The 142,165-nt window shown below is 50.7% G+C and overlaps 1 protein-coding gene across 3 annotated transcripts; it reads left to right on the top strand.

The window, feature by feature from the left end:
• The first annotated feature begins 47,669 nt into the window (after nucleotides 1-47,669).
• Nucleotides 47,670-112,492, top strand: MDGA1 (MAM domain containing glycosylphosphatidylinositol anchor 1). Of its 3 annotated transcripts, none has more exons than XM_055263578.2 (17): nucleotides 47,670-48,621; nucleotides 81,173-81,312; nucleotides 86,848-87,022; nucleotides 89,367-89,563; nucleotides 90,326-90,458; nucleotides 90,715-90,984; nucleotides 92,921-93,250; nucleotides 94,852-95,148; nucleotides 95,979-96,272; nucleotides 97,816-97,967; nucleotides 98,767-98,944; nucleotides 99,071-99,214; nucleotides 100,497-100,649; nucleotides 101,085-101,219; nucleotides 106,327-106,457; nucleotides 106,681-106,789; nucleotides 107,528-112,492. In XM_055263578.2, exons 1-17 carry the CDS (start codon nucleotides 48,555-48,557, stop codon nucleotides 107,617-107,619), a joined length of 2,997 nt encoding a protein of 998 aa, XP_055119553.2. In that variant the 5' UTR covers nucleotides 47,670-48,554; the 3' UTR covers nucleotides 107,620-112,492. The 3 variants fall into 3 exon arrangements, with proteins under 3 accessions (XP_055119553.2, XP_055119555.2, XP_055119554.2); XM_055263579.2 differs by having other exon boundaries at nucleotides 47,676-48,621; nucleotides 99,191-99,214; XM_055263580.2 differs by lacking the exon at nucleotides 99,071-99,214 and having other exon boundaries at nucleotides 47,673-48,621.
• Nucleotides 112,493-142,165: the final 29,673 nt, after the last annotated feature.

Raw genomic sequence — 142,165 nt, 5'->3', positions numbered from 1 at the left:
CCCTGACAGCCCGCCAGAGCCCTACCAGGGGCTCCTTCCACTATGCGCTCAGCTTTTTCTCCAGAGTTGTGCTTCTGCTACCTGCCCAGGGAAGAGGATGATGGCCTCAAACCTGAATTGGAGGGAAACTGAAGCAGGGGCAGCGTTCCCCTCTTCTGGGCCATGTGGCAGAAGGGACAGTAGAAGAACAAGGTGGCAGGGGTGGAGGGTAGTGTGGGAGCCCTGGGTTAGAAAGACCTGGACCAGGCTGGGTGCGGGGACTCACGCTTGTAATCCCAGCACTTTGGGAGACCAAGGCAGGCAGATCATGAGGTCAGGAGTTCGAGACCAGCCTGGCCAACACAGTGAAACCCCGTCTCTACTAAAAAAAAATACAAAAATTAGCCAGGTGTGATGGCGCACACCTGTAATCCCAGCTACTCAGGAGGCTGAGGCAGAAAAATCGCTTGAACCAGGAAGGCGAGGGTTGCAGTGAGACAAGATCATGCCACTGCACTCCAGCCTGGGTGACAGAGCGAGACTCCATCTCAAAAACAAAAAAAAAGCAAGACCTGGACCAGGCCCATTCTGAGCCAAAGGTCCAGGGGATGTTAGCCCCTTTCATAGCTAACACCTCCTGGGTTAAGAGAAGTGAGCCTGAGTTTGTGCAGCAAGCGATGCCAGGAATCTCAGCTTTGGCCCTCTGGGCTTTTGCTTAAGGTTCTGTCTTTGGCCCCCCAGCATCCCTTTCTGAACTCTCTTTCCTATGCCTCTGCAGGGGACCAGGGCCCCTTCACCACCAGGGTTTGCTTTGGGGAAATGATCTACTTCCAAAACTTGTGCCTCTGAGTGAGTTTCAGTGGCCTCCTCTCCCAGAGGTGGCTGAAGCCTTCTCTCCACCTGTCGGGTCAAAGTGCTTATATCCTGATAAAATGAGAACCTCTGGGGGAAAGGAGGATGAGGAAGAGGGGATGGAAGAGGAGGAGGAGGAGTTGGGGCAGGAGTGGAGAAGAGACCCGTCCTAGACTGGGAAGTCACTCAAGGATCTTCCTTTTCTGCCTTCAAGGCAGAATGGCCTAAGTGCATATTCTCTTTAAAGCAGCAACCTATTTTTGTAGAATTTATCCAACAGAAGCAAAACAAAATAGAACAAAACCACCAGCCCACAAGAATAGCATACTTGATATCTATTATCACATTGCTGGTGATAGCAAAAACTCAGAAGCCTGAATGTCCATTGATAGAGGCATGGTTGAATAAGTTTTTATGGTCCAATTTTTGAATATCATGATGCTATTAAAAAGGAGGTAGGCCTGCTGCAGTGGCTTATGCCTATAATCCCAGCACTTCGGGAGGCTGAGGTGGGTAGATCACTTGAGCCCAGGAGTTGGAGATGAGCCTGGGCAACATGGTGAAAACTTATCTCCACAAAAAATACAAAACATTAGCCAGGCGTGGTGGCATGCACCTACGGTCCCAGCTACTTGGGAGGCTGAGGTGGGAGGATCACCTGAGCCTGGGAGGTCAAGGTTGCAATGAGGGATGATTGTGCCATTGCACTCCAGCCTGGGTTACAGAGTGAGACTCTGTCAAAATAATAATAATAATAATAATTAATTAATTAAATTTTAAAAAGGAGGTATATCTAACTGTTGACTCACAAGGTTGTACATGAAAAAATCAAGTTGCAGAGTGATAAGTGTGTTTGGGTCCCATTAAAAAAATCTGGGCTGGGCGCGATGGCTCACTCCTGTAATCCCAGCACTTTGGAAGGCCGAGGCAGGTGGATCACGAGGTCAGGAGATCGAGACCATCCTGGTTAACACGGTGAAACCCCGTCTCTACTAAAAATACAAAAAATTAGCCAGGCATGGTGCAGGCGCCTGTAGTCCCAGCTAACTGGGAGGCTGAGACAGGAGAATGGCATGAACCCGGGAGGCAGAGCTTGCAGTGAGCCAAGATGGTGCCTTTGCACTCCAGCCGGGGCGACACAGTGAGACTCCATCTCAAAAAAAAAAAAAATCTGTATGTGGCTGGGCGTGGTGGCTCACGCCTGTAATCCCGGCACTTTGGGAGGCCCAGGTGGGCGGATCTCCTGAGGTCAGGAGTTCGAGACCAGCCTGGCCCAACATGGTGAAACCCCATCTCTACTAAAAAAACAAAAATTTGCTGGGCGTGGTGGCAGTCACCGGTAATCCCAGCTACTGGGGAGGCTGATGTTTGAAGCTGGGAGGTGGAGGTTGCAGTGAGCTAAGATTTTGCCACTGCACTCTCCAGCCTGGGTGACAGAGTGAGACTCTGTCTCAAAAAAAAAAAAAATTCTGTATGTTTGTGGATAGGTAAGGAAAAGCACAAACGTGGAGGAGAGTCATATTAAGATTAGGCTCAGCTGTGAATAAAAGGAAACAAAGACCACAAAACAACAATGTTTAAACAAGATAACATATTTCTTATGTACCTCTTCTTTAACCTTCTGGAGGTGAGTGGTTCGGGGCTGGTGTGGTAGTTCTACTCTAAGAAATCCTCCAGGTTCCCTCTATCCACCATGAGTGGCCTCCATTCCCAAGGTTACCTCATGGCTCAAGATGGCTGCTTTGGCTTCAGCCATCACCTTAACATTCCAGCCAATAGGAGAGGAAGGCACCAACAGTAGCATGTTCCCTCTTCCTAAAAGGTCACTTTCTCAAAGTCTCTTATATTATTTTTGGTTATATCTCATTTGCTAGGACTTAATCTTATAGTAACAACCTAACTGCAAGCCGGGCGTGGTGGCTCACGCCTGTAATCCCAGCACTTTGGGAGGCCGAGGTGAGCAGATCACGAGGTCAGGAGTTCGAGACCAGCCTGGTCAATATGTTGAAACCCCGTCTCTACTAAAAATACAAAAATTAGCTGGGCGTGGTGGTGCGCGCCTGTAGTCCCAGCTACTCGGGAGGCTGAGGCAGGAGAATTGCTTGAACCTGGGAGGCAGAGGTTGCAGTGAACTGAGATAGCGCCACTGCACTCCAGCCTGGCAACAGAGTGAGACTCCTTCTCGAAAACAAAAACAAAACAAAACAAAAAAATAAGAGGCTGAGGCAGGAGGATTACCTGAGTCCAGGAGTTTGAGATCAGGCTGAGCAACATAGTGAGATCCTGTCTCTAAAAAAAAAGAGAGAGAGAGAGAAGAAAAGAGTATTATTTATATTACTTCTGAAATTTAAAAATCCCTGATAACATAGTCTTATTTTTAAATTATTTATTTTTTGCCCCATTCTAAACGTATTCTTAAAAATCTCTTGCATGGCTCTTACTATTCTAGTGTGAATTCTGAATCTCCTAGCCTTACACCTAAGGCCTTCTTGGATCTGCCTGGGTCATGCTTTGAGCTTCCTCCTTCCTCCCTGCAGTCTTAATGCAGACACACTGCAGAACCCTCACTTTTCCCCATGAACACCCTGCCTCTGTGACTTTGCATCTGGTTCCTGTCTCTAACATGCCCTTCCTGCTCCCCATTTTGTCTTCACAAACGCCACTCGAAAGTTGTTTCCCAGGAGAAATCTTCCCTCCTTGCCTGGGCAGAGTCCTCCTCTGCCTGCACCTCTACTGTCTTCAGCACTTTTTTTTTCTTTTTTTTTTTTGAGACGGAGTCTCACTCTGTCGCCCAGGCTGGAGTGCAGCGGCTTGATCTCGGCTCACTGCAAGCTCCACCTCCTGGGTTCACGCCATTCTCCTGCCTCAGCCTCCCGAGTAGCTGGGACTACAGGCGCCCGCCACCACGCCCGGCTAATTTTTTTTGTATTTTTAGTAGAGACGGGGTTTCACCATGTTAGCCAGGATGGTCTCGATCTCCTGACCTCATGATCCGCCCACCTCGGCCTCCCAAAGTGCCGGGATTACAAGTGTGAGCCACCGCCCCCGGCCCGTCAGCACTCTTTCTGAGCACGCACTGTGTGGTCCAGTGGTTTATTTCTTCTGCATCCACTTTCCCCACTAGACCAGGGGCTCCTCCAGGACAGGGACTGCCACTCATTTGTTCTTCTCCTTGGGCACTCGTGATGGCACCTGTTATATAGTAGATGTTCAATGAATCTGCCTGATGCTCTCTGCAAGCATTTCTCTCATTTGTCTTTACATCAACCTGTGAGGTCAGTATCATTATTGCCCCATTTTACAGGAATGGGCGGCAATATTGTGCAGTGGTTATAGATGAGAACCAGCAGCCCTGGGTTCCAGTAATATTTGGGTAAATTACTTAATTTGCTAAAGTCTCCGTTTCCCCGCTTATCAATTGGAGTTCAGGTCAGCATGCCATAGGCACTCAATACATGGTAGAGATTCCTAGTAGATGCCTGGGGCTGGGATCTTTCTCTTTTCCCTGCACTCTTTACCCCTCTTCCTGTTGGGTAGAGTCATGTCACCCACATCCCCTGCCCAGCCCTGTGGCCAGTTCCCAGGTCATGTTAGGCCAGGCCCAGCCCATCCTCCCACCAGCCCTGATGTGGAAACTGGAGGTACAAGGGAAGAAGGAGGAGGGTGGAAGTTTGATGGCCCTTAAGTGACCTAACCCTCAGTGCATCCTCCCAGAGGGCACAGCCTATGCATTGTCCCTGATACTGGCTCTGGTTCCCTTCCTATTGATCAGAAGGGACATCCTACCCACAGGACATCACATCATCCTTTTGGGATGGGATGAGCACTGGGCAGAAACAGTTCTTCAGGACCCTGAAGAGAACAGGTGACCAAAATGGGGAGAGACCTTTACCCCACAGCCCCCAGTGTCGGCTGATGTCCACCTCAGCAGCCTGCTCCGCAGCCTCTGGCTGGGCAGCCCTCACCCATCCTCAGGTACTCATTCACTGGGTCTGCCACCCCAGGAAGAGAGAAATCATCCTGAACTTTGGGGAGAGGGACACCTTCAAGAAGAGTTTTCCATGCAGAGGAACTTTAGTGGAGGAGGGAGATTCAGGTCTGAGTGCAGGAACCCTGTAGACCTGCTTTATAGATGTGTAACTGGACACAACATACACAGGCTAGCAGTGGCCTCTTGGGAACCCCTTAGCTCCTCTACTGAGTCCTGTGTGGTCAGAGGACATCAAGCCTCCCACCCACCTCGCATACATTGTAGGCTATGGGGAGAAAATGGCTGTCCTCTGGCATCGGCTGTGTCCAGAATCAGCTTCTCATTCAGTGGTACCTTCTGTGCTGGGTGAAGTGGCAGTCAGCAAACTGCAACCAGGTTCTGACTTTGGTCACACACACCCCCTGCTACCAAACAAACATGAGCAGAGGCATTTGGGAGACAGGACTGGGGGAATGAGCACGAAGGATTCTGGAAGGATCCCCTTTCCTCCTCTCAGGTGGACCATGGCTCTGCAGCTGGGAGTACTGAGAAAATTGTCTGTTCATCTCCTCCCCTCCCCTCCCATGGTCTTTGTGGGTGAGAGAGGGGAGCCAGTGACCTGAGGCAGGTGACCCTTAACTGGCTAACTGGATGACCTTTGGGTTCTGTGCTTGGAAGCCCTGGCTGCCACATGTCACCCTCTTTTGTCACTTGTTCCCCAGCTTCTGAGATTGTCTTTTTTTTTTTTTTGAGACTGAGTCTCACTCTGTCGCCCAGGCTGGAGTGCAGTGGTGTGATCTCGGCTCACTGCAACCTCCACCTCCCGGGTTCAAGTGATTCTTGTGCCTCAGCCTCCTGAGTAGCTGGGACTACAGGCATGCGCCACCATGCCTGGCTAATTATTTTGTGTTTTTATTAGAGACAGAGTTTCACCATGTTGGCCAGGCTGGTCTCGAAGTCCTGACCTCAGGTGATCTGCCCGCCTCGGCCTCCCAAAGTGAGCCACCGCGCCCAGCTGAGGTTGTGTCTTAACAGCCAAGCCCTAACTGTTCCTCCGGGGTGCCCCTCAGATGGACGGGGGTGGCCTGGGTGTAGGAACCTTGGCCTCCTCTGCCGGAAAGCGGCCTCCTGAAGGCCAGCATCTGTGTCCTCTGGCAGATGGGAAACCCAGCAAAGGCTGGGAGAGGACAACTCCTGTCACACTGGACACTAATTCCCAGAGGATGAACCTTGCCTGCCCCAACAGACTGGACAGCCAGCTTGGCCTCAGGGGTCCCCCAGCTGGGCTGGGGTGGTTTGGGCAAGAGGAGGCAGGAAGGGGGCCCCGGCCCCTGTCCTCTGTTCGCAACCAAATCGCCTCCTTCACCTTTCCCAGGTTGTGTTTACCTTGTCCTCCTCCCCCAGCACTGTTCTCCCAGCCGATCTGATTGCTGTAATTAGTTAATCAGTAACTGGCATAATTTCCCCCTGATTAATGCAGGAATAATCACCCGCTAGGGCTGCCAGCAATTTGCTTATCAGAGTCACTTTGAAACAGCTTTGAAAATGAACGATTGGCACCTTCCTCGGGGTTAAAATTAGAGCCCAAGGAGGCCACCCTCTGCCGTGGGCGTCTGGGACTGTCGGGACCAGCAGGGGAGTCCCAACCCCACTGTCGGAGCCAGGGAACACCCCGGTTCCCATATCTGGCTGGCTCCAAAAATGTTTGCTGAATGGGGAGAGGATGGATACTGTTTCTACCCGCTGTGCACCGGCTACATGGGGTTCCCAGGAACACAAGGGAGACAGGTGGAGGTGCTGGGGGTCCCTCCGGGATAAAGCCAGCAGGTAGAGACCAGGACAGGAGGCTTGTCCTGGAGCAGGAGGAAAGGGCAGTTGATAAAGGGGCAGAGTGATAGGGCCAAAAGGAGGGTCCAGCTCTAGATAGTAATAATAATAATAGTAATAGCAAAATAGCATCGTTCCCACCTTTTATGGAGTAGAGGAACTGTACCAGTTCTTCATATACATTATCTCATTTCCGCCCCCCCGCCCTTTTTTTATTTTTTATTTTTTAGAGAGCGTCTCACTCTGTCACCTAGGCTGGGAGTGCAGTGGTGTGATCTTGGCTCACTGCAGCCTTTTCCTCCCGGGATCAAGCAACTCTCATGCCTTAGCCTCCAGAGTAGCTGGGATTGCAGGCGTGCGCCACCATGCCCGGCTAATTATTTTGTAGTTTTAGTAGAGATAGGGCTTCGCCATGTTATCCAGGCTGGTCTTGAACACCATGCTGGTATTATAGGCATGAGCCACTGCGTCTGGCCTCATTTAATCTTTATGCAATAATAACAAACACTTAATGAGCACATACTATGTAACAGTACGACTTCACTTTTACAATTTTATTTCCCCCCTACTTTTTTTTGAGATAGGGTTTCACTCTGACAACCAGGCTGGAATGCAGTGGTGTGATCATAGCTCACTGCAGTTTCAACCTCCTGGGCTCAAGTGATCCTCCCGCCTCAGCCTCCCAAGTAGGTGAGACTACAAGTGCACACCACTCCATGCACCAACACACCTGGCTAATTTTATTTTACTTTGTAGAGACGAGGTCTCACTATGCTGCCCAGGCTGGTCTGGAACACCTGAGCTCAAGATATTCTCCTGCGTCGGCTTTCCAAAGTGCGGGGATTATAGACATGAGCTGCTGCATCCAGCCTAAATTTTTATTTTTAATTATGGAAAATTTAAATAAAAAGAAAAATGCAATAATAAACTCCTATGAATTCAACACCCAATTTCAAGTTATCCACATTGTTTTAATGTTGTTTTAGCTATCTCGCCCTCCATTCTTGTCCTTTTTGTTATTCAAGTATTTTAAAACCAGTCCCAGACATCATCTCATTTCACCTGTAAAATGAGATGCAGGTAGTAAGAGCCTCTTCCTCATAAGACTGTTAGCAAGGATTTAATGAGATCATGCATGCTCAGATCATAAGGCACACAGACACTCCAAAGGTATTGGTTATGATTATTAAAGCAGTGGGGGAGTGTTAGTTTGCTTGCTTATTTAAATCTGTAGGGCCTAGAGGAAAAGTGAAAGACAGCCAGGGTGTGCAGCAGGTATCCTGTGCACTGGTTACTTGCCCAAGTTTGGTGAGACAAAGCACTCACACGCACAAGTTACATGAGGCAGGTTTATTACTTACAGATAGGCAGCAGGGGCAACAGAAGCCCAGGACCCATGATGAGCTGGTCCCCCAAGACCCAGGAAAGCTATCCTGGGTGGATGGAGTCTTGTTTGTGTATGCCGCACTTGCACCATAGCTGAGAGATTCCAGAAAGCAGCCTGCCCTGGGTTTTATATCCTGGAGGATGTAGCAATCGCTGGGCTAAGCAAAGATGGGCATCCTGTTTTTAAGAGGGACCCAGCTGGTCTAGGTAGTCCCTCCTTTTCTCAGGATGTTGCATTCTCAGCACGTTCTGCAGTTATTTTTGAGAACTATGAGGAAGAAAGGGGAGAGCACTTGTTGGTCCAAGGCCACCCAGAGAACAATCCTACACAGGCATGTGCAAGAATCTCCAGGTGCTGGTGCAGGAGTTGCTCAGATAGGTCTTGGGGGTAGAGAGAGGCAAGGCTGGTGTGATTGTTATTAACATTTCCTGTGCCTGTGGGTTGTTGCGAGGATTTAATGAGATCCTGCATGCCAAGGTCTGCAGTGGAGCTGACCGGTGGAGCTGTGATGGGGGACCAAGGGAATGATCACAGAGGATGCTGCATCCTCACAGCTGAGCTATGGCCCCCAGCATGTTCCATTTGGCTCATGATGTACATTCCTTTATCTCTAGCTCTCCTTCATTGGCTTGAAGAACTGAGGGACGAGGTATGGGCTGGTAATCAGAGACTATGGAGGACTAGTTTCAATTCTCTCAGATGGGGGCATCATGGCATTAAGTTGGGAAATCTGGGCAGTCCGTTGGGTATCTCTTTGTGCTGGAGTGCTAGAGGTGCTGTGTTGTATTTGCTCCCAGGTACACTGCTGGGTAATTAGGGAGATGAGAAAGAGATGATGGAAGCTGTTGCCCCTGCCCACATGGAGCCCACAACCTGGCTGGAACACAATGAGTTAAGCAGTGATCTATACCAAGACAAGCATGATCACGCGGCGATGTGTGATTGTCTGTCAGTTTCCGCACCTGGGCTGCTGGGGCCCTGACCCCTGAGCACGGGAATGCCATGTGTGAACGTCTTCGTGTGCATGTGTGTGTGCGTGCATGTATGCACACACGTGGACTCACACTCCTGGCTTGCAAATGAGCTGTCCTGTGCACACTTCATCAAAGAACACCTGTCACAGAGAAGCTTTTGTCAGGGTGAGAAATAATCAGAAGTTAACTTAGAAACACTTCTCTGTCAAATAGGTGAGACTGTATGACTAGCTGCATTAAAAAAATAACTTAAACTCCACAAAAGAATTTAAATATGGCCTTTATTTTAAATGAATCAAGCTGTTTTCTGTGCTCGGGAGCTCCCATGGCCAATTTGCAGGGAATACAGGCAAATAAGCTTGAGAGACGAGGCACGGGAGCCGGTGTCTCCCCAACCCTGGCTAAGCCACACTTTTCATGGGCAAGGAGCTGGGTTTGCCCACGCCCTTTGCACAGCATTGGCATCTTGTATCCATCTTCTTCCTTGTTAAAACCTGACCCCCTCCACTTTATGGACACGAACTCATTCACTTCTTCTTCTTCTTCTTCTTCTTTTTTTTTTTTTTGTCTTTGAGACGAAGTTTCACTTTTGCTGCCCAGACTGGAGTGCAATGGTGCGATCTCGGCTCACTGCAATCTCTGCCTCCCGGGTTCAAGCGATTCTCCAGCCTCAGCCTCCCAAGTAGCTGAGATTACAGGCATGTGCCACCAGGCCTGGCTAATTTTGTGTTTTTAGTAGAGACGGGGTTTCACCATGTTGGTCAGGCTGGTCTCGAACTCTTGACCTCAGGTGATCCGCCCTTCTGGGCCTCCCAAAACCCTGGGATTACAGGCGTGAGCCACCCCGCCCGGCCTGAACTCATTCACTTCTCTTGCCTCTTTGATGGCTCTTCCCTACTAGCTCCTTGCTCTGTCCTCCCCTTAAATGCAGGCAGCCCCCTGAGACTCTATCCTCAGCAGAGTTCAGTTCCCGCACCAATGCCCCCTTGTGTGATCTCTTTGATCCTCTTGTCTTCCAAGTCTTTTATTACCATCAAGCAGACAACACCCAAATAAGTCCCTACCCCTTGTTCTGATCTTTCTCCAAGGATGCCAGACAGCAGTTCCCCTTGTGTACTGGACACTTCCACTCGCTGTCCTGCTGGAAACTCAAATTCAATTTGTCTGTATCAATTTGTCAGACTCTTCCTCTGCAAATTAGACTATCCTTCTGCAATCCCCACGCCTTCAACCAGCACCAACGCCCTTTCAGTCTCTCAATCCAGAAACGTGGGAGTCCCACCCTGTCCCCACCATAACCATGGGGGTTCCATGGGGGTTCAGCTCTTAAATATCTCTTTCTTCTACCCCCTTCTCACCTTCCCCACTGAGCAATCTCCCAGCTGGAGTCTCAGACATCTCACAGGGACTCTGCCTCTCATCTTGTCCTCCTCCCATTCACCCTTCAAACCCTAACCAGGGTATCAAGTCCAGACCACTCAGGAAGGCAGTTGTGAGCTCTCTAAGACTGACCCCAACCAACTCCATCCCTCATCTCCCTGTACTCACTCCCCTCTCCCTGAGCCCTGTGCCCAGGCATCAGCCATATGTTTGCCCCCTCCAAATCTCATGTAGAAATTTGATCCCCAGCGTTGAAGATGGGGCCTAATGGGAGGTGTGTGGCTCCTGGGGATGGATTCCTCCTGAATGGTTTGGTGTCATCCTCACAGTAATGAGTGGGTTCTCGCTCTATTAGTTCCCATGAGAGTTTTATCCAGAGCTAGTTGTTAAAAAGAACCTGGCGCCTTCCCCTGCCCTCCCTTCCTCTCTCTCACCATGTGACCTCTGCACAAACCTGCTCCTTTCCATTCCACCATGAGTGGAAGCAGTCTGAGGCCTCACCAGAAGCAGACGCTAGTGTCCGCAGAACTTTGAGCCCAGTGAAGCTCTTTCCTTTATAAATTACCCAGCCTTAGGTATTCCTTTATATAGCAGTGCAAAACAGACTAAGACACCCTGCATGTGTCAACTTTCCCAGAACACGCCAGGCATCTGCATACATTTGTCCCTCAGCCACTGTGATTTCTGCCTATCCCGTTCCTACTCTTTTGTTAGTTAGCATTAGGTTCAGCTGCCAGCAATAGAGACCCCAAATAATAGTAACAAGATAGATGCTATTTCTCTTTCATGTAAAAGTCCATATAGTCCTTAGGGACCCAGGCTTATTCTAGTTTACTGATTTGTCTCAAGGGTATGGTTCCCATCCTCATAATCCAAGATGGTGGCTAGGGCTCCAGCCATTACCTCTGTGTTCTTTTTTAAAACATTTTTTAAATTAATTAATTTCTTTATTTTGAGATGGAGTCTTGCTCTGTCACCCAGGCTGGAGTGCAGTGGTGCAATCTCAGCTCACTGCAACCTCCACCTCCCAGGTTCAAGCGATTCTCCTGTCTCAGCCTCCCAAGTAGCTGGGATTACAGGCACCCGCCACCATGCCTGGCTAATTTTTGTTTTTTTGTTTTTTGTTTAATGGAGAGAGAGGTTTTCACCATGTTGGCCAGACGGGTCTCCAACTCCTGACCTTACATAATCCACCTGCCTCAGCCTCCCAAAGTGCTGGGATTATAGGCCTGAGCCACCACACCTGGCCTAACTCTGTGTTCTAAGCATCAAAGAGGACAAGGGCATGTGTGGCTGCTTTTAAGGAAACCTACCCAAGGAACCATGCTGCATTTTCACATATATCCCATTGGCCAGCTGCAAAGAAGTGGTGTGACATTTAGTCTTTATTCTGAATCATGTACCTGGCTAAAAATCTGATCTGGGATTGTATTACTATGAAGGAAGGAGAGAGAGCATATTAGGGAACAACTAGAAATCTCTAATGTCACTTGACAGAGGCCCATTCAAATGCCTCTTCCTTTAAGTGACTCCTCAGATCCCCAAATGGAATTAGCCACTTCTTCCTGAGCCCTTGCCTGCAGTTTTTATCAGATCTCTCTGTCATCTACTGCAGTCAGTTCTGGAGTTGGTTTCCCTCCCAGGTTATAAGCCCCTGGGAGACAGGAGCAGTGCCTGGTGGAAGGACCTCTTTATTTTCCCCTAGCACAGTGGTTCTAGAGGGCCATCAGTCAGAGTCTAAATAGGAAAGCAGAAGACACTTCAGATGTTTCCAACAGGAGGAATGCGATACAGGAGATTGGTTATACAAGCGCTGGGAGCATGGAGAAGCCAAATAATGGATGATGGGGTCAACGTGGAGACTAGTGAGAGTAAGAAACTCTATGGCCCCGAGTCTGCAAGACAAAGGGAGGAAGGTATTAGTGGGCCCCCAAAGAACCACAGCAGGCCTGTCGGGCAGCAGTTGAAGCCACGAAGGAGATGCAGCAGCTGCTAAAGATGCCAACCAAGACAAAGTGGCGGGGGGACGGGGGAGCAAATACCCGGCGTTTCCCTTCTTCTTGTCTTCCAATCTCATCAGCGCCTCCTATTGCCCCAAAGTGGCAGAAAACTAGTTGGCACAGAGCCTGATGAATGCAAGCTGCAGTGTCACCCCCTGTTACTGAGAACAGTGGGGGAAGAAATGGACATTAAAACAAAAATTTGCCGGCCGGACACAGTGGCTCACGCCTGTAATCCTACCTAGCACTTTGGGAGGCTGAGGTGGGTGGATTGCCTGAGCTCAGGAGTTCAAGACCAGCCTGGGCAACACGGTGAAACCTCGTCTCTACTAAAATACAAAAAAATTAGCTGGGCATGGTGGCATGCACCTATAATCCCAGCTACCTGGGAGGCTGGGGCAGGAGAATCGCTTGAGCCCAGGAGGCAGAGGTTGCAGCAAGCTGCGATCACGCCATTGCACTCCAGCCTGGGCAACAGAGCAAGACTCCATCTCAAAAAAAAAAAAAATTGTCATGGGACAGAGATTGGGCTGGGAGGAAGGTCATTGCCCCCAGGCTCTTGTCCTGGCTTGGGACCGAGAAGGGCCAGCATGTCCAAGACTGAACCACAGAGGACACCCTGTGTTCTCCCAGACACCAGGGAGGCCCCTCTTTCCAAACCTGGTACTGAGACTAAGCCCAAATTATACAGCTTTGGAGCTAGACCTTCTGCCAACTGGCTGTGTGACTGCCATCAGGTCACTCAACCACTCTGATCTCTGGTCTCCTCAGTGGCAAACATAGGGCTTGGACAAGACAGCCTCCTGGGTTCTGCCCATCTTTAGTATCCTTCAATGTACAACTCAACCAGACTGTGAAGGAGGAAGAAGTACCAGAAGGGCGATCTGTAGGTGGAGAAATGGGTGGGCAAGAAAGTGGGGCCAGGTTCCACCCGTTTATCTGTGAAACAGGGTGTGTAGGCGGGTTGCTGCAGATCACAAGCCTCTGAACCTCACGCCTTTCTTGGCAGGGTCCGTGGAGTTGTCTTCTTTCTGGAGCTATTATCCAGGGCCAGGAGCTTTCTCTGGAGGGAGAAGAGTCCCAGGAGAGTCTACCCCGTGGCCTCTCCTCTTAAAGACATAGAGAGAGCTTACAGTCAGAGAGAGGGGACCATCTGACTCTAGAGGCATTTGCGGTGATCTCAGGGAGGGGAATAGAGGCTGGGAGGCAGATTCAAGGGGCCCTGAGAGATTTAAAGAGATTGAAACAGGGATGTGAGGAGGGAGCTGGACGAGAAGTTGTCAAATGTCTCAGAGGCCTGGAGAATTTCAGGGCTGGAATACACTCCCTACCTAGTGCAGCACTCTTACTGTACTGATGAGGAGACCAAAGTCTAGAAAGGGAAGGTGACTTGCTTAAGGTTCCTGATCTGTTTCTAACCAGCCTCTGGACTCCTAGCCTGGTTCTCTTCCGAACGAGAGCTGTCTCCCTCATCAAACCCAGATCAAAACTCACTTGTTCTGTCTCATTCTGTCACAGCATTTAGGCTGTGCTTTGGATTACCTGATGCTCTTGCGAGTGAACTGAGCAGTGAATTTTCATCAAAACATGGGTTTAGGCTGGGCACAACGGCTCACACCTGTAATCCCAGCACTTTGGGAGGTTGAGGTGAGAGGATCACTTGAGCCGAGGAGTTCAAGACCAGCCTGGGCAACATAACGAGACCCTGTCTCTACAAAAATTTTTAAAAACTTAGCTGGGTGTGGTGACAGGCACCTGTAGTCCCAACTGCTTGGGAGGCTGAGGTGAGAGGATTGCTTGAGCCATGCAGGTGGAGGCTACAGGGAGCTGTGATAGCACCACTGCACTCCAGCTTGTGGGGCAGAGTGAGACCCTGTCTCAAATGAAACAAAACAAAAACAAAGACAAAAACATGGGCTTACTGTGCAGTGCTGCTAGAATATCAGTCCCATGAAGCCCAGGATATTATCTGTTTTGTTTCACACTGTATTCCTAGCACCCAGAACACTGGCCAACACCTCAGAGGAGCTCTATCAGTGATCCCCTCTTGGAAATCAGAAGGCTGTTGAAGATGATGCTCTAGACACAAAGTGCATCCAACAGTAGATGTTTCAGGTTTTGGTTGGGGAGTTATTTGAGGTTTCCCTCCCAAATCAGGAGGGCTATGCTCTGCATGCCCATCCTGAACACCCCGCCAGTGACCCCTGGGAAGACGGTTCAGTCCTTCCACAGTCTGCCTCCCTCAATATCTCAATATCCTCATCTTAGAATTTTTCCAGCTGGATCTGCTCCATCACAAAGAACATAAAGAGTGTCCCTCTTCTCTTTTGCTCTGTCCTCCTGCCAAATGTCTCTTTTGCTCTGTCCTCCCCACGAATGCAGAGGATTAGGAGAGCAGTAAAAGACCCTCCCTCCCTTTTGGCCACAGCCTGGCACCACCATTGGAGCTTTTTCTTCTGAAGATGTTATTTTCTTTTTTATTTTTTGAGACGGAGTCTTGCTTTGTCGCCCAGGCTGGAGTGCAGTGGCGCAATCTCTGCTCATTGCAACCTCTGCCTCCCAGGTTCAAGTGATTCCCCTGCCTCAGCCTCCCAAGTAGCTGGGACTACAGGCACATGCCACCCTGCCTGGCTAATTTTTTTCTGTATTTTTAGTAGACACGGGGTTTCACATGTTGGCCAGGATGGTCTCAATTTCCTGACCTCGTGATCCGCCTGCCTCGGCCTCCCAAACTGCTGGGATTACAGGCATGAACCACTGCGCCCGGCCTGAAGATGCTATTTTCAAGCTGCAGGTCCGCATTCTCAAATGCCCATTCAGCATCTCCTCCTGCAAGGTTGCTGTGGGTTGAGTTGTGTCCCCAAAAAGATACGCTGGGGGTACCCATGAATATGACCTTATTTGGTCAAGTTAAAATGTGGCCATACTGGATTGGGGTGAACCCTAAGCCAATGACTGGCATCCTTATCAAAAGAGAGAAAGCTGGACACCAACTTGGACACAGACATAAGGAGAACCCCACGTGTCCACAGAGGCAAAGCCTGCAGTGACGCATCTACAAGCCAAGAAGAACCAAGTGGTTGGTTCTGGCAACCATCAGTAGCTCGGAAGATGCGAGGAGGGATTCCTCCCTAGCGCCTTTGGAGGGAGGATGGCCCTGCTGACACACCTTGACTTTGGCCTCTAGAATTGTGAGATAATAAGTTTCTGTTGTTTTAAGCCACTCAGGTTTGTGCTGTTTGTGATGGCAGCCCTAGGGAACTCATACAATAATCTGCTGGAACCTCAAATGCAATACATTCCAGAGACACCTTCCTTTTCAAGCCCGTGACTCTTGAAGGTGCACTAATTCTTTTCATGACATCCTCCCTGGCCTTTACCCAGGCTTGACAGATCTCAACTCCATCCTCATTTATTCTTTGGCAAATCCGTGCCAAGTCCTTGCCCTTTTGCCCCAATCATCTGTCTTTGTTCTCCCTCTCCCCTACCGCTCCCTCCGTTTAGACTCTTAATCTGGACTCTTATAATCCCAGCTTCAAAGCATCTCACATAAGAGTGAATAAATAACTTTCCATCATATAACTGTCATGTGATGCCCCGCTGCCCCCAGCTGAAACCCAAAACAAACGCCTTTGTAGGGGCCCCTGCTGATGGCCCACCGGCTCGCTTTTACCTCGCGGGGGTGCTTGTGCCGCTGCTGTGGATATTGACTGATAACAACGCAGAACTGCTCCATCTTTGGGGAACTGCCCTGGACCCTGGGACCCATCGCGTCCTGGAAGTTATGCACCCCCTTGGGGGCGGCCTACAGCCAATGGGGCACACAAGACTATCTCTCTTGCCTCAAGCAGGGCTGAATCTGTGATGGAATTCCTGCTCCAGAGCTCCCTGAGGAATGGGGCTGAAGCCAGACTCCCCAGGAGACCACATCCTTGCTTAGCCCCTTCCCCTCCCTCCCCTGCTTCCCTTCCTGCCCTTCTCTTGAGAGTTCTTCCTCAGCGATCACATCATGTGAGTACCTGTCTCAGGCTTTGCTCTTGAGGAGTCCACCTAAAAACATCATCAATAGAGCAATGGGGTTCCTTAGTAAAACCTGCTCTCCTTCACCTGGCACTCAAGGCCCTCTGTGGTCAGACCCAGAGCACCCAGTCTCCCCACCTTGTCCTCATGTCCCTCTTCCTTTGGTCTAGGTGCTGAGCACAGTAGATCATTGAACTGCATACTGAGATGGAAACTTGTTCCTCCACTTCTTACCTCCATCCTCTGCTATGCTCTTCCTTCTGTCTGACCTTCCTCCTCCGCCTCCCTCATCCATGCACATCGAGGGTAGCAGGAAGTTAAATTGTATTATTTCTGTCTCAATTGAGGTCCCAAAGTCAGCAGGTGCCAACTAGTCCACAACCAAAGTGAAGTTAGAGACAAACCCAGCAGCACTTGCAAGGAAGGTGCCGAGAGCTGGGACTCCTTCGGACTATTCACCTCTAGGCCATAGAGAAGTTGGGAGGCACTGGAGCTGGAGGTTCTGAAGAGAGAGGTATTGGTGAGCCGAGCCTCATCTCTCCATGTGCAGAAGGTGAGATCTGCTGGCTGGGTTTAGGACTCATGCCTGGGAAACCTAAAGGGTCGGGGCTGCACCTGGCCACCTGCTTAGATGGCAGACGAGTCTGCCTTTTTAGCAACAAAGGGCGCCAAGGATTTCTCATGGAGCAACTGGGGGCTGGTTGGGGTTGGCTTGTATTCATTCCAAAGGGGTGGACCAGCAGGTGCCAAGATTGCAGGCAGATGAAATGACAGCTGGATAGTGCCACACCCAAGTCACGGACTGATGACAGGCGAGAACACTCAGCAAAGCATTGGGAAGGGCTGTCTCCAAAGAACCTGTGAAGGCCCCCATGAGAGGACGGGGCAGCGTTATCCACATGCCGAGCCCACAGAAAGCCTCGCTAGAGTGTGTGACCGTACCAGGCAAGTAAAACCTCTCTTGCTCCATCTTTCTCTCATCCCAAACTTGGAGGGGCGGAAGTGGCCTGGTGGGTGGGAAAGGGGAAAAGAAGCTATATTGGGGAAAGTGAAGAGAAGCAGGGAAAACACGTCCCTCTGCTCCCACAGCAGGAGGCTGGCCAGGTCAGCCCCCACCTGGGGTGGGCCAACAGGAAGACCTTTGAATTCATATGAAGGGGTCCCCCGGCAATAGGTAGACTGTATTTTAAAAAGCAGACAAGCAGCCGGGCATGGTGGCTCACACCTGTAATCCCAGCACTTTGGGAGGCCGAGGCGGGCAGATTACCTGAGGTCAGGAGTTCGAGACCAGCCTGGCCAACATGGTGAAACCCCCTCTCTACTAAAAATACAAAAATCAGCCAGGCATGGTGGCTCACTACTGTAATCCCAGCTACTCAGGAGGCTGAGGCAGGAGAATTGCTTGAGCCTGGGAGATGGAGGTTGCAGTGAGCCGAGATCATGCCGCTGCACTCCAGCCTGGCCAACAGAGCGAGACTCTATCTCAAAAACAAAAACAAAAACAGACAAGCTTTATCATGGAAAATTTCAAACACATCTCTGAGTAAAGAGAATCCTATCACGGACTGGTATATTCCAGGGCTCAGTGTCAATAGTAACCAGCAATGGCCAGTCTTGTTTCATCTGCACCCTACTTTTTCTCCTTCCTCTTCCCTTGATGGATTTTTTTTCTTACTTTTTTTTTTTTAAGATGAGGTCTCGCTCTGTTGCCCAGGCTGGTCTCCAACTCCTAGGTCTAAGCAATCCTCCCACCTTGGCCTCCCATAGTGCTGGGATTACAGGCATGAGCCACCACACCCGGCTTAATGGATGTCTTAATTACCAAATGAAATAGATTTTCTCATTTTTTATTATTTTGAGACAGGGTCTCACTCTGTTGCCCAGGGTGGCGTGCGGTGTCACAATCTCGGCTCACTGTTGCCTCAACCTCCCGGGCTTAAGCAATGTTTCCATCTCAGCCTCTTGAGTAGCTGGGACCACAGGTGCGTACCACCATGCCCGGCTAATTATTGTATTTCTAGTAGAGATGGGGTAACGGGGTTTAACCATGTTTCTCAGGGTGGTCTCAAACACCTCAGCTTAAGTGATCCTCCCACCTCGGCCTCCCAAAGTCCTGGGATTACTGGTGTAAGCCACTGTGCCTGGCCTGAAGCTTTTTTTCTTTTTTTTTTTTTTTTTTGAGACAGAGTCTCTCTCTGTCACTCAGGCTGGAGTGCAGTGCCACGATCTTGGCTCAATGCAACCCCAGCCTCCTGGGTTCAAGCAGTTCTCATATCTGAGCCTCCTGAGTAGCTGGGATTACAGGCTTGTGCCACCATGCCCAGCTAACTTTTGTATTTGTAGGACAGATGGGGTTTTACCATGTTGGCCAGGCTGGTCTCAAACTCCTGGCCTCAAGTGATCTGCCTGCCTCGGCCTCCCAAAGTGCTGGGATTACAGGTATGAGCCACCATGCCTGGCCTGAAACAGATTTTTTAAATGCAAGTGAATAAAGGGTTTTTACTGCCTATGAGTAGTTTTGTCTCTGTGTGGCCAAGGGATAGTGGCTTCTCCTCTCTGTGCTGTAGTTAACACAAGGTCATGATCCCTGCCCTTCTGACCTCACGTAAGAGGCTGGCCATGGACCAGCATCTTATGGTCTTGTGCCAGGTGGATGGGTGAGGTGGTGATAATGACAGTGATGATGACAATGACGGTTACCAGGATCAGAGAGTAAATGGATGGTATACGGGTGGCATGCCGTTGGTGTGGGTGGCATGTGAATATGACGTGTGCGTGTTGTGTTGGTGGTATGTGGGTAGAGTGTGGCTGACATGCAGTTGTGTGCTGGCATGTGGTTGGTATGTGGGTGTCAGCCAGTTCCCCTGGGCTCAGGGTGTGTAATGATTTATCTGATTTGCCTTCCCCTGTGCCTTCCCTCCCAGCGGCAGCCGACTGCATTTCATACATACCAAGGTTCTTATCACATCAAGAATTCATAATCATCCCAAAATATTCAATGGGGATATGAAATATTTACACATGAGGCGCCAGACGATGAAACGAGCCTGTCCCTAGACCCTGGCAGAAACCTCTCTCCTGCAGGGACAGGAATGAGGCTGGGAAGGGGCTGGGGCTATCCTTGCGGGTCCCCATCTCTGGGGCCTCTGCAGCACACACTGGGTGTCTTTGTTTGGTGGGGGGCAATCAGATCTCCGGCCTCCTCCCTGCCCCTTGTGTGGCCTCCACTCCCTTACTCTCCCACATGGGCAAGATGCCTCTGCTTGGCAGGGCATGGTTGGGGGGAGCGGTGAGACAGGAGCAAAGAGAGGGGCTTGACCTAGATCATAGAAACCCAGAATCTTGGAAATGGAAGCAATCTCAGAATTTATCACCTCTTTCCTCAAAATACTGCAGGGATCCCTGTTTATCTGCTTGCTTAACTCCAACAACAGAGAGCTCACTCCCCTCATTTAATAGCTGGAGACTTGTGGTTAGGAAACTCTCCCTTGCACTGCAGTGCCTACAGACTCCACTTGCCAGCCCTCTTCAGCCCCTCTGAGGGGTCACCTTGTCCATCCCCCTGCCAGTCTGGGTCCTCAGTGTCTTGAGACCCCCAGCCCTCTCTGCTGCACGGGGAGACACCGGAACACAGATGGGCCCCTGAGCAGCTGTAATGGTCTTGTCTATTTAATTACCATGTAATTAGCCTAATTCATATTTTAACATTGCACCAGAGCTGCTCATCAATCATCTGCAGCTGGAGACAGACAGACAGACAGACAAACATATAGTCAGCCTGCAGAGTCTGGAGGAAGAAGATTTTGTCAGTAACTTTTCAGGGGCTCAGCACCCCCAGAGGGTTAAGGAGCAGCCTGGAGGGCTGTGCCATTGTTGAACGTACTAACCTGCTTTCCTCCAGCTTCTGGGGTAGGAAAATGAGGCCCAGGCTTCTGTTTCCCCATTGCAGCCTCACCCCAACTTGGGCCAGCAGAATTGCTGTGGCTTCCTGCTGGTAATCTCAGCTCCCCAGGGACGCTGTCTCCCCCAACAAGCTGGGAATCCTTTAAGGACACAAATCCTGTCTTCTCTTTCTTCTGTCTTTTCCCTACTCCACCTGAATCCAGCTAAGAACGATGATCCAGAACAGGAAGGGCATTGGACTGGGAGTCACTGAACGCATGTGTTATGTTGACTGAGCCATGTCTTCTGGCAGAATGTGTTTTCACCAGAGTGGAGTGGAGACAACAGTGGCTTGCGAGCTGTGTGATCCATTTCGGCTACCCCACAGCCTAGCTGAGTGACCTTGGGAAAATGTCTCAACCTCTCTGAGCTTCCATGACCTCAAATGCAAATGGTTCTACTAATATCTACCTTATGCGATTGGTAGAGAATTTAATGAGTTAACACTGGGCCAGCACTTATACTTAAGACACAATGCTTTCCTCCCTCCTTCCCTCTGTTCTATCTGACTATTGAATTCACAGGTCTCTTCATGGACTCTGGCCACTTTGCTGGTGGGTGGGGAGATTTCCAGAGTGCACAGGACCCTTGTTGCCAGTGCTGGGTGCAGCCCCGAGTGGGGAGAGCTGGGGAGACCTGGGGTTTGTGCTGAAAGGTGAGGTGCAGCCTTGGGTGGGTAAGGCCAAGCATTCCTTATGGACACATCTTCCATGAGGATAAACTGGAACGTGACACTGATGCTGTCAGACCCTGAGCAGCGGAACATGGAGGAGCCTAAATCTTTCATGCTCAAATTCATCAATAATGGAGACAGAGACTAAATTACATAACTGTCACCTTTCCGTTAAATAATATTTTCTGCAGGGGGCTGGGCGGGGCCATAAGGCCTTTATTGCAAGTCATGAATGATTTAAGCCAGCAAATAAAGGGGATCAGGAAGAGAGAAAGAGACAGGGATTCTTCTAAGATCATGACACGTCACACGGGAATGGCTGGAGGGAATCTGCAAGGTGTGAGGGTCGCCGGGAAGGGGTACTGCGGATATTTACAGGGGGGTGCTGGGGGCTGGGTCCACATCTTCCAGAGCTGGGCAGGTGATTAATAGACCGTCTCTGACTCTCACTGTCACATTGTTCATTTTACATGGACATGAACAGAAAGAAGCTGGGAGACAATGAGAAAGCAGGGGCTATGTCTCCCTATCAAATAGAAAGGAACTCTGTTGTAGGGCCCAGTCTACCCCACCAGACCAAGGGCTTCCTGAGGGCAAGAGGTGTGTCTTCTTGGTCAGAGTTGAAGCCTCTGTAGACAAGAACTGTGTTTTTCCCCATTACACTGGGGACTTCCAGAGCCAGGGCAGGGGCTGTACCATCTCTTACAGACCTGGGGCTTCCCGAGGGCAGGGCATGACCTGAGTGCAGGCACTTTGGAGTACAGGGATTCCTGCAGGCCGAGTGTCTGTCCTTCCCATCAGAGCGGGGCCCCTGCGGGCAGGGATGGCGTCTCCCGTGTTAGGCTGGGGCAGGGATGGCGTCTCCCGTGTTAGGCTGGGGCAGGGATGGCGTCTCCCGTGTTAGGCTGGGGCAGGGATGGCGTCTCCCGTGTTAGGCTGGGGCAGGGGTGGTGTCTCCCGTGTTAGACTGGGGCCTTCCTCAGGTCTTGGCCTGTGCCCTCTCCATTGGCGCTGGGAAGCCCTGAGGGCAGAGGCGTGTCCCCCTACTCAGACTGGAAGCTCCAAGGAAAGTGCCTAAATCCTTTCTCGCTTTTCCTTTGCGTGGTGGAGGAAGGAAGGGATGAGGGGAACAGGCGCTGGGTCTCAGCAGCCAGCCAGCCCTCCCCTCCCCAGAGAGGGAGCCTCGGCGAGCATGTGTGCAAACTCACCCTGCACCGCCAGCCCTCCGTGGGAAGGGTGAGGAGCGCTGTGCCCGCTAAGTGTATAATTACACAGTACTTGGGGTAATTTTCCTCTTCCTCAAGAAGCGCACATTGGCCCTGATTTTCCTATCTGCAGATTGTAAGCTTGTAATTAGCAGCAAATTACCCACACAAGTGACAAATTTTTGTGCTTTCAAGTAAACAGACAAAATACCCACAGTTCATAAATTGCCTGTCGGTGCAGCAGGCACCTGGTTTCTGGAGGTGCCCAGCCTGCCCACACGTGTCAGAGAAGTGGGGCGGAGAGCCAGGGTGAGGGCCGAGGCTGCAGCCAGCGGGCTTACGGGTTGACCAGCTGGTCTCTAAAGTTGGAACTTCCTGCTTGCTGACCAGCACCCACAGAGCAGAGTCTCTGGCCCAGGTCAGCTTCAAGGTCTCCGACATGGATATGGAGTACTAGGGTGGCAGCACCGGCCTCGAGGATGAGAAATAGATCCCCACGCCCCTATCTGTGTCCCTGAGGAGCTCATGGAGACTGGCTCTGCATCTTAGCCAGTACCACTTCTCTGGACACCAAACGCCTCTTACTTGCTTTTGAACGTGATTCTTAACTTTGTTTGAGTCATGGACCTTTCAGCCTAGGGAAGTCTCAGAACCTCTTCTCAGTATAATATTTCAAATGCATAAAATAAAACACACAGGATTACAATGTGTTGAAACGCAGTTCTAGCCTTATGCCCAGGGTTGGAACCCTGCCCCAGAGCAACTTCTTGCCCTAGTTCTAGCACTCAAAAGAAGCCTAAACTTCAGCATCTGGTGGATTTGGGTTCAAACCCTGAGTCTGCCACTTTCTGGCTGTGTGACCCTGGGTGAGCCAGGTAACTTCTCTGAGCCTGTTTCCTCCAAGGCGAAACAGATAATAGTAGAGCCTGGCTGGACACGGTGGCTCACACCTGCAATCCCAGCATTTTGAGAGGCCAAGGCAGGCAGATTGTTTGAGGCCAGGCACTCGAGACCAGCTTGGGAAAAATGGTGAAACCCCGTCTCTACAAAAAATACAAAAATTAGCCGGGCATGGTGGCATGCACATGTAGTCCCAGCTACTCGGTGGGAGAATCACATAAGCTCGGGAGGTTGAGGCTGTGGTAAGCTGTGATCACGCTACTCCACTCCAGCCTGCACGACAGAGCAAGGCCACCCTGTCTCAAAAAAAAAAAAAAAAAAAAAAAAAAAAGCCTCCCACATAGGACTATACGGATTAAATGAGATAATGTATATAAAATTTCTACCAGTCTCTAGCACATAGTAAGCTCTCAATGTTAAGTATTAATAACAATAATAAGGGTTCAGGATTTTGATGATTCAGTTCTTATTCTTCTTGACCTTCCTCTTCGTGTTCATTCATGTCATTCCCCACCACACTCCCAGATTTGACGAGCACAAATTTAGTAAGAACTGATTTCCTGTGCTCCTGGATACACTCAAGTTCCCTAATCCCATCTGAAAACTACAGTGCTCCTACCCTCCTGGAGAGGAGACGCCTCACTACCAGAGGCAGATAGGATCCAAAGCTTCCACTCTGCCACCCTTCCTGAGCTCAGCGAACTCACCACTAAAATGGGGTTAATAACACCTACTTCACCAGGCTGAAAAGGGGTAATATTTGCAAACTGCCTGGTAAAACATCTGGTATACCTGGTGGGCCACTGGAACTGTACCTGTGATTAATGTTATTGTCCCTGGTAATCTGTTATTTTGGTGGCCCCCAGTGAAGCACACCTTCCAGTATTCAAGCCCTTGTGTATGCCTCTCTCACATTGATTCTGGGCTGGCCTTGAGCTCTGCCTTAACCAATAGGACATGGCAGAAGTGATGTTGTGTCAATTCCTGGCCTGAGCCTTAGGAAGGCCTGGCAGCCCTGGTGTGATGGAGCTGGCTTATACCAGCTTGCAAGAGCTGACAGTTAAATTTTCTCGAATTTTATGAGCATATTAACATCAAGTTGGTAACTTGAAATTAGTACTGGGAGAAATATTTACACCACAGAGATTGACAAATACTACACATCAGGGATCTTTCCTTCCTTTTTATTTTCTTTTTTGTAAAGTCAGATACCAGCACCCCATTGCCCGGTAACTTTCATTTTAGAACTCTGGTGAGCTCTGAACCACGACCTAAGACGCTCTGCTATTTTTTAGGAAAGACTACCCATGGAAAAGCCCAGTGGAGGAGAAGAAGACCTGAGACCGCATGGAGGAGAACCAGGGAACCCAGATACATCACCCAGTAGAGCCATTCCAACCACCCATCTGTGAATGAAGAAATCATGAACTTCCAGCTCCAGGAGACGTCACATGGATCCAAGATGATCTGTCCCTACTGTAACCTGTCAGAATTCTTGAATCACAGAATTCTGATCAAACAAAACACTTCCTGTTTTAAACCATTACGTTTTGGGGTGCTTTACATGTGGCATAGATAATCCAGCCATCTATCCCTGAGGCGGAGAACCAGGTGGCCCCACGTCTCCTGTGATGGTCTCTTCATTCTGTGACTTCTCATCACTTTCTGCATTATGTGGGTTCCAGAAAGCCCAAAAGAGAGGTTCCCCAGCTCTCTCACCTCAACAGGGGCAGCCTCCCTTGCCCCTGAGCCACCCTGATCTTTAGGGATTCCAGGAAGTGTCCCCGCCCACACACCTCCCCCATCCCATATATGCGGACAGGGAGACGTGGAGTGAGGGATTCTTCTGGGGAGACTGGTGTGGAGCTGAGAGAGGAACAGAGCCCCCCTCCCTTCCCTGTTGACATTTGAAAAGGACAAAATTGGAAGGAAGGTAAATGCTACTCTTCTCTTCTCCCAGGGAAGGAGGTGGCAGACACCCAGCGTTGTGTTTGCTTCAAGTTTAGCAAGGGTACTGGGGTGCTAGGCACCTGGTCGCACCCTGACGGGGTGGCCGCTGGTGGCTTGGCATCCTCCAACTGAGGTTGCCTGGGGCTGGTGTCTGGCAAAACTGCCCTCCCTATCCATCCAGTGCCCCTGTGCCTGGGTGAATCCAGTGGTCCCAACCACAGGGGATTCCACAAGTCTGCACAGTGTTTTCAAATTTCTGAGACTAATTTGGGGGTTTGGGGAATGAGAAACTGGAATCGCTAAAAATTCTCGGGAACTTTTGAAATCATATGTTATTCTGTATTTCTCATAACACTTTATTTTACACATTTTATTTTATTTTATCTTATTTTATCTTTGAGATGGAGTCTCACTCTGTTGCCCAGGCTGGAGTGCAGTTGTGCGATCTTGGCTCACTGCAGCCTCCACCTCCCAGGTTCAAGCGATTCTCCTGCCTCAGCCTCTCAAGTAGCTGGGACTACAGGTGCACACCACCACACTCAGCTAATTTTGTATTTTTAGTAGAGACGGGGTTTCTGTTGGCCAGGCTGCTCTTGAATTCCTGACCTCCAGTGATCCACCCACCTCGGCCTCCCAAAGTGCTGGGATTACAGGTATGAGTCACCTCACCCGGCCCATTTTACACATTTTAAATAATGATGATTATTGTCATTATTAATGACTGTGGGCCAAACATGGTGGCTCACACCTGTAATCTCAGTGCTTTGAGAGGTCAAGGTGAGAGGATCACTTGAGCCCAGGAGTTTGAGATCAGCCTGAGCAACAGCAAGATGTTGTCTGTAAAAATTTTTAAATTACCCAGGTGTGTTGGTGCATACCTGTGGTCCCACCTACTTGAGAGGCTGAGGCAGGAGGATCACCTGAGCCCGGGAATTTGAGGCTGCAATAAGCCATGATTGTGCCACTTGCTTTCCGGCCTGGGTGACAGAATGAAACTGTATCTTGAAAAAATAAATAAATAAATAAACAAAATGATTGTAAATAATGAGTGACTGTAAATAATAAATAGTAAATCATTTTTCTGTGATAGGGTTATGTTAAAAGTTTCAAAGGTCTTTTGTTTATGAAAAAGATATATTAAGTGCATGAATTATTATTTCTATGAACCAATATATTTTGACAAGATTATATATTTTAATAACGTGCAAATTTGCTCCCTACCTGATGTAGACATTTCATAAGTGAAAACATTAAATTAAGGGAACATTAACACAAAATTAATGCCAAATAAAAATCATTAAAAAATTGAAAGCTAACACAAATATTTAATATTAAAATTTTTTCATCTTAAATGAAAATTCTATTTTACTTTTTTTTTTTTTTTTGAGACAGGATCTCTCTCTGTCACCCAGAGGGAGTGCGGTGGCATGATCTCTGCTTACTGCAACCTCCTCATCCTGGGCTCAAGCCATCCTCCCACCTCAACCTCCCCAGTAGCTGGGACTACAGGTATGCACGATCATGCCCAGCTAATTTTTGTATTTTTTCTAGAGACGGGGTTTCACCATGTTGCCCAGGCTGGTCTCAAACTCCTGACCTCAAGCAACCTTCCTCCCTCGGCTTCCCAAAGTGCTGGGATTATGGGCATGAACCACCTCACCCAGCCTAAAAATGAAAAGTTTAAAACACACAAAGCAATAATTAACCTAACAGTCTTTTTAAAAAGTTTTTATTTTATTTTATTTTTAGAGACAAGGTCTCACTTTGTTGCCCAGGCTGGAGTGCAGTGGCGCAATCATAGCTCACTGCCATCTCGAATTCCCGGGCTCAAGTGATCCTCTTGCCTCAGCCTCCTGAGTAGCTGGGACTACAGGCGTGGGCCAGCATACCCAGCTAAGATTTTAGCCTGACACTCTTGATCTTTGTTTTGTAACAAATATCCCAGATATGGAAAAAAATATTTTGTGGTGATATGGGTTGAATCATTAAGCATGTGTCTAAATGCATCTTCAATTTGGGTGTTAGAGCATGCTATATGTTATATGCTTCAAATAAGTTCATTTATTTATCTTTTAACAATGAAAGTACTTTGCTTGCCTTGATTTTCTTTTTGTCACTGAAATAGATATTGCTTTTATTCATTCAGACTTTAGATCAGTTTCTGATTTTGTGTCTAAGAATTCTACCACATTCCTATCTTCTTCTCTTTGCATTTCTGCCATAGCAAATATTCAAATGCTGGAAAAGGGCAGTGACCGTGACTGCACAGTATTTGAAGAATGTAATATTCAGATCTCCTAGCAAGGTTAACAGTAAGTACTACATGTACTACAATTGCCAACTTAAGGGCTTATTTTGCTTCCAAAACTTGTTTCTTAAAACATTGCTCACAGGATTGGTATTAAGTATACTGTGCTTATAACTTATTAATATTTATTTTATTTGTAAGAATGACTCACCATTGGCAGCAGACAGGGCCACAAACATGCACTGATATGAGGGCAACAACTCCCAGTCAGGAAGACTGACTGATTAGATGGTGACATTCTTGCCTATGAACTCCTGTCCTAGCTCCCAGAGATGTTGACCTTAACCTTCAACTCCAGGTATCAGGGTTTCTGGCTCTTGCTTTCAACTTGACATCAGTTGATTCCTTTGAACAAATAACATCTCTATGTTGATTATGAAGCTCTAATTCTCACAAGAGAATTATAATACGTTTTCCCATTTTTCAGATTTCTTGACTAACTTTTCTGGGGATTTTCCTCAGAAATGCTGCATTGTAACACTAGGTCTATAGCATGACTGAAGGGAGGTGAGCTTCATCCAAGGAGTGTGAACTCTTGACATGCCTGTTCTAGACAGGATGGGATGCTGTTACCCAGGGTTGGAGAGGTCACTAAAGAGAGAGTTGGGCTCTGGTAGAAAAACCACCCAACTTCACTTGTTCCCCAGGGTCCCACCTCCCCTGCTGGACTCTTACAAGGCAATGTTCCCCAGGGACTGTCTCTAGCTCTCTTCTTGTCTTCATCTTCATGTTCTCTGGGGCACTGCATCCATGATCTTGGTTTCAATGCACCGATGAAATCCAAATTCATGTCTCTAGTCCAGATCTCTCTCACTCTTTTACTTAAAGACCCATTTGCAAGTATTTTCCTTCCCATCCACATGACTCCAAGCTTTCCCGGTTTAGAAGACTAATATCCAAGGTAGGAAAGCTTCCACTGGAAGACCATGATGGTTCCATTGAACTGGAAGGTGAGATTGTCACCAGGCCCTTTCAGTTTGTCATGCAAAAAGGGAGATCAGAGTGTCGGCGTGATGACCGACCCTAATTATGAATGAGAAACAATGGGTGCAAGGAAGGATAGGACTTGTGGGACAAGTAGTTCTAGGTCAGGTGTTAAAAGTTAATGGAGGCTGGGCGCAGCGGCTCATGCCTGTAATCCCAGCACTTTGGGAGGCCAAGGCAGTCAAGAAGTTAGTCAAGACCTGAGGTCGGGAGTTCGAGACCAGCCTGACCAACATGGAGAAACCCCGTCTCTACTAAAAATGCAAAAAATTAGCTGGGCGTGGTGGTGCATGCCTGTAATCTCAGCTACTTGGAAGGCTGAGGTAGGAGAATTGCTTGAATCTGGGAGGCAGAGGTTGCAGTGAGCTGCGATTGTGCCATTGCACTCCAGTCTGGGCAATAAGACTGAAACTCTGTCTCAAAAAAAAAGTTAATGGAAGGCCACACCAACCCCAAACAGGCAACACCATCAAAGGCTCAGCCTTCTCCGGAAAGAAGGTTAAGATGACCCCACCAGATAAAGACCTCTGATCAGCTGAGGTACTCATGAAGACAAGTGGGACATGGGATGAAATGACAAATACCAACTATAGCCTGTGATCAGTTGCAGAAACAAGAATTATAGTATCCACTCATAGTGTAGTCCTTGCTTGTCTTATGGGTATATTTATCTCTTTTAACCAAATTTCCTTATTTCTCCTATCTTCATTCCCCATTATTTTTATATAAGGATATTTTTGATAGTTATATTTGCAATTTATGGCACAGATTATTGAATTTTGAAATGGAATCATGACAGAATTAGAGGGAGAATGGACCTCCCTGGTTATCCTGGTGTAATTACTGATATGAACATGGGTTGTCCCCCTTTGGGGAAAAGGGTAAGTTTTCATTGTGAGGAATAATGACATCATGTTAGGTTTTGGTGGTGGTCATCGTGGTGGGTAAGTCTGAGAAGGAAGAAGGGTGTACATTGATGTCGGGCAGCCAAGAAGTGGACTGCAGTAGACACTTGTCATTCTTCTTGGCTGCCTGGGACTTTGAAACCTTCTTTCTTTATTTGGAACCTCCATATCTTACGTGTCTGCCTCTCCCCTAAGTAGCAGCCAGAAGCTCACTTTCCTGGGCTCCCTTATACTAGGTATGTAACTTAGGCTGCCCCCAAACAAATGTATTCAGAGAAGTCTCTGAAGAAGCATGGCCTCTATTTTGGTGAGTGTAGCAGCAGAGGCACCCAACTTCCAGAGGCTGTGATGACAGAAGTTCTAGGGAGTACCACCCCTTAGACCTGGGCAAGAGGAGTCCCTGCTTTGACCCATGCATTTATAGAGTCCTACTGTGGTCCTCCTCCAGCCACACTCCTCCCGTCAGGGTCAGGACTCTGCAAGACCAATGGACACGCCTCCCCAGAGCCCACGCCTCCACTTCTACATCATGCTTTGAGAACCAGGATCCCAGATTTCCTGTCCAAATGGCCCCATGCCCACTTCCAGAGCCTGTACAGGCCTCTTTGCTGGGTCTGTCTTCCAAAGGTAGATCACACTGCAGTAGTGTACCCTAAAGCCTGAGAGGCAGCCCAGGGGTGTTTGTTTGTGGGGGATGTGAAGAGAACTTGGGCCAGTAGGCGGGAATGTCTACACACAAGCCCAGAGGCCCCCTGCAGGGCAGGACAGGGCCAAAGGGAAGAAAGAGAAGGGGCAGGGGCTGGAGGCGGATTCCCTGTACCACTCTTTTGTAGCACAGTTCTGAGGATTCTGAGTCTGAACCTGACCTTCCTGGCTGTTATAAATTTTATGTGTCAAGGTGTAGAATCTGTGGAAGATTGTATATTCTAAAAATGGTAACGGCAGCGTGTCATCTTGCTTGCTCTTTCAGATCTTTACATTCCCCACCAAGAGGCAGAGTCCACTTCCCCTCCCCTTGCATCTGGGCAGCACTTTGTGACTGCTTTGATGAATAGAGTGTGACAGAAGTGGTACTGCATGACTTCGGATGCTAGGTCATGAAAGGCAATCCAGCTTCTTATGGGTGTCTCTTTCTTAGGAAACTTGCCCTTGGAATCCATCCATCATGCTGTGAGGAAGCACAGACCAGTCCTCGTGGAGAGACACATGGAGAGGAACCGAGGCCTCCAGTCAACTACCAGACATGTGAATGAGTGAGCCTACAGATGCTTCCAGTCCCCAGCCTCTGAACCCTCCAGCTGAGGCCTCAGCATTACAGGGCAGAGACAAACCATTCAGGATCTGACTTCCTGATCCACAAAATCTAGGAGCATAACAAATGTTAGTTTTATACCACTAAGTTTTGGCACTTCTTACACAGCCGTAGTAACAGGAAAAGATTCTAATATATTTCATTTAATGGATTGTGAGCGCTGAGATTTTGAAATACTTGGATATAGAGTGTGAGAGTCTCCATTTGTCCTCTTTCCCTGAGCCTCCCAAATGTTAGGGACGATCTCTAGAGTTCAGTGCCCAGTGTCATTAGTGTAGGCTGCAGAGTCTGTGCCAGTTGTGGGGGTAGATGGGCACCCACAGCAACAGGTCTAGGGTGTCGTTTGGACACTGTTCCTGACTGTGGTTTCCAGGCCTCATCCTCTGGTCCTCCTAGAGATTGTGTGAACTACCTGATTTCCTTTGTAAATTCCTTTTCTGCATAAAACAACCAGTGTGAAATCTGTTGCTTGCAACTTAGAAACCTTGATTCAGACAGAAACCGTTTCCAAGTTATTTCACTTTGATTCAGTTCAAAAGACATTAACTATCTGGCACATGGCTGGCCATATTTTTGGCAATAGTAATAGGAAGATGAAAAAGACAGAATCTTATATTAGATAATAATAGCTAACATTTATTCAGTGCTTGGATTGAGCTAGACCCTGTGCTTGGCACTTTTCCTGCTACATCAAGATTCTCACAACCACTTTCTGGGGTAGGTACTACCATTAGCCTCCTATCACTGGAGATCAGGAAACTGAGACTCAAAGAGGTTAAGTAACTTGCCCAAGATCACACCATTAGTAAACGGTAGAGCTGGAATCAGAACCTGTGACCATCTGACTGCAATGCCTGCTTTTAGCCATCTGCCTCCAGGCAACATCTGTGTTTGGTGGGACAACACACAGATAATGTCATTATAATTTCAATGAGTTAAGAGTATTATTCTAGGAGCATGAAGAAGAAGCATTTAGTGGAACTCTAGCAAGACTTCTGGGAAGAGATATTGCCTGAGCTGAGTCATGAGGGATGTGGGGGGCTGGTCAGATGAAGGAGGATGGGCAGGACACTCCAGACTGTGCAAACCGCATGTGCAAAGGGCCAGAGGAATGAACTGGCATGCCCAGAGTGGCCATATTGCAGTGCGTGGGCTGGGAGCAGAGGGGAGGAAGGCAGGACCCAAATCCCACAAGCACTGGTGCTAAGCTGGAGAGTCTGAACTTGATGCTGGAGGCTGTGGAGGGACACAGAGGGATTTTCAGTGGATTTGTGATTCAGAAATCTCCTCTGCCAGCACAGGGGGTTGGCTTGTAACATGTGTGGGCTGGAAGCAGGAAGCCGCTGCATAATCCAGGGGAGAAATGAGCAGGGCTGCACCCAAGCCTCAGTGATGGGAATAGGAAATGGATGGAAGGATGGAGATGAGAGCTGGAGGAGGCAGAGCTGCTGAATTTGAATGTGCATTTGGAGAGGAAAGGAAGAGCCCAGGGTTAGGTTCCAAGCATCTGCCTGGGTAATGAGAGAATGACGAGCCATTCACCGAGATGAGAAACACGGGAGAAGGAACGGGGTTGTGTGGTTTTTTGTTGTTGTTGTTGTTGTTTTGTTTTTGAGATGGAGTCTTGCTCTGTCGCCCAGGCTGGAGTGCAGTGGCGCAACCTCAGCTTACTGCAACCTCTACCTCCTGGGTTCAAGCGATTCTCCTGCCTCAGCCTCCTGAGTAGCTGGGATTACAGGCATCCGCCGCCACGCCCAGCTAATTTTTTGTACTTTTAGTAGAAATGGGATTTCACCATGTTGGCCAGGCTGGTCTCGAACTCTTGACCTCAGGTGATCCTCCTGCCTCGGCCTCCCAAAGTGCTGAGATTACAGGCTTGAGCTACTGTGCCCAGCCGGGGTTGTGTTTTAAGCAGAGAGCTGGGCAGCCTCAGGGGGCTCAGCCAGAATATACAGCTCATGATGGCCAAACAATTACCAAGTGCAGGCAGCACTCCCGGCCCTGGGCTAAGGGCTTACCTCACTGGATGTGGTGAAGATTCAAGAGTTAATACTTGTAATTGGTGTAGAATAGTGCCTCTCACAAAATAAGCACTCTGGAAGAATTTGCTGTTATTTTTACTACTGTTAGCCTTGTTTTACAGACAAGGAAACCGGGGCACAGAGAGGTGATGTAACCTGCTTAAGGTCACACAGCTAAGAAGCTGGCAGTCAGACTCCAGAGAAATGCTCCTGGCCCCACGCCACACTGTCTGCAGGTCACTGAGTGGTAATCGGAACCATGGGATGGATGAGCTCATGAGGGGGCAGTGTGACAAGGATAAAAGCGGGGGCCAAGGTTCTGGGCCAACTAGGGAGACCCTGGAGCTCACAGTGAACTTGTCCACCACAGAAACGGTGCTGAGGGTCCTTCGCCAGAAAGTGGGGATAGATAGCACCTCTTAAAGGGCTGCGATGAGGGTGGAGGGAGATAATGCTGCACATGGACCCTGTAAAGCTTAGTTATTAGGATTAGCGGTGCTTGTGTTTGCACCTCCAGTCACTCAGAACCTTGGTCTCCTCTATCGACTGGGGACCCTAATCACGTCACAGGGTTCCCACGATTACACGAGCGAATATGCGACCGCCCTTTGAGGACTGCGGAGTGTTCTACGAAGGTGACGTATAGTGGTCCTCTCGCAATGGATTGGGAAAGGAGAGTGGGAGGCTGCCTCGGACTGGTGGACAGCTCAGGCCCTCGTCAGGCAATTGGCTGAGGTTGGCAGGGTGGCTGGGAGGATGCGGGCCAGGCATGGGCTGGCACCGGCTCACCAGGCCTGGGAGGAGTGATTGCGGCTGATAGACTGAGGCCTCCCCCATGTGTCTCCTATCTCAAGTTGAACAGTGTGGCATTCAATGCTGCTGCATCCTGGATGTACTCTTGCCTCTGCACATGTGTGTGTATATGTATGTGGATACGCACACATGGGGGAGCCCCTGCTAACTTCCAGAGTCAGGAGGTAGCAGGTATGAAGTTTTCGTCGGGAAACCTGCTTCTTGGATGAATTCTATCCCAACCTCCTGTGACATTCAGTAAAGGTAGTTGGAGCCCTTTAGGGCATTTGGTCTGTTTGGGTGTCTGTCCTGATATCTGTAAGCCAAGCCTGTGCATGTGGGTCTGTAGGGGCTGAGTAACAGTGCCAGTGAGCCCCACAGGGAGTGATGACAGGATCACTGCCATCGCCAGGTTGCGGTGGTTATATACCATGGCATATGCTGGTGGTGCCAGTGGTGGTGGTGTTGAGGGTGGGTCACTGTGGCCTCTTGGCTGCCCCTTTCACACTGCAGCCATTTTTCCTGCAGGTCGGGCCTTTCCTTGAGAAGGAATGGTGATGAGGGGGAGGCTGGGAGGAGAAGCAAGGAAGAGGAGAGGCGTCCTTATCTCTCAGTACCTCGTGTTCTAACAGCAGCCCCTCCCTGACAGCCCAGCTTTTGCAATATCACTTTTTTCCTCCAGAGAGCAGTTCACTTTTGCTGGTATGATCGGGAAGGTAACAAGTGGGGAAAACTCCCTCCTACAGCATTTTAATCTAGGTGGGGTGAACACGCTCTGCCTGGCCTCCCTCCAGACCTTTACTTAAATTGTCTCCACCACCTGGAATACCCTCCCTTGAGGCGGACATCTCACCTCAAAGCCTCAGCCTCAAATACACCTCCTTTGTTAAGCCTTCCTAGGTCTCGCATGATAGAACTGATTTCTCTGTTCTTGGTGTGCTCCTAGGTTGCAAAGCCAATTGTGTAGTAGCTCTGGATGGCTTTGAGGCCAACAAACCTGGGTGGGCCAGACTGTGTTACACCATAAATTGGATCGATGTTCTTCTCTGTTTTAGACTGTCAGCCATTATGGTTTGACTTTGTGTGGCCTGAGACACCAGGGCCTGCTACAGTGGAGTGTTGGTAAGTGTTCAACAATCACCTGTCTGGGGGAAAGGTCTTGCTTTGTAGCCCGAACGTGGAATTGAGAAGAGATGCTGCCAGCTTGTGAGCTGCTACGACTTAGAGTACGCAGTTGCTGATTCATCTCTATGAACCATAAATGTTGACATCAGCTAGTGCCTAGCACATAGTAGGCCCTGAGTGCATGGTTGAGTGAATAAATGATTATATAAATGAATGAATGAAGCATTGGGTGGGTAGGTAAAATTCAATTAAGTGGCTAGAGCAGTGGTGACTCATGGCTGGCTTCGGGGTGGTGGGGGCAGAAGAGGGGGGGTTGTATCTGTTGGGCAGAGGCATTAGTGGCCAGCACCAGGCGGATCCAAGATGTCACAGCCCACCACTCAGAAGGTCCTCCTGCCTCCCCTAGGCTTCCCCCAATGCCGAGGCTGCTTCACATTCTCTCATAAATAACCTGTAATACTGCTGAATTCGGTTTTCTTGTTGGGGGTTTTGTTTCTTCAATCACGACAAAAGCCGCACTAATGAGTTATTGGAAAAACCAAGCCCTGCTCCAGGCCAAATAGGCTGGGTGAGCACAGAGGGGGAGGTGCCGAGCATGGCAGCCGATGCTGGGCAGGAGGCTGAGTGAGTCTCTGAAGACAGCTGTCACGCAAGAGGGGATTTAAAGCACCCCAAGAGCTTACAAGTGCCCAGGGTGTTACAGTTCGCACAGACTCTCTCCAGGAATCCTCCACAGCCTGGCTGGGTGGGTGTCATTAACATCCCACTCCTCCAGGGGTTTCCACCTCAGGGCCTTTGTACCTGCTGCTCCCTCTGTCTAAAACGCCCTTGCCTCCAGCTATTCATCTGTCTCCCTCCTCACTTCACTCAGCTTCCCAGAGAGACCTTCCCTGTCTACCCTACCTAAAGTGACATCATCCCTCATTCTCCACCCCCTTGTCCTAGTATCATTTTGTTTTCCTGGCGCCCATCATCACCTGATGTCTTGGGTTAGATTTTCCCAAAAGCAGGCCCTAAGACAAGGATTGCAAAGCAGGTGGTATTTGATTACTCCAGGAAACATCCATAGGAGAATGGGGGAAGTGAAACAGGGGAGGGAACGCAGCCCATAAGGGGTGTAGTATTTATCCAGTTACCACTGTGGGGTCTCACTAGGGAGCTCTGGGGGACAGTGTAGGACATGTCCTCTGGGATGTCCTGCCTGAGGGGTGAGGGAGCTGGTATTTATGCGGCTCCCGTGAGTCACTCTCTGAGGGCTGCTCCTGGGGACCTCAGGGGCCCTGGCCCTTCTGGCTGCTATGTGGGCAGGCAAAGAAGGTCTTGGGCAGAGACATGCAGTGATCCTCCCATTTTCCCATTTAATCCCTCTAACAGCCCTATGAGGTGGGCAGTATTTTTTTTTTTTTTTGATACAGGGTCTCACTCTGTTGCCCAGGCTGGAATGCAGCAGTGCAATCGCAGCTCACTGCAGCCTCAAAGCCCCAGGCTCAAGGGATCCTCCCGAAATCAACTCCAGCCTGGGCAGCACAGGGAGACCCCATCTCTACAGAAAATTTAAAAAAGTAGCCAGGTGTGGTGGCGTGCACCTGTGGTCCCAGCTATTTGAGAGGCTGAGGTGGGAGGATCCCTTGAGTCCAGGAGTTTGAGGCTGCAGTGAGCTGGGATCTCGATGCTGCACTCCAGCCTGGGTGACAGAGCAAACTTGTCTCAAAGAAAAAGAAAAAAGAAAAGAAACTGAGGCACAGAGAGGGTCCTCAGGGTCATGATGCTGTTTAGTAGCAGGTTGGTACTTATTACTGTTTAATGTTCTTTCCCGTGTTTCATTCCCCACGCTCTGTGCAAATGAACATGTGAGCGTGTGGGAGAGAATCTGTGTGTGTTCCTCATTTGCTCATTTGTTCATCACGCAGAGCTCAGGGACCTGTTGTCCTCTATAGATAGAATATAAATTATATAAATAATGTTAATATCATCTCAATTATGTAAAAAACTGCGTATAGAATAAAGATGGAAAGGACAGATAATACCATTTTAATGATTATCGTGGGTGATGGGATTATAGGTGATTTATATTTCTGTCTTTATATGTTTCTGTTTCTCTCCAGGTTTCTACAAGCAGCATGTATTATTTTTACAATCAGAAATAAATGAATGTTATTTTCAAATACAGTTTTTTTTAAATTAAGTTCCTTTTGTGTTTCCCCTGCAGCCTCCTTGGTGTGCCAGGCAGTCAGGCCTCACCTGGGGTTTGGCCTTGCCTGGCCAGACCTCCAGGAGGCCTCCTGTGTGTGCCTCTCAGCTCAGACCCCTTCATCCAGAGGCCCTTAGGTCCCTCTGCACTGGAGTGGGTTTGAATTTACTCTGCAACATCTGCATGCAATAAATGCCATACTGTGTTGTTTTTTTTTTTTTTTAAGTCAAATAAATTCTGATCCCAAATCTCCAACTGCCACAGTGCTGAGAAATCAGCCTTAGTTATGTTTAGGGGATTCTCTAGGGTCACACAAGAATCTGGGACCCAGGAAAAGAGGCCCTGTGCCTTGTGGTTGCCATGGTAGTTGACTCCTGTTGCTGTGGCTCCTGAACCCTGGGTCAGGCATCAGGCAGGCCCTGCTGCCCTGGACACGCTCTGAGAGGTCTTCACAGTAGCCCTCTCGATGACCACAGGTGGGACCCGAAGACCCTCAGGGCCTCAGCACACAAACAACCCCATCTGGCACTGCAGGCCAGAGGGACACAGACAAAGGCCTCATCTCTGTCGCTTCCAGCTTGGGGAGGCCCCATCTCCCTTCTCCTTCCACTTCACTCTCCATCAGGAGACCTCCACCTCCTAAACCTAACTGAGTCGGGGCATCCCTCTGCTTTGACAACAAAACCCAAAGCTACTTGAGGCAACCCATCCCATCCCCGCAACCACCAAAAACAAACAAACAAACAAAAAACTGGACTCAGACACTGACTTCAGTTCTTTTCTTGGGACGGAAGATGGAAGGTCGTCATTCCAAGCGCAATGGGAAAACACAAAATAAAATTTCAGCATAGATCCTGGCTGCACAACTCATGCCTGAACCTTAATTTAAGGCTTCTCAGGCCTCTCCTTGCCAGGTCAACCAAAGACAGAGAAGCGCTTACGTGCCGGGGGAATAGGATGGAGTCAGGGCAGCCCTACCTTCCCCTTTGTAGAATGGGGGTTGGAGATGGGAGGTATGGAAGGGAAGCCCAGGAATTGGAGTCAGAGAGACTCGACATGTGGACCCAAAGTAGATGCTCAGTAAATTCCTCTCATATGAATAAATCCAATCTTGGGCACAGTCCTTCACATCTCTGAGCCTTACCATCTTTGTCTGAAAAATGGGCATCTACTCAGTCAACAACCACTTCTTGATTACCAGGCACCCTTTAACGTATGTAGGATATAACAGTGAACACGACAAAGATCCTGCCTGACAGAAGCTCCATTTTGTGGGTAAGACACAGTAAATGGGTCATGTCATATCCGCTCCAGTAGAATGGGCCGGTACCCAGCCTCTGTCCCCTCATCCTAACTTCATTGCCCTCGGCTGACTTCTAATTGCCTCCCCATCGCAGCCTCCCAAAGTGCTGAGATTACAGGCATGAGCCACGGCACCGGGCTCATCAGTTTCTTAATCTGTACAGTGAGGTTGATGAAACCTCGTTTAACCACCTTACAACATTTTCGAGAGGGCCAAATTTGGAAGTCCCTTATTGGCTGTAGTGATATCATTAGGCCATGTGGTGGAGAAAAAAGAATGAGGAGCCTCAGCTTCTGGCATTTAATTTGCTGTGTGGCTTTGAGGCAGTTTCTTAGTTTCTCTGGTCTTTAGCTACCCACTTTGTTAAATAAAGGACTGGCTTATGATTCCTAACAAAATAATAATGTTTAGTATGCTTACTATATGCCAGGCACTATGCCTAGCACATTTCATATACATTTTCTCATTTAATCCTTCTAATAGCTCTATGAGGTTGGCACTTTTTTGTTTTGAGACAGGGTCTCACTCTGTTGCCCAGGCTGGAATGCGGTGACTTGATCATGGTTCACTGCAGCCTTGACCTGCTCAAGGGATTCTCCCGCCTCAGCCTCCCATGTAGCTGGCACTACAGGTGCACGCCACCATGCCTGGCTAGTTTTCTTAAATTTTTGATTCACAGAAATGAGGTGTCCTTATGTTGCCCAGGCTAGTCTTGAACTCCTGGGCTCAAGCAATCCTCCCACCTCAGGCTTCCAAGGTGCTGGGATTACAGGTATGAGGCAGCATGCCTGGCCTTGCACTATTCTTACGGAACCTGAGATACAGAGAGGTTAGGTAACCGGCCCATGGTCGCTCAGCTAGTAAGCAGTAGTGCTGGGATGAAAATTAAGGACTCCTGAGCACTGCTGTCCAATAAAACTCCTGTGATGAGGGTAATGTTCTATATCTTTGTTGTCCAACACGGTAACCGCTAGTGTGACTGTGAGCACTTGAAATGTGGCCAGCGTGACTGAGAAACTGACATAAATAGCTACTAGTAGCTATGCCTTGGCCAGCGCAGCTCTAGTGTGCCAGCTTTTGGCCCCACTTCTACGTGAGAGGCAGCACCAAGTAGTGGTGAAGAGTATAGACTGTCTCTGGAGCCAGATTCTCCAGTTTGATTGAACACAACTTACTGGCTGTCTGTGACTGAACCTCTCTGTTCCTCAGTTGCCCCTCTGAAATGAAGATGACAAAGGTGGTCATGAAAGCAAATGGCCTTTATTATGGGCATTTGATGCTTACGAATTGTAGCACGCTCCTTCAGATAAACCTTGGGTTAGGGGATGAAAAGGGGGACAGATGGGCAGGCCGGATCATCCTTTAGTGACTGAGTGGGCCGGTGCCTGGGGATTCCTTCCAAGCCTGTGCCAGGCATGGATCCCAAAGGCCCCCAGGGATGGTGGGCATGGAGGGTCCCCAAGGAGAGCCGGGAGAGCCACATAATAAGACGAGTTATTCAAAAGGGCAGCGAGTCCCCAGGGCTCACAGCTCTCGTCTCACAGCGAGCATGCGCAGGAGAACGGCCCGATGGCTCCTTCCCCCAGTCTCTCTCTGAACCATCCGCAGCTTGGCCTGCAGGAGTGGGGGCCAGACCAACAGCGACCTGGAGGGTGAGGGGCCAAGACAGGAGTTGGGGGCGGGGGGCTTAGGGGTGGGTTGGGAAGAGAAGGAGCGAGGGAAGTGAGGTACAGGGTAGGACGACCCGCCAGCTTGTCCTGGGGTCAGGTCAGACCCGAGGGAGTGGCAGCAGGGCCCCCACGTTGCACTGGGGCGGGGTGGGGAGGGCGGGCGCCACGTCTGTCGTATCCTGTGTGAATGGCGCCCCCTGTAGTTTATGCCACGCAGCGGTCGCGGGTGTGCTGAACGCCTCCAAGTCAACGCCAGATTTCCCGCCCCCCCAACCCCCTTTTACGTGGATCAAAAAGAGCTAATGGCTAAAGGAAAAAGAATTGGCTGGGAGGGTTAAACAGAAAGGGAGCAAGGAGAGTCACGGGCCCCGTCCCCTCCCCTCCCAATACCGCAGATTGGCCGCCCCTCCTCCCCTCCTCCTTTCTCCTCACACCCCAGCCGGGCTTTTCAAGCTGGAGAACATTTGATCCTGCTTCCCGCGGAGCTGCCGGGGAGAAAGCGAGAAAGACCAGCTCAGCGAAACTTGATGCGTTCCACTGGGGCTGCTGAGGCCTGGGAGCAGATGCCTGAGGACAGAACCCCCCTCAGCCTGGCAGAGCCCCCATGCCTCCAGGAACGCACCAGATTCCGACCTCTCCTCCCAGACAGCATCCCAGAAGGAAGCAGCACTGGGGGTTGCTAACCCCCTGCGACTGTTTACACAGGGGTTTCCCAGAAGTTCTGGGTCTCACCTGCCTGCTTTCCTTCCCCGAGAATCAGTTTTCCTTCAGCCTGTACATAACTCAAACATGTCTTAGATCTTCATTATTTGTATTAGTCCCTAATCTACATATTGTCTGGATAGTTTGGGCCTCCGTTATCCTGGTAATTTAGGTCTTGCCCAAAGCCTACTTTTGTTTGAGTTAGTCAGTGTAACCAACTCAGCTCATTTTATTTTATTTTTATTTATTTTTTTGAGACAGGGTCTCACTCTGTCACCCAGGCTGAGTGCAGTGGTGTGATCATGGCTCACTGCAGCCTTGACCTCCTGGGCTCAAGGGAATCCTCCTATCTCAGCCTCCCAAGTAGCTGGGACCACAGGCGCATGACGCCATGCCCAGCTATTTTCTGACTTTTTTTTTTTTCTCAGAGATGAGGTTTTACTGTGTTACCCAAGCTGGTCTCAAACTCCTGAGCTCAAGCAGTCCTTCCACCTTGGCCTCCCAAAGTGTTGGGAACTCAGGCGTGAGCCACCACACCCTGCCACAGTTCATTTTAATGAGCATAAATCAAATAACTACTATGTGCTCAGCTTGGCACTGGGTACTGAGTGGTCCAGACATGAGTCGGACACTCACTCTACCCTTCAGCTCACAGCACACATGGAAACAGAGCACAGAGAACGAATGCCCACTCTAAGCCTGGGGTGGAGGGGTGTCATTCATGCGGCCAGAGTAGCAGGTGGGGTCTTTGGAGAGGAGCTGATCTCTAGGTGCCCTGTAGTCTGCTTAGTCAGAGATATCTCCCTAGGGGAGGTCAGTGGCATCAGATGGGGCTGGGACTTCTTGCTGGGGTGGAGCCTGGCTTCCAGAGAGAGGGTGCTCTTCCCTGTGGGTACCAACGGCTGCATGCCAGCTTCACAGTATTTCCTTCAAACAGGCCTCTTTCCCAGGAGCCCAGAAAGGCATTTGCATTAGGAGAAAATATCCAAGTAAAACACAGACTACTTCCCTTGGGTTTGGCTGAAATTTGGAAATCGGCAGGCAACCAGGCTTGAAGAAAGGTTAGGGGCCAAGATGGGGGGATCACCTGAAGTCAAGAGTTCGAGACCAGCTTGGCCAACATGGTGAAACTCCATCTCTACTAAAAATACAAAAAAAAAAAAAAAAAAAAAAAAAAAAAAAAATTAGCCAGGTGTGGTGGTGGGCGCCTGTAATCCCAGCTACTCAGGAGGCTAATTTTTTTTTTCAAGCCTGGTTGCCTGAGATGGGAGGACCACTTGAGCCTGGGGGTTTGAGGCTGCAGTGAGCTCTGACTGCACCACTGCACTCCAGCCTGGACAACAGACTGAGATCTTGTCTCAAAAAAAAAAAAAAAAAAAAAAAAAAAAAAGATGTTCAGTAAGAGCCTAGAAATCCGAGTAACCAGCCAGTGGCTTCCTAGTTCTCCATCCTCTTCACTCTTACCCATGTAGTGAACACTTGGTTGCTGTTATAGTACACCTATCTGTCCCTAGATCTATAGCCTGGCCCCATTTGTATGCTAGGATCTGTAACCCTATAATAGCAGTCTTTCCCCATCAGACTACGGGCCCTTAGGGCCAGGGCTGTCTCCTCCGTCAGACTTGGGCTACCTGAGAGCAGGGCTGTGTCTTTAGCTGTTGGATGCCTCCAGCACAATAGGGTGCCCAGGATGATATAGACACAATGCTTGGGTCAATGAATATCTGTTAAGTTAATGACGAGTCAAAAGAACTCCACTTTTCCAGCCCATTTGCTTCTTCCCAGACCCACCCCAGTGGGGAAGCACAGCCTGGTAAACTAGTGTCCCTTACACCTGCTCAGAGTGGGAAGACCATATATTTTTCAAGTCAGTATTAAAACAAAATTACTTGTGATCTACTGCACCATCGACTCAAAAAAATTAAACAAAACCTCCCCTTTTCCAACATTAGTGTAGACAAAGGAAGCCCAGGTGACCCTCACTTGGGAAATGGTGGCTCCAGATATCAGGCCTTGGAGAGAGCTCACAAGGCTTTGGAGTCTAGTGCTGGGAGCAATCTCACAGGTGGTCCAGGCACATATGCTCATTGTGGAGATGAGAATCCAGAGGCCAAAAGGGGAAGGTCACACAGTGAGTCAGGGTGTAGTCGTGACATAGTGGCCAGAAGTGGGAGAGGGACTCCTGTCTCCTTTGCGTTCTTCCCCACACCTAAGATTCTGGAACTGGTCACTTCTGTCACACCCTGTTAAGCCAGTCAGCAAATGTCTGCTTGCCTCAGTCTTCACATCTGTAAAATGGAGGGGGCCACATGTCTTAACTTACCTCACAGGAACATTTTAAGGACCAGGTAGGTTAATGGATGTGGAATTCTTTGGAAAGTTCAAATATGAGGGCACCCATGGAGATGGTTGTAATTTACAAGACAATCTAAATAAATTGGCCTTTCAAATGTGGGCATGGTTCCTAGTGTTGCAATCTAGCCCCATCAATATTCATTAATCGACTCATATAAGGAGTTACTGAGCACCTACTACTGGCCAGGCGTAGTGCCAGCTGCTGAGGATACTGTGGCACCCCCTTCAGTTTGTTCTCTACACAGCAGCCAGAGTGAGCCTGCTAAGTAAAGTTAGATCCCTTCCCTGCTTTGCACAAGACCCTGTCATAGCTCTTCTTATTGCGCTCAGAGTAAAACCCAACATCCCGCAATAATCCCAAGACTCGAATGACCTGCTCCCTAAATCTCTCTGATCTCAGCTCCTCCTACTCTCCCCTCACCTTCTCAGCTGCAGCCACGTCCTCCTCACCACCACAGGGCCTTTGTCCTTGCCATCCCCTCTCTCTGCAATGTCCTCCCCCTAGATACTGGCGTGGTTCGGTCCCTCTCCTCTTAAAGGTCATGACTGAAATGTTAGTGGGGTCCTTCTGGATACCTTCTCTGACAGTTCAGCTCTTACATTTCCTACTCCTTTCCCTAGCTTTAGTGTTCTCCTTCATACCCTGTACTATCCAAATACCGTATTTTCCCCATTTGTGTAGTCTATTGTCTGTCTCTTCGCTAGACTATAGCTTCCATGAAGGCAGGGATTCTTGTCTGATTTATTTACATTGAGTCTGCTGTGCCTAGGGCAGTGCCTGACACATAGTAAGCACTCATTAAATATTTGTTAAATGAATGAACGGTGAACATACAGACAAGGTCCCTGCTCTCATGCAGCCTGCATTCTACCAGCAGAAGGTCTGCTAGGGGTGTGGGATGAGGAGGGGGGTGGTGTGGGCTACACACCCTGAGTGACATATGTCTTCAGTCTCACTTTTCTCCAAGGGTGTCATGGTGGGATTACATTCTCACCAGTCTTGAGCCACCACAGTTTATAATAGGAGTTAACTGCCTACTAATTAGCAGCTGAAGCCTAATTGGCTATTTGTTAGAGCCCGAATTAATAAACTGGTCTTTCAGCGCGGGGTCATAACTCTCCCGTTCCTCGCCCCTCCCAGTCATCCTTCCCCCACATGACCAGAAAGCGTCTTGCAATGAGATTGAATCAATACCTGCCACTGTATGATTTTCAGAGACGATTTCTCTCGCAAGGCGACAACACCATCTAGCAAAGACTCTTCCTCTCTCTCTCTTTCTTTCTCTCCTCTGCCAGAGGTGAGCTAGTGGCAGGAGGAGATGGGAGAGCTTTCTAGTAACATGCTCTCACAACAAACCGCAGTTGCCCTGCTTGCTCAATGCCTGGAGCCCCTGGTTCCCTGGCCCCTGGCTTGTGGTCAGCAGCGAGTTCCTGAAACCTCCTGGGGCCTAAGTGCTAGGTTTTCTTTGAGGATATATATATATATATATATATTTTTTTTTTTTTTTTCTAGTGGGAAGTGACCTTAGAATGATCGTGAGTGGAACCGAAGACTTGGCAGCTGGGTGCTGACCACCAAGCCTCCATACAGCCTGGCCTCAGGCTCATCCTGTGCCCTATGGCCCATGTCAGGTCTAGCAGTCTAGCTCTCATGTCCCCCCTGCCCTTGGTGCAATTTGGGGGCCAGAGTATTGTTCTCTGTGTCTGTAAAGGGAACAGTAAACAGTTCTTGTGGAACATTATTTGATACCTAGGCCCTTGCCCGTCTTCAGTATAGAACAGTGGGAGAGGGCAAGATCGCCGAGCCAAGCTACAGAGGTCAAAGCTCAGTTTGGCCCCTTAGCAGCTGAGTGAGTCACTACATCTTCCTATGTCATTCCATGAGAATAACAGCCCTGTCTTACATAGTGGTTATGAGGATTAAATAGTTAATACAGTGCCTGGCATGTGATGTCAGCTGTTGTTCTTATTACTTCACTTCTCTCTAGGAAGAGAGGGATCTTACCTAGTTTACATCTGGGGAAACTGAGGCCTAAAGAGGTTAGGACTGGGACACAGGACTGATGTCTAGGGCTCTTTCCCTTCTCTGAGGTTGCCTCCGATTGTCAGACACTGGGCTGTGTTGAGGCAGCAGGCAGGGCACACTTGGGGGAGGAGACGGCTGAATTTACAGGCACACACAAACAGGCTGTCAAGGTATTTACACTGCATACAATTAGCTGCAGAGTATTCACAAGTGGATTAGCTACAGCAAATGTTCAATCCCAGCCTGGCTAATTTGGTCCTCTGTTCCCACCACCCCGCCATCATGAACCTTCTTTCTCCTCCAGGCTAGTGTGTGAGTTTAGAGAGGGCAAAGTCAAGAGAATGTCAGCTGAGTCAGTGCAGTTCTCTGTCCCCAGTAACTCACCCCAAAGCCAAAGAGGAGCAATTGACTGCTGTTTGGTGTTGGAACAGCTAATTGGAAAATCAGAGGGCAGTTTCCCACGGTATGGAGAAGTATACATTCAGCACAGAATGGGCAAAGCCAGGAAGAGCCACAGTCGCTGTGATCACTCCCTGAGAGCTTCCTGGAAGGGGTAGGGACTTCCAGGAATGCTCTAATAATGGGAAGAGGATGACAATGGAAGAAGCTACCCCTCATCACTCCCTCAGTTGGCACCACTTCCTTTTCTGACTGGATGGGGGAGGTGGGAAGAGGCATGGTGGCTGTGTATCTCTGTGGGACAGAAAATGAATTTTTTGCCTTTGAGGTAACAGTCGGGGGCTGGGGAGTGAAAGGATGGCTACCCTGAGGGTATCCCCGGTCTGTGATATATGGCCACGATGGGCATCATCCGTGAATTCACTGAACATGTCTGCAGCTGGCATCTGCTGGGTGCACCGCACTGAGTCTGGACCTCCTATCAGCCTTGGACCCACGGGGTAGAAAGGAGAGAAAAGGGGGAAGAGGGCACGAGGGAGGCGCAAACGAGTGGAGGTGGGCTAGAGAATAGGAATCTTCGGATGTTCTCAGGCTTCCTGAGATGGACAGAAAGGGGGCTGAGAAAGGAAGATGGAACCCCCCCATGCCACCAGGCACTTCCCGACACCTCCCACTCCCCTTCCAGCAGTCAGGAGCGCGCGCTCCGGTGGGGCTAAGCCCTGGAGAGTCAGGCGAGGAGAGACCCAGCAGGAAATGGGCCTGGGGAAGGGGAGGTTCATTATTATTATTTTTTTAAAAATTTATGTTTCAATTTGTATGCAGACAAATTAACCTTTTTGGAGTGTGGAGATCTTTGAGTTTTGATAAATGCATAGAGCCGTGGAACCACCATCAAGATATTGAGCAGTTCCAGGGGGCGAAGGGAGCGGGGTTTGTAGTCTCCCCGCTTGTTAGCTGCTGCGATTGTCTGCGCTCCCACGGGCCGACCTAAAACAATTCTTGCGCACACGCTGAGATAAATAACGGCGACAGGTGGAGCAGGTGAGATTAGCAGGACCCGGGTTGGGCGCGGGGCGGGATCGGAGGCGCGGGGGAGGCCACCAGCCTCGCTTGTCAGCCTACGCCCCTCCCCGCGGCGTTTGGGAGGAGCGTTCTCCGCATTCCCGCTCCGCGAGGGCCCCTTCGAGGCGGCCGAGACCCGAGTGCCGGACTCCCGCGGCTGGAGTGGGGCCCGGGCTCGGCAGCCGGAAGGAGGTGTGCCCCCGGGGCGCTTGGGGCCGCCTGAGGTCCCGAGGGGAGGCAAGATGGGGAGAGTGGCTAGCCGAGGAAAATGTGGGGTGACTTAGGGAAGCTCTGGCGGAGGGGTCGTGCGAGCAAACCTGCTGGCAACCTGTGGGCCGCGGCAAGCGCAGGAGCTCCCAGCGCGACCTCTCCGCCAGCTGCCCCAGCCAGGCCCCAGCGCCAGACGCCTGGAAAGGGGCGGGGGCCTCCCGAGCCGGGCAGACAGCCTTGCAGACCCACAGCCGCGGCCCGGCTCGCAAGGCTGCAGGACCCCAGGGACCGCAGGCGCCCGGCCTTTCCCTAGGACCCCCGCTTCAGTCCCGCCTCCCCGAAGTGCAGAACATTTACGAAGTGTGCAGTGCCCTGCGGGCTTGGGTCCCCGAAGCGAGCGGCCGTGTTTGCCCCGCGGGCTGCTGGCAACGGTGCACCCGGCTCGGCCAGCTAGTCTGGGTGTGCAAGGCTGGCGAACAGCGAGTGTGCGAGCGCGCGGCTGCAGAGCCCGCGCCGAAACCCAGGTCTCTCCGCCACTGTCCTCGGGATAGATGGATCCATTTCTGCTTTCTGACATTTTCCTGCTGGGCGGGGTTGGGGGGGAATGTTAGGGGGCGGAGAGAGGAAGAGAGAGAAGGGAAGGGAAGGAGGGAGAGAGGGAGAGGAGAAAGGGAAAGAGAGGAGAGGAGAGGAAGGGAGAGAGAGGAGAGAGAGAGAGAGTGAGAGAGGCGAGAGAGGAGAGGGGAGAGGGAGGGGGAGAGGGAGAGGGAGAGAGGGAGAGAGAGAGGGAGAGAGAGAGAGAGAGAGAGAGGCAGGCAGTCAGCTTCCCCCAGCCCTGTTTTGTTTTCTCTAATTGGTCCTGGGGGAGGCGAGGAAATTGGACAGAGGCTGGGCCAGGCGAGCTGGGCTGCCTTTAATTGGCTCCTTTTTTTAACTGGAGGGGAATCAAACAGGAGAGCGAGCGACAACGGGTGGGAGAGCGAGAGACCGAACGAGGAGACGCGAGGAGGAGGGAGGAGGAAGGAAGGGAGGGAGGGAGGCGGGAGGAGCGCGGAATGAAAAGCTCGGAGGGGCGAAAAAGCAGCACAGCAAAGCCCAAGTTGCCGAGCGAGCGGAGCGCTCCCGCGGCCCCGGAGCCCGCCCGGCCCCGCCCGCTCTGGGTCCCCGCAGGCCAAGGCCGCCGGGCGGGGGCGGGGACGACCAACTTGGGGCGCGGCGCAGCCCCGCTCTCCCGAGAGCTCGGAGCCCGGGAGCGCCACGGCCGCGGCCAGACGGCGGGAGCGGAGCGCGGCGAGCGGAGGCGGCGAGCGGCGCCCGCGCCGCAGCCCCGGCCTGGGCGAGAGCGCGAATATTTTTCAAGAGACTCAAACTTTCTTCCTTTCCCCGTTTTCTGGGGCCCCTCTTGCCTGGAATTGCTCTCCAGGTTCCTGCGGGGCGCCGGGCTGCTCTTCCTCCCCCGGGTTTATCGGCGGCTCGGCTAACTTCACGGACCTGGGGACCCCGGGACCCGCGGCGCTCGTCCCTCGGCCAAACCCAGCCCGCGCTACTCCCCGGATCAGGAGGGCCGGGCCCGGGGCTCCTTCGCCGCCGCGAGTGCTTTCAGCCCGGGCCCCCCGGAGTCGGGCGGCTGAGCCCACGGCGGCTGCCGCAGGACTGGAAACAGCAGATTGATTAACTCGAGCGGAGCCCCGGCCTCCCCGACTCCGCTCCGCTGAGGGGCGGCCCCAGTGCGGGGAAACGACAAGTTTGTCAGTCGTCCGTGGCCTGTTGGATCCAAGCGCCGCCGCCGAGAGGTCCCCGACGCCCAGCGTCCCGCGCGGACAGCCCTGGGGATCCGGGGCGGCTCGGCGGTCGGGCTCCTCGGGTGGGAGCGCTGGTTGCTGTGCCGGGCTCGCCGAGGCACCCGGGGCTGGGCCGGCGCCTCCTGCTTCCCCACGCGGGCAGCGGCCCCGCCAGAGGAGAAACCCGGGTCGCCGCCACCTCTGCCTCTTCAGTCTCCTGGTCTTCGTCGCCGCTGTCACCTCTCAGGGAAAGGGGAGGACATAGGGGCGTCGCGGGGCCCCGGCGAATGCGCCCCCCACCGCCTCTCGGGCTGCGCCGCCTCGCGGGGATGAAGCACCGGCCGTGAAGATGGAGGTGACCTGCCTTCTACTTCTGGCGCTGATCCCCTTCCACTGCCGGGGACAAGGAGTCTACGGTAAGAGCCCGCGTCCCGCTCCACCTTGGCTGAACCCCGCGCGGAAACTTTGCAAGAGGCGCAAAGTGCGCGCTGCCGGGGTTTGGTGGAGACCTCGGCTCGGACTCTGGAGTGGATGCCCGGGTCCCCGCCCTCTCCAGGGCGCGAGGAGACCGAGCTGGCTGCTTCGGAACACAGGGGCGGGTCGTAGGGTCTGGTGTGAAGCCGGGATGTCAGGGGGAGGTACCCACTTTCCCACACCCTGCTAGAGATGGGAATGATTAGGAACCCTTGAGAGCACCCGGTCGGCTCGGGAGACCCGGACAGACCCAGCCCAGGGCTGGTGCAGCGACTTGCACCGAAACCTCGTCCTGGCTCGGCCTCCGGAGTGGAAGCCAAGCGATGCGTGAGCCGGAGTTGCCGCGCGGCTTGCGGGCGAGCCGGCTGTCAGCACCGCGGCCGGGCGGCGGGCTCGCCTTCCCCGCTGTTGCTGCGGCTTCGCTTCTTCTACTCACGGCTTGACAGCCTGATCGGGATGCCGGCATCTCCTGGCTCCGGCGCCTACGACCCCGGCATCCCTTTTCGGACCTTCCGTGAACCAGTTCTTCCTGTCCCCGGTTCCTAGATACAAACCCCAACCCCACCTTCCTTCTTCCTCCGCTCACACACACACACATTCAGCCACCATCCCCAGAAAACGCAAACACGGCACGCACCCACCGGGATACGTGTCCAAACTCTGCCTCCTGCCACGCAGCCTTGCTCCTGCGTCCGCACGCCTCGCTCTGGTTACCAAGGGAGACTCTGGTTACCCCTTCCCCCTTCCATCCTGTGGGTTTTCCCAGGGAAGGCCCGGGGCAGGCATCATCCATTCAGTCACCTGGGCTCAGCCTCCCGCAGTGCCTTAACCCCACAGCACAGAAAGTCATTCTCAGGGGCCCAGGGGCCCTTACTTTGCTTTCTCTTGACTGCAGGATGGTTTGTCCAGGTCCCTTTTTAGTGATGTGTGGCTGGGGCGGGCAGGATTCTCTCTTTCCTTTTCTGTTGGTCGGAGGGACTAATGATTCCTCTTTTAGATCCGGGGGAGTCTGACCTGTTCTTTGTGGGGTGGTATAGGCACTGACTACTGGTTGCCAGCCTCAGGTGCTGAGGCTAAAGCACCCTGGAGGGTGCTGGCCCATCTGCCTCTGCCTGGCAAGAGGAAGGGGTGTCCTGAAGGGTGTTTGAGAGGTGACATGCTCCTGGCCCTACCCAGCTAGCTGGCTTGGGCTTAATTCTCTGGTAAGACTTGCCCAGGCATCTGGCCAAACTCTGCTTCTTAATTAGTTTGTGTGTCTCTTACTGCCTGGCCCCTCACAGAGGCCAGGAAAGGCAGGAAAGAATGCAGAAGGGACTGGGAGAGTCTGGGTTTGGGGGGAGGAGGCCATGGGGTAGGTACCGGAGGCCTTGGCCTCTCCAGGGCAGATGAAGATGCCAGTGGACTGGGGTTTCTCTTTCTTCTTTCTCCCCAAGTCAAGGTGCCTAAGAGAGGTGCTGCTGAGGTCTTTGCCTTCTCACCACAGCCCCGGGGCTGGGGAGGGTGATGGAGAGCCCTTCCTGCATGCTGCTGTCCTCCACTCTACCCTCCTTGCCTGTGCCGTTGGGTGCATTTGGCAAGACCCGCTCCTGGTCTTCCCTGTCCTCCATCCCCTCCAGCTTCTCTAACCTTCTCTAAGCTGCTTGGGGCTCATCTTCAGGAGGTTCCTCTGTTCCTAGTCTAGTAAACCCAGCAATGAGAGTGGGGTTTGGAGTCAGGGGCAGCGGTCTCTGTGGACCCTCATTTCAGAGTACTCTAGGGCCAGGATTCAGCCATAGGCTTATCTATATCCTTTTCTTTCTGTGTTTTCTCCCCTCCCGCCTGTGCCTAGGTCCCAGTTGCTCTCACTCAGAGCCAAAGTGGTCTGGGTGTGCTGGGGCCGACCCCAGGCCCTTGGGTGCCATGCCACTTTTCCTTTGAGAGCTTGGCTTCAGGCAGTGTTGGGGCTTCCGGGGAATTGCTGGGTAAAAAGTCTTTATTGAGGTGGATGAAGGCAGAAGATTTAGGAGGAGGAGGAGGATGACGGGAGGTCGCTGAGTTCCTAGTGATGCTAGAATCTTTGGCCAGATACAGCAGAAGGGAGAATCTCTGTAGGACCAGGACTGGCTTAAGAAGTAGGTCAAAGATCTGGGACTAGTTCTTCTGCCCCCCTCCCCAGCAGTCTTTCTGTACCCGCAAAGCAGAAGAAACAGCATGAGAGTGAAGGCGGCACGTAGGGACCAGGGATGGCCACTCCAGCCTGGTGTTGCATCCAGCATGGTCCTCGGCGCAATAGCAGGAGCTCGGCAGGTATTTGCTGAATGAAGAAAGGGCCATAGTTGGGGGCAGGTTGGAAATTCTTTCTCCATGAGAAGTCTCTCTAGGACTTGGTTTCCAGCAGGGCAGTGGGGCATTGTGTAAGGGTCTCTCCTTAGGGCGAGTCACAGAGTCCTAGCCTGCAGCCCTAGAAGAGAGAAGAGGCTAGAAGACTAGTATTGCCCTGGCACTGGGGAGGGAGGCAGCAGGTCTAATTCAAGACATAGGAGAAAAATGTACATCCTGGGGAGGGATCCCCTGCCCCTGGCCCTCTGCCCCCAGGCCTGTGTGGATAAGGGAGGGGCTGAACAGAGCGGAGGAAGACGAGCAGGCGCTGGAGAGTGAACCTGATGGCATTCGGCCTAGGCTGTGTGTCTCTGCTGAGGCTGGTAGGAGGTAGGTGCCTAGAACCCTATGTCCTGCTTCCCACTGAGGTCCACCACCTGCCCTAGGATCCATGGTCTGCAACAGGGCTGGGGAGGCAGCACTCTCAGTTTGGCCAGGTGGCTTTGTTCTTTGGGGCACAGATGCTAAAACAACCAAGTGCTGGACCAGATGGTCCATTTGGAGCCGGTTCTCCCTCCCTCCTCGCCTCCCAATCTCCTGGCCCAGTTTGGTGTCCTCTGGGGTGGATCCTGTAATCTGCTTTCTGGCAAGCCAGGGGGCTGGGCTGGCCCCAGAGGCCTAGTTCTGGGGCGGAGGCAGTAGCCAAGTGATGGAAGAGGAATATCTTGCCTGCGGATAGCGTCAGGGAACACCCCGCCTTCTGTCCTGGCTTCTCCTCTCATAGCAGTCGGAGCACAGGTCAGTGGGATTCCTCTCGCTTACAAAAACACAACAAACCCCTGAATTATTTAATATGCAGAAATGGGAATTGACATTATCCTTAAGACAAGTTGTTTGCAACTTACTGGTGGAAGTCAAAATATTTCACCAAAGGTGTCATCAGAAACTACTATCCTATGCTAATTTTTGTAGGAACATGAAGACAGATGTTGAATAATTTGACAAGAGCAACATAGCTTACAGAATTATCACCAAGTCAGGTTTTTTCCCCTCCTCTGGGGAGCACGGAGAAGGAATTTCAGGAAGTGAGTGTCCCAGTGTCATCTCCTGGGTGTTGATCTGGGTGTGGGCACTTGAGGTTTTTCCCTAGAGTTCCTACCCCATGCCTTGAAACTTTGGTTTCCTGGGGCTAACAGAGGCTTGGGGTTCTCTTAATGTCCTCAAGAAGCTCCGTGCTTCTGTTTTTTCTTTCTTTTCACTTACAGAAATTGCTCAAGCGAGGGAGAGCACCTTGTGTCCACAAATCCAAGCTGCTTTGTTTGCTTTGCTGGTGTTACCTCCCCACCCCAAGTTGATTTTGGCCCTTTAACCAGCCTGAGGGCTCCCCAGACCCTTGGTGTCAGGCTGGAGAGCCCCCGCCTTAGGGTCAAGATCCTCATGGTGTCCCGTCCGACATTACAGAATGGGAATCTGCTTCATGGATGAGCAGGGGCTCTAGGTCAGGGAAGGAGGTCAGTTAGAGGGGATTTTGTTAGCAGGAAAGCATCCTTGAGGGGGCTGGCAGGGGAGAGCTGAGAGCTACTCGGCTAGGCCTGGCTGTGAGCTGCTGGGGCCAAGGTGGCAAAGCCTCATTTAGAGCCTGGTATATTAGCTCTGCTTTGCTGGAACATGGAGGGACAGGCTGGGGGGGAAGGGGGCGGAATCTGTAGGGAGAATGGAGGGAGCTAATCACAGCCGCCAAGGCCCAGCAAATGAATGATTCAGGAAATCAATACCTGGGGGCGGGAGTGGAAATCCAGGCAGTGGTAGCAGCCCCAGCTTCTCCCAGCTGCCCAGGAGGCATGGGAGAGGGCCTGGAAGGAGTGAGACAGAGGCAGGAATGTGGAAGACACCCCCACCCCAAATGCCACTGCCCCCACGTCCCTGCCACTCCCTCCTGCCCCGCTCTCCCTACTTTCATCTCATGGCTGGGCTCATGGAAGGTCGGCTAGGAGATGACCCACCCGGTGAAGACAGAGGACCTAGGAGATGGAGTCTTGGGCCTCTTAGTCCTGGAAGAGCCCTGCCTCACCTCCCACCTCTGGACACCTGAGCCTGACACGGTCCCAGGTATCGGGTGTGTGTGTAACTGCCTAGGGGCCCTGCCCTGTGCGGCAGCTGCTGCCGTTCCAGATGTGGCCAGCAGGGGGAGGGCTTGGCCGCCACATTGCTTCTTGCCTTTCCTGGGCTCCCGTGGGCCTCACCCTATCTGAGGGATGAGTTATGCTCATTCCTCAACCTGGGGCTGAAAAGGGTTCCTTAGGGCCTTCTGGAACTCCAAGCCTCCCTCCAGCTCCCACGTACCCACCCTGGTGTCCCTAGGCACCGGCCCGTGGCCAAAGCCACACTTGCTGTAATCTCAGATGAATCAGGTTTTCCCTAGGCCCCACCTGGATGCTGGGGCTCAGCTTAGCCTAGTGGGCTCTTGCTCTGGTAAGGCTGTGGCAGGGGGAATGGGGGTGCTTGTGCCCTTGCAGAAATGCCTCTGTATAAACCTGGCGCTTGGCCCCTCTTCTGCATCTTCTCCCCGTGGTCAGAAGACCCTGCTTTGCAAGCATACATCTGCTGCTAGAAGGTATTATGTACCAAAGGGCTTCTCTGGTATTTAAATGCTGATACAGGAGGCAAGAGCAAGGCTTAGCTCAAAGGAATGAATATTTTTGTTTTTCAACAATGAAATCTCATTTTTCCTCAAGTCTATGAATAACACTATGAGTAAAACATGTGCTCTTTGCAAAACAATCAAGGAATACATAAAAGTATAAAGAAGAAAGTAAACCTCACTCGATAACCGACCATTCATTTGGTCATGGTTTTTTCAGGCACCCTTTTGTGTGAGGGGAATGAATCTTTTAGGGAGGATTGTTGGTCAGAACAACAATCCCTTATAAGTATGTAAGTGCCACATGACTAACCAGGCATTTTCATGCCTCTGCAGCCTTTGCTTCAATGACGTTCTGAGAGGTCAGCACAGGGGATACTATCGTCTCCATTGAACAGATGAGAAAACTGAGGTTCCAAGAGTTTTAGTGACCTGATAACATTGCACAGCTGGTAAGAAGTAGCCCTAAGACTCAGCCCCACTGGATCTTCTGATTTGCAGGGAAGGAAAGCAGTGTGGTGTTCCTTTCACTCATCATTCATTAAATGTTTACTGAGCCTCTACCTTGAGCAAGACCCAGTTCTGGGCATTGGCAGGGCTACTGAGATGAATAAGATGGAAGGAGAAGGGGAATCACATATAACATGGGGGAAGATTTTGATAAATGTCATGTAGCAAGGGCAGATAAAAGGTTGTGAGAATTTGAAGGGTGAAGTAATTGCTTCCAAGGCCTTGTGGAAAAGGGAGCATTTGAACTGGCCTTGACAAATAGAAGTAAAGATTGAGAGGGGCATTCCAGGTGGGGGACACATTGTGGCAAAGGCCTGGAAGCTAAGGAACCCGAGTGGGTGAGGAGTTCGTGAGCTGTTCAGCTGGGCTGGAGCATAAGCTGAAAGGGAATTGGGGCCGTTAGGGCTGGAACAGTAAAGGAATTTTTTTTTTTTTGGGGGGGTGGAGTCTCAGTTGCCAAGGCTGGAGTGCAGTGGCACAGTCTTGGCTCACCGCAACCTCTGCCTCCCGGGTTCAAGCAATTCTCCTGCCTCAGCCTCCCGAGTAACTAGGACTACAGGCACGCTCCACCACGCCCAGCTAATTTTTGTATTTTTAGTAAAGATGGGGTTTCACTGTGTTGGCCAGGATGGTCTCGATCTCCTGACCTTGTGATCTGCTCGCCTTGGCCTCCCAAAGTGCTGGGATTACAGATGTGAGTCACTGTGCCCAGCCAGGAATAATATTAAACCTTGCTAACGTTGACTGTCCAGCCTGCGGTCATGAGTATGCATTATCTTCAGTCTCATCACAACTCCTTGAGAAAGTCATTTATCAGTCCCTTGTCTGAGTGGCAGACCTGGACTTGAACCCAGAACTGCTCATTGCAAAGCTGTAAGGAGGATGTCGAACAGGGAGCTGGGTTGATGCAAGCCGTATTATGGGCCAGGTAGCCATGCCACTGTGTGTGGGAGGAGGCCGTGCTGGAGAGACTGTCAGGAGGCTTTGCAGTTGTCCAGGGGAGTCCTAGGGAGCTCTGTGGGCACCTGCAGGAGGTGTGTTCCAGGCAGAGGAATGGGGGCCCTGGAGTAGGAACCTGCCTGGCCTGTTGGAGCGACAGTGAGCAGTCCAATGTGGCTGGAGCAGCGTGAGCCAGGGAGAGTGGTGTAGAAGGTGGGGCCAGAGAGTTAGTAGGTCCAATCGTCTGGAGCCTTGAAGGCTATGAAAGGACTCTGGATTTTGTTCTGCATGAGATAGGGGACCATGGCAGGGTTTTGAGCAGAGAAGGGACATGAACTGACACCTTTTTAATAGAACCTCTCTGGCTGTCATGTAGATAATAGATGGTAGGGGTTTGAGGGTAGAGGAAGGAAACCAGTTAGAGGCTGCTGCAAAAGGCAAGACAGAAGATCGTACCATCATTAAGCACTAAAAGTGTATTGGAAAGGGTTCAGGCAGGGAATAGGAGCTGCAAACGGCTCTGAGGTTTGGAGCTGGGTGACTTGGCACACAGTGAAAACAGGTTGAAAAAAAGCCGCTGGAAGTCAGACAGGTTTGGGGAAGTGAAGTAGTTAAGAGCCTTGACTTCTGCATAAGAAACCTGGGTCTGAATCCCAGCTCTGCCCCACACCAGCTGTAAAAGCCCAAGAAGTTACATCTGCTTCCTAAGCCGTGGCTTCTCCGCTTGTCAGATGGAGATCATCGTACTCACTGCGTGGGCTTGTGATGAGACGGTGCTTAGGAAGCTCTGAGCACAGTGCCCGGCACGTAGCAAGGCCTTAGTAAATAGTTTTAGTGACAATGTGAGTGAAGTTTTGAACTTCATGGGATTCTGGCACTAGGATGTCTGGGGGGGATATTGACAAATCGGGTGGACAGTGAGCACTGAGCTCGGGAGAAGTAGATTTGCACATCTGGATTTATGTCTGCAGAAGGATGTGGGTTGAAACCATGAGGTGGAATAAAATTGCCAGGGATTAGAGAGTAGAGAGAAGGCGTTGGGCTGAGGCTAGAGCCCTGGGGAGCACCAACGTTTAGGGGGCAGGAGGAGGCCTGAGAGGGGACGTGGACCTGAAAGCCTGTGACAGAGTCTGTGAGAGGAGGAGGCGGAATGAGAAAGGGCCACCAGGGGACTGGGGAGCTCGGGGCAGCTGCAGCACAGAGTGGGGCTCCTCAAACTTTCCCGTGCAGAAGTCTCCCCTGGGATCTTATGGAAATGCAGATTCTGATTCAGCGGGGCTGGGGCTGGGCTGAGATTCTGCGTGAATCTGGTGGTGCCGATGCTGCTAGACCGGGGATTGCGCTGTGCATAATGAGAGCTTGAAGTAAGAAGACTGGACTCGGGTTGGAGGGCCAGGTGGGCAGCCTGCTGCCTCTGAGGGTCCTTGCCCAATGGCCTCGCCACTCTGAGCCTCAGTTTCCCCATGTGAAGCCTGGTTCAGGCACGCTTACCTTTTGGGATTACAGAGAAGCCCAGGAGTGATAGCACTTTGTAAACTCAAAGGTGAACTATGGGGACTCTGTTTCACGAGCGCAGAGAGGGTGGCAGGCAGATGGCAGGGAGCTCCGGGTGTGGGTGGCATGTGGCAACAGGAGGTATAGGCTGTGCTTTTGAGAAATGTGCCAGGCCAGGGAGGCTGGAATAGCAGCTCCCCTTCCCCAAGCCCAGCCTTTTGCCTGTGAAAGGCTGGAGCTGCAGGGGTGGGTGACCTTGGTGGCTGAGTGGTGGCTTGAGCAGGCTCGAGGGCACTGCTTGGTTGGCTTTTGAAGATTCTATCCCAGGCTCTTCTTGGTTCCTTTCCAGTCCCAGAAACTCAGCTGAGATACGTTAATTATCTAGAGGATTGGAAGCTGCGTAGAGAAGTGGTTCTCAGCCCTGGCGCGTGTCAGAACCACCTGGAGAGCTTTTTCAACAACAGATGCCCGGCCCCGCCCCAGGCCTCCTGAATCAGAAACCCTGCAGGTGGCATCAAGGCATCTGTGGTTGTAAGAGCTGTTTAGATGATGACTGGGCACAGCTGGTGTAGACAGTGTGTCTGAAAAAGCCAGGCCAAAACAGATGTCTTCTTCCCTTGGACTTTCTGAGGGCATTTCCTGGTTTTCCAGGTTACTGCCCAAGCTTAGTTTCAACCAAGTTCATCTGAACCCTGGAGTTTTAGGAAAAAAACAAAATCCACTGATTATTTTCTAAACTGTGAGCAGGGAGACTTTCTACTTTAATGGTGCTAACTGGAGGGTCCAGGGCAAGAGCCCAGGAGACTGGCCCCTCTTCTGGCTTCTAACCAAGGGACTTCCAGTCTCAAACCTAGAGAGATTGAAGGAGTCTCCTTCAGAAACACAGTTTTCTTTGATTTTTAATAGGTAAATTATGGTATCTTTTTGAAATGTGGCCCTTTTCTTTATTCCCCTTCCTGTTTGGTTAAGAATAAAGTGAGGCCAGGTGCTGTGGCTCACACTTGTAATCCCAGCACATTGGGAGGCTGAGATGGGAGGATCACTTGAGCCCAAGAGTTCCAGACCAGCCTGGGCAACATAGTGAGACTCTGTCTCTATTACAAAAAAAAAAAAAGAAAGTGAACGTTTCAGAGCTGGAGAACAAAGTAGCAATTCAATGTAAAACCAGCAAAATTGATTCTGTTTGAGACAGGGTCTCGCTCTGTCTTGCAGGCTGGAGTACAGTGGCGTGATCATAGCTCACTGCAGCCTCAATCTCCTGGGCTCAGGCAGTCCTCCCACCTCAGCCTCATGAGTAGCTGGGACTACAGGCATGTGCCACCATGCCCGGCTAACTTTTTTTTTTTTTTTTTTTAATTTTTAGTAGAGATGGAGATCTCACTATGTTGCCCAGGCTGGTCTCAAACTCCGGGCTCAAGTGATCCTTCCACCTTGGCCTCTCGAAGTGCTGGGATTACAGTTGTGAGCCACCATGCCTGATCAAAACCAGCAAATATTTAATGAGAACGCACTAACTGTCTGGAAGGATGGTGGGTCTTGGCTGCAGAGGTGAAATGACATCTGTCCCTAAGGAGCTCACAGCTGAGCTGGTGAACACACAGCCTTTTCTAATGCCCCCATTTTCCACATGGAGGAGCTGAGGTTCACATTGAGTGACTTGCCCAGGGCCCTATAGTTAGCCGGTGGTGGAGTCAGGGTTCAAACTCAAGACTGCCCAATGCAAAGTCCAGTGCCCGTCCACTTCCGCAAGTGTGAGGTTTCTGAAGGCGTTCCCTGGCAAGTTTTTGTTCTCCAGCCTGTGCTGTGGCAGATGGGTTGACCCAAGGGAGCAGCATAAGGACCCCCAGGCCTGTTTGCTAGAAAGTAAGACCTGACCAGAGAAGCTTAAACAAATGATGTTGACTTTCTCAAGTCTCGAGGTAGGTTCTCAAGGCTCCTTTCATCTTCGTGCTCTGCTCTCCTTATAGTGGTGGTTCTCAAATTTGGCTGCATGTTAGAATAACCTGGAAGGTTTAAAAAGTCCTGATGCTGGCTAGGCGCAGTGACTCACACCTGTAATCCCAACACTTTGGGAGGCCGAGGTGGGTGGATCTCCCGAGGTCAGGCGTTTGAGATCAGCCTGGGCAAAATGGTGAAACCCCGTCTCTACTAAAAATAAAAAAATTAGCCAGGCATGGTGGCGGACGCCTGTAATCCCAGCTACTCAGGAGGCGGAGGCAGGAGAATCGCTTGAATCAGGGAGGCTGAGGCTATAGTGAGCTGAGATCACACTGCTGCACTCCAGCCTGAGCAACAAGAGTGAAATTCCATCTCAAAAAAAAAAAAAAAAAAAAAATCCCAATGCCCAGGTTGCACATCATACCCATTAAATCAGAAGGTCTAGGGGATGGAAACCAGTCATCTGCATTTAAAAAAAGTCCCTACATGATTCCAGTGTGCAGCAAAGGTTGGGAACCCTGCCTTTTAACATTCTGCCTCAAGGTCACCAAAAGGCTGATGGGGCTCAGCCATCATGAGACATTCCAGGAAGGAAGACAGCAGGAACCATTAAAAGGCAGGCCTGTCGGCTGAGTCTGCTGTCTTTAAGGAGCTTTCCCAGAAACACCCTACAGTGACTTCTGCTTACACCTTACTGGCCATTCTTAGCTTCAAGGGAGGCTGAGAAATAGGGTTTTTTAGATGGGCACATTCCCATCTGAGAAAATATCTGTATTCTGTTAGAAAGAAATGGAGAGTGGGTATTGGGTGGGTGATGAGCAGTCTTTGCCACAAACACCCATTTTAGGGGCAGTTGGTGTTTCTTGAATGAGAGGGGATTTAGATGAATGTGAATGACTGCTCTCCTACTCCCCCCACTCTGCCAGCCTATCCAGCCTCACCTCGCTCCATTCTGCCAGCCTAGCTCCACTCTGCCAGCCTGGCTCAGGTAGGGGTGGGGGTGGGGATCCTGGCTGCTCTGAAGATGCCCAGAAGAGACCTGAGGGAAGATAGAGACCTAGAGGAGGGAGATGACTTGCTTGGGTCACCCAGACATTCAAGTGAGAGTCCCACCAGCTTCCCATCTGCCAGCGCCCCCCGACACTGTCGGTTCACACGTTCACGGGATTGTTGATTTCTACCGGTTGGTACCTCTCTCTGCTAGCAGGTGTCTCCTTTCAGCCCCAACAGCAGAAGAGCTCTGTGGTTCCAGATAAAGCAGCCTCCTGATTTCTGGGAACAGAAACGGATGGGCTGTGTGAGAGGCTCCGGTCCGGAGGTGATCTAAGTCATCTTTCTGCCTCTCAGCAGGCCCACACCCACATGGGACCAAGCAGCCCCGCTGCTGTTTGCTCAGTGTCTCTGGTCCTTCAGTTTGGGAAGTTCTTCCTATTGACCTTATTTCAACTTTCTGTAACAACTTATCAGAAAGAAAGATTCAGGAACTGAGACCTCTGAGTTGAACTTCAGTAACTCCTTGGCCCTGAGACTCTCCCCAAGTGATTTTTTTTTTTTTTTTTTTTTTAATTTTTTGAGACAGTGTCTCGCTCTTTCGCCTAGGCTGGAGTGCAGTGGCGCCATCTCAGCCTACTGCAATCTCCATCTCCTGGGTTCAAGTGCCTCAGCTTTTGAGTAGCTGGGATTACAGGCGTGTGCCACCACACCCAGTTAATTTTTTGTATTTTTGTAGAGACAAGATTTTGCCATGTTGCCCAGGCTGGCCTCGAACTCCTGGGCTCAAGCAATCTGCCTGCCTTGGCCTCCCAAAGTGCTCGGATTACAGGTATGAGCCACTGTGCCCGGCTGCCAAGTGATTCTTTAGAAACTCTTGATGAAGGCATTTCCCCCATCTCTGAGAGGGATACTGGGCTGATAGAGATGGGAGAATGAATTGAATTTCAGTGGCCTCATCTACTTGGGTTTGATTCCAGTGTTCCAGTAAAATGCAGGGGACCTTGAGGAGGCCAGGTTGCCTTCTGGCAAGATACATAAAGCCCATAAGACAAGCTGAAGTTCTGTGCCACGGCAAGACCTGAATTCACTTTTCTTTCTGGAATAAGACTACAGGGTGGACACAGAGGAGGCCATGAGGAGGGGCACAAGGGTATGGCAAGGAGTGAGCTCAGCGGCCAGCCAGTGGCCTTCAATGACCCAAAAACAGATCTTCCAGATTCATTGCAGGAAGAAAGTGAGACCGCAGAAGGCAAGTGGCTTATCAAGGTCACACAGCAATTAGGGGCCAAGGCTGAAGTTAAAAGCCATGTCAAAGGACTTTCTACAGCTTTCTTTCTCATTCTCCTGTGTCACCTCCCAGGCTTAGGAGAATCCAGGACATGTCTGCATGGCGTTTATAAGCTCATTGTGTGCCCACATCTCTATAATCCTTCCCCCACCCCTGTGAACCTCATTTCTTATTCTCAGACCTCATTGCATCCACACTACAGAATCTGGGGCTCATTCTGGGTCTAGAATTCTCATTAGATGTTAGAGGCCCTTATTGGAAATGTCAGGGCTTCCCCCACCCTTGTGGGTGGGAAGGTGAGCCTTCTTGGTAGTGTGAACTGGAAGTTGCTGCCAGTCTCCACAGGGCCCAACATCTTGTCACACTGCCTACAAGTTCCACTTTAGAGTTATTAATAAGTTAGCTGGCAGAAGCACTGCCACTGTCTCCAGAAGGTTACTCTGGGAATACCCGGCAGCCTTAAGCCTTCTCCCCATGGCACAGGTTGGTTGATCAGATGAGCTGGATCTTGAGCCATGAGATTCAGGCAAGGAAGTTTCCAGGGGAGTGGTGGGTGGAGGAAGAGGATGATGGTGGGGTATTTGATATGTGTGTAGAGGGGTCATTAGGCAATATGTGGACGCTGTGTTGTGGCCATGTGAGAAATTTCATAGTGGACACCGTGGACAGTCAAAATACACTTGGACTCATAGTCTTAGTTTGGGTTCCCCCAGAAGTAGACTCTGAGATAAGGAGCTGAATGCTGTAATTATTTGGGAGTTAAGTCCAGGAAACTCTGGTAGAGGAATGGGGAAGCGAGACAGGGAAGCAAAGGAAGCCAGTGAAAGATGCCTTATCAAGTCAGTTTCATCGGTGTCCCTTGGGGGAACTCTGGCACACTTTGTGAAACACACTTCAGAGTTATCCCACCATGGGGTGAGGGAACTGGGGCATGTATACACCCAGCCTGCATCTGTCACTGGGTGAGGCTGCTCCTGGGGGTGTTAATTCCCGGTACTCCTAAACCACTGTGCACACAGGCAGTGCAAGCTCTGGTGGCCAGAGACGGCCCTCAGGCAGAGAGGTGCCCGCAGGCATTGGCAATTGGGAGCTGGCTGGTGGTGCGCTGAAGTGTTTAGGAGAGGGGGTGCAGGTGGGGCAGCAGCAGTCTGTATTACATCTTGCCCTAAGCCATGGTCTTGGTTTTTCAGAGCCAGCCTGCTGTGTGGAGCTCTTTGCTTTTAGGTCTCATGTTCTGGGCTGCATGTACAAGCCTCCATTCCAGGCTGAAAACTCTCCCCTGCAGCCACCAGACCTGCTCACTGCTCATTTACTTCCTTGGATTTTGTGGCCAGAATCCAAGTGTGTCAATTTCTCCAAGACTTTCCTGATAGAATTCGGGCTCTCCCTGAAGGATGCCTTATACCTGCGGAGGACAGGGTCGAGCATCACTAAGGACACACCCAGAATCTACAGGGTCTTTGGGCATCACCAGGAGAGGCACCACGTTCTCCATCCCACTGAATTTAAAACCAACACAGAAGTGGGGACAGTCTAGACTAGAAGACTGCTCCTTCTCCCTGTAGGCAGGATTCTGGGTGAAACGATTGTTAGGGGTTAGAGGGTAATAAGGTCGACTGTATTCTGTCTGCTTCCCTGCCCAGGAACCAAGCCATGGGCTATGACCAGAGTGGCCTGCACCCCTGAAGATACCTGAGCCTCCTGAGTCCAGCTTAGAGCAGCACTTCTACCCTGTTGTATATTTCTCTCTATCTCTTCACTAATAACTGGGACCTGAGATTAATTAGCTAATTCAATATTTATTGAACCCCCCACAATGTGCCAGACTGTGTTCTAGGTGCTGAGGATACAGCAGAGAACAAGACAGAGATTATCTAGAATCGCAGACTCATAGAGTGACCGAGCCAGGGGGAATCTTAGGGCAAATCTAATCATTTGTCAGGAGAGAAATCTGAAGCCCAGAGAAAACAAGAGAAGTTCTCAGGCCACACAGCAGAGAGGGGGCTCAGCCTGGAATCATGGAAGGTCAGAGATAAAGGGCTTAGAGGTTGCCTGTTTCTACCTGCCCAGTTTTTTGTGTGTTTTTGTTTGTTTGTTTGTTTGAGGCAGAGTCTCTCTCTGTCACCCAGGCTGGAGTGCAATGGCAGGATCTTGGCTCACTGCAATCTCCACCTCTTGGATTCAAGGGATTCTCCCTCCTCAACCTCCTGAGTAGCCAGGCACCCGCCACCACGCCCAGCTAATTTTGTACTTCTAGTAGAGACGGGGTTTCGCTATATTGGCCAGGCTGGTCTCGCACTCCTGACCTCAGGTGATCCGCCCACCTCAGCCTCCCAAAGTGCTGGGATTACAGGCATAAGCCACTGCGCCCAGCCTACCTGCTCAATTTTTAGAGGCAGAAACCAATGGCCAGAGGTGAAGGGTCTCGCCAAGCTGGTGGCCCTGCTGTATCTGCCAGTGATTACTCTCTCCTCTTCCACATCCATCTCCCAAGCCAGATCTAGATTCTCATTTCCAGAGGGGTGTGTGTGTGTGTGTGTGTGTGTGTGTGTGTGTGATGTGGGCGAGGGTAGTAGGCAGGGGACGTGAATAGCTTTCTTTTTGATCAAGCCATGCACCTCCTTTACTGTGCCTGCTGGCAAAGTGGCCTCAAGTGATACTAGGAAGAGCTTGTTACTGAGGGATGCCCCGATGTGCCCAAAGCACCGACGCCCTTGTCTGGTTCACTCCCTCCTTTCTGGGGACTTGAGGGAGCAGGGGTTGCAAAGCCTGGCTGGGGTGAGGGTGGGCTTCATACCCCCATTGTCCCCTCCTCCTCTTCTGTTGGAGATCAGTGTATGTGTGTATCTGTGTATAGGGACCACTGGCATGAGATAAACGGCTCTCATTTGGTACCTCAACAGAAGCTGTAACATGTTCCTCCGGTTCTCTCTGCCTCATGCAAGTGCACATTATTTGGAATTTTTGTGCATGTAATATACACTGGCATGTGTGTGCTGTAGGTGTGTATATGGGTGATGACGTTGCACACAAGAATATGGATGTATGTGCAGGGAACTATGTATATGTGTGGTAGGGGGGCCTGCAGACCTCTTTGGGGGCTTCTCTGGCTCCACCTTTATCTCACTGCCCCTCCAGATGGCCTCTGGTCACCTTTGCCTTGGTTCCAAGGCAGGGGGTGGGCACGGGCATCCAGCACCCTGAGTCATCAGTCAGGGACTTATGTCCAGCCTGGGTATGGCCCCCACCACCCTTCCCAGGAGACCTGAAGTTGGGGGCAGGGACAGGCCGAGGCTGGCCTGGAGCTCCTGGCTAATTTTCCTGGCCTCGATCGATCCAGCAGCTTCTCCTGAGTCTATTAGCAGTCCGCAAGTGAAAATATCCCCCATCGCGAGCCCTGACCTGAGACAGGGAGGAATCCATAGCAATTTGTTCCAACAGAGGAAAGTGTTTCCCTCTGATTTGTATTCCAATTTATTCAGGCAGGAAGGGGGTCAGGGTAGGAGGGCAAACCCAGGCACTGCCAGAGCTGGGCCCAGACCCGTCCCCCTTAACCCCCCATGCCAGCTGGGGTGGCAGCTGGTCCTGCCCAGGGTTCCTGGGGGTGGGGGGCTGAGGAGGAAGGGTGGGCCCAGTAGGGGACAGGGAGGGAGGTCTGCCAACCTTCCCAGCAGGCCCTGCTTGGCTGGAGAGCTCAGTTGTGGAAGCTGCCTGCTTGGAGCCTCTCTCCCGGGCACTGGGGCCTGCGCCAGGCGTGCGCTCACCCGCTGCGCCCGTGCCAGATTGGGGGCTGGGCCGAGTGCATGGAGACAGTGGCCCCAGCTGGGCCAAGTGGGAGGGGGGCTGCTGAGGCCCAGAGGGGAGCTGGCACCTTTGAAAAGTGCTGGTGCAGCGTGGAGAGCCTCAGCACAGCCTTCCGGTCCAGTGCTCATGCTTCCTTCCCAGCCTGAGCAAACTGGGGCTCTGTGGTGTCCAAACCAGGCAGTCTTTTGAGCACCTACAGTAGTTACAACTCTGGCTGTATTAAGTACCTGCTGTTTGCAGGGCACTGGACTAGTGCTGCTGCATATCTAGTCCTTGCAGGGTCCGGTCTTCATGTGCCTCAGTTTCCTCAGTGGTGCTCCTCCCACCCTCTGCATACCTGTTACCTCCTTCATGCATCTCTGCTCAGCCCTTCTCACTTCCTCTTGGGAGGTGCTTCTCCCTTCTAAGGGTAGCCCTAGTGGCTAAGGGTCACAGGGCTGATGCCTCTGAGCAGGCTGGCTTCCTTTCTCCTTGATTGCTTCTTTTGGCCCACCTTGCCCTCCCCGTCAGGGCACAGGCCTCCACAGAGGTGGTGCCATGGCAGCTGGAGAGGAGGATTCTGGGAAGGGTCAGGCAAGTGATCCCACACAGCTCACCTTCCATCCCCACCTTTGCCTTCCCTGGTGTGTCGGCGCCCCCCCGGGTGGGGAGTAACCAGAGAAGTTCTTCACACTGAGGTGTCAGTAACTAGCAGCTCTGAGGTCAGCTGTCGCACATGACTTGCCAGGCTCCATGATACCATCGAGATCTAATTTCAGAATCAAGTAACTAAATATAATGAAGTCGATGAATAACCATCTCTCGCTCAGGTGGGAGCGTAGGGAGGCAGTGTGGCCTGAAGGATAGGAGCAGAGGCTTCTGAAGCAGACCTGGGGTGGAGGTCTGCTCCGCTGCTCACTGGCCATGTGATCGCGGGCAGGTGTTGCACTGTGCCTCAGTTACCCCATGCACAAGACAGGGCTAATACTGGTACCTTCCTCAGAGGGCTGTGGTAAAGGGGAAATAAGGAATGTGTGGGAAGCCATGTGCCTGGCACGTGGGAGTCAATGACCACCACTGTTCAGAGGAGGGTTTGCTAAGTGAGTGATTCCATCGCCGAGGCCTGGCTCAGGAAGCTGCCGCTGTCACTGGCTGAGGCACAGAGGCTGCCACCAGGGAGGTGGCATGGGAGGCTCTGTGTACAGGCACGTGACACAATATCGGGACAGAGAGGGAACAGGACTGAGACCCTGGCCCAGGAGGAAGGGTAGAAGAATTCTAGTCCTCCTCCCATTTTCCCTTTAGGGAAGTTTATAGCAAGAATCTTCCCTTTTAGCTACTGTGCAGGGCTTGGAGACAGGTGTTTTGCACCAGCCCTTTACTGCCACCCACCCACTGTCCGTTCCAGACCCCATTTTCCTCCCAAGGGGCAGCCTCCCTCCTCCCGCATCCACAGCCCCCAGCTCTCTCCTGATAGGGGCTTTTCTGTCCCTGGCTGTAATTGAACTGTGGTCCAGTCATCCTTCTCCATCCCCGAGTCCTTCTTTTTTCTCTCCCCACCTACTCGATTTCAAGTCATTTAAAAGTTGTTCAGAGGCTCAGCATTATAATCAGATCCTGTGGAGCCTGCCACTTATGTGGTTTCTAAAATTTTAGCCAAAAAAGGAGAAGAAACCCTTCAGTGATGGAGAAAAAATAAGAGACTACTTAAGCAGGAAGGCAGGTATTGCATTTCCCAATTTATAAATATACCTGATGCTAAAGAAAATATGTTCCTAAACTTTATGTTTCCTGAATTGATGCTTGAAAAAAAAGATTGTTCATCCCTTTAAAGGATTTAATAATGTGCTTTTGCTCCCAGGGGTGCTCGCCTTTTGAAAAGGATACAGAAAGAGAATAAACAAGTGACTATTTAATATGCAGGGTGTTGATTTGATGAGTGCTACGAACACGCATAGCAGGGAAAGGGATTGAGCGTGATGGAGGTGGGGGCGGGCGGGCTGTCTTAAACAGGGTGGTCAGGGAAGACCTCTCAGAAGAGAGCTGAAGGAAGGGATGGAGCAGGCTCTGGAGAGCTGGGAAAGAGCAATCCAAGCAGTGGGGAGGGGGTGGGGCTGTAAGTGCAAAGGCCCTGAGGTGGGAAAGGGCCAGGCCTGCTGGAAGACTGACAGAGGGCAATGTGGCTGGAGTGGGGAGGGCAGTAGAATGGGATGTGGGGCTGGGAGCCGATGGCAGAGGGCATGACAGGCTGTTGAAAACGCATTGGCTTTGACCCCAAGTGGGATGGGAGTCATGGCAGGGACAGCAGAGGAGAGATGAGATCCTCTGCCTGCTGGTGGAGAACAGACTGCAGCAGGCGAGGGAGGAAGCAGGGAAGACCTATCAGGAGGCTGCTCTCATAAGCCAGGCAGGCCTCGGTAGTGGGGGCTAAGACTAGGGTGGCATCACAGGGGGCAGATTCCTGACTGGTTGTGAAGGTCAAGCCGACAGAGCTTACTGGTGAATTGGGTGTGGGGTGTGGGAGGAGGAGAGAAGTCGTGGATGACTCCCAGATTTCTGGCTGACACTTGGTTAACGGGAGACAACGTTGTTCCCACTAATACAGGTGTAGGGGGTGAGGAGTGGCTCCCAACCCTTGGGGGTACCAGGGGGCAGTGAAAGTTGGCTGCTGGAGGTCAGTGGATGGAGGGGCCATAAAGCTAATGAGGTCCTCCTTACCTTTCTGCTCCCTGGTTCTTTAACCTCAGAGCTAATTTTCCTGTGGTCTCCTGGGTTGAAGCCAAGGCCTGGCCTGGAGGAACCAGGTAACTCCATATGCAGAGATGGCTTTAGGGGTTGCTACAAGTTGGGGTGCAGCACCCCTATCTCCCCCTGCAGCTGGGTGGGGTGCTTTCCAGGAGCTGGAGCTCTACCCAGGGACCCACAGTGACCCGAGGTTGGGGCGGGGGCGTTGGTCAGAGTCTGCCAGGCTATGGGAGACCCCCAGAAATGCTATCCTTCCTTCCCTCCCTTTCTGTGCTACCATGGGCCAAGGCCCCACCAGCTCTCAAGCTGCAACATTGATTTGCTTTCATTGTTGTTATTGTTATTATTTTCCACTTAAACAACTTCGTAGAAAACAAAGAAGCCCAATGACCATCAGACATGAACCATTCATTCTAAACTCCCTGCCCATACCTGTCAATATATTTTTACGTAGCAGTAAACAGTGGTCCGTTCTGCCTTCTTGGCTGACTTTATCTCCTGCACACGTCTCCTGCCATTGACTGAGCCCTCAGACCTGCCACTTTAATGGCCGCAGGGCACCCCCTGCATCGATGTGCTGGAGTTCGGGTCACCATTTCTCTGCTGCCGAGCATTTGGGTAGGAGCCAATTTCCCTTTCTTTTAAATAGCTCTGCCATGAATATCCTTACGTGAATTACTTTTTCCTTTTAAATTATTTCCTTGGGGCCTATTCCCCAAAGTGAGACTGCCTAACAGGTCATAGGATAGGAACAGTTTTATGGTTCTCATTTTGCACTGCTGGCTTGTGCACAGCCCGGCCACAATGGATTTTATCATTTTAATTTATTTTCACTGGTTTAATAGGTGCATTATGACCTGCTTTTTAACTTCCAATTTGCACCTCCTGAAGCCATACTTGAGTCGTTCAGCACCTAATAATAATAAGGCCTGATCTACACAGAACTTTACAGTTTACATGATACTTTCTTAAATGTCATCTCACTTAATGAGACACTGTGAGCCTAATGTTATTGGCCTCTGTTTTATATGGGGAAATGGGGGCTTAGGCAAGTTAAGTGCTGGAGTGGAGCCTCTAACTAGTTCTTGCAGGTTTGGTTGCTTTTCCTTTTTTTTTTTTTTTTTCTGTTGAGACGGAGTTTCGCTCTTTTTGCCCAGGCTGGAGTACAATGGCACCATCTCGGCTCACTGCAAACTCTGCCTCCCGGCTTCAAGCAATTCTCCTGCTTCAGCCTCCCGAGTAGCTGGGATTACAGGTGCAAGCCACCACACCCAGCTAATTTTGTATTTTTAGTAGAGTTGGGGTTTCACCATGTTGGCCAGGCTGGTCTTGAACTCCTGACCTCCAGTAATCTACCAGCCTCGGCCTCCCAAAGTGCTGGGATTACAAGCATGAACCATCATGCCGGGCCAGGTTTGGTTGCTTTTCTACTGCACTGTGTGGAAAGGACTCCCCTGCCACCTACCTCTATCCATTCTTATGTGAGGGCTCAGGGTTCCCAGATGCCCACTGCAGCCCAAATCCAGTGCCTTAGCCTCATTTTCTCCCTTTGGCCCCTATATTCGGGCCTGTGTCAGAACCCCAAGCTGAGCCTACTTGAGGGTTGGGGTTTAGCTCTGTGGGCCTTGGAGAGCGCCATGTTCCATCCCCTTGCCTCACTGGGCTTTTTGATCAGGTGGTGCTTTGGGGGCTCCTTGCTTTAGCAAAGCCACTGCCATCCCCACTTCCTGGCCCAGGCTCTGCCTTCTGGGTTGGAGGCCTGGATCTGGCAGTGTGTCTCCAGTCCTACCCTGGCGGTGCCCTATCCCTAGCGACTGTGCCACAGACTCCTAGAGACCGGGGGCTATCAGGATCCACCCTGGAATAGGAGGACCTTCTCAGAGCAGACACACTCATGAGTCTGGTTTTATGCAGCCCCTTCTAGCTGTACTTCTAGCGTATCTACTAGGTAGCATGCACTGTGCGCAGGGCATTCCCTTCTCAGTGGGTCTCACACTCACAATAGGGAGCCGTGTTATGTCCATTTTCTAGTTAGGAAGCTGAGGCTCTAGACTAGATGGGTAAATGATTTGCCTCAAGTCACCCAGAAATTACTGTTTCCGTGGGCTTGGTTCAATAGGTGTGCTTTGATAGGTGCAGGCCTGTCAGATCTAGACCCTGGGCTGCTGCCAGGGGCCAGCGCCAAGTGAACCACAGTGATGGGGTCTCCAAGACCAGCAGAGCTTGGTGGGGCTAGAACTTTCCTTTCTAGGATCCAGGCAAGGAAATTTTACATGAGTAACCATGAGTAACCCTGTGTCCATGGGTCCCACATCCCTGGGCCAGGAAGGCTCAGACCTTGGGATCCTAGGAGTCATTCTCTGCCCTGATGGGTGGAGGCCTCTCTTTTCCACCATCATCTTACATATTCTCACGGGGAGAGCTTTTCCTCCCAGTGATTACTACTTTCAACCCACCTTCATGTTCTGATCTCTCAGGATTACAAACTCTTGGTAACCCTCCAGAGTAGACCCCATTCGGTTTCACATTTTTATCTTGCAAGACTTTGGAATAGGTCCGCAAAGCATCCTGGGCTATATTATTAAATGGAAATGGAACTGAAATTTATTAAGTACCTGCTGAGTACAAGTCACTGTGTGATGTACCCGATGTGCATTGTCTCATCGAATCCTCACAACAACCCAAAAGTTATCTCCACTGAAGCCTGAGACGTAGTATTATCCCCATTTTGCAGATGAAGAAATTGAGGCTAAAGGAGGTTAAACAACTTTCCCAAGGTCACTTGGTCACTGAGTAAAAGGTAGAGCACTCCTCCCTAACCCTCATCCTATGCCGTTGAGCAGCCCCCTCAGATTTGCATTTAAAGCCTCTGATCAAGCAGCACCCAACTTGTCCTGCCTTTACTGATTGGAGATGACCTGTGTCCCCTCATCATTAACAGCTTTTTGTTGTTGCTGTTTTTGCTTTTTTGAGATGTAGTCTCTCTCTCTCGCCCAGGCTGGAGTGCAATGGCGCGATCTCGGCCCACTGCAACCTCCGCCTCTGGGGTTCAAGTGATTCTCCTGCCTCAGCCTCCCAAGTAGCTGGGATTACAGGCGCCTGCCACCACACTCAGCTAATTTTTTGTATTTTTAGTAGAGACAAGGTTTCACCATGTTGGCCAAGCTGGTTTCAAACTCCTGACCTCTAATGATCAGCCTGCCTCAGCCTCCCAAAGTACTAGGATTACAGGCGTGAGCCACCGCGCCCAGCCATCATTAACAGTTTTAATCCTGGCATCCTGGGACCCACCAGGAGAAAGTCCCTTTATAGTTTTCATCAGGAGACTTAAAAGTCCTCATTAAAGGGCTTTCCTGGTGGCCTGTCCAGACACCCTCTAGTTCTATAAGTGGGTGTGCAGATTAGACTTCCATTGATAGACAGTGAAGATTCTGTGAGCATCATTTGCCACTTTCAATACCTGTGTGCCTTCCAATGAGAGCAGGATGTGGGCGCAGTGGTGCTGAACATCCCCAGGGAATGGGACATAATGGACCAGCCGCCACTTGCAGCAGAGGAGAGTTGTAAGGGCGCCAGCCTCTCAGAAGCTCCAGGCGCCACAGTGGCAGGCTCTGCAAATGGAACAAGGCCCTGCAAACTGTAGCAGGCTTGCATCTGACTATGAAAGCAGAGCTTCTTTTTGCATTCAATTGTGGTGGTGGGGTGGCGGCCTGCACACTGATCCTTTCAGCTGTGGCTGGTCGCTGTATTCAGAGACAGCGCCCTTGTACCCGGAGGTCAGAGACACATGCACTCTGGTTAGGGAGAGATTTTTGCAGCCAAAGGGAAGGTTGGCTGAATATGGGTTTGATTTTGATGAGCAAGAAAGGCTTTGTGTCGGGGAACAGGCTTTAATATGGTTTGCAGCAGGGAGAGGGCAGAGGTTCTTTGCCCAGAAGGGCTGTGCCTCATTTGGCTCTGTCCCAGCACTGAGGGCAGGAGATTTCACATAATAGGTGCTCAGAAAATGTTACAGAGCCAATTAATGAATCAATGGCAAATTAAAAGGTGATTGTGTATGCCCTTTGAGGGACTGGGAGGACAGGGAGCGAGAGGGAGGATGGGAAGGGAATGGCCTCGAACATGAGTCTAATGACCGGAGAGAGAATGACCAGAACTGGATGGGCCAAAAGTCTGTTGCTGCTTTCCCTCAAGATGCTCTGCGTTCGGGCAAGGCTGGAGGAGATGGTGTGAGTGGGTTTGGGCTGTTTCAAGTCGGCTTTCCTAGCACAGAACTGGAGCCTCCCCCAGCCTCAGAGCACCTCTGAGAAGTCACCTGGTCCCCCCCACCGGCTGGTGGTGAACAGAGGACAGGCTCCAGCCAGCTCTGCAGAGAGCGGGGCTGTGGTAAGGGCAGAGCAACCCCCGATGCAGTGAGCACAGAAGGGCAGGGTTAATTTTCCCAAGAGGCCCAGGCTCGATGGCTCACAGTCTGCAGAGAGGCTCGGAACATCATCCCTGGCAGAAGGAGGCCCAGGTGGAGCAGGCCAGGCGCCTGCCCAGGAAAGCCTCCTCCCAGGCCCCTGACCGCCATTCTCTGAGCAGCTAATTAAAAGAGAAAAGCCTGTTAATATTTCAGCATTATTAACTCCACTAAATTATTAAGTGTCCATTTGCATTACATGCATAAAAGGATCAATAAACACGTGCGTACCAGGATCTGGGAGGGCGAGAGGTGTCACGGCGACGGAGGGACGGCTTCTGAGAATGCTGCACAGCATCGGTCCCACCAGGAACGTGGAGACTCCGTCCTGAGCTGTGAGCTCTGCACTGGGCTGGGCACTTGGGAAGTGGAAATGCATGGCGGTTAGCATGAAAGACGGAGAGTCAGACAGACTCCAGACCAATGCGGTGTCCTCGGGTAACTTATATAACCTCGCTGAACCTCAGCTTCCTCATCTGAAAACTCCGAACCATAATAGGCTTGTTAGGAGCAATAACTACGATAAAGGATATAAAGCACTCCATATATTGCTGGCAGAGTAAATGTTGATAAAGGGCGGCTATTGCAGTTAATGTTATAGGATGGGGATGGGGGTGGGGGGAGACCTGAGACAGCACTGGTCTCTAGTTCACAGCAATCCCTCCCTGCTCCCTCTCTGCCTCTCAGTAGGCCTTTATAGTCATCGTTCTTATTCAGCTTTTCTAGCTATTCACTTCCCTAGCGCAGAGCCTGAGTGCAATAGCTCCCTGCTACCTCAGAATCAAGTTCAGCACCTCATACTGATAAGGGCTTGTTGAATGACTGTCTGATGGAAGCCGGGACCAGAACGCAGATCCCAATTCTGTACCACTCCATCCAGAACACTCAGTGATGCTTCTGGGAGGTGGCTGGGGTGGTGGCACCTGCTCTGTCATCTGTGGGCAGATAGAACCAACTCTGGGCAGGGAATTTTGCAGCCCCTCCTTCTCCTTTTGTCTCCTTGCCCCTTCCTCACCCTGTTCTTTGGTCGTTTCCCAGCCTGCAGACTCTTTCCCTGAAGGAGCCAGAAGCAGGAAGAGGGCAACAGTCCTCTTCATTGATTATTGGCTGAGTTTTTGTTTTTTTGATAGGGGTCTTGCTCTGCCGCCCAGGCTGGAGTGCAGTGGTGCAATCATGGCTCACTGCAGCCTCAATCTCCTGGGCTCAAGCAATCCTCCCTCTTAGCTAGGATTACAGGCATGTGGCACCATGCCCAGCTCATTAAAAAAATTTCTTTTTTAGAGATAGGGTCTTGCTATGATGCCCAGGCTGGTCTTGAACCCCTAGCCTCAGGCAATCCTCCTACCTCAGCTTCCCAAAATGTTGGGATTACAAGCATGAGGCACTGTGCCCGGCCTGAAGGAACTTTTTTTTCTTCTTTTTTTTTTAGATGGAGTCTCACTCTGTCACCCAGGCTGGAGTGCAGTGATATGATCTCAGCTCACTGCAATCTCCACCTCCTGAGCTCAAGCATTCTCCCACCTCAGCCTCCCGAGTAACTGGAAACACGGGTGTGCACCACCATGCTGGCTAAGTTTTTATATTTTTGGTAGAGATGGGGTTTCACCATGTTGCCCAGGCTGGTCTCGAACTCCTGAGCTCAAGCGATCCTCCTACCTTGGCCTCCCAAAGTGCTGAGATTACAGGCCTGAAGGTGCTTTTAATCAAGGTTTTCCGTTTGTCTTGCTGTCTGTCTTGTTTGGCCCTCACCCTAGTGTTGTATCCATGTGCATTTGATAGCACCCCTACCTGTGGCTATAGCTGCTGGGCATGGATTCTCTTATGGGGGATGGGGGTCTTTGATGAAATTCCCCCATTCCAGTGAGAATTCTCTTTGGATCCTTAGTTGGCAGGTTGGAGTTTGTCTTAGTCTGACTCCCTGAGAGTTTGTGGCTTCCTCACTGGGCCTACTGGATGCTGGAAGCCCCCACCCATGCCTATACATTTTGGGTGTATGATTTTTGGGGAGGAAAACAGTAAGCTGATAGGCCAGCAGCCTTCTGCCTTGGCTGTGCTCATTAGGATGCTGCCCCAGGGGTGACATGTCTCAGGCCACTTGGCTGTTCTCAACTAAGGGGCTGGGGAGGGGCATGTTAACCCCTCAGCTGTCAGTTTTGTATTAAGATTTTCTCCACTAGTTTTACCAAACATTGCTGTCTCTCAGGATGTTGAGGTGCTCTGCGAAGAAGACGGCTTATGGCCAAATACACTGAGGAAGCACTGAGTTAAACCAAGTTACACGGATGTGTTTACTGCAGGACTTTTCAGAGCCTTTAATAATATACTTTGTGTGCTAAGTCTTTCTCAGAGAGAGCAAGAAGAAGAACATGCAGCGTCCTTACTTGACAGTGAAAATCGTCTGTGATGGACTATCGGTGAACACTCCGTGGCACACAGGTTGGCAGAGGCTGTTTTCCTTTTCCATGGGGTTTTGTTGATAGAAATCAGGAGAGTAAAATAGGAAAGTCTCATAGACCAGAGGCAAGGAAGCACACTTGGTTCTGAAATCCCGTTCAGTTTTCTATCCGCTAATATAGTGTCAAGCAAAGATGATCAAATCCAGCCATGCCTCTGAAATTCCTGGGGACAGTGAACAGAGTCCCAGGTTAGCAGGTGGAAGGCCTGGGTTTGAGTCTCGGCTGTGCTGCCGTCTCAGCGAGTGACTTGGACAAGACGTTTCCTCTTCCAGGCATTGGTCTCCTTCTCTGCCAATGGGGCTAAATATGACTTTCCCTTTCTGCTTCGCAGAACTGAGGCAAGGAGCTTGGAAATATACAGTGGACCCCAGGAAGGTACCAACCCTCATCATCTGTGACACAGAAGGCAGGGTCCTTTCATGCAAACGGCTTGCAGGCTGCAGGGGACGTGAATTCTTGAGAGGAGTGCGGATCATTTAGAGAATAATAATGCTGGCTGACATTTTTAGATTGCATACTGCATACCAGGCACTGTTTTAAACACTTTACATGAGTTTCCTTATTTATTCCTCACAACAACCCCGTTTTGCAAATGAGAAAACTAAGGCTTAAGTCACTTGCTGAAAGCCACACGGCCAAGTGCACTAGTACCATGAGAAGGGGGATGCTCAGGGAAGGGCTCCAGCCCTTCCCACTTTCCCTCCCCTCTGAAGCCCTGCACAGCCCTCAGCGTGAATTTGGAACATATTCATGAAACATCCCTACCCGTTTAATGTCTGCCTTGAGCATTTCCACCCCGGGGTTGCATGTGTAGGGGTGCACAGCAGGTGGTCCCCTTTCTCTATCTCCGGCTCCTATTTCATCATCTTGGGAGCTGTCATTTATGGAGACAGCACATACTATTTGGCCAGGTGTTTTACATATATTGCATTAGCCCCTCACTACCAGCCCTGGGAGAAGGCATCATTGTTCTTATTTTATAAAGGAAGAGGCTGAGTCTCAGAGAGGTTAAGTAATTTGTCCAGCATCACACAGCATCACTCAGCTAGTGGGTGGCAGAGCCAGGAATGGGCCCCGGATTGTGGGACTCCACAGCTGTGCTCTTTCCATCTCTCTCAAGCAGACCTTCCTCTCCCCATGGTTCCTTATCACATCTCCCTGTTTTCAAGTCATCATAGCATTTAACACACTCTGAAACCACCCTGTCCATTTCTGTTTCCTTTTTTGCTATCCATCTCCCCAGCAATGCTCTTTGAGAGCCATCCCTTGTTTGCTTTTCATGACAGTATCCCCAGTGCCCAGCACAGTGCCTGGCCCAGAAGCATTTATTGTTCGACAGACTGAATGAAAGGATCATGTCATGGTGTATCTTGAAACAGCCCTGCCCGGTTGCCTTCCGAATCAGGAGATGCTGCTGCAGGCAGTGCCTTCCTAGGGTGTGTGGAGCTGGATGGAGGCTGAGGTTCAGCGGGGCAGGGACCCTTTGGGGTTCAGGGTCAGAAACATGGTTCTGGCCATTCCAAGGGTGACCTGAGCCAATGGGAGGGTGACTCATGTTAAAGAAACTCAGTGGGGGGTGATGAGCAAATTGAAAGGCCAAGGCCAAGGGGGACTAGGTGATGTACTACTGGTGAGGACTCATTTCAGAAGGAAAACTGTACCTGGAACCAAATCAGCAATGGGAAGTGGCTCATCAAGTAAGAGTGAGAATAAAGGGAGTTGGGTAACTATAATAGTAAATGGATTATCCTGGATAATCTCAATGGTTAATATCCTAGGATGGTGGATGCCGTTTTCTAAAAACTGAGGTATAATTTAGAAGGTATAATATGGTGAAGTCCAAAGCAGATACCTTGATATGTTTTTATTTGTGTATCCAGACACTGTGCAACCACCACTCAGATCAAAATGTCCAACATTTCCATCTCACCAGATGGGATCTCTTCTCCCCCAAGAAAGTTCTCTTGGCTGGGTGCAGTGGCTCACGTCTGTAATCCCAGCACTTTGAGAGGCCGAGGAGGGTGGATCACGAGGTCAGGAGTTCGAGACCAGCCTGGCCAACACAGTGAAAACCCGTCTCTACTAAAAATATTAAAATTACCTGGGCGTGGTGGCGGACACCTGTAATCCCAGCTACTCGGGAGGCTGAGGCAGGAGAATTGCTTGAACCCGGGAGGCAGAGGTTGCAGTGAGCTGAGATTGTGCCACTGCACTCCAGCCTGGGCGACAGAGCTAGACTCTGTCTCAAAAAAGAAAGAAAGAAAAGAAAGAAAGAAAGAAAGAGAAAGAGCAAATAATCTCCCACCCCACCCAAGGGCAATCAGTGTTAGGCCTCTGTTACCCTAAGATTGGTTTTTCCAGTTTTAAGTTTTGAATAAATGAAATCACACACTATTCTTTTTTTCCCTGTCTTTAGCATTACAATTCACTGTATGTTTGTGTCTGGGTTCTTTCACTCAAATTGCGCCTGTGAGATTCAACAGTGTCATGTCTATCTATAGTTCACCTTTTTCACTTACGGGGAATATTCCTTTGTGTGAAGATACCAGAACTTATTTACTCATAGAATTCTTGATGGATGACATATAGCTTGTTCTTGTTTTTAGCGATTGCGAATAAAGCCGCTGTGAATATCTTTGTACTTATTGTTTGGTTGCCATAAGTACTCATTTCTACTGGGTACATACCCAGGAGTGGAATTGCTACATCATGGGGTATACACCTGTTTACCTTTAGTAGGTACTGCCCAAATTTCTTCCACAGTGGTTCCTTTAGAATTGGGTGTCTTAATACTTAAGGTCATCAAAGGGAGCTGGATCACCTTTTTTTTTTTTTTTTTTTTTTTTAGACAGAATCTCACTCTGTTGCCTGGGCTGGAATGCAGTGGCATGATCATAGCTCACTGCAGCCTTGAATTCTTGGGCTCAAATGATCCTTCTGCCTCAGCTTCCTGAATAGCTGGGACTGCAGGCACACACCCCCATGCCCGGCTAATTTTTGCAGTTTTTGTAGAGACAGAGCCTCACTGTGTTGCCCAGGCTGGTCTAGAAGTCCTGGGCTCAAGTGATCCTCCCACCTCAGCCTTCCAAAGTGCTGGGATTGTAAGTGAGTCACCACACCTGGCCAGGAGCTGGATAATCTTAACAGTGTCATCTCTGATATCCACTCATGGCCCCATCTCCAGTGGGGAAATACACCTGTCAGGTGACCAGAGGCCCTATGTCTGCTGATCAGGCTCCATCTTCCCTGGCCTGTGCTAGCTGTGCTCTAAGAAAGTCTAGCTCTCCAGCTTTTTTTCAGTATTCCTTATCTGTTACCAAAGCTTCTTTCATTACAATACTGCCTTGCTACAGGCAAGCCACAGTGTCCAAGATTACAGCTTATCTTCCATTGGAGCCTGTTAAATCAATGTCTTCCTTGTTGAGAGGCACCCCAGGCCTCTTGGTCTTATCAGCAACCAGCATGCACATCATCTTTTGGTGGGTTGTTTCTTGATGAGATTTCCTGAGGACTTTGGCCACAGATGGTTATCTCTTTCACGTATGGTGAAAGATGTTCATGCATTTTTATTGCATGAGGTGACAGTTTTGGGCCCAGTTCCCAGATTCTAGAGTGCATCTTATATAGGGACTATGTGCGGATTACAAAATTCATAGAAAGTGTGAGTTGAAAAAGACCTCAGAAGTCATCTAATCTACCCTTCCTATGGGTAGGGAAACTGAGGCCCAAGGTGGTGAATTGGCTTGCCCAAGGCGTACATTGCTTGTCTCCTGACAGCCAGCCAGGTTCATTCCTCTGTGGCAGCCAGGCAGGCAGGATGGTCACCTGGACACTCAGACTCTGGGTTGGTGGCAGCTACCACTGTTTACCAAACCCGCTACTGTTTGCAGAGACCCTCATGATTAAACATAGCCTGTGACACTCCCAGTTGCTGACCAAGTTTATCGACCTGCTGCTGGGCTACCTCTGTGGACCCTACCTCTGTGATTAGTTCATGTCTGTCCCATCAGTGTTGGGGGAGGCCCTACTTGCAGCATCTGTAAAACACATTATGACTCAACTAAGCATTTTTCATTTATCTTGTGTTATCATCACATCTACCATTGTGAGTTCTTAGGGTTGGTAGTGTTCTCTTCATCTTAGGGATGAGAAAACTAATGTCCAAAGATCACTAGAGGTTTACCCTGTGTAATATAATTTGGGACTCTGCCCTGTCAACTAGCATAGAACCTCCCTGTTCCCTGAGGCCTGCTTCAAAAGCTACCTTTTCCATGGAACCTTCTGTGGCTCTTCCTCCAGAAGATGGTGATGCCTGTGACATCCCAGGGCCTTCTACATCTCTCTTATGTCCCCCGGCAACTTCACCATGGGACATCTTTATAAATCCATTCGTTCAACGTTCACTGAGCACCTGCTATGTTCAAGGCCTTGTGCCGGGGATCCCAAGATAAAGCTCAAGGTCTGGTAGGCAGAAAGACGAGAATCCTGAATTTGACAGAAACACAGGCCTGCTGCTTTAACGTTGCACTGGTGGAGGGATGCATACTCTAGACACATAAAGAAGGAATGCGCCTGTCAGTAATGGGACGTTTCCTGGAGGAAGTTGTACATTTTCTGTACAGGCTTTATCTTCTTATTTATCTTCTTACTTCTGTTAAGAATCATGAGACTTATAAATTTAGAGAAAACAGCTTTATTTATTTATTTATTTATTTTTATTTTTTATTTATTTTTTTTGAGACAGAATGTCCCTCTGTGGCCCAGGCTGGAGTGCAGTGGCTTGATCTCTGCTCACTGTAACTTCCACCTCCCAGGTTCAAGCAATTCTCCTGCCTCAGGTTCCTGAGTAGCTGGGATTACATGTACGCACCACCATGCCCGGCTAATTATTTTTTTTTTTTTTGTATTTTTAGTAGAGACGGGGTTTCAGCATGTTGATCGGGCTGGTCTCGAACTCCTGACCTCATGATCCACCCGCCTCGGCCTCCCAAAGTGCTGGGATTACAGGCGTGAGCCACTGCGCCCAGCCGAGAGCTTTATTTCTTATAGAGGATTGCGTCCTATGGGGTGGCCATCCTAACAGGCTGGGAAGCGTAGCCTCTGGCAGAGACTGAAAGCAGTCACTTTGAAGGAGGAAAGGTGAGACAGGAATTTCTGCTGAACAGGTGGGCCAGGTATACGTTTTCAACAGGTTATGGGAGGAGCTACGAATATCCACAAAGGGGGAATGCACACATGCATAGTAAGCAAACGTGCATGTTACATGCGTCTCATGTTCACTTTGGGGTGCAGACAACGTTTAAATGCACCACAATCTGGCCTATGTGTCAAAAGGTGACACAGAAGACACAAAGGCACTTAGTGGGCAGCCTCTGTCAACTGGCCAGAACCAGTCGATGGTTGCTGGTCTTTTATCGGGAGAAAGCTACTGAAATCAGTCTCTTGTCTGATCAAAGGTGTAGTTATGGCTGGTGGAACAGGAGGCCAGTTAGTCGGTGTCTGGCAGTAGATGGTCTGCAATTGTTTCAATATTGCTTATCTCCAGGCCAGGGCTTGTTTAGCTGCTAGAGAAAACAGCCTTGTGGCAGCTAGAACATAGCTTATTCTTTAAGTGCAGGGGGTGTGACTTACCCAGGGCCTCGCATGGCCTTAGGTCCTGTTTGTAATTTGATATCTCTTAGCCACAGAGTCGGTTCCATCACTCTTATGATTTCTATTTTAACACCCCTGTGCCCCTCTTTAGAGCAAGGGCGTCATTTGTACCTCCTTGTGTTCCTCATGCCCAGTATCAGGTCTTCTACCTTCACTCTCTCCCGTCTCAGCTATGAGCAGAACCTGTGGAGTTAGGGTCTTTTCTTCTTCCTAGAGTTTAAGCACTGGGGGGCTGGGACCTGGTTTGCCTTTAGGACAACGGGGCTAGACAATGAGGCAGGGGTTGTGACCTTGGCAAGTTCAGTCATTTCCCACTGGGCCCATCCAGCCATATCCTAGCTTTGGTCCCCTAGCCTGGGCCACAGCCCAGCCCTGGGCACTGTGAGAGAGGTCAGGGAGGAGCCACAGCCTTTTGCCAGCTCCCAGGCCCCAACTTCTGTGAGCATTTCTGTCCTTTGGAGAAGAAGCTGGACACAGGTTCAGAGAGCAATGAAAAAACAAGGCCTTCGGGGAGGGCAATGTGCAGCCAGGTGTGTGTGTGTGTGTGTGTGTGTGTGTGTGTGTGTGTATGCCTATATGTCTTAGGTTAGGCTCTCTAAAAGCAAAGGCTGAGATGGTTGGGGCTGGGGAGTTATGGTTTAGGCAAGTGATTTGCTGGGAAAATGCTCTCAAGAGAAACTGAGGGAATGAGTGAGGCAGCCAAGCAAAGATGTGGCTCAGGAAGCTCAGCCTCAGCCTGTTTCCAGGGGAGCTCTGGAGTGTGACAGTGCCATAGTCACGCCACCTCTGTGTGTGTGTGTGTGTGTGTATTGTGGGGGAGAGGGGGTAATCTCCTAGGCATTTCTGGCCAAGGCAGCTCTCTTAGCTAAAGGCAATTCCCTGGGGAAGGTGAGCACCCTGAGCTGTCAGCAGCTGGGGATGGATGCACCTGTCACCTTGGGGAGTGGGAGGGGTGCCGACGGCATCCACCGCCAAGACTGCTAAAATGGTGATGCTAACTGAGTGACGACCAGTCTGTACAGATGACAAAGCCCCTTCACACAATCAGCCCACTGAAAAGCACAGCTCTCTTGCAAGGGGTTGGGGAACTGTCACTTTCCTGAGTTCCTGGCTGTCCTGGTTCTGGCCTAGAGGTCCTGGGAGGATTCTTTCCTGGGCTCAGTGGGGTCAGGCCTCTGAGGAATGGCCTGGGGAGATCTGGGCTGACCTCTCCCAGACACACTCAGGAGGGAGCCCCAGACTTCTTCTGGCCTTGGCGCCTCTTCTCTAAACCTTCTCCATCCTCTCCTGCCAGCTCCAGCCCAGGCGCAGATCGTGCATGCGGGCCAGGCGTGTGTGGTGAAAGAGGACAACATCAGCGAGCGTGTCTACACCATCCGGGAGGGGGACACCCTCATGCTGCAGTGCCTTGTAACAGGGCACCCTCGACCCCAGGTAAGCCCCCAGCCTAGCCTTGCTCAGGCCCCTCTTACCCTCACCTTGCCTGGGCTCAGCACTTACGAAGAGGCAGCAGGAGATGAGGACTCACTATGCACCGCAGCATGGAGGCAGAGGACAGGAGACGGGGGCTGGGGAAATAGCTGGAAAATTAACTCTGTGGGGAAGGGCTGGAGGCTATGGGCTCATTCACCTGCAAACATGGACAGCTGAGGGGAGAAATGGACTGCCGGTTGTTCAATTCCACTCCATTCCATGGATCTGTTGAACAGACACATCCTTAGATGCACCTTCTAATGTGTCTGTGGGCAGACCATGTCCTAGGCACGGTGCCAGGCACTTTCTCCAGTGTTTTCCCTTTGGAACCTCACAGCTGTGCAGTGAGGAAGGCATTAGTGACCCCCTTTTGCAGCTGAGGAATTTGCGACTCAGCGAGGTTGGATAAGCTCCCAAGCGCACGCAGCTCTTGTGAGGATGGAAGCAGACATTGAATCCAGAACCAGTGTCCTCTTAGCTTACTCTGCTTCCTTCCGGCATGTCCATCTTTGAGTTGGGAACTCCAGGAGTGGCAAGCAGCATACAAAACGTGATCTCTATCTACGTCAGGCATCTGGCAGGCAAGCTTCACACCCTTGAGGTTCAAAGATCCAAAGCAATTAGAAAGAAACAAAATAAGAATCTGGGAATGCCAGATGAATTTTGTCACAGACGAAGTGTATGGCTCAGGCAGGAAGCACTGGCCCGTGATCACTGAGAGCTGAGGGGAGGGTGTAGGGAGGAGGTGGGCTGAAGGGATGGGAGGAATTTGCTGGTGAGCTGCTGTGACCTTTAATAGCAACAGAAAGGGTGACAATTGGATGTTAGAAAGGACAGTGAAATACAAAATTCTTTTTTCTGGATCATTTTGGGAACATAGATGGCTTTAGTAGGTCTGGCCTTGCGACAGGCAGATGGACAAAAAACTATGATCACTGCTGCTCCTTCTCAAAGGCGTGTTTTAGAAGGGAAAACAATGCTGCTAGAGTAGGTCGATGTCTGTGTCAGGTGTGATCATTAAAGGATGGATGATCCTCCCTAAAAGCCAGTGAGGCCGCTGGGTCATTTCTCCCTAAGGCTGCACTGGCCATCTGTGTGTCCCCTTGGGTGTCCCTGTATGGCTCATGTGTGGTTGTGGCTATGTGTATGTGTACCTGGGTTTCTATTTCCATCAGTGGTTTCATTCGTTCTACCACCCAGGCGCAAACCCTTGGGCTCATATTTGACCTTGCATCTTCTCATTCCTCACATCTAGCCAGACTCTGAGGCCTTCCTTGTTTTCTTTTCTTTTCTTTTTCTTTTTTTTTTTTTTGAGATGGGGTCTCACTTTGTTGCCCAGGCTGAGTGCAGTGGCGTGATCACAGCTTACTGTAGCCTCGACCTCCTGTGCTCCAGTGATCCTCCCACATCATCTGACCAAGTAGCTTAGACCACGGGTGTGTGCCACCATGCTTGGATCATTTTTAATTTTTTTTGTAGATACAGGGTGTCCCTATGTTACCCAGGCTGGTCCTGAATTCCTGGCTTCAAGCATTTCTCCTGCTTCAGCCTCCCTAAGTGCTGAGATTACAGATATGAACCACTGTACCAGCACGCCTTTCTTTTTATGTCTCTTGCATGGGTCTTCCCCTCTGTTTTCTTCATTACCCCTTTGGGTCAGCCTATCAGTCCCGTCACTTGGACCATTGCAGTAGACTCTAAAGTGACCTCCCAATCTCTCACCTCACCCCTCCTCCCATCTATGTTTTTTTTTTTTTTTTTTTGAGACAGGGTCTTGCCGTGTCACCCAGGCTGGAGTGTAGTTGTGCAATAAGGCTCACTGCAGCCTTGACCTTCTGGGCTCAAGCAATCCTTCCCCCTCAGCCTCCCAAGTACCTGGGACTACAGGCATGCGCCTCCATGCCCAGATAATTTTTTTTTTTTTTTCAGAGATGGGGTTTCACCATGTTGCCCATGCTGGTCTTGACCTCCTGGGCTCAAGTAATCCTCCTGCCTCAGCCTCTCAAAGTGCGGGGATTACGGGCATGAGCCACTGCACCTGGCCCCCTTCAATCTGTTCCTGCACTTTGCTACCAGAATGATAACCCCTGTTGTGCTACATCATATCACTCCCGTGCTCAGAGATGTTCAATGGCTCCCCTTCATTTACCAGATTCATTCAAGCTCTTAGGGATGGAATGGAAGACCTTCTACAATCTGGCCTCCACCTGCCTCTCTTGTCTGATCTCCCACTGCCACCCTCCTCACACCCTGTGCTCCAGTCAGCCTTGCTTCCCCATCATCCCCAAGTACAATCTGTTCATTCCTGCTTTAGCCAAAGTTGCTTGCCTCTCCTAAAATGCCTTCTAGTTTTTTTGCTTGTTTCATTATAAGAAATATTTATTGAGCACCTGCTACATGCCAAACAAAGTTATGGGTCCTAAAGATGCCCCTATAGTTTCTGTTCTCATGGAGCATCCAGACTACTAGAGAAACAAGGGAAATACCATCTCATGGCCCACTTAGTGGTCAAGATGGGGGACTGAGGGAACATGGAGTGCCTCACTCCAAACAAGCTGTGAGAAGGAGGGATATCTGGGTGCCAGAAATGCAGACAGAATCTACAGTGATGGCAGGTAGCAGAAGTTGAGGAGCCTAGCCCATGAAGAGACCGGCACTGCATACACACTGTACTGACAGTTGTATTAACACACACATAAGCGGTATGCATTGAGGCTACAGGTCCATCCATGGCTGGGAGCTGGAATTGAACTCTACCTAAAGCTGGAAACTCAACAAGAGTGGCATCATCTATGAATGAGGACCAGAAGATCTCTGTCCCACAGCCCAGAGTCACTGCAGGGAACAGACTCTCCTTCAGGGTGTGGATATAAATGCAGCCACCTGTGAGATAGCATAACCCTAAACCTGTCTGTATTTTGCAATATCCAAATAGTGAGGAAACCCTAACCTGAGAAACCAACATAAAAATGTTTTGGACATATGAACCCGTGGTCTTGGGTATAGGCAACCACCTATACCCAAGTAGTGAATGAGAAACAGGACCATAAAGGTCCAAGTAGGACTTCTATGGAAGATAATCCCACTGAGTACAAACCTGTGGAGTAAAATTTTAAAATATTAAAAAACACAGTGCCAGAAGAGTCAGTCCATAGACCCAACAAGGTGAATAATTCACAACTGAGGAACTAGAGAAAATAGAGCAATTTGAAAGGATCTTCAAAATTAAAAAAATTTAAATATTGGAAGAGATAATGGAAGGAATAGAATCCATAAGACAGGAGATTATAAAACCTGATCAGTTAGGTACAAACAGAAATCCTAGAAATAAAAATAATATGGTCTTTAAAAATGTTGGCCTCAGTACCCTAGAGATAGCTAAAGAAAAAATTAGTGAATTGGATAATAAATCTGAGGAAATCAGCCATGCATTTCCAGTGGAGTCCAGGGAAGACAAAGAGACAGGAGATGTGAAAAAGAAGTTGAGAGACATGGAGGATAGAATGAGAAGCTACAACATAAATTTAGGCATTCCAGAAGGAATGAATAGAAAAAGAGAGGAGGCAATATTTAAAGAGATGAAGGGCCAGGTGCAGTGGCTCACACCTGTAATCCTAGCACTTTGGGAGACCAAGGTGGGAGGACTGCTTCAGGCCAGGAGTTTAAGACCAGCCTGGGCAACATAGTGAGACCCTAGCTCTACCCCCCAAAAAAAAAAAAAATTAGCCAGGTGTGGTGGCACACACCTGTAGTCCTAGCTACTTGGGAGGCTGTGGCTGGACGATCCTTGAGCCCAAGAGTACCACTGCATTCCAGCCTGGGTGACAGAGCAAGACCTCATCTCTAGTGATAAAAAAAAAAAGAGAGAGAGAGAAAGAGAGAGATAAAGACTGAGAATTCTGCAGAATTGAAAAAAGGTAGGAACTCTCAGATGCATAAAGCATACCAAGGCTTCAGCAGTATGTAAACAAACTCCATCTAGACAAAATGTTTTATGTAAACATAAAACATCAAGTACAAAAGGATCAAATGTTTTCATGTCCCTATTATCTCTCCAAAGCACTTTCTGATCTGGTATGTCTTGCCTGAAACTGCCTCTACCTTTTCCCATGTTTTGTAACCTCTAGCTCCATGGGAGTAGAGTCAAATGCGGGCAGGGGATGACAGCAGCAACACTGTGGTCCTGGGTGGTCCCTCCCTGCATGAGAAAGGTTGCCCTCTCACCCCTTCTCCCCAGCCTTGCTTTTCTGGCCTCTGGCCTGACCTGTTCACCAGGATCAGGCTCCCTGCCCTGTCTGTAGTAAGCAAGCCTCCCTACTTAAAGACTGAAGTCCCTACCCACTGCCCCTACCTCTACCCCACTCCTTAGACTTAATTATCTAGAACTGATCTGTTTTTCTTAAAACTCTGGCACCTTGAGTAGTAGGCTCAGGTTTCTCATGCAATCCTTGATATTTTTCTATAATCTAAGATTATATTAATAATAATAGAAATTTGTTGAGTGACTAATGTATACCAGACACCACACATAGGGGATTTATATACTTTCTTTGTAAACCTCATAATAATCTTGCAGAGTGGGTATCATGGTGTATTAGTCATGTATTACTGCATAACAAATACTCCAAAACTTAGGGGCTTCAAACAACATGTACTGTCTCACAGTTCCCGTGGGACAGGAACCCCGGGAGCAGCTTAGCTGGCTGGCTGTGGCTCAGGGTTTCTCACAAGGCTGCAATCCAGCTGTCAGCCAGGGGTGCAGTCATTGGAGGATGACGGAGACTGGAAGATCTACTTCCAAGCTAACTCACACGGCTGTTGGCCTGAGGCTTCAATTCCTCCCCAAGTGAGCCCCTCCATTGGGCTGCTCAGGACCTGATAGCTGGTTTTCCCTGGAATGACTGACCAAGATGGAAATCAGTCTTTTGTTTTGTTTTGTTTTTGTTTTGAAACAGTCTTACTCTGTTGCCCAGGCTGGAGTGCAGTGACCTGATCTCGGCTCACTGCAACCCCTGCCTCCCGGGTTCAAGCGATTCTCCTGCCTCAGCTTCCTGAGTAGCTGGGACTACAGGCGCGCACCATCACGCCCGGCTAATTTTTGTATTTTTAGTAGAGTCGCGGTTTCACCATGTTGGCCAGGCTGGTCTCGAACTCCTGAGCTCAGGCGATCCGCCCGCTTGGCCTCCTGAAGTGCTGGGATTAGTGGCATGAGCCACCGCGCCCGGCCGAATCCATGCTCTTAACCACAGCACTGCGTGCCCCATTTAAAGCCTCTTCCCTCTGATCCCAGATTCCCCAGCTCTTGACTCCGTGGCATCCTACCCCGTCTGTGCATTCCCACGAGTCTGTCTGGGTTCGTTTCCTAGGCCTGCGTGTGCCCCATGTGCGCTTGTGAAAAAGTATGGGAGAAAGGGGTGTCGTTGCAGGGCACTCAGCGCTGAGGCCCCCACCCCATGTGAGTCTGACAGTCTGACTCTGCCCCGCCCGGCGGCCCAGGTACGGTGGACCAAGACGGCAGGTAGCGCCTCGGACAAGTTCCAGGAGACATCGGTGTTCAACGAGACGCTGCGCATCGAACGTATTGCACGCACGCAGGGCGGCCGCTACTACTGCAAGGCTGAGAATGGCGTGGGGGTGCCGGCCATCAAGTCCATCCGCGTGGACGTGCAGTGTGAGTTGAGGCCCCCCTCTCCCCGCCGGGCCCTGACAGCCCAGCCCAGGCCAGAGGGCGCCCCAGGGATGAGGTGAGGTGGGGAAGTGGGGATGGGATGGGATGGAGAAGCTGACCTCGGTAGAGGAGCCTAAGAGGTACCGGGCGGTGTGTATCACCCTCTACCATCTACACCTTCGCACATGTAATCCCATATGAACCTTGCAACATACCTGTGAGTTGAGCAGGGCGGACAGGATGGGTTGACTGACATCCCTTCTACAGATGAGAAAACTGAGGTCCCATGTGATTTGCCCACAGGCATGGAGCGGGGTTGCCTCAGATCTGAGATGAGGAAACAGATCTCTTCCCCATTGTCCACTGCCCTCCCCACAGTACCTCATGTCTCTGCTTTTGTCCTGCCGCAGCTCTAAGATTTCCCTCCTTACTACATTACATATAGGACCAAGCCCCACTCCCCGAGTCCTTGCTGCTAGCTGCATGAGAAGCCGCCAGTCCCTACCTGCTCTCCACGGGTATTCCTTTAGCCCGAGAAGCCTCTTTTCCTGAGTCATCCATCAGGCTGAGTCAGGTACCCAGAAACTGTTGGCCCAGGCCCAGGAGCCTGTCTGGCACCATTTTAAGGCTTAGAACGAACCTACCTATTAGCTATACATCCTCCCACTCCCTAAGTGGGACTCAGTAGAGTGATGAACAGTGACACCCCAGACCTCTCTTCTGTCCCTCATCAGCCAGCCAGGGTCCTGCCAAAACCTGGAGCTGAGGGCCATTTCTTAGGTTATTGGCCCCGGAAGAGGCTGGCAGGCATAGCCTGGACCCCACCAATGCCCACCTCCTCTCATGGCCATGGTGGTGACTTCTATCCCAGTGGGCTGTGGAAGGGGCAGAATGATGGGCTGCTGGAACATTCATTGGAGAATGTTGGAATGTGTACTGTCAGTGCCTGTGACTCACAGCCATACATTAAGATCTCTAGGGGACCCTTTAAAAAAACGGATGCCTGGGCCCTACTTCCAGAGATTCTGATGTAATTGATCAGGGGTGGGGCCAAATATCGATTCTTTCTTAAGCTTTTTAATTATTTTTTTCAATTGAGGATTAATCAATAGAGTGTACTAATCTTAAGTGCAAAGGTTAATGATTTTTTACATATGTGTGTGTGTGTAAACAACTTCCAGTTCAAGAGATAGAACATTTCCAGGACTCTAGAAAGTTCCTTCATGCCCCTCCCAGTCAATAATTCCCCCCGGAGACAATCATTGTTCTGACTTTTGACACTATCAATGAACTCTGCCAGGCATCAGTATTAAAAAGAAAATCTCCACGTAATACTCTTGTGCAAACAGGGCCAAGAACTACTAAGCTACCTTAGTTTACAAATGAGGAAACAGGCCCAGAGAGAGAAGGGACTTAGGCGGGTCACACTACAAATTGACAGCTAAACTAGGATTTGAAGAAGCAGCTGCTTCCTCCATCCCATGATGGGAGATTGCAAAGCTAGACACTCTCATGCGGGTCCCTGGGAGGCACAGCTCTGAGGACGTCTGGGAAGGCATCAAGTCCTGCCATCTTGGCCAGGTGCAGTGGCTCACACCTGTCATCCCAGCATTTCAGGACGCCAAGGCGGGAGGATCGCTTGAGCCCAGGAGTTCAAGATCAGTCTGGGCAATATGGTGAAACCCTGTCTGTAAAAAAATACAAAAATTAGCTAGGTGTGGTGGTACATGCCTATAGTCCCAGTTATTCAGGAGATTGAGTTGGGAGGATCGATTGAGCCCAGGAGGTTGAGGCTGCAGTGAGCAATGATTGCACCATTGCCCTTCAGCCTGGGTGACAGAGTGAGACTCTGTCTCAAAACAAAAAAAGAAAAAGAAAGAGGCTGGGCACAGTGGCTGATGCCTATAATCCCAGCACTTTGGGAGGCCGAGGTGGGCAGATCACAAGGTCAGGAGATCAAGACCATCTTGGCCAACATGGTGAAATCCCATCTCTACGAAAAATACAAAAATTAGTTGGGCATGATGGCGTATGCCTGTAATCCCAGCTACTTGAGAGGCTGAGACAGGATAATCGCTTGAACCAGAGAATTGGAGGTTGCAGTGAGCCAAGATTGTGCCACTGGACTCCAGCCTGGCAACAGAGCGAGACTCTGTCTCAAATAAAAAAAAAAGTCCTGTCCCCTGCCTCTAACAGGTTGGTTAAGCTTGCAGGTCTGGGAGGGCATCTGGCAATCTGGAAATGTCTGTTGAGGGTGGCTCAGCTTTTCCTAAGGGCTGCCGGGAGCCTGAGCCCCCCACCCTTGGGGTCACCCACTCCTGACTCCATGGGGGCTGTGCCCTTGCAGACCTGGATGAGCCAATGCTGACGGTGCACCAGACAGTAAGCGATGTGCGAGGCAACTTCTACCAGGAGAAGACGGTGTTCCTGCGCTGTACTGTCAACTCCAACCCGCCTGCCCGCTTCATCTGGAAGCGGGGTTCCGATACCCTGTCCCACAGCCAAGACAATGGGGTCGACATCTATGAACCTCTCTACACTCAGGTCAGGACGGGCAGCTGCTCACCCCACACTTTTTCTCCTGCATCCAACAGGGAGGGGGGCATGGGGCTGAGTTTTTGGGACTGCCCTGACTTCAACAATTCTGTTCTTACTTTGGAAACACACATTCTGATTGGAGTTCAGACAGCCTGGGGCAGAAAAATGACAGAAAGCCCAGGGAGCAGCAGTGAGGACAGGAGTGTCCCCGAGGCAACATGTCCTCCAGAAACATTGCTAGTTAGGAAAAGGCACCCCTAGGGCAGACAGGTCATCCCAGTCTGCTGCTGGGTGGCAGAGTATTGGGAACCTGTGGCCAGGCACAGCAGGATCTGGGGGCGAGGAGATGACTCCTCTTCCCATGGGACCTGATAGTCCCAGGAGATGGTGGTGATGCCATTCTGCCAAGGAGGGCTTTCAGCGGTGGCTGTGGGCCAGCCCCATGTTTGTGTGGGTTGTAAAAGTAAGTTCCCTTCTTACCCCTCCATTTCCCAGATTGGAGAAACCAAGGCCTGGTCCTTGCCAGTGTGTACCAGGGCAACCTCAGACCCAGAGAAGCCCATGATGAGACACTGCCAAGGCTATGGAGAGTGTAGCATCCACCCCAGGCTCAGGAGCCCGGGGGCTAAATGGTGAGGGTGGGGGTGGGGGTGGGAAGAGAGGAATTAGACAGGCATTTGTGGTAGGCTGTGGTGCTGGGCAAATGAGTATGCGGGATCCCTGGAGACTCAAGCAGGCTCCTCACCCCAGTGGTCCCCTGCTGCCCAGGGGGAGACCAAGGTCTTGAAGCTGAAGAACCTGCGGCCCCAGGACTATGCCAGCTACACCTGCCAGGTGTCTGTGCGTAACGTGTGCGGCATCCCAGACAAGGCCATCACCTTCCGGCTCACCAACACCACGGGTACAGGCGTTTTCCTCCCCATACTCCTTCCCTACCTGAGCTAACTCCCAACCAGGAGATAGTGCCCCACCCCACAGGGACTCCAGGCACATTGCCACTAATGTCTGGTCCCTCCCCTCCTCTTCCTGCTCTGTCTTCTCCCCTCTCACCTCCCCCGAGGGCTTCTCCAGCCTCTATGGTTTTCCTAGCCCCTTACTTTCCCCAACATCCAGCCCTGCCTCACAGTCCCCTAAGACCCCACTCCTTGTCCTCTTAGCACCACCAGCCCTGAAGCTGTCTGTGAACGAAACTCTGGTGGTGAACCCTGGGGAGAATGTGACGGTGCAGTGTCTGCTGACAGGCGGTGATCCCCTCCCGCAGCTGCAGTGGTCCCATGGGCCTGGCCCACTGCCCCTGGGTGCTCTGGCCAAGGGTGGCACCCTCAGCATCCCTTCAGTGCAGGCCCGGGACTCTGGCTACTACAACTGCACAGCCACCAACAATGTGGGCAACCCTGCCAAGAAGACTGTCAACCTGCTGGTGCGATGTATGTGGCCTCAGAAGGGGTGGGAGGGAAGTTGTGAGGTAGACAGGGTCCCTGGTCTTTGGGAGCTACCAGTGAACTAGGAAAGGGGCCTGTTTGCTTCTCCTTGGCAGGTGAGGCATACAGAGGATGTTCCACGCCCTTCGATTTCCCTGCAATTCAGCTAACTGCCAGCAGATGGCAGAAGGAATAAAATTTATATAAAGCTTTATTGACAGTTGACAATCTACATTGCCAAATGTAACCTCAACAGTCCAAGAAGTAGGAAGGGCTAGGATTGATTACCTACTTTTTTTTTTTAAGATGGGGAAACTGAGGCTGCAAAAGCTAAATGGGGACATTCTAGGCTTCAAGAGTAATTTCCTGGCTTTCTCCCTGTACCATGGTTTCTATGTGATTAACTGAATTTAAGTGAAAATAACACACATTTCCATATGCCCTATTTGGAAATATTTATTAGGGAAGTATTTAAGTGAATCTGAAGATAATTACCAAATGTAAAAATGATAGAAAACTTTGAGCACAGTCTAAAGAAGTATAAACATTTTTCTTATTAAACCTCAGCCTCAGTAATGAACTGCTCACTATGATCTTGATTTTGACACTCTTACTTAAGGAGAAAACTTTAAATTTTTCTGCTTGTGTGGCTTTAGGGATTTTTGTTTGTTTTCTTTTTCTTTTTTTTTTAAAATATATTTTGGCTACCTGAGAGCATTGATTCAAGTTGCCCTGAATATACACTCCCTGCTTGGCTTTGGCTGTTGTTTTTAAAGATCCAGGCTTGTTTCCAGCTCTTTAGCACTTGAACATAAAGTACAGCTTCTGCCGAACTCCACTGAGAGTCACTGATTACATGAACTCTCTTCTCTCACTGACCAGTCAGTTTCTTTCTGACTTTCCTCACAGAAAGAAACTAGCTCTCTGTGACTTTTTACTTAATCAGAGCAAGAAAGAAGGCTAAAAATTGTGACTAATGACTACTTTTTCCTTCGATGGTACTTTTCCCATCAGAAGATTATTTTTCTCCACCTGATTCCATTTGGCCTTTTAAGCCTGGGTTGGTAAGATCTCAATTTACACCAAATACTTACGGTCACCTCTTAGCGTGGCTGTAGAGCCCGCCTTTCCCAGCATGGACCTGACTTGTGCCTGTTGTGCCAGTGTCCTGTCCAGAAGGTTGGGTACCTGATTAAAAACTCGATTTAACTCTTGGCTTATTTCAAACATGACCCACATTTTTTTAAGAGGCCAGACCTTTTTCTTTCTAAATGCTGTGTTTTTATGTAATTGTGTGTAAAGTGATTGTATTGGTCTCTTATTACAAAAATTACACACACTTATTACAAAGAGTCAAACAGCACAAAAGAGTGAAATGTAAGAATTAAATGGTCAATTCTGCTCAGTTCCACTCTCTAGATAGAACCACTATTATATTCTAGTGCATGCTTCCAAATGTGTATTTTGCATATTTTAAGGTTTAAAACAATGATAAAAACAAAGCATTGTGATGGTCAAGGGTTCAGACTCTGAGTTTGAATTCAAGATTGGCTACTTTTTTGGGCAAGTTACTTAAAGTGTCTGAGCCTCAGTTCCCTTCTTTGTAAAATGGGCGTAATAAAGCATCTCCTTCAGAGATTCTGGATGGGTTAAACTAGTAAATCCATGTTAAGTGCTTAGAACAGTGCCTCTCACATAGTGTATGTTCTGTTATTACCAAACCTGCTTTTCTGCAGTGACCTTTTTTGAATTTGTAAAGCACATCTGAACAAATGAAACAATTTCCAAGCAGAGAAAAGTGATAGTTTCACCTGGGGGAGTTGTAGCCCCCTATCCCCAGAAGGGCCAGTTAGAGGGGAGAAGCTAGGTCTGGTTGGGGTGGGACATGGACCCCTGGAGTCAGGCCAACCCCAGCTACCCTTCCCTCCCCATCCACTCACAGCCATGAAGAACGCTACATTCCAGATCACTCCTGATGTGATCAAAGAGAGTGAGAACATCCAGCTGGGCCAGGACCTGAAGCTATCGTGCCACGTGGATGCAGTGCCCCAGGAGAAGGTGACCTACCAGTGGTTCAAGAATGGCAAGCCGGCACGCATGTCCAAGCGGCTGCTGGTGACCCGCAATGATCCTGAGCTGCCCGCAGTCACTAGCAGCCTAGAGCTCATTGACCTGCACTTCAGTGACTATGGCACCTACCTGTGCATGGCTTCTTTCCCAGGGGCACCCGTGCCCGACCTCAGCGTCGAGGTCAACATCTCCTCTGAGACAGGTGGGCAGCTGGAGGGGCACTGGGGAAATGTGAGGGGGGTGGAGAGGCCCACAGACAGGAGGTAGTGGGGAGGCAACGGCTTGGGAAAGGGAAGCCAGAGTGAGGAGGCCACCATTTGTTCATGCCACATGCTTTTATTGAGTCCCTGTTAATATGCCAGGCACTGTGCTAGGTCCTGGGGTAGAGTGGCGGGCAAAACAGGCTCTGCCCTCATAGAGCTTAGGAGGAAAGGCAGACACGTTTCAGATAGTCTCACAGATAAATATATTACTGCAAACTGTGATACATGAGAGCCTGGAAAGAGTTCCCTGAAGGCAGTACAGCCTCAAAGGGAGAGACTACTCTTTAGCCTGTACGGTGTGTAGAGGGCTTGGGAGTTGGAATGTCTTAGAGCCAGGGCAGGGGCCCAGGGCTGATTCCCCCATTTAGCTCATAGGCCTGATGCCTAGGGTATGGAAGTGTCTTAAGGGCCTGGAAAAATAAATTAATTGGTTCCAAAATACAAAGAAACAACTGCACAATTAAAGCCAATAAATGCATAAATGTTTATAGAGTATATATTATACTAACTAGATCACTGGACCTCAGCTTGCCTTGTAGAGCTATTTACAAATAAAAACTTTATATTTAAATTATATTTAATGTAGAACATGGGTACATTTTAATTTGCTTGATGTGATGTGCAATGGGACTGATGGAAGTCTTCAGAAGACCCTCTGGGCAATGTGTTGGGTTGAATTAAGTTCTGCCGTGAATAAAATAAATTAACAGTGTTATTAACAGAAATAATCCTAATTAACAGTGGCTTAAACTAGCCAGATGTGTATTTCTTCTTCATGTAAAACTCTGCTGGCGAGCAGTCGGGGCTAGTATAGGGGCTCTGCTCCACCAAGTCCTCAGGGCCCCAGGCTCCACCTGGCTTGCTCTTCCATCATCCTTAGCATGTGCCACGTTGCCCATGATGGCAGTTCCAGCTGCAGCCATTATTCTGCATTCTTTTCTGCAGGAAGGAGAAGAGGGGTACAGCTTCTTTTAAACACCCTCATTTTCCTTAGTATCCCATTGGCGAGAATTTAGTCACGTGGCTGTAGCTAACAATAATGCAGGCTGGGAGATGTAGTCTTTTTTCTGGGTGGCTATAAGCCCTGCTGAAAACCATATCCTATTACTTAGGAAGAAAGGGCAAGGATGTTGTAGGACAGACTAGCAGCCTGTGATAACACACTAGGGCAAGAGAAGATGAAGTCTTTAGATAGGCCAGGGCCCGCAGTAGGACAGAAGGACCGAGAATGGATATATTTAGAAATGTTTAAGAGGTGGAATCCCTAGTACTTACTAGTGCTGGGGAAGAAGGAATATAGGCCAGGCTGACTTTTAAGGTCTCATTTTGAGTTGGGAGACCCTGAGGTGGAGACCCAGGAAATGGAGAGGATTTGGAAAAGTGAGTTCCGCTTTGGAAATACTGGGGGACCAGTGGGAAATCTGGGATGGGAGAGAGAGGCTTGCACCTAGTGGGAGGTAAGCAGGAGCCGGAAGGCAGAGCCCAGTGGGGAGCTCTAACTCCGCTCCTACCTCTCCGCTGACCACCATCACCCCCGCAGTGCCGCCCACCATCAGTGTGCCCAAGGGTAGGGCCGTGGTGACCGTGCGCGAGGGATCGCCTGCCGAGCTGCAATGCGAGGTGCGGGGCAAGCCGCGGCCGCCCGTGCTCTGGTCCCGCGTGGACAAGGAGGCTGCACTGCTGCCCTCGGGGCTGCCCCTGGAGGAGACTCCGGACGGGAAGCTGCGGCTGGAGCGAGTGAGCCGAGACATGAGCGGGACCTACCGCTGCCAGACCGCCCGCTATAATGGCTTCAACGTGCGTCCCCGTGAGGCCCAGGTGCAGCTGAACGTGCAGTGTGAGTCCACCACGCCACCTGGACTACCTTCCCAGCTTTCCTTCCGGCTCCCAGCCGGCCTGTCCCTCTTCAGCCCCTCACTCACCCCAGTCCAACCAAACCCCACCACCTACTCCTGATACCCCTAACGCTCCTTGACACCCCGTGCTGTAGGACACGGAGGTCTGTGTTCTTTGCTCCACTTCATCAAGTATCTCCCATCTTCATTTTCAGGGACCCGGTGAATAAAAAAAATTACTTTTGACAGGTGGAAATGGGATTTTGAAGGAGGAGGAAGGACCCTCAAGGGAAACACTGATAACAAGATGATGAAAATTACCACCATGTGCCAAACACTGTTCTAAGAGTTTTAATGCACTAACTCATTTAACCCCCCACAGCCCTATAATAGATTCTATTATTCCCCCATTTTTACAAACAGGGAAACCGAGACACGGAGAGGTTGAGTAACTTGCCTGAAGTCTCACAGAGGCAGGGCTGGGATTTGAACCCAGCGCATCTAGTTTTAGCGATTATGCGCAAAACCCCTGCGTTATCCTGCATTTCATTGCTTGGGGTGGGTGTGGGGCGAGGGGCCCACTTAGGGCGTGCCTGGAGGCCGGGTCTGGGAAGCATGGCTGGAGGGAATGGCCAGGAGGGAGTGGGTATCTGCAGGTTGGGAGGTTAACAGCGTGGCCATCGGAGGGATGTGTTGCGAGTGTGCATCCGCCCTGGGATTTTTCCTGGGGGGGCTCACGGCAGTAGAGGCGAGCGCGTTGCCTCCTCACGGGCCGCTCCTCAGGCCCCACTCGCTGGGGAGAGGCCCTGCTGACCGCCGCTCCCGCCCCCAGTCCCGCCGGAGGTGGAGCCCAGTTCCCAGGACGTGCGCCAGGCGCTGGGCCGGCCCGTGCTCCTGCGCTGCTCGCTGCTGCGAGGCAGCCCCCAGCGCATCGCCTCGGCTGTGTGGCGTTTCAAAGGGCAGCTGCTGCCGCCGCCGCCTGTCGTTCCCGCCGCCGCCGCCGCCGCCGAGGCGCCGGATCACGCGGAGCTGCTCCTCGACGCCGTAACTCGCGACAGCAGCGGCAGCTACGAGTGCAGCGTCTCCAACGATGTGGGCTCGGCTGCTTGCCTCTTCCAGGTCTCCGGTGAGCGTCCAGTGGGTCCCGCCCCACCCACCACGCCCACCAGGGGCCAGGCTCTGCCCCAATCCCAGCCCCGGTGATTCTTTGCCTGCGTGGGCCCCCTGGCCCCCTTGAAGCCCACCTACTCCGGGCTTAGCCCGGGCCTTTCCAAGACCCGCCCACGCCAAGGCCAGGCCAGGCCCCGCCCCGTGCCACTCAGATCCCAACGTGGGCCTCCCAGCCCCGCCCTCCAGGTGTGGGCCACGCCCCTCCACTCACACCCTCCCTTGAGGTTGAGGCCTTCCCCTTCCAGGGCCCGCCTATGCCTAGACCTGTCCAAGCCCCGCCCGTTACAGCTCAGCCCGCTTCCTGGGCGTGTGACAACCGCGCCGCTTTCAAACACAGCCTTTCCCCAGGCCTAGCCCTCACCTCTCTACCAGCACCCAAACCAGGCCTAGAACCCTTCGAAACCCATCCAAGCCACGTCTGGGCTCCGCCTGCGTAAGGCATAGGCTCCACCCTTTTCAGCTCGGTCCAATCCCAGCTTCCAGCATGGGGAGCCCTTCGGGAGCCTGAGGTGTAGTTTAGAGGAGAGAAGACGCCCCTCAACAGCTTCTCTGGAACGTTGTTGCGGGGCACTGGGCCAGACAGCACACGTTTCCTGAGCTGGCACCCTAGAGGTGCAGGCCCTTCGGTGCCCAGAAACCCCTCTCAGCCCCAGCTCTTCGAGGCATTCTCAGGTTGGGTGTCAGGGGCTGCAGGTGGTCATGGGTGGGTCAGAAAAGGGTGGAGGTGGTGGTGAGGGAGGCCTAAGGGAGCAAGAGGGGCTGCCTGGGTTGCTGATGGTCTTCCTCCATGTGGGGAGAGCCGCCTCCCTGCAAAAGCTGGTGGCAGCGCCCCTGGAGCCGAGCCTGGGGATGCCTGTCCCCCTTTCAGTGGCATACACAGCTTTCCCAGCAGCACCCAACTGACTGAGTGGCCTTTCAGCTTCTGTTTGAATCCCTCACTCAACAGCAGGGGGATAGGACGGCAGGTCACTGGCCCTCTCCCCACCTCCCCACCACCCAGCCCTGCCAGCCAGAGGCCCCTGTGACATTTCCCACCTCCTTCCCTTCTCCCCTGTTCTCCCACACTTTCCCTGTCTCGCCACTCCTCTCTCTATTCCCCTCCTCTGCCTTCTCTTTCTTTCCTCCCAATATCCCTGACCCTTCTTTGTGTCTTTCCCCCGCTCTCTTTCCCCGTCTTCCCTCATATCCCTTTTCTGTGTCTTCCTAAATTTCTCTTTACTCTGTTTTTTTCTCGGACTGCCTTTCTCTTCTCACCAATGTCATCTCTTGGAATTTCCAATGTCCCTGTCTCCATCTCCCACTTTCCCTCCTATCCCATCCTCATTTTCCCCAATCCCCTCTTCTCCCAACATTCCCCACCTCACAATATTCCCTTTTTCTTTGTTTCTCCATCCCCTGTCTGTTTTCCACCTAATCCTCGTTTCCCTTTCCCACACCTCCTCTCTTTGTGTCTCCCCCGCACCCTCCACGGCCCAATGCCCCCCTCCCCGCCCTCTTAGCCAAAGCCTACAGCCCGGAGTTTTACTTCGACACCCCCAACCCCACCCGCAGCCACAAGCTGTCCAAGAACTACTCCTACGTGCTGCAGTGGACTCAGAGGGAGCCCGACGCTGTCGACCCTGTGCTTAACTACAGACTCAGCGTCCGCCAGGTGGGCCAAGGGGGAGCGGGGGCCTGGGGGCAGGAGGAGGGTGGTGTGGCTGACCCTGGAAATGCTCATCAAGGCCAGAGGAAGGGTCGGAGATGGGGCTCAGACATGTTGACCCTTTTAGAGACAATTCTTCAGGGGCAGGGAGAAAAGTTTTGGACATAGCAGCAAGAGATCGGAGGTTCTAGGGAACTGTCCCTTCTGGACCCAGACTCTAGGCATAGCTCTGAGAATTGGGCAGGCAAGAGTCTGCTGGGTTCATGGGGGAGGGAGCCAGCACTGCTCACAGAACATAGAATCAACTCTTGGGTCAAGAGCCAAAGAAGGGGTGTGGGAGAGGGGAGGGTCAGTCTCATCCAGGGGGTTCTCCACCATGCAAAGCCAGGGTCTCTCTGCTGTTCTCGTGCCCAGTCTGATTCCATGTGGTTCTGCTCATCCCAAGAGGTGACTGGTGGGAGGGTAAGAGTGTGGCTCAGGGGCAGACTGCCTAGGCCAGAACCCAGCTCTGTGTGAGCTAGGGCAAGCTACTCTCTTTGGCCTCAGTTTCCTTATCTGTAAAATGGGGGTAATTATAATATTTTGCCTCATAGGATTGTAATTTTGAGGATTAAATGACTTACTAGTGGCAATATACTTAGAACAGTGCCCCACACTTATTAATGGTTCAGTGTGTTGCTATCATCATTTTTATTATGAAGACAGCCCTGGGAGGTGGGCACGGAAGGGGTGATTGTCCTGTCTCACAGATGAGGAAACTGAGGGCCTGACCTCCTAGGCATCTGGGAACTCCCTGTACTTACAGCTGAACCAGCACAATACGGTGGTCAAGGCCATCCCGGTCCGGCGCGTGGAGAAGGGGCAGCTGCTGGAGTACGTCCTGACCGATCTCCGTGTGCCCCACAGCTATGAGGTCCGCCTCACACCCTATACCACCTTCGGGGCTGGTGACATGGCCTCCCGCATCATCCACTATACAGAGCGTAGGTGACAGTGGTGGTGGTAGGAAGGATGGGCCCATCTCATGGCCAGGGACCCCCTCCACCATCCTCGTGTGGTTCCTAAGTTTGGGGTTCCCCACCGTGTACTCTCCTACCTTGTCACTGCAGGCCAGATCCGCTGGCCCCCAGTCCTGGCTCTGAGGACCCTGTCCTCTGGTCCCAAGCAGGGTATCCTCTGCAGAGCCCCACACCTCAGTTCTGACTTGGTTTCCCTGCTTGCTTTCTCAGCCATCAACCCTCCGAACCTTTCAGGTGAGACTCCCCAGTCACCCATGACTTCCCCTTCCCTTTAGGGACACAAAGGCTCTCCTGGTGAGAGAAAGGAGATAGGCTATCCTTGAGATAGTCAGAGAGAAAATGAATTCCCCCTGTGTTTCCATGGGGTAGGGCCAGAGGCTAGAAGGAGAAGCAGGGTTGGGCTGGAGCTGTTTATATCTGGGATTTATTCTGGGGTTTAAAGGCCAGGTAGGTGGGGAGAGGTTTACTGTCCCAAAAGAAAAAAGGAGAGGCTGGGCTCATCTACACCCCCTGTTGCCTGAGTCAGGGGTTCTTAGTCTGTGACCCATGGACCTCCAAGGAATCTATGTATAGAATTCAGGCAGTCTATGAACATGGAAAGGCATACAATTAATTTCTTTTTTTTTCTTTTGAGATGGAGTCTCACTCTGTTGTCCAGGCTGGAGGGTAGTGGCACAATCTCAGCTCACTGAAACCTCCGCCTCCCGGGTTCAAGTGATTCTCCTGCCTCAGCCTCCCAAGTAGCTGAGATTACAGGCACGTGCCACAGCGTCCGGCTGATTTTTGTGTTTTTAGTAGAGATGGGGTTTCACCATGTTGCCCAGGCTGGTCTTGAACTCCTGACCTCAGGTGATCCGCCCGCCTCAGCCTCCCAAAGTGCTAGGATTACAGGCATGAGCCACCATGCCTGGCCTCAATTATTTCTTTATTTTCCCTGTCTTCTAGCAGAAATTTAACATCCCCTTCAATGACGAATGGAGGACCCAAACCACAGTAGTAAAATCAGGACCTGTGATTTTGTCAGCAGTAGAAATCCCGTGTTCTCACCTTACCTTATAGTTGTTCCAGATGTCTCTAAATATCGTTTATATCCATTTGTATTTCAAAACTGTAGTAGTTACTAGACCTAATACTAGATCTTGTGGTTTAATTAGATAATAAAGAAGACTACTTATGATTTTATAACAAATTGAAAAATATTTTGACAACTGTATTTCGATATAATTGATTTTTTTTATAATCCTATACATTTCATTTTATGTGTCTAAAATCATTATTCTGAGATTATCCTTAGGCTTCACTAGATGCCAGAAGGGCCTAGGGCACAGAAAGGGTTAAGAAGTCTTGTTATGGCAAGAAATTTGTTGTGGGCCCCATGCCTGGTCTTTTGAAGCCTGGAATCCTGGGTGCCTTGCTTGGATGCATGGGAGCCACCTCTGGGGGGTGACAGGGGCGAGGCTGGGCCTCAGGGGCTGAAAAGGGTGACTCTTTGTCTCATTTGCCCCATAAAATGCAGACAACACCTGCCACTTTGAGGATGAGAAGATCTGTGGCTACACCCAGGACCTGACAGACAACTTTGACTGGACGCGGCAGAATGCCCTCACCCAGAACCCCAAACGCTCCCCCAACACTGGTCCCCCCACTGACATAAGTGGCACCCCTGAGGGTGAGGACCGGGCCTGCTGCCAGAAATGGAGGATTGCTTCAGGGGGGTATCTAGGCCCAGGGCACCCCAGACTGGGGATGAAGGGAGACGGCCCCAGTCTGAGGGAGATGCAGCCCTGTCCTCAGGGAGCTCTGGTCTGAGGGGAGACACAGCCTCGATTTCAGGGAGCCCTGGTCTGAGGGGAGACAGCCCCGTCCTCAGGGAGCCCCAGTCTGAGGGAGATGCAGCCCTATCCTGATAGAGGATCAAGAGGAAGAGGAATTACAGTAGAGCCAAGGACTCATGAGCACTGACCAGACTCCTGCGCTATGAGGCAGGGTGCGTGGGGTGAGGCACCTCAGGTTCAGCCAGCAGAGGCTTAGGCAGAGAGGGAATCAGGTAGGAAGAGGCCCGGCTGTCTTGGGGGCTGTTGGCGCATTTCCCCATTCCCCACAGGCTACTACATGTTCATCGAGACGTCAAGGCCTCGGGAGTTGGGGGACCGTGCAAGGTTAGTGAGTCCCCTCTACAATGCCAGTGCCAAGTTCTACTGTGTCTCCTTCTTCTACCACATGTATGGGAAACACATCGGTGAGTTGGGGGACCAGGTAGTCTCCACCAAGTGTGTGCTGGGGGATGGGAGGGGAGTGGGGTCCACAGGAGGCCATGGGCTGGCCCATGTGAGGCCTCAGCTGGCCCACTTGGCTAAATGAGAGGTCCTTGGACGGGTCTGCATGGAGAATTGGCAAGAGGAGAAGTTGAAAGCCAGCTTGTCCGAGGTTTTGAGATGGTCAGGGAGTCCTGAGCCTGCAGATAGAAAAGACTCCAGCAGGGGACGGACATGGTGGCTCACGCCTGTAATCCTAGCCCTTTGGGAGGCCGAGGCAGGGGGATCACCTGAGGTCAGGAGTTCAAGACAAGCCTGGCCAACACGGTGAAACCCCATCTCTACTAAAAATACAAAATTAGCTGGGCGTGGTGGTGGGTGCCTGTAATCCCAGCTACTTGGGAGGCTGAGGCAGGAGAATCACTTGAACCCAGGAGGTGAAGGTTGCAGTGAGCTGAGATTGCACCATTGCACTCCAGCCTGGGCAGCAAGAGCGAAACTCCATCTCAAAAAAAAAAAAGAAGGAAAAAGAAAAGACTCCAGCCTCCAGCAGGATGAGATGGAAGTGGAGGGGATAGAGAAGACAACTAAGAGGATGCGAATATGGAGTGACTGCCAGGTGACGTCCTGGGTGCGCCGCATCCCTGGTTGCATTAACCCTCACAGCCACCAGATGAGAGAAGTGTTACCATCCAACTCAGAGACATCAAGCATTTTTCCAAGACCACACAGTAAGCTAGATCTGTGTGACTTCTCCAAGCCCTAAACATGAGATCACTGCTTTGTGGGCAGTGAGAGGAAGTCCTGCTTCGCAAGTGAGGGAGTGAACCTAAGGAGTGCCCTTTGGCAGGCAATGGTACTGGTAGGAGCATCACATAACCAGTGTCAGCCATCACTTCCAGAGCTCCTGCCCAGTGCCAGGTATCAGGTGCTGCAGTGAACGAGGTGGACGAGTTCCCCATCCTCTTGGCATTTACAGGCAAGTGAGAGAGACAGGTATTAAACAACCCATGCTACCAGCTAGGAGTTAGTGACCCCTGCGGCAGTGGAAGAACAGGGGCTGAGACTGGTGGTAACAGGGAGACCTGCCTGACCCCGCGGCATGGTCATGGAAGACTGCTGAGGACATCGTGATTTTTTTAAAAATTGTTTTTGTTTGTTTACTTGTTTATAGGAAAGGTAATACATTTCACAAAGGCCAAAAGGTACAAAAGGGCACATAATGCAAACGCTCTCCCATCCCAGTCCATCTGCCAAAGGTGATCAATAGACTAGATTTTAGGGCAAATTTTCAGAGATACTTTATCCAATAGAAACCGGTACATTTGGCCGGGTGAGGTGGCTCACGCCTGTAATCCCAGCACTTCGGGAGGCCGAGGCAGGCGGGACACCTGAGGTCAAGAGTTCGAGACCAGCCTGGCTAACATGGCGAAACCTTGTCTCTACTAAAAATACAAACATTAGCCAGGTGTGATGACAGGTGCCTGTAAGGAGGCTGAGGTAGGGAGAATTGCTTGAACCCAGGAGGTGGAGGTTGCAGTGAGCCGAGATCGCACCACTGCACTCCAGCCTGAGTGACAGAGTGAGACTCCGTCTCAAAAAAAAAGAGAAACCAGTACATAGAGATATATATATATATATATATATATATATATAAAATACATATTCTATTTCCTCCCATTTTACACATACTGTCCTATACTTGCTTTTTCCCTCTGAATTGTACATCATCTTGGTGATTATTCCTTGTCAGTCCGCAGAAAGCATCTTCATTGTTTTCCTCAGCTGTAGTGGTAGAGGGAGTGACTTTAAGCAAATATAGATGTAAAGGCTCAGCATGGAGAAGTTTCCACAGCTAGGGTGGTGGGTCAAGCTGAACTGATGAACAAGAATGGAGTGGGATGGAAGGTTCTGCATCCACTGGGGCCCCCAAACCATTTGCACAGATCATTTGGCCCGTGGCTGGGTCTGGACTTCATAAGAAGCTTCTTCTGGGGTAGGTGAGGGTGGATGACCAGGACTCCACCACCCTGCCCAGTCCTCTCATTTCCATTTGGCTTCCCCAGGTAGGACAACCAATTCATTTGGATTTACTCCCATCTTTCCTAATTTTAGCACTGGGTATGTTTTATGTGGTGAATAAAGCTAGCCCTTAAAACTCAGGATTTCTCTAATACTGATGCTTATGACAAAGTTCAAAAAAGAAAAAAAGAGTTAGTTTAAAGAAAGATATTAGCACATGTGTTACATAACTTGGTCAAGATAGTGAGAGGGGAGATTTTGGAGGCATTAGCCTGGTGATGCTCAGCCCATTTGCCCACAGCCATAGGGACCTGGAATTCTAGGGTAACCGAGGGGTGCTGGAGGAGAAGGAGGTGACCAGAACGTGGCTAAGAGTGCCCAGGCAACACCAATGCCCCCTCCCTGTCCCTTCCAGCTCACCTCCAGCCCACAGTGATATGAGATACCTGGCTCTGAGGGAAGGGGAATCAATCTTAGATGGTACCCATTGGCTGGCATTTCCATGGCACTTCCCACAGACAAAGCTGTACCATCTGTGACACCAGATAAACAGATCCCCTGGTGGGAGAGAGCCACCAAATGTTACCTGCCTGGGATGAAAGGAGTTGGCTTGGACCAAGGAGAGCCAGCGAGACACAAGGTCTGGGAACAGCTGGTGCCCAGAGCTGCCAAGCAGAGTGGGAGGGGAGGAGGGAAGAGGAACTAGGATAGCAAGAAACACCCCGTCCTCCATGGCAAAGCCAGGCAGAGGAGCACATTGAAGGTTCCAGGCATGTGGAGGCACCCTCGCCAGCAGGGGGTGGGACCTTGAGAGGCTGCACCAGCACCCAGTAGAAGAGGAGGTGCTCACCCTGGCTTTCACAGGGCCCAAGCCCGTGTCTTCCAGGATCCTCACCAGCCCCAAAGGAACGGCTCTCTTCTCCCTCCTGGAGATATGCCCCCTGTCCCCATTCCCCTGGGATCTAGCCTCAGTTCCCATACCATTTCTTCCTCCTCCACTGCCCTGCCTCAAGGACCCTGATGGGGAAGGCTACTTTTTCACCGTCCCCTCCCCTCAGCACCCCATCAGCTCCAATTTTCCCCTCTGCTCAGGGGCTTCCTGACATCCCTTTACAGAGGACATCCAGGGCCCAAGACCCCCAACCTTCCATTTGAAAAGGGCCTGTTCAGGCTCAGTGGCTCATGCCTGTAATCCCAGTGCTTTTCAAGGCCAGGAGTTCTAGACCAGCCTGGGCAACATAGCGAGACCCCATCTCTACTAAAAAACTTTAAAAATCAGTTGGGTGTGGTGGTGTGTGCCTACGGTCCTAGCTACTTGGGAGGCTGAGGTGGGAGGATTATTGAGCCCAGAAGTTTGAGGTTGCAGTGAGCCATGATTGTACCACCAAGACCCTGTCCCCATCCCCCCCGCCCCCCGGCAAAAAAAGAATGAGCTTTGCTCACTAGACTCCTCCGTATCTTTCTTGTCACATCTAAAGCCAAACAGACCTGCATGCTGGTACCTGCATGGACTCCAGCTTTCCAGCCTCTGGGCTTTGCTCAGCCTGTTCCCTCTGCTTAACATGCCGTCTTACCACATTCCCCTGGCCAAATCCTTCCCATTCCTCAAGGGCTGTTGAAAACACCACCTCCTCCAGAAGTCTTCCTAGGTTTGAGCTGGGAGCCCTCTATCCTTCCTGTGAACTCTGAGTCCTTAACGTACAGCTCCCCAGGCCCAGACCACTCTGCTCTGCGGTATGGCAGTGCCTGGGATTCACATCTTCCCTTCCCTATTTGACTCCTTGCGGGAAGGTCTGTGTCAAATTCCTGTCAGTTCCCAATAGTTAAATTCTGAATGAAGAATTTTCCGTAACTCTCATCAGGGACTTTCACAGAATCTCAGAGTTGGAAGGACCTCAGGGTTCATGAAGACCAAATCCTGTCATTCGTTTATTCATCCATCTATTCATTCACTTAACTAATTGAGCACCATTATATGCCAGGCACTGTTCTAGGACACTAGAACAAGACAAAGACCCCTGCCCTTGAAGAGCTTACAGTCTACTGGTGCCAAGCCTTACAAAGAAAATAATGCAGAAAAAAAGAACAGAGAGCTATTTTACATGGGATGGTCAGGGACTTCCTTGAGGGAGGGAAGAATGTTTCAGGCTGGGGCAACATCACAAGCAAAGGTGCTAAGGCAGGAACCGGCCCTCGAGTATTGAAAGAAAAGCAAGGATACCAGTTTGCTAGACCTGAGTGGCAGCAAATGACATCAGAGAAGCTGACAGCACCCAGATCAGGTGTGGAAGGCCAAGAGAGGACAGCGATGGGAAGCCTCAAAGGAGACGGAGCAGGGGGGTGATTGGAGACAGGGGTCCCCTCCACAGCACCCCTGCTGGATAGTCCTGCCCAGGGACAGGATGCTCCCCCAAGACAGCCCACTCTTTTACTGGGCAAATCTGATACATCCAGGGGCTTCCTTAGATGCAGTTCAAATCTGCCTCCTGCAAGCTTTCACTTGCTGGTGTTTATTCCACCTCATGGGGAATGCAGAGCACGGATGGTCACACGGACTGTCCCCTCTGGCCTTCTCTCTCCCAGGGCCTTACTGGACCCCACATACTCCTCTTGCCAACTGGGTATTAAACATTTTAAAAGCCCTTCATCTCCCTCCACAAGTCATGTACTGCCAACAGGGACACTGTTTTCTTTGGAAACCCTGCTGTGTGCCCAGACAGAGGTCCCACTGCCCTGGGACAGCTCCCTTGCCTAGAGGGGAAGGGTGGGGGGTGTGTGCATGTGTGTGTTTGGGGTTGGGGAGATTAGCTGATTAGCAGGGCAGGAAAGAAATGAAAGAAAATTTGCAAGTTATCCTGAAGAAATGAAATCCTGCTGAAGTCTTCTCTTTCCCATACTGAGGGTGTCCCTGCAGGAATGGGACATTGCACCCAGCTGGGCATGGGGAGGAGGTCCTGTCAACAGGGACGGGGCTGCAGGCTATGATGGGGGAAGAGGGCTTGGTAAATGTGGAAAGGTGAGGGTGCTCTGGCCAGATCTCACTGCCCACTGTCTTCACACCCACCACAGGCTCCCTCAACCTCCTGGTGCGGTCCCGGAACAAAGGGGCTCTGGACACGCATGCCTGGTCCCTCAGTGGCAATAAGGGCAATGTGTGGCAGCAGGCCCATGTGCCCATCAGCCCCAGTGGGCCCTTCCAGGTGAGTCTGCAGGGCCCAGAGGACCCTCCCCAGCTTCGGTGGTTGCTGTGGCCAGGAAGCACTCAGGAAAGCCTTGTCCTTCTTCCTGGGGGCTAAGGATGGAAAGAGTCAGGCTAGGGGGAACTTCCAGGTAGATTAAGGGGAAAGGTGGGGTCGGGGGATCGCTCTGGTGCCCAGCAGAACCTCCTCAACCCTTGCTCCCTGCTTTCTCACCCCACCCCAGATTATTTTTGAGGGGGTTCGAGGCCCAGGCTACCTGGGGGATATTGCCATAGATGACGTCACACTGAAGAAGGGGGAGTGTCCCCGGAAGCAGATGGATCCCAATAAAGGTGCAAGATGGGAAGGAGGTGGGGAGCTGAATCTGGAAGGAGCTGTGTGTGGTGGGGGTTCCTGTCTGTTGGGGGAGGGTGTTTGTGTCTGAATAAGCGTTCAGAATGTCTGAGTGATGGGAATCATGTGGCTCTGTGTGAAGGTGTGCCCCACCCTCGCTCAGGCTGTGTACTTGTGTAAACAATGAGAAGCCTGGCCCCCACCCTCGTGGTGAGCATACTGACCTGTTCACGGTATCAGAGCACCTCCTGTGCCTGTGTCTGAATACATCTGTGCGTACCTCTGGCTCCAGAGGTGAACGTGTGCCTTCCAGGGCCAGAGCTTTCCAATACTAACAGCTCCTGCTTACTGAGCAATTACTCTGTACCAGGCAAGGCACACAAACTTGTATGTGCACGTTTCACTTACCTCACAACAGTTAATCCTCACAACAGTCCTTTGGGGTAGCACACACCATTGGACCCATTTTACAGGTGAGGGAACTGAGGCCCACTGAGGTCAAGTAAATTGTTCCGAGTCAGTGAACGTGAACCCCGGCAGGCTGAGCTAACCCCCACCCCACCCCACGCCACCTCATGTCTGTGCTGTGAGTTTGTCTGTGTGCACTGGGACCAGTGCCCACCCTCAGGCCCTCCAAAGAGGTGGGCAGAGTAACAGTGCCGACCTGCCTGCCACTTCCTGCCCCTGCCAGAGCTGACCAGAGCCCTGGCCTGTCTCCTCTTTCTCTCCTGTTGCAGTGGTGGTGATGCCGGGCAGTGGAGCCCCCTGCCAGTCCAGCCCACAGCTGTGGGGGCCCATGGCCATCTTCCTCTTGGCGTTGCAGAGATGATGAGAGCTGTGTGGCCCCCCCTCACCTTGCCCCCGGCACACCAAAGTGTCCACATTGTACCAAAGACTGACCCCCGCCAGCTGGGGTGCCCAGGGGCAGGACCGGCCCGCCAGGGAGGGGGCCTGCATTGGCTGCAAGGATGAGCAGAGAACAAGGGCAGAGGCCAGGTACTGAGGCCCTGGAGACAGCTGTTCCACATGCACACACGCACACACTCATGCTCACACACACAGAGATATATTAAAGCACAAGTTTCTATCTGACCTGCCAGCACCTTCTTTACTGCAAAGACAGGGGACTTGCCTGAATGGCATCCGCCAACCCAGGGACCTCGGCGCAACATAGGCCTTGTCCTCACTGCACTCGTGGTGTGCTTCTGACTTTCCCCTGTTGCCTAAGTCAAGGCCGAACTCCAGCCTGGTGGCTTTGCCAGAAGGGAGCCAGAAGTGGGGCACACATGGAGCCCCTCCCTTGGTCAGACTCTGGGACTCCTGAGATGGGAGAGGCAGGGATCAGAGGAGGAACAGGTGGGACTTTGCGAGCTCTGTGACTGTCCCACATCCAGGGGACAAGGAAGGTAGGACACCTGCTGCACACAACTCTGTCCAGAGTGAGCACTGGATGGTGGAGACCACAGGGCACCCCAGATCCCCTGACCTATTTCTGGGACACCATATTTCCCTCCTCAGTGTGCGCCCTTTGAAGAGACCCAGCACAGGGTCTTGGGCCTGGGCGGTCTGAAGACTGATACCTTCTCCACTCCACCCTACAAGCAGTGAGACTCCTGAGAACACGGTTCCCTCCTAGCCTCAGCCCCCAGCTGGGTCTCAGAGGAGCTGGGGGAGTGGTGGCCAGCCCATTTTCTGGGGTGAGGCTTGACTTTGAGAAAAGCAGAAGAGACGTCCCACTTCTGTGATTTGGTGCCCCCATATCAGATAGTGAATTTGGAAGTGGAGAGGGGCCTTCATTTCTTATCTACTTGGCATGAAAGGGTGCCCTGGATAGGAGGGTGTGTGCAAGGCAAAATGCCAAAAAGCACTGTCTAGTTGAAAGTTCCCTTCTCCACCCAGGGACAGTGAAGGAGGAGGGGCTTATAGAGCTGGGATTGGTGGAGGGAGCAGGTGCCAGTCCCCTCACTCTCTGGGAGCTATGAAAGGGCTCCCTGTCCTTGGGTCCTGGGTTAGGCACCTGAGATTGACATGATGGGATCTAGATCTTTCCTCTTTGACATCACCCCTGAGCCCCCACCCAGCCATCCGTGGGAGAGAGAAGGCCCAGCCCCTTCTAGAATGAGTCTTTATGCATGCGTGCATATGTGTGTATGTGTCTGTGCCCATCTGTATTTAGGTACCACCGTGGGTACATTGTTGGGCAGGAGTGTGTGCAAACACAGGTCTGTGTATGCAATCGCACATATCTGCCTGTGAGACTGGACTGAGACCCAGTCGTTTCTGTGAGTGTCCGTGTACGTCAGCATGTGTGTCCACCCTCCTGAGTGATGTGTTTGCTTGTAGGGTGCTGGCTGAATAGACTGTCCAGCCCTGTTCTGTAGTCTCAAGCTGCCTGCGATGGCCTGAAATTCCACCTTTCATCCCCTATGGATGACAGAGAGCTTACAGATGACCTTATTGAATGTAAGCACCTTTGGTGAGGAGCGTCACAGGGCTCCTCCTGGAGCATTTGGTGGGGACAGCTGCAGAGAAGAGGCCTGGAACTCGGGCAGCACTGCAGCGCCAGGAGGCAGGCGGGGAACCGAGGCAAAGGCTGCCCATCTCCCCCTGCCAGGCCTGTGTGATCATTATCACCAACAGCTGGTGGTTGGCCAGGCCAGGATGCAGCGGGGCCTTCTGATGCCCAATCAGCACGGCTGCCTTCCTGGCCCAGTCAAGGCCTCTGTCTGAAATGAATCGCTCCAGGTTCTCAGCATACACTTCCATCACGTCTGTCAGGTGTTGTTCCTTAACTGTCCCATCTGTGCAGAGTCCGTTGCCCCAACTAGACTGTGAGCTCCTCCTCTGAGCCTTCCAAGTCCTCCCTCCACCTCCGCCACCTCCCGCTCCCACCCAGCACAAGTGAGCCTGGTGTGGAAACCGCTCCATTGCCCGGTGGAATGGATTCTGTCATCAGTGGTTCCTGGCCTTGCCTGCAGAATAGAACCACCAGAGTCCTTTAAAAAGCATTGCTGCTTGGTTCCCACCTCAGAGGTTTTGATTTAATTGGACTGGAGCGCAGTTGGACATCATAAATGTTGAAAAGCTCCTCAGGTTCTCCTGACAGCAGGAACCACTGGCCTGGCACCACCTGGGTGCTTCCTCTGTGCCCTCGCTGGGGTAGGCATTGGAGCACCAGAGATGAATAGCCCCAAGTGCTCCCTCTTTGGGGTTCCCAAGGCACCCTGTGCCTGCTTCCCTCAGAGGACCTTCCAATCCATCTGCCCCGCAACCCTGGCTGCTCCAACAGGGGGACTTGCCTCCCTTGCTTCCTTCAGGATCCATAGAGCGGACAGTAAAGGTGCTCAGTACACGTTGGCTGAGCTGAACTGCATACATGCGGCCCCCAGGTTCCCGGTCTTTATGGACGAAGGGCACAAGGTGGAGGGGGGATGGGGGGATGCTGCTGGAGGTCTCAGTGGGTGCAGACAGCCCTGCCTTGAGGATAGCTTGACCTGGGATTGACAAAGTGTGTCTGCTGAAATGCTGAGGTCCCCACATGTGAATGGGTGAGGCCGATGAGTATGTGTGTGTGTGCCAGCAGGTGGGTGGGGGATGTGGGTGTCAGTGTATGCCAGCGGGCACTGTGGGTGTCTAGGCACGTGCTGGTCTATGTGTGTGTGTGTGTGTGTGTTCCTCAGCAGGAACGAGTATCTTTGCCTGTCACCAGGTGACTCGTCAGTGTCTGTGTCTGTGTGTGCCTGTGAGCCGGCATCTCTGTATCAGTGTTGCTCATGCTGTGTGTCTTTGTGCGCCATGGTGTGTCAGTGTCTGTGTGTTGATGGGTGGCCCATGAGTGACCCCCACCAGGGGAGACCAGGCTGGCTGGATCCAGCACATCTCCCCAGTGGCAGCCTCGCCCTCTGGGTCAGGGTGACTGAGGCATTTTGTGGCCTTAAAACGGGGTGTTCAGGGTCAGCCCTCAGGGTGCTGGGGCCCTTCCATCCCTTGTCCCCTTCAGGCTGGTGAAAAGGACTCCGGGGGCCAGGTGCTGCTTAGCAGCTTATGGAAGTCTCAGCTTGGCTATCCTGCCCTTGGGACCACAGACAGGCTCCTAGGGTGCTGAGTGAAGCCTGAAGACCAAGCCCCCTCCTCCTGCCATGCTCCTTCCACCCCTGCCTCTCGGAGATGGGCCTGACACCTCTTTCTCATTCATTCTCCTTTTCCCTGTGCTCTGGGAAAGCGCCTGGCTCAGTCTGTCAGAGTGAGGATGGACCTCAAAATTCGACCCCTCAAAATTCGTGCAGATGAAGAAGCTGAAGCCCAGAGTGGGGAAGGGGAGTGGCCCAAGGTCACACAGCTAGTTTGAGTAGAGCCAGTCTTGGGAGAGCCAGGTACTACAGCTCTGGGGGTCTCACACCACTTGTCACTGCCCCTGAGGTCTCCTGCCAAACAACTGCAGGGAGTTTGGCTAACAGTCCTGTCTCCAGGGTGCCGGTGGGGATGTTATAGATGTTGCTGGGATCCTGCCCTAGGCTCCAAATTCTGGCCTCTTATCCCAGGCTGCAGACCCTTCTGCCCCATGGCAGGCCTGGGTGCCACACAGAGGTGGCCACCCTCCCACCACAGTGTCTGCAGCTGCTGCCCCTCTCCCAGGCCCCCAGACAGAAGAGACCCTGTTTCCCCTCGTCTCCCCTGTGACTTCACAAGAGCTTGGGCTAGGAGTGAAGGTCAGCATGTTCTCATGTGCTCATCCTCTTGGCTTCCCCAAAGACCAGGAGGGTCACGGATGGGGCATGCAGATTCCTTGTGTTTTTTCTCGTTGGGCAGCTTGAGGGGCTGGGGAGTATTCCCAGGGTCTTTCCTCTGCTCTGGAGAGTCCCTGCAGAGCCACTGGCTGAGGCTGGGTTCAGGGTTCAGCGGAGTCCTCCATGCTTCCAAAGGCCGGGAAGCACCCGCCTCTCTATCGAGTCAGTGCTGTGCGTGTGTGTCTGAGAATGTGTGTGATGTGTGGAGTGTGTGTGTGTGTGTGTGTGTGTGTGTGTGTTGGGGCAGAAGGACCACTCTTTCCTGGGGATCCCTTGACCCTCATAACTAGAAGGGACCTTAGGGAGCATCTAAGCTGGTGCCCCCATTGTACAGGCGAGGTCCAGAGGGATGGCATCTTCCCACCTCACCCCTTGCCCTCTTGTTGCCTGCACTCATTTCGCAGGGACTCTCCTAGGAGAGGAGTGCCCTCCTTCCTAGCCCCCTCCCACCATCCTCCCAGCCACCCACATAATCACCATCTCAGCCCAACTCTGGTGGCTCTCTAGGCCCCAGTGGTCTCCATGCATCCTTCCTGCCCCAGAGTAGCCAGCTCACCAAGGCCTTTATCCCCAGCCCAGGAGAAGGGGCAGGGACGGAAGGGGCTGCGCCAGCCCTGAGGCCTCAAAGACTTGGGAGAAAAGCCAAAACTCCTCATGCCCAGGCCCACATGTCTGACCACCCCAGCCCACCCCACCACCAAGGTAAAAGCACAACAGGAGACCCCCTTATTAATGGGTGAAATGTATTGGGGTTGATTTTTTAGTCACACGACCCCATCCTCACCCCTTTGCCTTGCTGTCTGTCTCCACCCCAGCCTCTGTTCCCCATTTGCCTCTCTTTCACCTCCAAGCCCCCAAATGTAACCTCTAGTTGCGGACGCGGTTGTTCTATCAATAAAGCTGCAGTGTTCTAGCGCTCAGCGTCAGCCGTGTGTGTGTTGACAGGGCAGAGTGGGCCGGGGCACTGGAGGGCTCCTCTGGGCTCCCTGGGGGCAGCCTTTCTTCTCTTTGGCACCTGTCGACAGGGATCCTGCTCTGTGGCCTGGACAGTGAGGACCTGCATCCTGGTCTGTTCCCAGTCTACTTGTGTCCTCGTGCATTTGTTCATTCAGCAAATACCAACCAAACACTGCCTTTGTGGAAGCCCCTGTTTAATGGGAGAGATGGACAGTAAGCTAATAATGACACCAAGACATATATAATGATGTGTACAGTGAGGGCTGGGAAGGGGAATTGGTGCTATGAAAGAAGGTAAGAGGAGGGTTCCTATTTGGGTTGGGGCTTCGGGGAAGACTAAGAGACATTTAGGAGAGACAGAATGATTGGAGTTAGCCTCTTGGGGCTGGGAGAGGCTTCTGAGCAGAGGGAACAGAATATGCAAAGGCCAACAGGGCGCAAAAACTTAGAAGGCTCAAGGAAGGGGAGTAAGGGCAAAGGAGGAGGAATAAAGTTGGTATGGTGGTTGAAATGCCATTTTCCCTTCTCGGCACCCAACCCTACCATCCCTCCTACACGCTTGGAGTCCCTTCCCTCTTAATCTCTATTCTGGCCCTATAGACCCCACCCTGCACCCTACTTGGTGCTGCCTCCCTTATTCACCACCAGCTAGCTGCATCCTTGCCCTAAAATCAAGTTATGCCAACCTTTCCCTTTACCCCAGACCTCTCAGAATTCTAGAATTTCAGAGCTAGGAGGTCCTTAAAGGTCACTTATTTCAAATATCTACTCATATATTATAGGTGAGATGGGCTTGCCAAGGTCATGGGGATAGGCAGCGATGGGCATTTGCAAAGTGACCCCAAATCAAGGGTGTGGATGTCATGATATGGACTACATCATATCAGGAAAATGACAGGAAGTGTCTTTCAGGTTACTTGGTTACAATGATTCAGGTAGGTTGATTGGGTAGTTTCACTTCCGTGTTCCAGGTGGGGAAACTGAAGCTCAGATCGCAAGACCAAGGGCTCCCTCTCCCTACCACCTAAGTTTTATTGGCTCATGTTGGGTAACTTCTTGCTGCCACACCTGGCTTTCTTTTCTAATGGAAGAGAAAGGGTCTAAGGGGCTCACCACTGCTGTAGGTTGGCTCCTTGAGCACAGGAAGAGAAATCCGGCCAAGCTCACTCAAGTCCAGGCGCGTTATTGTGAGGACAAACACAGTGCGGGGGATGGGCGCTCAGAAATCCAAACAGGAGTTGCAACAGGGATGGTTTTCCTGCACCAGGTGGGCATTCTGGATTACAGGTAGCTCTAGGATCATCGTCTACAGGAGCTTCTGGTGCCTCACCTGTGGTAGAATAAAGATGGCTGCAAATCCCACGTTATCCTTCCTGTAGAGAGGCAGAGTCTAATTCCCTTCCTCTTGAATCTGGGTTGCTCTTAGTGCCTTGTTTGTGCAACAGAATGTGACATGCTGAGTTGAAGATGCCTTGGAGCTTCAGCTCAGGCCTCTTGGAATGTTCTCTCTGGAAGCCCCGAACTGCCACCTAGGATGTCCTCTGAGTTGCTCTGAGACCACCATGCTGGAGGGGCTGCGGCTGATCATCCCAGCTGAGTCCAGCCTTCCAGCCACCTCCACCAAAGCACCAGAAGATATGGGAGTGCAGCTGCCCCAGACCTTCCAGACCAGCCTAACTGCCACCTAATTGCTCGGCCAAGCTCTGTCCAAATTCCTGACCCATCGTCATGGGATATAATAAAATAGTTGTTGTTTTAAGCCCCTGCGGTTGGGAGTAGTTTTTGACAACAGCAATAGATAACCACCCTGGCATGACTCAGTCACTCCCCAGCATCTGCTGCTTTCTGTCCACGCAGTTCCTCTCCTGAGTCATGGTGTCTGCTTCCTGATAACTTCAGCTTTCCAGGCATCATGACCTCTCCAGCTCAACTCTCCTTCATGGCCTTCCGGTAGCAGCTGCCAGCATTCACTGACTCAGCCACTCAGGATAATGGGCTGATTGGACAGGCCCCCATTTCAGGTCTAGCCACACATACATCACTGGGCAACCTGTGGGTTGGCTGCCCTTGAGTCAGATGCCACCCTGACCCAACCAGCTGGGCTGGAGGAAGGAGTCATGGACATGAAACAAGGCTACCTGGGGGCTGCCATTTCTAGGCAGCTTGTGGGTGGACCCACTTAGGAGGGGCAGGAGGCTGGCAGGCACCGAAAACACACCTCCTTGCATCTTCCCTCTTTCTCCCCTCCTCTAGTGACCATTCATTCCCAGGGGCACAGTAGCGCAGTGTATGTACCACGAGCGTCCTCCAAGTGACCCTGTCCAAGGGCAGGTCCCATTGCAAACTGTACAGGTAGGTCAGGTAACTTACAGCAACCGAGTCCTGTGTTATCAGGACTTTGACATACATATTGTTAAAGAACGTAGTCAATTTATTTAGCTTATTTTTATTTATTTTTTAAGACAAGGTCTCGCTCTGTCACCCAGGCTGGACTGCAATGACACAATCTTGGCTCACTGAAACCCCCACCTCCCAGGTTCAAGTGATTCTCATGCCTCAGCCTCCCAAGTAGCTGGGATTATAGGCATGTGCCACCATACCCAGCTAATTTCTGTATTTTTAGTAGAGATGGGTTTTCACCATGTTGGCTAGGCTGGTCTCAAACTCCTGGCCTCAAGTGATCCGCCCGCCTCGGCCTCCCAAAGTGTTGGGATTACAGGTGTGAGCCACTGTGTCCAGCCAGGACTCTGATATTTTTATTTTCATGTCACAGATGAGCAAAGTGAGGCTCAGAAAGGTGATCTGGTTACCCTAGCTCAGAAAATTCAGAAAAGGAAGAACCTAGAGGGAGATCTAGGTTTTTGACTTCTGGTGCGATGTGCGTTCACATCAGCCAGAGTCCCTCCTCTTCTTCCTCTCCTTGGAGATCACTCTGCTTTTCCCACCAGCTCTTCCCCAGGGGCCGGGAGAAGCAGGGCCTTTCCCTGTGAGGCCCGGGCTCCAGTCCTCTGCTTCCGATGGAGACCGTCCCTGTTCCTGCTTTTCTATTTCTAGCTTTTTGCATGTCCTTTGTTGAAAGCTACTATAACACCTTTTCAGAAAAGGGTTGGGTATAAATAAATCCAAGAAAAAAGTCGAAACTCTCCTCCTTGAAGTCACCCCAAACCTGGGTGGAGGCATCCTTCCATACTGCTTCTTGAACCCCCGCTCCCAAATTCATCTTTCCTGGGCATGTGCGCCCAGCGTGTTTCCTGTTCTGAGGTCCACTTGGCGGGGCCCCCGAATGCAAATCCTACCACCGCATCCATCGCCCTGTCTTGTCAGCTGTTTGGCCTTCTCTAAAGATGTTTTGAATTGCCCATTTTTCTCAGGTCCCCTGGGGCCAGCCACAGCTCAGCAGAGTAGACTCAGCACTCTGTGAGTCCTCATTCCATCTACATACGCCGCCCTCCATAAGCAGAGTCCCTCTCTGTCACCCTCCGTGCCGTTCCCCCAGAACCACCTGCCGGTTCACTCTCATCTGAGAGGCGGTGAGAAATAGAGTAAAACATGAGTCAGAGAGGCTGAGAGTGCCGAACGTCTACACAGTGGGAGTCTCTGCTGCCATTTAAAGATGTCCATAATATATTGTCGAGAGAGAATGGCAGATTAGAAAGCGCATGCCTGTTACTATCTTTTTTATATAATAACATCTGTGTATATATGAGCATATGCATTTTTTTTGTCTGAAAGACTATTCACTGGAATGTGAATAGTAGTTATCTCAGTAGTGAAATTTTGGATGCTTCTGACTCACATCTTTAGGTTTTCTGTATTGTCGGAATATTTTTACATGAACATATATTATTTTTAATAACCAGGGGAAAAAATCTATTTTCTCGAGAAAATACAAGCCAGAAGTCATCAAGGACTATAGATTAGAAATAAAGGTCACTTTCTGTTCTTAGCATTATTTTTATAACTGTACATCACAGAGTTTGGGAAAGGGCCTTGAACTTGAAATCTTTTCCTGCTGATTTATTCAAATAAAAATGCTCATGCAATGGGGGAGGCGAGGGGGAAGAATTGGATTGAGTTTACCAGGGGCAAGGAGGAGGGGATGTCGAGCCAAGCTTTCAATAAGAGAAATTCCAAAGAGAAGAACACGACCTCCAGCAACGAACGCTAATATTTAGTGTTATATCTGATGCCCATGCAGTGTGTGCGACTGTGTGTGCACGAGTGTGCATGTATGCTTGCACACGTGTGAGTGTATGTACATACCCACACATGTAAGCCTGTGGCAGCCTTGACCATATAGTGAATTATGAAGCAAGTGGCTAGTTGAGATGCCCAGGGTCAGTGGTTGCTGCAGTCAGAGTGGGAAGGGCCCAGGAAAGTATAAAAACCACAGCTCCTCTGCCTGCCCAACTCCTCACCTTCCTCCTCAGCCTCTCTTGCCCTCACCCAGACTCAGGGCCCAGGAGGGGAAACTGAGGCATAGAGCGAGGGAAGGAGCAGGGAAGAGGCCCTGGTCAGCCAGAACTCCTGTGTTCTGTCACTCTATCTAAAGCCTCCCTTTCACCCTCTCCCTCTTTTGACGCAAGAATCCCAGGTCCCTGGAACCCCCCAAAAGCAGGAGAGAGAGGGAAGAATCAGTCAACTGAGGATCAATATACTGGACTACTATTTAGTAAACCCAAATATACATTTAAAAATAAAAGAATAATCCCTCCCATGTGCACAGCCCTTCCAAGTTTACACTGATTTCTCCTTTTACCCTCACGCTATCCCGGAAAAGACGTCAATAATGCCCACATTACAGGTGGGAAAACTGAGGCTTAGAGAGGAGGAGGAATTTGCCTGCCGTCACACAGCTGCGGAAGCTAGAGCCGGGACCAGGAACTCGTCTCTTAACCGCCTGGTGAGCTTTCCATAGCTACCTTTATGTCTTAAAAAAACATGTTTCGAAAATAGTATCACCCAAGCGCCATGTGTTCATTAGGGGGAAAAACCCTAAGGGAAGAAAAATGAAAATTACAATGCTTTCAGATGAAGTTTGGGAGGTCCTGTGTGGGGGCTGGGTGATGTGGGGCTGCCAGAAAGGATGGAGCTCCCCTTGGCAGCACCCAGGGCTTTTTTCCTGGAGCTAGTCCAGAAAGGGGTGCTGGAGGCAGCAGGTGGGTTCTGAGAGGCCATGTAGAGATGGAGGTTGGCAAAGAGGAGCCTGGTTAACAGTACAGGCCTCAGAGCCTCACAGACCTGGATTTGAATCCAGGCCCTTTCCTCCACTTACTAGCTGTGTGACCGTGGACAAGTTACTAAACCTCTCTGAGCCTGAGTGTTTTTCTCCACCTGTAACTTGAGAATAAGAGTAAGGATGAAATGAAATAACTTGTCTAAAGCACTTGGCACAGTTGCTGAGGCAGAGTAGGTGATTAGCAAGTGTTAACTCATTGTCGTCATCATCATCATCATTATTTGGAAGGGCAACATTTAAAGCACCTGCTGGGCACGGTGGTTCACGCTTGTAATCCCAGCACTTTGGGAGGCTGAGGCAGGTGGATCACTTGAGGCCAGGAGTTCGAGGCCAGCTTGACCAGCAAGGTGAAACCCTGTTTCTACTAAAAATATAAAATACAAAAATTAGCCAGGTGAAGTGGTGGGTGCCTGTAATCCCAGCTACTTGGGAGGCTGAGGCAAGAGAATTGCTTGAACCTGGAAGGCGGAGGATGCAGTGAGCCGGGATTGCACCACTGCACTCCAGCCTGGGCAACAGAGCAAGACTCCATCTAAAAAAAAAAAAAAAAAAAGCAAGCACCTAAGAGCCCACTGCAGCGTGTTCACAGATGTGAAACCTGGGTATCCATGGGCTGGGAGTGGGAGGCCACCCAACAGGCAGAAAGCCCCCTTGGAAATGCTCAGTCCCTTGATTAGAAGTGTCCAGGGCTTTTCCTGATGTTAAAAGTTCTCAAGAGGAGATGAGGAGATTTCCAGGACTTTCTAGGGTCCAACGCTCATTTGTTTTATTATCTCACTCCTCATAGGAGGTTTTCTCTTTTTAAAATCTAACTTGATCTTTCCTGCTGCAGCCTGGCCAGATGCTGTCACACCAAGCTCCTCTGTCCCTCCAGCATCCCCCATGGCTGGCCTGCCCACGGGGAGGCGGGCTGCAGGCTTCGCTGCCCTGTGTGGGTCCCATGTCCCCTGCAGAGCCCAGCACTGGGCTCTGCGCGTAGCAGGCTCAAGGCCCCTGCACTTTAAGTGCCTGCTGATCTCTACCTGAAGATGCGGGCTAGAGGCTGGGTCCTGTTTCCACAGAAAGAAGGGAGGAAAGAGGGAGAGAAGCTGGAGAAGAGGTGAAGAGAAACAGAGGCTGAGCCCAGAGGGTGAGAAGAACACTGTAAGGAGGAGTGCCTGGACCCACATTCTGGCTTGTGACGTTGAATAAGCCAGCCCTCTCTCTGGGATTGAATGTCCCCGTAAATTGGGAGAAGGCTGGGGAGGCTTGAAGCTGAAGGTTCCTTCAGCTCTGAGATTCAATGAAATGAGGGAGTGGGGTGTTTCTAAGCAATGCAGAGAAAGGGGGCCCCCCACAAAAAGGTAAATGGAAAACAGGACACAGCCCTGCTTCTGTTTGTAGTCCTGAGCATCTAACTCTGTCCCCGCCCCAACACTGGGGACCCCCATACCCAGGCCTAAGTGGGAGCTCCTTAACCTTCTTCCGCTTCCCACCCCAATCCCTGAACAGGGCCCCACCCCCGCCAAGAGGCAGGCAGGTGGCGGGAGCTGCAAGACCGAGGCCGGCGTCTTGGCTGGGAGCCCGGTAGGGCGTGGGCACCGAGCGGCCCGCGGCCGGCGTAGCGGGGCGTGTGAAGCCAGCGGCGGGCTCCGGGCTTTGGGCTCCGCTCCCAGGGGCGGCAGCCTGCTCCGCGCCAGCGGCGTCGGCCCGGAGATGAGCGGGATCTGGCTGCTTCCTGAGGCAGGAGGGTCTTAGCGAGGTGAGCTGGGTGTCAGTAGCACTGGAGAGCCCAGCCAAAGTCAGGAAGGCTGTAGGTGGACCTGGGCTGGGGGCTGCTAGAATTGGGGCTTGGAGGGAGATTCCTGCCCTCCATGAAGCCCCAGAGGCATCAGAAAAGCCCTGTCCAGCCAGGACCCTCTACCCTGGTGGTGGGCATGGCGCAGTCCATCCAGAAGGTTCCCAGGAAGTCACTGGCCTTGCCCTGGACACCCTGTCCTGGAGGGAGGAGTGAAGGTGGAAGTTGGCGAAGGGCGGAGTCTGTCCCTTCACTCCCTTCATCCTGAGTCCAGAGATAAGGACAGGATCGGGGATGGGGGACGGAAAGTCCCACTTCCACTCTCCCTAGGGTGGGAATTTGAGGGGTTTTTGTTTGTTTTTGTCTAAAACTTGAAGAGCAGAGAAGGTTCTGGATGGGCCAATCTCTCCCTGCCGCTACCCTCCTTCAGGACAGGACTCCCCTGGGGGCTCCAGTGGAAGTGGCATTAGAGGGGCTGGGGACTGTGCGGCATCCGGGTGACTTCTGGCCTCTGGACTGGAGGGAGGTGGGATCCAGATCCCCATCCTTTGGTGAGCAGGCCCGCCTCTGAGGAAGTCGTTACCCCTCTTCTGCCAGCCTTGGCCACACCTTGCCCCCAGGGCCTGCCTGGCACAGGGCCACAGCTTTGGAGGTTTCCACACATCTTTCTTCTTGTCTCTCTCACTCACCTGTCTCCATGGGAACAGCCTTCAGGGCTGGCAGAGGTGACTGAAGTCTGTGGCCCTCAGACCTGAGCAGGCTCTGGCCTCTCCTGGCTGGTGAGAATCCAGTCAGTTTTAAGATGCTGCCAAGGTAATAAGGAGTGGAGGGAACCCGTAGTCACCCCCTCCAATGGCCGGCCGGATTCCTCCTTGTAATATCCTTCCAGCCTCGCTTGAATTCTGCCAGCGACCAGGAGCTCAGCACTTTGCCAGGCTTGCTTACTCACTTGTCAGCCAGTAAGCAGCGAGGACCATCCCCTCCCAGCCCTCTGTATCCTGGGCCATATTGGGGGAAAGGCCACAGAAGAACGGAGGCAGGAGCTCTGCTCTGCACCCCTCAATGTTCCAGAATGCACTGAGAAACCCCAGGCTGTTGCATTTGAGTCACTCCATGAGGCTGTGACTCTGTCTTGAGAAATGGTGTAATGCCAGTGGGAGAGGCGAGACTGGGATGCTGGGGTCCGGGTTCTGGTCCGGGCTCTGCCATGGATTTTCTTCTCGTCTGTGGGCCTCAATCTTGCCACCTGCAAAATGGGAGGAGTTAGGATTGAATTATTTCCGTAGGGCCTTCAAAGTCCTGACTTCCAGTGTTCTGTGTTTTGTTTGCTATTAGGGTAAAGGATCAGATCAGGCATAAGGAACCATCACCAATAGCCCCAAACAGGTTTTTGTTTGTTTTTGTTTTTTGTTTTTGTTTTGTTTTGTTTTTGTTTTGTCTGTATCTCTTGGTTAGCAGAGATGGTTTTCTGCAACACGCATTTAATCCTAGGGTCGCTGCCTGCATGTGGGACACAGCACCTTTGTCTGTGCCCGTAGGCTTTGTCCAGGTTCTTAGGCTTGTGTGACTCCTGTTCTTTTTTCCAGAAACTGCATCTTCCTCAAGCCATGGTAGATTTCTGTCTCTTCTTTTGTCCCAGGAGTTACCCCAGCCCTTCTCCCAGGTGCCCTGTGCACCCTGGATCCGTCCCTCATCCTGACTCCAGAAACTCTGGCCTCCTTCCTACCTCTACACCCCAGGGGTGCCACCTTTCTCTCCACTGTCTGCTTTTCCCTTCCTGGAACCTAATTCTGGGAGTTCTCCTTCCTATGGGGCTGGGGAGAACGTAGTTGCATTTTTTCCTACATGGGGTTTGTTGATTCATTCACTCACTTAGTCACTGTGGCAGCCACTGTTGTCTGCACTAATGAGGAGACTCGGGAGGATAATCCTATCTCGTCCCTCTGGCCCTCCCCCAGCTTCCTGCCCAGTGAGCATGACTGTGTGACATCGTCATGCCTGGAACAGTGCTAGCTGACCTGTGACCATGATGCACCAAGCTCAAGAATAAAAATCAACACCGTGAAGACGGTGAAGCAAAAAGGTGGAATGAGCCTGGGGTCCTTGATGACTGATTTGCTGTCAAACCAACCCTGAAACCACCGCCCTCCACACTTCCTGTTGAGTACACAAATGTCATACAGTTAAAGCTTTATAAATGAAGTATTGTCGTCTTTTGCTATCACTATAACAGCAAAAATTTAGACATTCACTTAATTGGCCATTCACTTACTCATGAATTCACTCACACATGTATTCACCTTCTTGTTGTATTGATTAGGATAGAGGTTCAGATGCTCTAACAGAGATCTCCAAATAGCAATGGCTAAATTAAATATAAATGTAGTTCTGTCTTATGTAACAGTCTGGCTGTAAGTAGTCAAGGGCTGGGATGTCAGCTCCAAGATCTCAGGGACCCAGGACACTTCTAGCTAGTTGCCCCAACATCCCGGGGGTGTTCTCTTGTCCATATGGTCCAGGGTGTTTCACCACCATGTCACATTTCAACTGGAGGGAAGGAGGAAAGGTAAAGGGAGGGCCTGGTTCTTTTTTAAAGATATGACCCAGAAGTTAAATATCCCACACGTCACCCACATCTCATTGACCAAAACTTAGTTATATGGCCACTCCTAGCTGCAAAGGAGGCTGGGAAATGCATATTCTATTCTAGAGTGCTGTCTGTCCAGCTATAAATTATTTTTGTTTTGCTATAAAAGAAGGCGAGAAACAGGTATTGGTGGGGGGAGGACGGCAATTGGCAGTCTTATTAATTTTTCTCATTCACACCATTCATTCATTCATTCATTCATTCAATAAATGTATTGAATACATACTATGTTGAAAGCACTGGGTTAGATGCCAGGATCTCAGATTTCAGGTTCCTCATGGTCTAGGGGGAGGATAAGGAAAGTCTAGACATTCGAATCCAACAAACTTTGTGAGCACCTGCTCTGCCCAGACATACATCCAAAGTGAAAATCAAAAAGCACCAGTGACATTACATTTTTAGGTCAGTCACTGTCCACTTTGACTACCTGCTCCTCATGTCCCCTCTCCCTGACTGAGCCCAGGAAGGGAGGACAGTGACAAGAGCAAGTGGGAGCATGCCCCTCAGAACAAATGTTTGCTTAGGAAAATCCTTCTTGGTTCCTGACTAGAATCCTGCTTGCCAAAATGTGCTCCCAGTTTTTGTTCTTGGGCATGATGGGCATTCGTATTGGCCTCTGCCTTGGGGCCTCATCAGATGCTAGCAATGTGGGGAGCAGTGGAGAAGACACGGACCTCCTAGCAGTGGTCCTGCCTGCCAAAGAAAGGCTGTGTTTCCCACCCTTGGGGTAGCATGATGGCTCAGTGTCTTTGGGAAGCAGAGAGTCTGTGAGAATGGTCCCTACTGTGTGCCTGGCACACAGCAAGTGCACCATGGGAGTCTAATAAATGGATGAATGAAGAATCAATGAATGCATAGTAGGTAGATTGTATTTTTCAATGTGGACCTCAGAAATATTTCTGGTCCCATGTTAGCTCTTCCATGACCTGGCAACTCCTCATCAAAAGGTAGATCTGTTTTCTCTCCTCTTGAAATGGGGCTGATTTGTGACTGTCTCTATCAATAGAATGCTTTTGCAGAAGTGACATTGCATGACTTTGGAGGCTAGGCCATAAAAGGCACATATCTCTGCCTGGGTCTGTTTATTTGACTGTCTGTCTTTCAGGAGAGCCCAGTCACCATGCTGGGAGAAAGCACAGGCTGTATGGAGACACCACATGTTTTAGACAAAGCCCAAATAAAGTCTCAGCCCATAACCAGCATCAGCCCCCAAATATGTGAATGAGTGAGTTTGAGATCATTTCAGCCTCCATCCTTTCAGCCAGCCCAGATGATGCTGGGTAGAGTAGAGAGATCTTTCCCCCACCAAATCCTGCCCAAATTGAAGAATCCTGAGCAAAACAAATGTTGCCATTGTTTTAAGCCACTAAGTTTTTGTAGTGGTTTGCTCTGCAGAACAGCGTGGTAGATTTCAAATGGCCACAAATTCTTTGCAGCTTCTCCCACCAAGAGATGGCATCTATTTCCCTACTTCTTAAATCTAGGCTGGCTTTGACCAAGAGAATACACCTGCAATGATGTTGTGCAACTTCTGTTTTCACTTTCTTGCTGCCCTGAGACTGCCATGTGAGAGGGCCAAGCTATCCTGCTGGATCAAAGTCCAGCCAACAGCCAGCACCAAACTCCAGATATGTGAGTGAGTTCACATCAACCATCCTGCCCCAGTCAAGCCACTGGCTGCAGCCACATGAATGACCCCAGGAAGAGCCCAGTCCAGATCACTGACCACAGAACTAGGAGTAAATAAAATCGTTCTTGTTTTAAGCCACTTCACTTAGTACACATCAATAGATAACTGATCATATCAACTTCCTATTTCCCAAACAACTTTTGAACCAAGAGGTATTTTGTGTGCCCAGGGTTGTGCCAGGTGTGGGGATGGGCATAGTAGAAGATGAGATTCTCATCCTCCAAGAGTTGATTGCTTGGTGAATCAAGGCTCACACTGGAGTAGAGTGCTAGTTGACAGTGCAGATTCATCCTCCCTGATGCTGATGGAACTGCAGGTCAGGCGCTCATGGCTGCCCAGATGCACCGTGCTTCCCAGCCTCCCTTGCCAAGCTCGCTCCAATGGCAAGTGAAAGGAAGTGATGGAGGCCACTTCACTCCCGACCCTATAGGGCAGTGGGGCTGTCCTTCACCCTAGGGGAATGTTGGAGGAACAAGATGGAAGGAGCCAGGGTCTCCACATCACCTTTGTAGGACAGCTGCTCACCACCCTAGACTCAGGCTGCTATGGAGGAGGTTATAAACCTCTCATGTGTATCTGGGTTTTGGATTCTCTATTACAGGAATTCAGTTTTACCCCAGTAGTACAGCCAGTCTCTCCTGCAAGGCGGCCTTCAGTGCCCATGTCTCTTCTCCAGACTGGAAGCTTGAGCTTGGGCTGAGGGCTGGGAGGCAGTGGATAGTGGGTGGTGCTTCCTTCCTACTAGAGCATGAGTCCAACAGAGCAGGGACTTTTGTTCTTTCTGTTCACAGCTGTATCTCCAATCCAGTGTTGGAACACAGCATGACAGATAGGAGATGATTAATAAATATTTCTTGATGGCTAAGTGAACCAGGGCAGAAATAGTGTTCCCTCATAATTCTAGGGGATTCCTAAGGACAAAGCTTATGTCTCCTGCGTCAGGCTAGGAGCTTCTCTGGTACAGAGGCTGTGTCTCCCCTCAGACTGGGGCTCCCCAAGGGCAGAACTGTGTCTCCCTCAGACTGGGGCTCCCTGAGGACGGGGCTGTGTCTCCGTCTCCCCTCAGACTAAGGCTCCCTGAGGATGGGGCTGTGTCTCCCTCAGACTGGGGCTCCCTGCATTAAGGCTTACTCCTCCCTGACTTTGCAGGTTTGGAGCAGAGTGTTTGGGCGGCTGCATCATGCATCATGCAGGGCAAGACTCTTGGGTCTGTCCCCACTGTCTCCCCGCCAGGGCCCCTTGTGGCGTGGGCAGCGACTGTAGCGGGGGCTGCAGATGGCATTCAGTGATGCTCGAGGGTGGTTAAGCACCCTTGGAATGAAGTTTAGGCTCATTAAAGCTTGTTCGAGAGAAGAGCCAATTAGGGAGGCATCTTCCTTGAGCAGTCTGAAGAATGGAGTAAAACAGTAGCCGATCAGACAGGAAGCCAGCATCCGCCCCCAACTCGGCTGGCCTGCCGGGGGCTCTAGTCCGCCTTCTTACCTCCTGGGAGCCCCCAGCCACCTGGATGTGAGCCAATGGGTAGAGAGGGGGGCAATCGAGCCCCACAGGCCTCTGGAGGTCTCCAGGGGCAGCCCCTCTGCACTACAGCACTCCGCCAACTTAACTCCAGCTTCTCAGCCTCACGCTCCTGGCTGTTGGAAAGTGCTTCCTCATCACTAATTGCCTGCTTTGGGGTTGAAGTTTCTTTCTATTATATCTTTTGTAAGAAAGGAAAATAGGAAGCACTTTTAGGAGAGGCTCAGAGGCTCCCCTCACCTTCCCTTCTCCACCCTGGAAGTCTGTGCCTTGTCACGGGCAGATGGAGGAAGAGTGGTTTTCTGGGAGTTCTGTGTTGGCCAGGACTTGAAGGGAAGCAAATGAAAGGAACCCAGCTGAAATGATTGAAGGAAGGCAATAAAGGGCTTAATGAGAAGGATTCAGAAGATCCCTCATAGTCAAAGGAAGGGAGCCACCGGCAGGAAGGAGAGCCTTGGAGACATCTGGAACCCAGGACTGGGACCTGCCACCGCTCTATTCTTGCTCTGGTACCTGCTCCTGTGCCTATTGACCCGAGTCCCTCAGACCCTCTCCCCCACGTGCTAGGTGATGTGCTGCTGGCCGCAGCCCCCTTACTTTCTCATATCTCATAGCATTGCCATCAGATAAGAGCTGAACACATCCCAGCTCCAGTTTGAGAAATCCCAGCGAAGAATTCCAGTCAGCCCAGCTTTGAGCATCGGCCCAGCTTTCAACTGCTCATCTGATGGCCAAGGGGTGGGGGCCCATGATAAACACCCTCTAGTAGAACCACAGAACTGGGGTGGTGGGGTCAGTTCCCCAAAATAAGAGGAATGCCAATCCCAGAAGCAGGGCCCTGGCTAGGAAGACTGTATCATAGTTATCAACTACAGGGGCAGAGGTGTTTCCTCCCCTCACTCTATGGCTGGCATCTCGTCAAGTAGTTTACCCCATCTCCTTTATTTCTTGAAACAAGCATGAGGGAAGTTTCCATTAGTGAAACCCCCATCGCTAAAATCTAAAAAAAAAAAAAGACTGTAATCACAATTCCTTGGGAGACCGAGTTGAGCAGGTTGTTTGAGATCAGGAGTTCAAGACCAGCCTGGGCAAGATGGTGAAACCCTGTCTCTACAGAAAATATAAAAACTGGCCGGGAGCGGTGGCTCATGCCTGTAATCCCAGTACTTTGGGAGGCTGAGGCGGGTGGATCACGAGGTCAGGAGTTCCAGACCAGCCTGGCCAAGATGGTAAAACCCCGTCTCTACTAAAAAATACAAAAATTAGCCAGACGCAGTGGCAGGTGCCTGTAATCCAGCCACTCAGGAGGCTGAGGCAGGAGAATCGCTTGAACCGGGGGCGGGGGGCAGAGATTGCAGTGAGCCGAGATCATGCCACTGCACTCCAGCCTGAGTGACAGAGTGATACTCCATCTCAAAAAAAAAAAAAAGGAAAAAGAAAATATGAAAATTAGCCAGGCATGGTGGTGCAGACCTGTTGTCCCAGCTACTCAGGAGGCTGAGACTGGAGGATCTCTTCAGCCCAGGAATTGGAGGCTGCAGTGAGCTAGGATTGCACTACTACAGTCCAGCCTGGGAAACAGAATGAGATCCCCATCTCTTAAAAAAAAAACATGATTTATAGATGAGGAGACTGGGACTTAGAGAAGTTAAATAACTTGTGCCAGCTCACACAGCTTTTAAGTGAGAGAGTCAGGACTTGAACCCAAAACATTTGGTGGCAGGATTTGGTGAGGAAGGAAGGAAGGTTCTATGTGATGAGATAAAGCTTGGACATGTGAAATGGAACTCCTAATACCAGGCAGTCTGTGCCAAGTGTCCAAAATAGAGTTCACACAGAGTTGAAGGCAGTCAGAGCCAAGAGGCAGAGTTGGGCAGGCTCCAGGAGTCAGGGTAGGCTTCCTAGAGGAGGTGGCATTTGCAAGCCTAGCAGGATGGTTTGGGCTGCTCCAGAGAGAGGTCTTGGGCAAAGGGGTGCAGGGACTAGTAGTCCAAATTTGGGCTGGTGCATTGCAGGGAGTGAGGGTGAAGGGACCCAGGTGGACCTGACAGCAACTGCTTCAGTGGCCAAGTCAGAAGCCTGTGCCACCCCGGTCAGAGAGGTGAGCTGTGGAGACCCTGTGAGCAGGGCCAGACTTCACCCTGCTGGCACTAGGACATTGGGGATTTTTTAACTAGAGGTGTAGACACAGGGAAACAGCATTTCTGGAGGATGGATCTGGAATACTTGTTGAGCACAGCAACCCACAGCCTAAGCTAAGGGGAGGAGCAAAGCAGCCAAAGTAAGGATCTCTGTCCACCCTGTGCCCCATCCCAAGGCAGCATGGGACTTAGACTTGGAACCGAGCCCTCCAACTAGTCTAGCCACCTTGGGAGAGCAATGCCTAGCACAGCACCAGACACACAGTAGGTGCTCAACAAAGAAGGGTAACTATTACCCAGCCCACTGGGGTGACAATACTGCCAGGACTCCTGGTAGGCTGGGGTGGTGGATGGAGGCTGTACAACTGAGTACTACCAGGACCACCAGGAGGTAAGTCCGGAGAGTAGAGATGTCTGGTTGGGTCATTGCTCTAGCCCCACAACCCTGCACATAGCAGGGGTTCACTACATTTTTGGTGACTCTGCAAGGTAGGCCTCACAATCCCCATTTTACAAATGAGGAAACTGAGGCTGGCAGAATTAAAGGGAATTGTCCAAGGCCACACAGCTAGAAAGTGAGGGAATCAGGTTCTGCTGATTTTCCAAGCCCAGTTTCCTTAACCAGCACCCACTGCTACCTGCCTGGAGATGGGCAGGGGCCAGGAAGATACTCTGCCTCCCCCATCAGACTCAAAGGTGAGAGGTCTGTTTCATTCTCTCTTTCCCCTTGTTGGTCCCTGTTCAGGGTTCGAACTCTTTAGACCCGGATGGAGGCCAGAGGAGATCTTCAGAGGCCACCTCGATGACCTGAGTCCACACCAGGCCCCCGTCACTTCCTGGGGAGTCTGAGGAAGGCGGCCTCAGCAACAGCGGGCGGCCTGCTAATTAGGATACAGTCTTTATGACTCACTATTCTGAGATGTCATTTTCTAGACTTGGGGTTGGGGGTGGCAGTGGAGAAGGCACACACAGAGTTGTTTTTAATTACATTTGGTTTGCTAATTTCTGATAGAAAATAAATATTTACCAGGAGCCATATTTCTTCATTTCACGCCGGCTGACTCCTGAGTTTATCGGGAGCCCAAACAGACACCTCCTGCTCACCTCCCTGCCTTCCCAAGTTCCTACCCCCGTGTGGAGTCACACACCCGGAGCCTGGAGGAGGGGGCGGAAGGGAAGAGATGGAAGGAATTGGAGAGGCAGACAGGGGCAGGCCTGGCTTCCGTGGGCAGAAGGGCTAAGTTCCAGTATGGATAGAGGGAAGAGGATCTGAGGACCTGGAGATGCTCCTCCCTCCTCATCCTCACATGGGCAGTGGCCAGCTAATGGATGGGAGTCTGGAGGTTGGGTGGCCTCAGCTCTGTACCAGCCAGCCCCGAGCCTGTCCTCCCTTCCCGGGCCAGCTTCCTCCTTCCTACTGGGATGATCTCCAAGGACATTTCTGCCTTGCACATTCTAGGATGTGGTGATTCTGGCCCCCAGTAGCATCCCTCCAAGGACTGGCCTTCTGAGGCCTTTTTGGGTAATATGGATGGGCAGGAAGATTTAAAGGTCATCCTGTCTGCTCCTTGGCCTCCAGATGGGCCTTTGCAAGGGAGTGGGAGGAGGGAAAGGAGTAAAGGAAGGAGGCGGGGAGAGAAGGGATGGGGAGGAGAGGAGGGAAGAGAGGGCTGAGTTCCCCTGGCAGAGGGTAGGGGGCTAGGATGTGGCCCCCAGGAAGTAAGGACATCTATGCTTCTCTCTGCTGAAGGTCCAGGTCTTTGGGTTTATAGGGCACATACATCAAAGGGGGTGCCTCTCTGATGCTGGAGAGGGAAGAGGATAATAGAGGCCCCTCAGTTGAGGGTTGGGGGCCTCAGCAGAGTGGAAAGATGGAGTAGAGAGGGTTTCTCAATCTCAGCACTCTTAGCAATTCTTGATTGTGGTGGCTGTCCTGGGCACTGTAGAATGCTCAGCAGCACCCCTGGCCCTACACAGTAGATGCCAGTAGCATCCACCCCCTGTCCCCAAGTCATGACAACCAAAGTTGCCTCCAGACACTGTTAGATGGTATGTGTGTGCACACACGAGCGTGCAACGTTGCTCCTGATCAAGAAGCCCTGTTTAGGATAAGGGGAGGTGAGCCTGGGAAAGAGAAGAGAAAGGGAGGAGCCTCAGGAGGATGAGGAGGAGCTTGTGGGGACTCTGGGCTGAGTGGTGAGGGGGCCCCCTGAGAGATGAGGAAGAGATAAGGAGGTTTGGAGGCTGTAGACTGTAGAGTCCCCTGCCCCCAGCCTGGCTTTTAAATCCATGTTAAGCCACGATTGGGTTTTTTTTTTTTTTTCCAATTACATTTCAATTTAGCTCAATTACTTTTCCATTATTGTTCAAGCGACTCGGTTTTAATTGAAGCTGCTGGTTCTTATCTCTCTCATTCCCCCACATACAAGGAGGGAGGGAGAAGGAGGGTGTGGGTTAGAGAGAGCCCAGGTTGGTGGGGTTCTAAGGGCAATGGGCATCTTCAGCAGAAAGATCAAGGCTTCCAGAGGTGGGGCAAACTAGGAGCTCTCTGGGGCATCTCTGAGTGGTCAAATAAATCTGCGGAGAGAGCAGGAGAGCTACAAAGAAGGAAGGGTGTGATCACAACATATACGAAGTACCAGATATTGTTGTAGCCAAGGTACATTTACTCAGCACAGTCCTGCAGGGGATGTACTATTAGCATCCGCATTTTACAGATGCAAAAACTAAGGCCCAGAGAAGTTAACGAACTCATTCTGGGTCATAATCCTGATAAATAGCAGAGTTGGGAGGCAGTTCAGTCCCCTGGCTCTTCAGTTTGCATGCTTAACCCCAGGCTACACTCAAACCCTCTTGCATGGTTATGTCCACTGGCTCCTCCCAATACCTGTCCCCACTCCCAGACACCTCCTCCTTCCCTCCCTCCCAAGCTCTGAGTCTGACTCAGTTCCTTCCAGGGAATTTGGCTTTCCATCTTTATCTATTTCCCATCTAGGCTTCAAGACCCAGCCCTCCCTAACTTTTCCAGGAAGTCTTCCCTGATTGCCCTTACCCTCATGTATTCCTATAGCCCTAAGCTGCCATTTACCTACCCATGTTACTAGCTTCTGTGGGGCTGGGGGTGGCAGCCGTGAATAGAGTAGGGGATTGGGAAGGCAATGCTCTGGAGTTGGACAGATCTGAATTAAGCAACCTGCAAGCCGTGTGACTTGGGCAAGTCATTTAAGCTCAGTGAGTCTCCATTTTCTTGCCTGTAAACTAAGTGTTAATAACACCATCTCTTGGTAGCGGGTGTTCTGTGAATTAAATTAAATGAGATGAAGTCTGTAAAGCACCAGCAAGGGGTAAGAGGCCTAAACACGGTAAAGGGGTTCCTTATGTTGACCCTGAGATGCAGGTACAGTAGGATCAGTCTCCCAACTTCACAGATCAAACAAATGAGCCCCAGAGATGTGCTCAAGTCCTGTAGGGAGGTAAAAGAGAGACTGGACCTGGGATCACATTTTAACCCTGAATGCCATCAATTCTGTGGCACAGGAGACGGGAGAGGAGGGGTAAAAATAGCTGTGAAATTTCTGACCCATGGGGGTGAGGAGCCTGGACTCTTACTCTTCCTTCACCTTCCTTGCTCTGCCTGGCAGCCCAGGGGAGTCAGAGAGGGGCCACCCTGTGACTCTCATGGATGGGTGAGTGATAGTGGTAAAAGCAGGCAAGCCCCCCTGCCATGCGTTTGTGGTGTGTACATGGTTTTCTCAGTTGAGAGATGCCTTCCATTGAAGTAACAGCATATTAGACCAAAAGGGGTGTCCCCCAGCAGGCTGGAGTGCAATGACACGATCTCAGCTCACCGCAACCTCTGCCTCCCAGGTTCAAGTGATTCTCCTTCCTCAGCCTCCTGAGTAGCTGGGATTACAGGCATGCACCACCACACCCAGCTGATTTTGTATTTTTAGTAGAGACGGGGTTTCACCATGTTGGTCAGGCTGGTCTTGAACTCCTGACCTCAGGTGATCCGCCCGCCTCGGCCTCCCAAAGTGCTGGGATTACAGGTGTGAGCCACTGCACCCGGCCTGGTTTTTCTTAAGTAACAAAAAGTCTGGAGAGGTTGGTTCCTGAGCTGGTCAATGACTCAGGCTCTTCACAGGTCCCTCTGCTCTGCAACCTTCAGTGTGTTCATAGTGTCCATCGCCTCATGGTCACAAAATGGTGGCCAGAGCACTTCATCACAGCCTCACAGACAACATCCTGAGCTGCAAGGAAGAAGAAAGAAAAAGAGAGCTCTCCTCATGCACTCTCTCCTTTCATCAGGGAGAAAATTCCTTCCCAGGGACTGTCCAGCAGACTTTTGTGTCTCATTGGCCAGAACTGAGTCATACAGCCACCTCTGCCTGCAAAGGAGTTCAGGAAATCCAGTCTCTGGCACCATAACCTTAGGGTGCACCCTTTGGCGGCCTCAGTTTGATGTGGAGAGGGTCTCCTGGAAGATCCCCAACTTCAGGGCTTGGTGGACTTTGATTTCTGTCCTTCTCATCTCAAGCCTCCCTTGATTCGAAGCTCAGTTGAGCAGTATCTGCAAATAGCCTCAAGATGAACAGCTTTGGTGCTTACCTCTCTGGTTAGACGCTTTCATTCCCATATTAGCTTGGTATTCCCTGTTGCTTTCTCATCTTTTTGAAGCATTTAAGTTTATTTTGTTAAAATATATTTTATCCAGCACTTTTTGTGGTCTTTAGGAGGGTTGATCTGAAAAGTGCTCATGCTTCGTTCCCTGGGAACTAGACTCCAGTATATGGCAAAGAGGAGAGGAATGTCAGATTTGGCCCAGACCAGTGACTTATCCTCCAAGGCTGCGTACATGGCTGAACCTCAACAAAACTGGGGTCCTCTGAGAGAAGGAGAAGGACAAATGGCTGTCATGTCCACAACCTACAGCCATTGTCACAGTAACAATAATGATTGCCAAAACCACGAGGGCAGGGCCACAGGAGGCAGCTGAGAAATGTGCCTTTTTATCTGTACTTTGAGATTTATTGATATTTTCCTCCAACAAGCATTGTATTCATTTTTTAAATTTTGAGATGACAGACTCACAGAAGAGTTGCAAGTACAGTACAAATAACTTTTATTTTCCAAACCATTTAAAATAAGCTGCAGACCCGATGCCCTATAACCTGTGAATACTTCACTGTGTATTTCCCGCACACAAGGGTATTCTGCTTCGTTACTACCATCTGATCCTCAGACCCCATTCATGTTTTGACAGTTGTCTCTCTAATGCCTTCTATAGCAAAAAGATTCAGTCAGGAATCACACGTTGCATTTAGCTGTCATGTCTGTAGCTTCCTTGACTCAGAAACAGTTCTTTGATCTTTTCCTTGACTTTGACAACTTTAAAGATTACAGGCCAGTTATTTTGTAAGTTTCTTAGTTTGGATTTGTCTGTTTCCTCCAGATCAGATTCAAGTTATGCATCTTTGGCAAGAATATCACAGAATGGATACTATGCTTTTATTGTATCCATACAATTACCAGGTTTCAATTTGTCCCATTTCCAATGATGTTCATTTCCAGCAAACATGTTTTGGAACAGGTCTATAAGGCATGGCCTTTGACTTCTCGGAGTGTCTTGCAGCTGCTGTCCAGACCTGCACACATAAAATAAACAAAGGCTAGGGCAATCCTGTGCCCTGCGATAAATTGCACATTTCAGACAATTTCATGGTTTATTCATTCAGGGGAGAGAGCAATCAGAGAGGGCTTCAAAGAAAAGACTGTGATTGAGTATGGCCTTCAAGAATGGGGAAGATTTATCAGAAACTGAAGGGAAGCATTCTAAGGTGAGAGAAAGAGTATACGAAGAGGCTCAGAGCTAAGAACAAGGCATGTGTGATAGAGACAATGTTATGTACTCAACAAGCTGCATCCTTTCTCTTGAGCACATAGAAAGACTTCATTTCCTAGACTCCCTTGCAGTTCAGTTGCGCCACGTAACTGAGCTCTGGACAATCGAATATGGATGAAAGGAATGAACACTGCTTCTAAGCTTTCCATCCTCTCCAAATCCTTCTGCATTCTCCTCCACAGTCTCTCCTTCTCTTGCATGGTAACCTTGGAGATGGCAATTTGAAGATGATGGTATCATTATTCATTGTCTCCATCACTAGATGGAGACAGCCTGGGTTCCTAAATGTCTGTGTGGAGCAGAACTCTACTGCTCCCCCACTGCCAGCTACATTGGATTGTGTCATGAGTGGGCAATTAACCTTGGTTGTGATAAGCCACTGAGATCTGGGGGTTATTTGTTACAGCAGCCAGCATACCCTGATTAATCTAGTATGTGATGGAGCCATCAGGAAAACCAGTCTGGTTAGCACAGAGTTGTATGGAAACATGTAAGGAAAGATACATCCAGCTGATGGTGGTGCCTTGAGTGTCAGGCTAATAAATTTGGATGATTTTCAGTAGGAAATAGGGAATGACTTAAGGTTTGTGAGTTGGGGAAAAACATGAAAAAAAAAGTATTTAAAGAGGAGGGCCGGGCGTGGGGTCTCATGCCTGTAATCCCAGCACTCTGGGAGGCTAAGGCAGGCAGATCACTTGAGGTCAGGAGTTCGACACCAACCTGGCGAACATGGTGAAACCCCGTCTGTACTAAAGATACAAAAGTTAGCAGGGCATGGTGGTGCATGCCTGTAGTCCCAGCTACTCGGGAAGCTGAGGCAAGAGAATCGCTTGAACCCTGGAGACGGAGGTTGCAGTAAGCTGAGATTGCCCCTCTGCACTCCAGCCTGGGTGACAGAGCAAGACTCCATCTCAAAGGAAAAAAAAAAAGAGGAGGTGGTTTCTGGGATAGCTTGGGCTTCAATGAAAGAAGCACGGAGGCCATTTGGAGGCTGTTACGGTCATCCAGGTAAGGGATGGTATTAAACAGGGTTAAGGCCGGGCGCGGTGGCTCACGCTTGTAATCCCAGCACTTTGGGAGGCCGAGGAGGGCGGATCACGAGGTCAGGAGATCGAGACCACGGTGAAACCCCATCTCTACTAAAAAATACAAAAAAAAAAAAAAAATTAGCCGGGCGCGGTGGCGGGCGCCTGTAGTCCCAGCTACTCGGAGGCTGAGGCAGGAGAATGGCGTGAACCCGGGAGGCGGAGCTTGCAGTGAGCCGAGATTGCGCCACTGCACTCCAGCCCGGGCGACAGAGCGAGACTCTGTCTCAAAAAAATAAATAAATAAATAAAAATAAATAAATAAATAAATAAACAGGGTTAAGTTCAGGTTGATTGAAAACTCCCAAATAACAGTGGCTTCATCAAGATGAGCACTTATTTCTCTCACATAAATGGAGTCGAGGGTTATCAGTCCAGGGAGGTTACTCAGGCCCCTTCTGTCTTGCTGCTCTGCCCTCCTCTGTAGATGGCTTCTGGTTTGTGACCTGAGATGGCTGCTTGAACCCCAAAGATGGGAGGTTCGCATCTACTTTCCCGCCAACAGGGAGGAGAAGGGAACAAGGAAGGTAGCGCCCCTCCCTTTAGGGACACTCCACAGAAGTTGCATCTGCCAATTGTACTTACATCTTCATCACACAGAGTTGCAAAGGAGGCTGGAAAATGCAGTCTTTATTCTAGACGACCCCAGGTACCCACTAAAGTTGGGAATATGAGGAGAATGGATTTTGGGGGACAATTAACAGTCTCTGCTTAGGGTGGCACTGAGATTGGAGAAATAAGGAGAGATCCAAGAATAATTTACAACTGAACAAATGGTCTGGAGTTCAAATCCTGATTTCCCCATTTTGCTAACTATGTGATTTAGTCAAGTTCCTTAACTTTGGTTTTTTCATTACATACAGTATCAAGAGGAATGATACTACCTCTGCCGTTGGGAGATTAAACGAAATATTAAGTGTTAAATATTTGGTACATAAAGGATGCCCAATAAATGGTAACTTATTTAGCTTAGGAGGGACAAGAAAGGAGGAGTGGAGGAGGCACTAAGGGCAAAGAATTGAGGCTCATTCATTCATTCATTCACACATACACTCATCATCCCTTTATTGATATCCCAGCCACAGGGCTGAGCTCTGGAGATACTCAGGAAACAAGGCTCTGGTCCTTTTGAAGAAGTTCCCCAGCCACAGAGATAGAGAAGTAAACAGGCAATTAAAACATGCCAGGGTGGTGCCAGGCACAGTGGCTCATGCCTGTAATCCCAACACTTTGGGAGGCTGAGGCAGGTGGATCACTTGAGGCCAGGAGTTTGAGACCAGGCTGGCCAACATGGTGAAATCCCATCTCAACTAAAAATACAAAAAAATAGCAGAGCATGGTGGCATGCACCTGTAGTCTCAGATACTCAGGAGGATGAGGCATGAGAATCTCTTGAACCCCGGAGGCAGAGGTAGCAGTGAGCTGAGATTGTACCACTTCACTCCAACCTAGGCAACAGAGCAAGACTTTTTCTCAAAAAACAAACAACAACAACAAAACATGACAGGGTGGAAAGTCTTGGCCCACAGGCTCAGCCAAATTTCTAGCTCTCTTGTTCTTAGTCCTCCCCAAGACAGTGGCAGGAGCCCCCCAAGGTTCTGACTCAGGCCCAACACTCCTGCTCTGCTGGCTCCGCCACCCTCAACCAGGGAGATGTAAAGTCATCAGTGGGGAAGAGTTCTCCTCTTTTGTCTCAAGGCTGAAGGCAACTTTCCCTCTGAATACAAAAAAGGATGAGGATAGTGCTGAATCAGGGAGGGGAGAGGACTGGGTGTTTGCATCAGTGTATGTTTGTGACAGCTTGTGCCTTGGAGTGGTTGTTGGATGACTTTATAGGCAAGGTGGTCCTCAGAAGTAGACTGACAAGATGGCTGCCATTGTCATGGGGTTCCCTAGTGGTAGAATTCCAGACATTGGCTGAAGGAGTTTGATTTTTCCCTTATAAGCATTTGGGCTCTGGTTCTGAGAAGATAGAGTAAGCATACCTCTATTCTGTCTCTCTCACTATATGAAACCATAAATCCTGAATTCATGGAGGAGATATCAGAGGATTCTGAAAAATAAATGATGGCAGGTGGATTAAGAAAGAATTAGGAGTTTCGCCCCTCTGGTATTACCAATCCTGGAGTCAAAGGCAGCCTGAAACTCAGAAGTGCACAGAAAGAGCTCCACGAGAAACTCTCTCTTTTTGGACCAAAGAGTAGAAGGGGACCCCTATGGGTCAGCAGAAGTGAGGGAAATCCTGTTTTTTTTTTTCTTTTTTTCCTTTTTGCTGGCTCCAGTTTCCAAATACTGTGGTAGCAGTGGTGACGGCTGTACAGCAGTAGCAAATAGAGGCAGCTGAGCAGGTGCCTAAACCTATGAGAGAGGGAAGCTCTTATCTCTGATCAGAGAAGCTGTGACCCCCAGGAGCAAAGAGTGAATTCTCAGGGTTGTTTTTTTTTTTTCTTTCTCTTTGCCTTCAGATTGAGTGCAGCGGCACACATCTTTGGTCCTAGCTACTCGGGAGGTTGAGGTGGGAGGATTGCTTGAGCCCAGAACCAAATCCGGCCCACTGCCCTTTTTCATAAATGAAGTGTTAGTGGAAAACAGGTGTACTGTGTTGAATAAGATCCCCTGAAACTTCATGTCCACTTAAAACCTCAGAACGTGACCCTATTTGGAAATAGGGATTTTGCAAATACAATTAGTTAAAATGAGGTAATATTCTAATAGGATGGGCCCTAAATAAAATAAGACTGGTGTGCTTCTAAGCAGAGGAGAGCGAGATTTGGACACATACATACAGAGAGACACAGAGGGCAGGAGGCCATGTGAAGACTGAAGTAGACGTTATGCTGCCATAGGCCAAGGAATTCCCGCGGCTGGAAGAGGCAAAGAAAGATTCTTCCCTAGGGCCTTCGGAGACAGCATGACACTGATGACACCTTGATTTCAGACTTCTAGCCTCCTGAACTGTGAAGGAATATATCTCTGTTGTGTTAAGCCTCCTAGTTTGTGATAATTTGTTATGGCAGCCCTGGGAAACAAATGCAATGCCACGCTCTTTCACTTATGTGTTGTCTATGGTGGCTTTTATACTGCAATGGCAGGGCTGAATAGTTGCAACAGAACCTGAATAGCCCCCCAAACCTGCACTGTTGTCTATCTGTTCCTTTACCGAAAAAGTTTGATGGCCTTTGGCTTAGATGAAATCGACCAAGTCCTTAAAAAACACAGACTACCAAAGTATGCCCAAGAAGAAATAAAAAACCAGAATAATCCTGTATCTATTAAAAAATTAAATTTATAGTTTAAAACCTTCTTTAAAAAAGAAACCTCCTGGCCTGCATGTTTTCGCTGACGAATTCTACCAAACATTTAAATAACACCAATTCTACATAATCTCTTGGAGAAAACAGGGGAACATTTTCCAATTCATTTTATGAGGTTAACATTCTCCTAATACCCAAACCAGATGAAGACAGAAGAAACTGCAGACTAACATCTCTCGTGGACATGGAAACAAAAACCTTAAATAAAATACTAGAAAACTGAATACAGCAATACAGAAAAAGAATAATATGCCATGACGAAGTGGAACATGTCCCAGGAATGTCGGACTGATTCAATATTCAAAAGTCAATCAGTGTAATCCATCATATTAACAGAGCAAAGAAGAAAAATCCACATTGTCATATCAAACTGAGATAATACTGTGGTTTTAAGCTGCTGAGATGTGTGAGAATCTGATACTCAGCCACAGATAATTAACACAACACAATTGATGTCCCCTCTCTTCCTCCCCTATTCCTGCCCCACCTTCTCACTCCCAGGGGTGACTGCTGGCCTGAATATGTATTTATCTTTTCCACCTGTTTCTTTATATTTTACTCCATATGCACAAACCCCTGGATGATACTTGATATATTTTACATGTTTTAAAAGTTTGTATAAATGATATTGCATTGGGCCGGGTGCAGTGGCTCATGCCTGTAATCCCAGCACTTTGGGAGGCCGAGGTGGATGGATCATCTGAGGTCAGGAGTTCAAGACCAGCCTGGCCAACATAGAGAAACCTCGTCTCTACTAAAAATACAAAAATTAGCCAGGCGTGGTGGTGTATGCCTGTAGTCCCAGCTACTCATGAAGCTGAGGCAGGAGAATCACTTGAACCCAGGAGGCAGAGGTTGCAGTGAGCCAAGATCGCGCCATTGCATTCCAGCCCAGGCAACAAGAGCAAAACTCCATCTCAAATAAATAATAAATAAATAATACTGCATTGTATGTGATTCTTCTGCTCCTTGTTTTTCTCTTAATATTGTATTGTGAGGTTCATCCATGTTATGTGTGTAGATCTTGTTCATGCATCCTACTGTAGGATTGTGCTACAATCCTATATATTTTTATAAAATATATTTATTCATTCTTCTATTGATGGATGTTTCATTTGTTTCCAAATTTGTTGCATTTACAGTGTTGCTGGAAACCTTCTTGCACATGTCTCCGTGTGTAAGTGTGTGGGGATTTCTCTAGGGAAAGGGAACGCTCCCTCTAATCCTTTGGGTATTAAGATGTCTTTTCTCTGTATGAAGTGATCACAAGTTATGGGGTGTGCATGTGGTTTATGAAGGCTGGGAAGAAAAATTAATAACATAACAACAAATGGCAATGATCACAGGTCACTGAGCTCTGTGTCCCGAACTAAATACTTGAAGTACGTAGTTCATGATAGTGTCTCCACTGGAAGGGGATATTGATGCTGTTGATTTCGCGTTTCACCCCCTGGGAATCTCTCTCTCCCTCTCATCTGCCTTATCTGTGCAGCTTCTTTCTCACTCACTTTCCCCACCAAGCTCCCGCAACTTGTGAAGACAACATGAGAAGACATCATGGCCGGGCGCGGTGGCTCACGCCTGTAATCCCAGCACTTTGGGAGGCCGAGGCGGGTGGATCACCTGAGGTCAGGAGTTCGAGACCAGCCTGGCCAACATGGTGAAACCCCGTCTCTACTAAAGATACAAAAAATTAGCCGGGCATGGTGGCACACGCTTATAGTCCCAGCTACTCAGGAGGCTGGGGCAGGAGAATTGCTTGAACCCAGGAGGTGGAGGTTGCAGTGAGCCGAGATTGCGCCACTGCACTCCAGCCTGGGTGACAGAGCAAGACTCTGTCTCAAAAAAAAAAAAAAAAAAAAAAAAAAAGAAGAAGAGAAGACACCAGGAAGCAGGAGAGAAGAAAGAACCCCCACCCCAGCCTCCACCATGATGAGGGGCTGCAGGTTGCAAATTAGCAGGGCTGAGGAAAGGGTGTGAGGCCACTAGGAGGGTAAAGAAGAGGCAGAAATCTTAATAGAAGGAAAGGGGCATGCGGGTGAGGAAAAGGGCCTCTTTCTCTGCAGAACTCAAGAGCATTTCTATCTGGACCAACATGACCCAAAGTGTGCGCGAGCCTCTCACAGGTCCCCTGCAATGCCACAACATACACACACACAGCAATACACAATACCTGGGTAAGTGAGCACACACACCGTATGCACAAATACACATGTATCGAAAGCACGCACACCTGTGCACACAGTGATACACATTCTACACATGCACACACCTCAAATGTACATGTGCACACACACTGCTCTCACTCTTTCCTGGTCAAATAAGGGTGGAAAAAATTTTAACCCTGAATCCTGTCTTGTAAATCCCAGTGCCCGTCAGAATTTCAAAGGCTTCAAGAAGTTCAGCATTCAAGAAGCTCATCTCCTTCTGCTGAGGACCCCCTTCACCTGTTTCCTACTGTTCATTTCCTAATTGGGTCCTTAGTGTTCTTTGTTTTTTAATAAGATATAGTTTGTATTGTTTCTTTAACCAATTTAGAAAAATGATCCATTACCAAAAAAAGTTTGATAATGCATAAGAGTACAAAAACAAAGTAGAAATCACAGAAAACTACGGCTAGCATTTGGGTATTATCCTTCTGGCATTTTTTCTCATAAATATGCATGTGCACTTCTCTTTTTCATAAATGTTTCATGACTTGGTCTTTTTTTCATTTGATAAGATACATTAAAATCTCTTAATGATTGCACGGTGTTTCATATTATGAATTGTGGCAGATTGTATTTTCCAGAGATGACTGCAACAGTACCTCCCATCTCACAAGCTCCTCTAGAAACTTGCCATTCTCCATCAATAAGCAAGGTCTGTTTCCCCTCCCCTGGGCTGACCTTTGTGACTACCTTGACTACTAAACACCATGTGATCCAGAAGCTAGGGTAAAAAAAAAAAAAAATCCTGCCTTGTCCTCTTGGAATACCTGTATTTGGAACCCAACCACCATGCAGTGAGGAAGCCCACACAGTCATGAGGAGGGTCCTGCAGAGAGGAGCAGAGACTTCTGGTCCACGGCCCCAGCTGAGCCTCCAGTCTAGCCAGTACCAACCTGCCAGCCATGTAAGAGAGTTGCCCTTAAGTGACTCATCCAGCCCAAATCAAGCTGTCCCAACTGATGCCACAGAGAGCACAGGGCTGCCTTGCTGAGCCCTGCCCAAATTGCAGCTACATGGGAAAAATAAATAATTGTTGTATTAGGCCATCATGTTTTGAGGTGGTTTATTTCATGGCAATAGATAACTAGAACATGGACGTATCATACTTTATGTAAATATCACACAATTTATGTATATTTAGGTTGTTTCCAGTGCTCTTGCATTGATGTTTAGCTTTCTTCTTCAGTCATCCTGTCTCCCAGATGGCTGCAGCCCTGTCTTACATGTTTGAGGTGACCAGTTGTAGGTTGGGCACACACAGTAGGAACTCAACATGTGGTTATTGCAGGAGTTAGTGAAGGGAGATGGAGGATCTCATGGGGATCTAGGGGAGGGTCCTGCCTTCCTTTCCTTTGCTCCTGGGAGATGGACTTTGGTCTGCTCCTGCTAAGGCATCTGCCTCACTGCCTACGTCACTGGTTCCCATGGGTCCTTGGGAAGGGCAGGCAAACATAATGGGGGCAGGGGATAGAAGTGACCTGAAGGGGTTATGGAGAGCACAAATGAAGGTGCCCCCTTCTTGTGTCCTTTCCCCAGGGGAACAGAGACTAACCTCTGAGTCCACAGACTTCTTCCAGAGCCTGGTCTCCTGGAATGAGCAAGGGACAGGGCAGTACAGAGCTGGCTTGGTGGTTTGGGGAGAGGAGAAGACACAACTGCTGGCAATGATGCTGATAGACCTGCTGGAATGGGGACTGTGGCCTCTCCCCGGGGAGGGCAATGTCCCCCTACACACAAGTGCCCCACACACACACACACACGCATGCACACGTGCACTCATTTCAGCCTCCTGCGGCCACAGGGAGACCGGGGCATCCTGAGCTGGCCCAGATCATGGGCAACCTCTCAGGCCATCTGGGTCTCTGGCCACCTTCTCTGCCTGTCTGCTTGTGCTAGGCTGTGAAGTGGGAGCTTGGTCAGGACTGGGTGGTGGGGGAAGCTGCCTCAGAGCCAAGCAGCCAGTGAGCATGTGGGAGGGAGGGAGCTGCAGGGGCTGGAAGACATAGCCGCTGCCTGGCAGCCCACCTATCTTGGGAACATTTTGGACTGGGAAATCTCTCCGCTATCCAGAATCAGGCCCGCCTCTGAGCTCAGACTGCTGCTGCTTC

This window comes from Symphalangus syndactylus, chromosome 23, assembly GCF_028878055.3.
Source record: "Symphalangus syndactylus isolate Jambi chromosome 23, NHGRI_mSymSyn1-v2.1_pri, whole genome shotgun sequence".
Classification (NCBI taxonomy): Eukaryota; Metazoa; Chordata; class Mammalia; order Primates; family Hylobatidae; genus Symphalangus; species Symphalangus syndactylus.
Note: the sequence above shows the minus strand (reverse complement) of the source record. Positions and strands in the feature narration are given on the sequence as shown.

What these genes read in the sequence shown, in the direction of transcription:
- MDGA1 (XM_055263578.2), top strand. Translation starts at nt 48,555, where the DNA reads ATGGAGGTGACCTGCCTTCTACTTCTGGCGCTGATCCCCTTCCACTGC. An exon ending in CATCCGCGTGGACGTGCAGT is followed by an intron (nt 87,023 to 89,366) that starts GTGAGTTGAGGC and finishes GTGCCCTTGCAG; the next exon opens with ACCTGGATGAGCCAATGCTG. An exon ending in ATGAACCTCTCTACACTCAG is followed by an intron (nt 89,564 to 90,325) that starts GTCAGGACGGGC and finishes CCTGCTGCCCAG; the next exon opens with GGGGAGACCAAGGTCTTGAA.